We start from the raw sequence: 144179 nt of genomic DNA, 5'->3' as shown, positions 1-144179 counted from the left end.
GGAACCAGACAAGGCTGCCCACTATCTCCACTTCTGTTCAACATAGCGCTAGAAGTCTTGGCTACAGCAATCAGACAGGAAAATGGAATTAAAGGTATCCAAATAGGGGCAGAAGAGATCAAACTTTCACTGTTTGCTGATGATATGATATTGTATCTAGAAAACCCCAAGGATTCAACCAAGAAACTCCTGGAACTGATCAATGAATTTAGTAAAGTCTCAGGATACAAAATCAATACACAGAAATCAGAGGCATTCATATACGCCAACAACAATCTAATTGAGAACCAAATCAAAGACTCAATTCCCTTCACAATAGCAACAAAGAAATTAAAGTACCTAGGAATATATTTAACCAAAGAGGTAAAAGACCTCTACAGGGAGAACTATGAAACACTGAGGAAGGAAATAGCAGAGGATGTAAACAGATGGAAATCCATACCATGCTCATGGATTGGCAGACTCAATATCGTCAAAATGTCTATACTACCCAAACTGATCTACAGATTCAATGCAATACCTACTAAAATCCCATCAGCATTCTTCACAGATATAGAAAAAATAATTTTACGCTTCGTATGGAACCAAAGAAGACCCCGAATATCAAGAGCAATTCTAGGCAACAAAAACAAAATGGGAGGCATTAATATGCCAGATATCAAACTATACTACAAAGCTGTAGTAATTAAAACAATATGGTATTGGCACAAAAACAGGAATATTGACCAGTGGAACAGATGTGAGAATCCTGATATAAAACCATCCTCATATAGCCATCTCATCTTCAACAAAGCAGACAAAAACATACGCTGGGGAAAAGAATCTCTCTTCAATAAATGGTGCTGGGAAAACTGGATAGCCACCTGTAGAAGGCTGAAACAGGACCCACACCTTTCACCACTCACAAAAACCAACTCACGCTGGATAACAGACTTAAACCTAAGATATGAAACTATTAGAACTCTAGAGTAAAAAGTTGGAAACACTCTCCTAGACATCAGCCTGGGCAAAGAGTTTATGAAGAAGTCCCCAAAGGCAATCACAGCAGCAACAAAAATAAATAAATGGGACATGATCGAACTACAAAGCTTCTGCACAGCCAAAGAAATAGTCATGAAAGTAAACAGACAACCTACAGAATGGGAGAAAATTTTTGCATCCTATGCATCCGATAAGGGACTGATAACTAGAATATACTTAGAACTCACGAAAATTAGGAAGAAAAAATCAAATAACCCCATTAAAAAGTGGGCAAAGGACTTGAACAGAAATTTTTCTAAAGAAGACAGAAGAATGGCCAACAAACATATGAAGAAATGCTCAACATCTCTAATCATCAGGGAAATGCAAATCAAAACCAAAATGAGATATCACTTAACCCCAGTGAGAATGGCCTTTATCAAAAAATCTCCAAACAATAAATGCTGGCGTGGTTGCAGAGAGGAACACTCCTACACTGCTGATGGGACTGCAAACTAGTTCAACCTCTGTGGAAAGCAATATGGAGATACCTTAAAGCGATACAAGTGAATCTACCATTTGATCCAGCAATCCCATTGCTGGGCATCTACCCAAATGATCCAGTGACACTCTACAAAAAAGACACCTGCACTCGAATGTTTATAGCAGCACAATTCATAATTGCAAGGCTGTGGAAACAGCCCAAGTGCCCATCAATCCAAGAATGGATTAATAAAATGTGGTATATGTATACCATGGAGTACTATTCAGCTCTAAGAAACAATGGTGATATAGCACATCTTATATTTTCCTGGTTAGAGCTGGAACCCATACTACTAAGTGAAGTATCCCAAGAATGGAAAAACAAGCACCAGATATATTCTCCAGCAAATTGGTATTAACTGAGTAGCACCTAAGTGGACACATAGGTACTACAGTAATAGGGTATTAGGCAGGTGGGAGGGGGGAGAGGGGCGGGTATATACATACATAATGAGTGAGATGTGCACCATCTGGGGGATGGTCATGATGGAGACTCAGACTTTTGGGGGGAGGGCGGGAAATGGGCATTTATTGAAACCTTAAAATCTGTACCCCCATAATATGCCAAAATAAAAAAAAAATTAAAAAAAAAAAAAGAAATAATCAGACAATCCCAGAAGCTCAGGTATTTACAAGGCAACCTATTTTGACTCTTGAAAGAGTTAATGAGTTCTAAAGAATTGAATGTAACTGTTCTGTATTAAAAAGAAATTGAATAGATATAAAAACAAAGCAGTTCATGATTCTTGATTGGAGCAATTGGAAAATTTGAATAAGGACTAGACAACAGATAATATTGTTAATTTTCTTAGCTCTGATAATTATATTGTGATTAGGTAGGAGAATTTCTTTTTTGTCAGTAGATGCAAAGTGAAATCTTAAGGGTAAAATATGGTGTATACAACTTATTTTCAAATGTTTGGGAAGACAGAGAGAAAGAGAACACACCAACCACCATTGAGTCTAGGTGGACCCTAAATGGGAGCTCATTATAGATTTCCAATCTTCCTTTATTTGTGAAAATGTTTACAATAAAAAGTTTCAGAATAAATAAAGTTGATGAATATACCTAGAAATAGATAGCTCATGCTCTTTTTCTTTGTATGTTTTTTATTCAGCAGCTTCCTGGGAAGGATGAAGGTCACACTCTAGGAAAGACAGAGGCAGTGCAATTTCAGGAAACTGGATCCCTGATCATTTCATGGATGCAGAGCTGCCTTTCTAGCCCTTGGCTGCCTACCTCTGACCTTTCACTTGAGAGAGAAGTCAACTCCCATCCTTACAAATATATCAATTTAAGACAAAAAAATTTTTTCTGTGAAAATATTTTCCAACTGTGAATTATTGTTGCAAAACAAACTCTGTCTTTAAAGTATAAAATAATACTTTTGCTATTATCATATCTAAAGGAAAACCCAAAATTATATAATTTTCAACATTTACATGTTTCAGAATATATGCAAACCCAATTTGAGGCTCTATTGTTAGGTTCATGCATGTTTATAAGTATTATTTTTCTGATAGCTTGACTCTTCTATAATTATAAAATGTCATTTTTGTCTCTAGTAAAAAATTATCTTTAAGTACATTTCATCTGATAATAGTGTAGCCATCCTAGCTCTCTTTTGGTTACTGTTTGTGTGGAATATCTTTTCCTATCCTTTTACTTTCAACCTTCTTGTGTCTCTGAATCTAAAGTGTATCTCTTATAGACAGCATATATTTGGATGACTTTTTAAAATCCCTGCTACAAATCTCTGCCTTTTAACTGGAGTGATTAATCTCTTTACATTTAATGCAATTACTGATAAGGTAGGATTTACATCTGATATTTTGCTGTGTTTCCTATATGTTTTATGTCTTTTTTATTTCTCTATTATGGTCTTCTTTTGTGTTAAATAGATATATTCTAATTTGCTATCTTAATTTCCTTTGCATTTCTTTTACTGTGTATTTTTCAGTTATTTTCTTAGTGGTTTTCATTAGGACTACAATTAATATCTTAAATTATTCTTTTTTTAAAAAGCTAGTTTATATTACTACTGACTTAATTACAATACTATACAAAATTTTTTATCCAATATAGCTCTGCTCCCCCCTCTTCTGCATTGTATTTGTGCTGTACAAATTACATCTTTATATAGTATATGCCCATCATCACAGATTTATAAGTATTGCTTTATGCCATTATCTTTTAAATCACATAGGGGAAGATTTACAAATAAAAAATATGTTTATACTCTCTTTTGTTTTTACCTATGTACTTCCAGCTATGGTTTAAATATGTCTCCCAAAAAAAGCATGGGTTGGAAACTTAATCCCCAATGCAGCAGTGTTGAGACGTGGGACCTTTAAGAGGTGATTAAATCGTGAGGGCTCTGACCTCTTGAATGGATTAATGCCATTGTCATGGAATGGGTTATGGGTTAGGTATTGTGGGAGGGGATTCCTGATAAAGGAATGAGTTTAACTCCTCTTCTCTTGCTCTGTCATGATCTCTTGCCCTTCTGCCTTCCGCCATGTGATGATGCCATAAGAAGGCCCTCATTAGATGCCAGTCCCTCCACCTGGTACTTCCCAGCCTCCAGAACTGTAAGAAACAAATCTCTGTTCTCTGTAAATTACCCAGTTAGTGGAATTCTGTTATAATAGCACAAAATGGACTATGACAGGTCTTTACCTATGCTCTTTGTTTCTTCATGTGGATTTGATTACTACCTAGTATCTTTTGTCTCAGCATAAAGGACTCTATTTAGTATTTTTTGTTGACAACTTTATTTTTTTCCCAATACTTTGAATACCTTAACCCAGTGTCTTCTGGCCACCATGGTTTCTCATGAGAAATCAACTGTTAATCTTATTGAAAATCCCTTGTACATAAGTAACTCCTCTCTTGTTGCTATCAAGATTATCTTTTTGGTTTTGGATTTTCACACTTTGCTTATGATGTGTCTAGATTCTAGGTATGGATCTTTGAGTTTATCCTACTTGGAGTTTGTAGAACTTCTTGGCTGTATAAGTTAATGTTTCTCAACGAATTTCAGAAATTTTATGCCATTATTTCTTTAAATATTTTTCTGCTCATTTCTCTCTTTCTTTACTCCTGAGACTCATTATGCATATGTTGATGCTAGAGGGTGGTCCACAGATTTCTTAGTCTCTGTTAATTTTTTTTCTGTCCCTTAAACTGGATAATCCCAGTTGACCTATCTTCAAGTTCACTGATTACTTCTTCTGCTCACTCAAACCTGCTTTTGAATCACTCCAGTGAATTTTTCATTTTAATTATTGTACTTTTCAACTCAAGAGTTTCTACTTGGTTATATTTTATAATTTGTACCTCTTTATTGATATTCTCGACTTGGACAGACATTATCATGATTTCATTTAGTTCTTTAGAATTTTTTTTAAAAATTCTTTGAACATATTAAAATTAGCTAGTTCAAAGATTTTGTCTAGTAAGTCCAATGACTAAACTTCTCAAGGACAGTTTCTATTGAATGTTTCTTACCCCCTTGTGTCTAGACCATATTTTCTGGGTTTTTTGCATGTCTCATAATTGTATGTTAAGAACTGGGCATTTTACATACTATGATTTGTCAACTCTAAAAAATCCAGTGCCTCCCACGACATTTATTTATACACAGAATCTCACTTTGTTCCCCAGGCTAAAGTGAGTGCCATGGTGTCAGCATAGCTCACAGCAACTTCAAACTCCTGAGCTCAAGCGATCCTCCTGCCTCAGCCTCTTGAGTAGCCAGGACTACAGATGTGAGCCACCAGGCCTGACTAATATTTTGTTTCTATTTTTAGTTGACTGGCTAATTTTTTCTATTTTTAGTAGACACAGGGTCTCACTCTCGCTCAAGCTGGCCTTAAACTAGGATAATAGGCATAAACCACCGTGCCCAGCCAACATTTGTTGTTATTATTGCTTATTATGTTTGTTTGTTTAGTTTTTTAAAATTAATTCTATAAATTCTGTATTGTTTGTCATGTATAGCCACTGAACTGTCTGCTCAGTTAGCTTAGAGACCAGCTAATAATTAGAGATTTTCTGTAACTCCTGGAACCAATAAATCTCCCAGTCTTTGTCACAAGATATTACATGCACATTCGGGAACACTTTTTTTTTTTATTTCGGAATATTATAGGGGTACAGATTTCAAGGTTTCAATAAATGCCCATTTCACCCCCCTCCACACAAGTCTGAGTCTCCAGCATGACCATCCCCCAGATGGTGCACATCTCACTCATTATATATGTATATACCCGCCCCCCACCCCTCTCCCACCTGCCCAATACCCTATTACTGTAGTACCTATGTGACCACTTAGGTGCCATTCAGTTAATACCAATTTGCTGGTGAGTATATATGGTGCTTGTTTTTCCATTCTTGGGATACTTCACTTAATAGTATGGGTTCCACCTCTAACCAGGAAAATATAAGATGTGCTATGTCACCATTGTTTCTTAGGGCTGAATAGTACTTCATGGTATACATTTTATTAATCCATTCTTGGATTGATGGGCACTTGGGCTGTTTCCACAGCCTTGCAATTATGCTGCTATAAACATTCGAGTTCACGTGTCTATTTCTAGAGTGTCATTGGATCTTTTGGGTAGATGCCCAGCAATGGGATTGCTGGATCAAATGGTAGATTCACTTGTATCGCTTTAAGGTATCTCCATATTGCTTTCCACAGAGGTTAAACTAGTTTGCAGTCCCACCAGAAGTGTAGGAGTGTTCCTCTCTCTCCGCAACCACGCCAGCATTTATTGTTTGGAGACTTTTTGATACAGGTCATTCTCACTGGAGTTAAGTGATATCTCATTGTGGTTTTGATTTGCATTTCCCTGATGATTAGAGATGTTGAGCATTTCTTCATATGTTTGTTGGCCATTCTTCTGTCTTCTTTAGAAAAGTTTCTGTTCAAGTCCTTTGCCCACTTTTTAATAGGGTTATTTGATTTTTTCTGGCTGATTTTTGTGAGTTCTAAGTATATTCTAGTTATCAGTCCCTTATCGGATGCATAGGATGCAAAAATTTTCTCCCATTCTGTAGGTTGTCTGTTTACTTTCATGACTATTTCTTTGGCTGTGCAGAAGCTTTGTAGTTCGATCATGTCCCATTTATTTATTTTTGTTGCTGCTGTGATTGCCTTTGGGGACTTCTTCATAAACTCTTTGCCTAGGCCGATGTCTAGGAGAGTGTTTCCAACATTTTCCTCTAGAATTCTAATAGTTTCATACGTTAGGTTTAAGTCTGTTATCCAGCATGAGTTGATTTTTGTGAGAGGTGAAAGATGTGGGTCCTGTTTCAGCCTTCTACAGGTGGCTATCCAGTTTTCCCAGCACCATTTATTGAAAAGGGATTCTTTTCCCCAGCGTATGTTTTTGTCTGCTTTGTCAAAGATTAGATAGCTATATGAGGATGGTTTTATATCAGGATTCTCACATCTGTTCCACTGGTCCATATTCCTATTTTTGTGCCAATACCATATTGATTTAATTACTACAGATTTGTAGTATAGTTTGATATCTGGCAAATTAACGCCTCCCATTTTGTTTTTGTTGCCTAGAATTGCTTTTGATATTCAGGGTCTTCTTTGGTTCCATACGAAGCGTAAAATCATTATTTCTATATCTGTGAAGAATGCTGATGGGATTTTAGTAGGTATTGCATTGAATCTGTAGATCAGTTTGGGTGGTATAGACATTTTGATGATGTTGAGTCTGCCAATCCATGAGCATGGTATGGATTTCCATCTGTTTACATCCTCCGCTATTTCCTTCCTCAGTGTTTCATAGTTCTCCCTGTAGAGGTCTTTTAACTCCTTGGTTAAATATATTCCTAGGTACTTTAATTTCTTTGTTGCTATTGTGAAGGGAATTGAGTCTTTGATTTGGTTCTCAATTAGATTGTTGTTGGCGTATATGAATGCCTCTGATTTCTGTGTATTGATTTTGTATCCTGAGACTTTACTAAATTCATTGATCAGTTCCAGGAGTTTCCTGGTTGAATCTTTGGGGTTTTCTAGATATAATATCATGTCATCAGCAAACAGTGAAAGTTTGATCTCTTCTGCCCCTTTTTGGATACCTTTAATTCCATTTTCCTGTCTGATTGCAGTAGCCAAGACTTCTAGCACTATGCTGAACAGAAGTGGAGATAGTGGGCAGCCTTGTCTGGTTCCAGTTCTAAGTGGGAATGATTTCAATTATTCCCCATTCAGTATGATGTTGGCTATGCGTCTGTCATATACGGCTTGGATCATTTTTAGGTATGTCCCTTGTATGCCTATTTTCTTATGTGTTCGTATCATGAAAGGGTGTTGAATTTTGTCAAAAGCTTTTTCTGCATCTATTGAAAGAATCATGTGGTCTTTGTTTTTGCTTCTGTTTATGTGGTGAATTGCATTTATAGATTTACGTATGTTGAACCATCCCTGCATCCCTGGGATGAAGCCCACTTGGTCGTGGTGGATTATTTTTTTTGATAAGTCTCTGGATTCATATAGCTAAGATTTTGTTGAAAATTTTCGCATCTATATTCATTAGGGATATTGGTCTGTAGCTTTCTTTTTTTTTGCATCCTTTCCTGGTTTTGGTATCAGAGTAATATTCACTTCATAAAAGGTGTCGGGGAGGTTTCCGTTCTTCTCGATGTTGTGGAATAGTTTCTGCAAGATAGGTACTAGTTCTTCTTTGTAAGTGTGGTAAAATTCAGGTGTGAAGCCATCTGGACCGGGACTTTTCTTTTTAGGGAGATTTTTAATTGCTGTTTCTATTTCAGCTGTTGAGACTGGTCTGTTCAGGGAATCTATTTCTTCCTGGTTGAGCCTAGGGAGGCTGTGTGTTTTTAGAAATTTGTCCATTTCCTCCACATTTTCTATTTTGTGTGCATAAAGATTTTTGTAGTATTCATAAATTGTATCTTGTATCTCTTTGGGATCAGTTGTGATATCTCGTTTTTTATTCCTGATGGAGCTTATTAGAGATTTCTCTTTTCTGCTTTTCGTTAGCTTAGCCAATGGTGTGTCAATTTTGTTTATTTTTTCAAAGAACCAGCTTTTTGTTTTATTAGTCTCCTGAATAGCTTCCCTGTTTTCAATTTCGTTTAGTTCTGATTTGATCTTGTTGATCTCACTTCTTCTGCTGGGTTTGGGGTTGGTCTGTTCTTCTTTTTCCAGCTTTTTGAGTCGTTTCATTAGATTGTCTATTTGTGATCTTCTTGTCTTTTGGTTATAGGCGTTTATGGAGATAAACTTTCCTCTCAGAACTGCTTTAGCTGTGTCCCAGAGGAGTTGATAACTTGTCTCTCTATTGTCGTTTTCTTCATAGAACTTTTTTATTTCCGTCTTGATTTCTTCATTTACGAAGTAATCATTTAGTAGGAGGTTGTTTAATTTCCACGTTTTTGTGTAGAAATGTGAGCTTCTGTTAGGGTTTATTTCTAGTTTTATTCCACTGTGATCTGAGAAGGTACATGGTATGATTTCTATTTTTTTAAATTTCTTGAGATTTTCTTTGTGTCCTAGGATATGGTCAATCTTAGAGAATGTCCCGTGAGCTGATGAGAAGAACGTATATTCAGTGGATTTTGGGTAGAATATTCTGTAGATGTCTGTCAGACCCAATTGTTCTAGAGTTTTGTTTAAGTCCATTATTTCTTTATTAATTTTCTGTTTGGAGGATCTGTCTCGTGCCGTCAGTGGGGTGTTGAAATCTCCGGCGATTATGGAGTTGCTATTAATCCATTTGCTTAGCTCCAGTAAGGTTTGCTTTATGAATCTGGGTGCACCTAAGTTGGGTGCATATATATTTAAAATTGTTATCTCTTCTTGTTGGACTGTGCCCTTCACCATTATATAATGACCCTCTTTGTCTTTCACTACTTTTGTTGGTTTAAAAACTAAATCGTCTATAAAAAATAAAAAATAAAAAATCAACCACACCTGTGTTGACAAAAAAAGAAAAAAAAACAAAAAACTAAATCGTCTGAAATTAGAACTGCCACGTCAGCCTTCTTTTGGCTTCCACTTGCCTGGAATACTGATCTCCACCCTTTTACTTTCAGTCTATATGTATCCTTGCAGGTTAGATGTGTTTCCTGAAGACAGCATATACTTGGCCTGTATTTTCGTATCCATTTAGCCAGCCTATGCCTTTTGAGTGGAGAGTTTAAGCCATTCACATTTATTGAGAGTACTGATAGATAAGGTAGATTACTGTTCATTCTGTTGGGTTGGATGCTGTTGCTTTGATTTCTCTCTTGAGCCATTGTATTATCTGGCCTTTAATCTTTGAGTTTGGTTGTTTTTATATTCGTGAGTTTTTATTATGATGTTCCGTGCGTAACACTGATTTCAGTACTTCTTGTAGGGCTGGTCTTGTCTTGGTGAATTCTCTGAGACTTTGCTTGTCTGAGAATGTCTTTATTTCTCCTTCATATATGAAGCTTAGTTTTGCAGGGAATAAGATTCTAGGGTGGGCATTGTTTTGTTTCAAAAGAGTGAGAATGGGGCCCCAGTCTCTCCTTGCTTGTAAAGTCTCATTAGAGAAGTCTGGTGTTATTCGAATTGGCTTTCCCTTGTATTTCACTTGTTTGTTTCATCTTACAGCTCTTAGAAGTGCCTCATTAGTTGATATTTTAGTCAGTCTGATGACTGCATGTCGTGACATCTTCCCGTTTGCATTGAATCTCCCAGGGGTCCTCTGAGCTTCTTGAACTAGTATATCGAGATTTTGAGCAAGGCCTGGGAAATTTTCCTCTATCATATCTTCAAATAGCTTGTCCAACCCTTGAGTGTTTTCTTATTCCCCTTTTGGTAACCCTATGACCCTCACATTAGGTTTCTTCACATAATCCCACAGCTCTTGTAGGCTTTGCTCTTTTCTCTTGTTTCTCTGCTCTATCTCTGTGATGGTTTTATTTAGTTGGAGGATGTTATCTTCAATCTCTGAGATTCTTTCTTCTGTTTGATCTACCCTGTTCTTGAGACTTTCCACTGTATTTTGTAGTTCCCTGAATTGATTCTTCATTTCCAGGAGTTCGGTTAAACTTTTCTTCATTGTGTCTATTTCTTTAGTGAACTTTTGTTCTGGGTCCTAGAGGCTTTTTGTGGTTTCTTTGTGTTGGTTATTGAGTTGTTGTTGCAGGTCGGTGAGTGTTCTTATGATCCACATACGAAATTCCTCTTCTTTCATATTGGTTGCCTGATTTGGATTGGTGTCCGTTTATAGGGGGCTGGTGCTCCTCTTTGGGGGTGTGTTTTCCGTTTGGTTCTTCATATTTCCTGAGTTCCTTCGCTGATTTCTTCCCATGTCGATCCGTTGTTGTTTCTTTGCTTTAGGTTATTGTTTGGATATTCACACACCTTATTTAGTTTCTGAGCCGTTAGGTGGTGTCTGTGGGTGAGATTTGACCACTCCCTGTAAAATGAGTCAGTGGGTGCCGTGAAAAGGCTGTGCAGGATGCCATCCCTGTCAGTAGGTGGCACTTGCTTGGAGGAACAGGCAATGCTGTTGATTTTGTGTCCTGTTATCAGCTCTTGTTCTGGGCGGAGCTTGGTTGGATAAGCCTACCCTCAATCACCACCAATGCCGTTAGCAGGGGTCAAAGTTCTGTTATCTGTTCCCAGGAAAAGCTGTCAGGGCGGGGCTGGAATTGTCCCGCTCAGCCAGAAAATCTGAGTGTGGGGGTGGGGCTGTCTGAGACCCGCAGTCTGGAGCGGGTCTCGCTTCTTTCCACCCTCCCGAACTCCGCAGCTACTCCTGGGCCTCTGCCAGCAGGCCAGACCACACGCCACCAGGCCTCCCTGGACTGTGATGCCGGCGGGGAGGTTCCCTGTGCAGGAACACCAGCTGGGCTGGGTGTACGGCCTCCTTTTGGGAGGCGGGTTGCCCTCTAGGACGCTGATCTGCCCCTGAAGGCACACACACCTCAGTAGGCTGTTCACGTATATCCCTTCTGTGCCCCGGGCAATGCTAGACCTCTGTGCACGGGATCTGGTCTGCAGGTCCAATCTCTGGGTCCCAGAGATCAAACTGTATCCCCACCAGGCAGAGGAGTTCCAGTCCCAATTCACCCACAGGGAGCCCAAGCTGGGTCTATGTCTCTCAGCCTCTGAGTCAGCACGGTTCTCCTGGGAACACCGTGCCAGCAGCACCTGGGAGGGCTGGCAGGTAGGGAGCCCACAGTCTGAGTTCCCCTTAGTCCAAAGGGGAAGGTCTCAAAAGGGAAGGTCCCATTTCCTGGAGGTGCCTCCGGCTGGTGGCTATATTGTCTCTCTGGGCAGCCGCGGGTAGGGTCGGTGGAGGGGAGGAGGAGGCAATATGGCGCCTGCCAAGTGGCTCGGGTCTATGCACACGGAGGTGCTGGGAGGGAGTTGGGAGCCTGGTGCCGCATCCACTACAGGGTCACCGCTAGCTGGCGGCGGTTGTCTCTTGGCTGGTGTCCGCAGGTCTCTCCACCTGCTGGGGAGCCCAACAGCAGTCCCAAATGGAGGGGAGGGGAAACGGCAAATACACCTACCCTTGCCGCTGGTCTCCGAGCTGCTCCAGCGGTCTCAGCTTCCAGTTCTCCTCCACTGCCTCCTCCCGTGGAGTCTCCCAGGGTCTCAGGTACCTCTCCTTCCGGCCCTCGTCCGCTGTATGCTCGTCTTCTTGCTTCTTTTTTCTAATTTCTGCTAGAATCTGTCTTTTCTGCAGAGACACTCTGTCTGGCAGTGTTTCTTGTCCACCATCTTGATCCACCCCCGGGAACACTTTTAACACTCAGCCAAGCAGTTTAAAATTCTGCCTTAGACTTCATTTCCTGCTTGTGAAGACCCTTAAGTTCAGCCAGAAGTGAACACTTACGTTAGGGCCTTCTCAGGTCTTCCTGTAAACAGCCCTTGGATTGCATCCAGCCCTTTGTATGTGTGTGGCCTTCAGTAGATTCCTAAGAAAAAAATCTCTCAAATGTATCTAAGTCTACCAAGGAAAAATATTATTTCCCAAGGAAAAATATTATTACCTGTGCTCTTTATTTCTTCATTGAGATTTGGAATATTGTTTAGTTTCCTTTCACTTCAGCCTGAAGGAGTCCCTACAGTATTTCTTATGGGATAGACTTGCTATCAATGAAATCTCTTCCTGATTTAGAATCTAGCCCTTATAGTGTCAGGATGCTGACCCCAGCTTTTGTCCTTCCCTCCAAAATCATACTTCCAGAAAAAATATTTCAGAACTAAGTGTCCCAACCCGCAGGACCAGTCATTAGTAAGGTCCTCGGAGGAGGGAGTGGGACCTGGGAAAGGCATAACACACAAGGAATGGAGACAAGATAGGAGTCTGATCAAGTCTCATTTATTAGGAGCTGAGTGCAGACTTATATGCCAGAAGAAGGAGGAAGTAGCTCGGCGGGTTTCTCCGAGAAACAAAGAATAGCCATATAAGGAAGACAATAGAGGGTCTGGGTGCTGGTCATTTCAGGGAAACAGAAGGTATGCACTTTGTTTCCCAATCATGACCAGGCATCCATCTCAGGATGGCTATGTGAGGCTGTGGCAGCCATTTTGAGCCATCAGGAGTTGTGGCTCCGGACAACTAGGAACCCAGTCTTTATCACAAGTACATAATTTACCTGGGAAACATGAATTTTAATTTTTATTTGATAGCATTTTAACATAAACTAACATATCCATTTGTGTTTAAATCTTCTATGTTTAAAGGGCATTTCCTCTGACAGTTTATTAGCCCAATTTTTGCTTTTCATAGCATCAGAGATTACATTATCTACTTTGAGATAATATTTATACAAATGAAAACATAATCCTTACTTCCTGCCTCAGGAAATGCACTTCTAATGTTTAAATTTTCTTTTGTTAAAATATAAGGATTTTATTTAGATGAATATGAAAAGAAATTAAACTCTACATGTGTCATTTACAGTACTTGTGGTAAAATTTTGTTCTGCACATTAAAATCACAATTATTAACATAAAAGTCTTGCACACACCAAATTCTCTACTACCTGTTAACACCCAAGAGGGCATATTGTTAGATGTACATTAAACTGTCAACGTATTCAAGGAGGGGCAAGATGGTGGATTAGAAAACTGCCAGCCAGAGTGTCTCTGCAAGAAAGACAGAGTTTAGAAGAGAGTAAAAAAAAATAAATAAATAAACATGCAAACAAACACAGATCAGATGAGAGTTGGAAGGAAGAGTGCCTGAAAATATAGGAGACTACACAGGAAGAAGTTTTGGAGGAGAATTGGAAGGAGAAAGGCCCACAACAGGCTTGCAGAACAGTGACAAGGACAGGTGGAGTGGTTAATATTCCCCATCCTTGCATCTTGGACTGCTGGTGGGCTCCTGAGCAGTTGGAGAGACCTTCCACCCCAGCCCAGAGATGGCTGCTGCAGTGAGCGGTGAGCCTCTTATAGACAGGGCACCAGGCTCCCAGCTCCCTTGGTGCACCTCCCACTCCACAGACCTGAGATGATCAGCAGGCACCATATTGTTTCATTCTCCCGTTCCCCTTCACTACCCACAGCTGCAGAGAGACATAATTTAGCCACCACACGGAGGCATCTTCAGGGAATGGGACCTTTCTTTTTGGGGCCCTCCAGTGGACTGAGGAGTACACAGACTGTGAGCTCCCTACCAGGTTCTGCTTGCCTGGTGACTCCAGGAGAGTGGGGCAAATCCTGAGGCAGAGACATCAATCCAGCTTGGGTGCCCCATGTGTGACTTAAGACCAGCACTCCTCTCCCTGCCAGGGTCAGGGATTGATATCAAGGGCCTAGGGGACAGGTCTGCAGACCAGATCCTGTGCACCCAGATCTTGATCACATTGCCCCGGGGAACAGAAGGGATATTTGTGAATGAGCCTACTGAGGTGTATGGGCCTTCAGGGGCAGATCAGCCTGCTTATCTGCCCCTCCCATGGGAGGGCCTTGTGCCCAGCTCAGGCTGTGATCCTAAGCAGGGACACTCCCAGCCACAATCACAGCCAGAAGAGATCCACTGGCTTGAAGTCCTGGCTGCTGGCAGAGGCTTGGGAGAAACTGCCAAATAGGGGAGGGTAGAAGGGAGTGAAGCCTGCTCCAGACTGCAGGATTCAGATGAACCCACGCACACACACAGACTTTTCAGTTGAGTGGGGCCATTTCCATCCCTCTTTCGCAGCTTTACCTGGAAGCAAAGACAGAACTTTACACTTAAGAAAGAAGAAGTCATTTCATAGGAAGAGGGTAACCTTTAGCCAGAAAGCAGTTATATATGGAAGTGCTTCCCTTCACTTAGAGAAAGCCACTAGATATTGGGCACCTTATAGATTTGCTAACTCTGAGACCCATAGCACCATATAGAGTTTCATGTCAAATAACACCTAAGAAAGAAGAAGTCATTTCCTCGGAACAGGGTGACATTTCGCCAGCAAGGAGTTACATATGGAAGTATTTCCATTAACTCAGAGAAAGCAGCTAGACTTTGGGCCCCTTACAGGTCTGCCTAACTCTGAGAACTGAAGCAGTGTGCAGAGTTTCCTGTCAAGCACACTTAAGAAAGAAGAAGTCATTTCATAGGAACAGGGTAACTTTTAGCTGCAAGGAGTTACATATCCAAGCACTTCCATTCACTCAGAGAAAGAAGCTAGATATTGGGTGCTTTATAGGTTAGTTTACCCTGAGAACTGAAGCAGTGTGGAGAGTTTCTTATGGAACACACCTAAGAAAGAACAAGTCATTTCAGAGGAAGAGGGTAACTTTTTTCCAGGAAGGAGTTACATATGGAAGTGCTTCCATTCACTTAGAGGAACCAGCAAGACAGTGGGTTCCATGTAGGTTTGCTTAACTCTGAAAACCAAAGCAGTGTGTAGAGATTCCTGTCAAACATACCTAAGAAAGAAGAAGTCATTTCACAGGAAGAGGGTCACTTTTAGCCAGAAACTAGTTACATATGGAAATGCTTTCATTTATTTTAGAGAAAGCAGCTGGACAGTGAGTTGCTTATAGGTTTGCCTAACTCTGTGAACTGAATGAGTGTGTCAAGTTTCCTGTCAAACAACCTAAGATAGAAGAAGCCATTTCATAGGGAGAGGGTAACTTTGAGCCAGCAAGGAGTTACATATGGGGGTGATTCCATTCACTCAGAAAAAGCAGCGACACAGTCGGTTGCTTATAGTTTTGTTTATCTCTGAGAACCAAACCACTGCAGAGTTTCCTCTCAAACACACTCGTGAAAGAAGTCATTTAGTAGAGAGAGGGTAACTAGACAGTGGGTTGCTTACAGGTTTGCTTAACTCTGAGAACTGAAGTACTGTGTAGAGTTTCTTGTAAAACACACCTAAGAAAGAAGCATTCATTTCGTAGGAAGAGGGTAAATTTAGGCAGAAAACAGTTACATATGGAAATGCGTATGTTCACTTAGAGAAAGCAGCTAGACAGTAGATTGATAATAGATTTACTGAACTCTGAGAATCAAAACAGTGTTTAGAGTTTCCTGTCAAACACACCTAAAAAAGAAGAAGTCATTTCATAGGAAGAGGGCAAATTTTAGCCAGCAAAGAGTTACATATGGAGGAGATTCTATTCACTCAAGAAAGCAGTTATACATTGGGTGCTTTTTGGGGTTGCTTAACTCAGAACCAAAGCAGTGTTTATGGTTTCCTGTCAAACACACTTAAGAAAGAAGATTACATTTCATAGGAAGAGGATAACATTTAGATGGCAAGAGGTTAATATATAAGTGCTTCCATTCACACAGAGAAAGCAGCTAGCTATCGGGTGCTTTACAGGTTTCCTTAACTCCGAGAAATGAAGCAGTGTGTATGGTTTCCTGTCAGACACACCTAAGAAAGAAGAATTCATTTCATAGGAAATGGGTAACTTTTAGCCAACAAGGGGTCACATATTGAAGCTTTCATTCACTGAGAGAAAGCAGCCAGACAGTGGGCGCTTTACTGGTTTGCCTAACTCTGAAAACCAAAGCAGTGTGTAGAGTTAACTATTAAAAACACCTAAAAAAGAAGCAGTCATTTCTCAGGAAGAGGGTCACTTTTAACCAGAAAGAAGTTAAATATGGAAACACTCTTCTATTCAGTCAGAGAAAACAGCTAGACATTTGGCACTTTTCAAGTTTGGTTAACTCTGACAACTGAAGCAGTGTGTAGACTTTCTGGTCAAACACACCTAACAAAGACGAAGTCATTTGGAATAGGGTAAATTTTAGCCAGCAATCAATTACATATTTAACGTTTCCTTTCACTCAGAGAAAGCACATAGGTATTGGGCGCTTTACAGTTTTGCTTACTTCTGAGAACCAAAGCAGTTTGTACAGTTTTCTGCCAAACACACCTAAGAAAGAAGAAGTAATTTCATGGGAAGTGGGTTACTTTTAGCCAGGAAGGAGTTACATATCAAAGACCTTTCATTGACTCTGAGAAACCAGCTAGACATTGGGGGCTTTATGGATTTGCCTAATTCTAAGAACCAAAGCAGAGTGTAGAGTTTCCTGTAAAACACACCTAAGAAAGAAAAAGTCATTTGTTAGGAAAAAGGTAACTTTTACCTGGCAATGAGTCACATATGGAGGCACTTCTATTCACTCAGTGAAAGCAGTTAGACATTTGGCGTTTTATAAGTTTACTTACCTCTGAGAACCAAAGCAGGGTGTAGAGTTTCCTGTCAAACACATCTAAGAAAGAAGAATTCATGTCATAGGAAGAGGATAACTTTTAGCCTGCAAGGAGTTACATACTCTGAGAACCAAAGCAGTATATAGAGTTTCCTGTCACACACACCTAAAAAAGGAGAAGTCATTTCATAGGAAGAGTGTAACTTTTAGCCAGAAAGGAGTTATTTATGGAAATGCTTACATTCACTTGGAGAAAGCGGCTAGACCATGGGTTGCTTATGGATTTTCTTAATTCTGAGAACAGAAGCAGTATGTAGAATTTCCTGTCAAATCTACCTATGAAAGAAGAATTCATTTTTTAGGAAGAGTGTAACTTTTAGCCGGAACGGAGTTAAATATGGAAACACTTAAATTCACTTAGAGAAAGCAGCTAGACAGTGGGCTGCTTATAGGTTTACTTAACTGAGAAAGGAAAGAGTGTGTAGACTTTCCTTTCAAACACACCTCAGAAAGTAGAAGTTATTTTGTAGGAAGCTGGTAACTATTAGCCAGAAAAGAGTTACATATTGAAACCTTATATTCACTTACAGAAAGCAGTTAGACATGGGGTTGCTTATAGTTTGCTGGACTCTTAAAAGGGAAGCACTGTGTAAAGTTTCCTGTCAAATATACCTAAGAAAGAAGAAGTAATTTTGAAGGAAGAGGGTAACTTTTAGCCAGAAAGGAGTTACATATGGAAATGCTTACCTTGATTTAGAGAAAGCAGTTAGATTTTGGCTTTCTTATAGATTTGCTTAACTCTTAGAAAGGAAGCAGTGTGTAAAGTTTCCCGTAAAATACACCTGAGGAAGAAGAAGCTATTTCATAGAAAGTGGGTAATATTTATCCAGAAAGTAGCTACATATGGAAATGCTTACATTCTTTTATAGAGAGCAGCTAGACAGTAATTTGCTTATATGTTTCCTTAACTCTTAGAATGGAAGCAGTGTATAAATTTTAATGTCAAAGACACCTAAGAAAGAAAAGTCATTTCATAAGAAAATAACTTTTAGCATTAAAGGAGTTACATATTGAAATGCTTACATTCACTTCTAGAAAGGAGGTAGACGTTGGGTGGCTTATAGGTTTCCTTAACTCTTAAAAGGGAAACAGTGTGTAAAGCTTCCTGTGAAACACACCTACGAAAGGAGAAGTTATTTCCCAGGAAGTGGGTAACTTTTAGTCAGAAAGGAGGAACATATGTAAATGCTTACATTCACTTAGAAAAGTAGCTAGACACAGGGTTGACAAAAGGTTTGCTTAACTCTTAGAACTGAAGTAGTATGCACAATTTCCTGTGAAATGTATGAAAAAAATAACTTATTTCATAGGAATAAGGTAACAATTACCCATAAATGAGTTTCATATGGAAACGCATACATTGGTTGAGAGAAAGCAGCAACACAGTCTCTTGCCTGTAGGATTTCTTAACTCTGAGCACTGAAGCAGTGTTCACATTTTCTTGTCAAAAGCATCTAAGAAACAATAACCTATTTAAAAAAGCAGTTACATAGAGAAACACATATATTCACTTACAGAAAGAGCTTGACAGTGGGTTGCCGATAGGTTTGATTAAATCTGAGACCTGAAGCAGTGTGTAGAGTTTCCTGTCAAATGCACCTAAAAACAATAAATTATTTAGTAAAGCAGATACATTTGGAAACACTTACATTCACTTACAGAAAGCAGATAGACAGTGGCTTACTTATGAAATTCGGAAACTCTGAGAACTAAAGCAGTGGGTAGAGGTTCCTGTGAAATGCACATAAGAAACAGCAAGTTCTTTCATAAAGAAGTTCCATAGACAAATGTTTACACTCACTTAGAGAAATCAACTAGTAAGTCCATTGCCTATATGCTTGCTTTTCTCTAAGAACTGAAGCAGTGTGTAGAGTTTCCTATTAAACTCACATAAGAAACAATTCTATCATAAAGAAGTTCCATAGGCAAATGTTTACAGTAACTTAGAGAAAGAAGCCTGAAAGTGTGTTGCCTATATGCTTGATTTTCTTAGAGAACTGAAGCAGTGTCTAGAGTTTTCTGTCAAATGCACATAAGAAAGAGTAAGTTCTTTCATAAGGAATTTTCTTAAGCAAATGTTTACAGTCACTTGGAGAAAGCAGCTAGACTGTGCGTTGCCTATATACTTGCTTTTCTCTGAGAACTGAAACACTATATAGAGTTTTCTGTCAAATGCACATGAGAAAGAGAAAATTCTTTCATAAAGAATTTCCATAAGCAACCATAATCCTAATCATAAACCTAACCCTAACCCTAACTTAGAAAATACATTGCCTATATGTTTGCTTTTCTCTGAGAATTGAAGCACTGTTCAGAGTTTCCTGTCAAACACACATGAGAAACAGTAATTTCTTTCATAAGAAATTTCCTTAGGCAAATGTTTACAGTGACTTAGACAAAGCACATAGAAAGGGTGTTGCCTATAGGATTGCTTTTCTCTCAGATATGAAGCAGTGAGTACAGTGTCCTGTTAAATGCATATAAGAAAAATAAGTTCTTTCATAAAGAAGTTCCATAGGCAACCATCACCCTAACCCTAACCCTAACCCTAACCCTAACCTAGAAAGTACATTGCCTATACAATTGCTTTTCTCTGAAAACTTAAGCAGTGTAGAGATTCCAGTTAAATGCACATAAGAAACCGTAAGTTCTTTCATAAAGAAGTTCCTTAGGCAAATGTTCACAGTCACTTAGAGAAAGGTGCTAGAATGTACGTTCCCTATATGATTTCTTTGCTCTGAGAACTGAAGTAGTGTGTAGAGTTTCCTGTCAAAACCACATAAGACTGAGTAAATTTTTTCATAATTTCCATAAGCAAATGTTGACAGTCACTTTCAGAAAGTGGCTAGAAAGTGTGTAGCCTATATGTTTGTTTTTATCTGAGAACTGAAGCAGTGTATAGAGTGTCCTGTTAAATGCACATAAGAAACAGTAAGTTCTTTAATAAAAAAGTTCCATAGGCAAATGTTTACAGTCATGTAGATAAAGCAGATATAAATTGCGTGGCCTATAAGCTTGCTCTTCTCTGAGAACTGAAGCACTGTGTAGAGCATCCTATCAAATGTACATAAGAAACAGTAAGTTCTTTCATAATGAATTTCCATAGGAAACCCTAATCCAAAATCTAGCCCTAACTCTAACCTAGACAGTGCATTGCCTATACGTTTGTTGTCTCTGAGAATTAAAACAGTGTTTAGAGTTTCCTGTCAAATGAACATAGAAACAGTAAGTTCTTTCATCAAGTATTTCCATAAGCAAATGTTTAGTTCCTTATAGAAAGCAGCTAGAATGTGCATTGCCTATATGCTTGTTTTTCTCTCAGATATGAAGCTTGTATAATGTGTACAGTATGTACAGTGTCCTGTGTACAATGTCCTGTAAAACTATATAAGAAACAATCAGTTATTTCATAAAGAAGTTCCATAGGCAACCCTAACCCTAATCTATAAAGTACATTACCTATACACTTGCATTTCTATGAGAATGGACAGTATTTAGAGTCTCCTGTCAAACACACATAAAAAAGGGTAAGTTCTTTCATAAAGAATTTTCATAGCCAAATGTTTACAATGATTACAGATAGGCACTACAAAGTGTGTTGCTATACTCTTGCTTTTCTCTGATATCTGAAGCAGTGTGTAGAATGGCCTTTCAAACACATATAAGAAACAATAATTTCTATCATACAGAAGTTCCATTGGCTATCCTAACCCTAACCCTAACTGAATCCCTAACCCTGACCTAGAACTTACATTGTAAACATGCCTGCTTTTCTCTGAGAAGTGCAGCAGTGTAGAGATTCCTATCAATGCATATAAGAAGGAATATGTTCTTTCATAAACAAATTCCATAGGCAAATGTTTACAGTCACTTAGAGAAAGGATCTAGAGAGTGTGTTGCCAATACAACTGCTTTTTTCTGAGAACTCAAGAAGTGGGTAGAGTTTCCTGTCAAACACACATAAGAGAGAGTAAGTTCTATCATAAAAAATTTCCATAGGTAAATGTTTACATTTACTTACAGAAATCACCTGCAAGGTGCATCGTATATACGCTTTCCTTTTTCTGAGAACTGAAGCAATGTGTAGAGTGTCCTGTCATATGCACTTAAGAAACAGTAAATTCTTTCATAAAGAATTTCCATAGATAACCATAAGCTTAACCCTCGACTTAACCCTAACTCTAACCATCACTCTAACCCTAACCTAGAAGTGCGTTACCTATACTTGTACTTTTTCTGAAAACGGGCAGTGTGTAGAGTTTCCTGTCAAATGTACAAAAGAAACAGTAAGTACTTTGGTAAAGAAGATCCATAGGAAAATGTTTACAGTCACATATAGAAAGGAGCTAGAAAGTACGTGGCCTATACACTTCCTATCCTCAGAGAATCGAAGAAGTGTGTAGAGTTTTCTATCAAACACACATCAAGAACAGTAAGTTCTTTCATAAAGAAGTTACAAAGGAAAATGTTCATAGACACTTCCACACAGAAGATAGAAAGTGTGATACCTGTATGTTTGCTTGTCTTTGAGAAGTGAAGCAGTGTGTAGTGTTTCTTGTCAAATACACATAAGAAACAGTAAGTTGTTTCATAAATAATTTAAATACACATATGTTTACAGCGACTGAGATAAAGCACCTAGAAAGTGCATTGTTTGCAAACTTTCTTTTCTCTGAGACCTAAAGCAATGTGTAGAGTTTCTGGTAAAATGCATATAATAAACATTATGTTCTATCATAAATAAGTTCGATATACAACCTTAACCCTAAACCTAACCCTAAATCGTAACACTAACCCTAACACTAACATTATCCAGAAGTATCTTGCATATACTCTGCTTTTCACCGAAAAGTGAAGCACTGTGTTGAGTTTCCTGGCAAATGCACATAGGAAGCAGTACGTTCTTTCATAAAGAAGTTCCAAAGGCTAATGTTTACATTGACTTATGCAAGGAAGCTAAAAAGTGTGTTGATAGCACACTTGCATTTCTCAGAGAACTGAAGAAGTGAGTAAAGTTTCCAGTAAAGCTCCCATTAGAAATAGTAAGTTCTTTCAAAAAGAATTTCAATAGGAAAATATTAACACATATGAGAGAAAGCACCTAGAAGGTGCATTGATTACACACTTGCAATCCTCTGAGAATAGAAGCAGTGTGCAGAGTTTCTGGTCAACAGCACATAACAAAAATTAAATTCTTTCATAAAGAAGTTCCATATGCAACCCTAACTCTAACACTAACCTGAAACCATAACCATAACCATAACACTATCCTAGAAGTACCTGGAATATATGTTGGCTTTTATCTGAAAAGTGAAGCAGTGTGTAGAGTTTCCTGAGCATCACACATTAGTAACATAAATACTTTCATAAAGAAGTTCCAAACACAAATATTTACAGTGACTTACCCAAAGAAGTGAGAAATTGCATTGATAACACTCTTGCTTTTCTCTCAGAACTGAAGTGTAGAGTTTCCTATAAAACACACTTAGCATACAGCAAGTTCTTTCATGAAAAACATCCACAGGTAAATATTTACAGTGACTTACAAAAGAAGAGAGAAAGAGCGTTGATTACACACTTCCTTTTCTCTGAGAACTAAAGCAATGTTTTAGCTTCCAGACCAATTCACATAACAAACATTACATTCTTTCACAAAGATTTTCAATATGCAACCCTAATTCTAACCCTAACGCAAAACCCTAATGCTAACCCTATCCATAACACTATCCTAGAAGTACCTGAATATACACTTTCTTTCCTCTAAATGCGAAGAGGTATGTAGAGTTTCCTGTGAATAACACAAAGGAAACAAATAAGTATTTTCATAAAGAAGTTTCAAATACAAATATTTACGGTGACTTACCCAAAGACAGTAGAAAGTGCATTGATTACACATTTGCTTGTCTCTGAGAACTGAAGCAGTATTTACAATTTCCAGTCAAACTGACATAACAAACAATAAGTTCTTTCATGAAGAAGTTCCATATGCAACTCTAACCCTAAACATATCCTGAAACCCTAAACCTAACAATAACCCTAACACTATCCTAGAAGTACCTTGAATATACACTTGCTTCTCTCTGAAAAGTGAAGCAGTGTGTGGAGTTTCCTGTGAATTGAACATACGAAACAGTAAATACTTTCATAAATGAGTTTCAAATGCATATACAGTGACTTGCCCAAAGAAGTGAGAAATTGCACTGATAATGACTTGCTTTTACTGAGAACTGAAGAAGTGTGCAAAGTTTCCTGTAAAACACACATAAGGTAAAGCAAGTTATTTAATAAAGAATTTGCAATGGTAATATTTACAGTTACTGACACAAAGAAGTTAGAAAGTGCATTGATAACACACTTGCTTATCTCTGAGAACTGAAGCAGTGTTAATAGTTTCTGGCCAAAATCATATAACAAACATTAAGTTCTATTATAAAAAAGTTCCAAATGCATTTCTAATCCTATAACTAAAATTGACTCTACCTGGACCCATAACCCAAACACTAACCCTAACACCATCTTAGAAGTACATCGAATATATGCTTGCTTTTCTCTGAAATGTGAAGCACTGTGTACAATTTCCTGTGAATCGCACATAAGAAACAGATAAGTACTTTCATAAAGAAGTTTCAAATTTAAATATTTACAGTGACTTACTCAAAGAAGCTAGAAAGTGGGTTGATTACACATTTCCTTTTATCTCAGAGATGAAGCAGTGTTTATAGTTTCCAGTCAAACTCACATGACAAACAGTAAGTTTTTTCATGAAGAAGTTCCATATGCAACCCTAAACCTGACTATAACCAGAAACCATAACCCTAACACATTCCCAGAAGTACACTGAATATACGCTTGCTTTTCCCTGAAGATTGAAATTGTTTAGAGTTATTTTGAATCTCACATAAGAGTAAAAACTATCATAAACTAGTTCCAAACACAAATATTTACAATGACTTAAAAAAGAAGTGAAAAATAGCATTGATAGCACACTTCCTTTACTCTGAGGACTGAAGGAGTGTGTAGACATTCCTAGAAAACACACATAAATACAATAAGTTATTTAAAAACACATTTCCAAAGGTAAATAGTAACAATGACTTACACGTAGAAGTGATAAAGAGCGTTGAGTACACAATCGCTTTACTCTGGAAAGTGAATCAGTGTTTACAGTATCCGAGCAAATTTGCATAAAAACATAAAGTTGTTTCTAAAGAAGTTCCATATGCAACCCTAACCCTAACCATAATTCGAAAACCTTACCCAAACCCTAACAATAGTGTGAAACACAAACCTAACCCTAACACAAAACACTAACACTTAGCCTATCGCTAAGCTGAAACCCTAACCCTAAACCTAACGCTAACCCTAACACTATCCTAGAAGTGCATTGAATATACACTTCCTTTTCTCTGAGAAGTGAAACTGTCTTTACAGTTGCCTAGGGATCGCACATAAGAAACTGCAAACACGTTCATAAAGAAGTTCCAAACGCAAGTCTTTATAGAGACTTACACAGAGAAGTGAGAAATTGCATTGATGACACACTTGCTTTTCTCTGAGAACTGAAATTGTGTGTAGGGTATCCTGAAAAACACACATAAATACAATAAGTTATTTCATAAAGAACCTCCAAAGGTAAATATTTACCGTGACTTACACAAAGAAGTCACAAAATGTGTTCAGTACACACTTGCTTTTCTCTGAGAAGTGAAGCAGTGTTTATAGTATCTGGGAAAATTCACATAACAAACTTAAAGTTGTTTCTACAGAAGTTCTAAATGCATCACTAACCCTAAGGCTTATTGGAAACCTTAACCCTAATATTAACACTAGGGCAAAACCCTAATCCTAACTCTAAGATGAAACATTAACCCTTACCCTAACCCTAAGCCAAAAATCTAACCCTAACATTATCCTAGAAGTAAATTGAACGTACACTTGCATTTCTCTGAGGAGTCAAACTGTGTTTAGTTTCCTGTGAATTACACATAAGAAACAGTAAAGACTTTCATGAAGAAGTTCCAAACGCAAATATCTACAGTGACTTACAAAAAGAAGTCAGAAATTGCATTGACAACACACTTGCATATCTCTGAGAAATGAAATACTGTATAGAGTTTCCCAGATAACAAACATAAATCCGACATATACTTCATAAAAAACTTCCAAAGGTACATATTTACTATGACTTACAAAAAGAAGTGAAAAAGTACCTTGAGAACACACTTGCTTTTCCCTGAGAAGTGAAGCAGGGTTTATAGTATCCAGGAAAATTCGCAGAGCAAAGTACTGTCTAAAACGTTTCCATATGAAACCCTAACCAAATCTCTAATTCAAAACCCTAAATCTAACCCCACCATAATTTGAAAAACCAACCCTAACAATAGCACGAAACCCTAACCCTAACCCTAAGACGAAACCCTAACACTAACACTATCCTAGAAGTACATTGAATATACACTTCCTATTCTCTGAATAATGACACTGTGTTTAGAGTTTCCTGGGAATCACACTTAAGAAACTATAACAACATTCCTAAAGAAGGTCCCAAAACAAATATTTACAGTGACTTACATAAACAAGTAAGAAATTGCATTGATAACACTTGTGTTACTCTGATTACTGAAGCACTGTTTAGAGTTTCCTAAGAACAAACATAAATACAATAAGTTATTTCATTAAGAACTTCAAAGGTAAATATTTACTATGACATACACAAAGAAACAACAAAGTGAGATTAGAAAACACTTGCTTTTCTTGGATAACTGAAACAGTGTTTATAGTATGCAGGCAAATTGAAATAAGAAACATAAAATTGTTTCTAGAGAAGTTCCATAGAAAACTCTAACCCTAACCTTAATTCAAAACTCTAACCCTAACCCTAGCGCAAAACCCTAACCCTAAACATATGCTGAAACCCTAAAACTAACCCTCACACTTTCCAAGAAGTACATTGAAAATACACTTGCCTTTCTCTGAAGAGTGAACTGTGTTTAGAATATCCTTTGATCACGTATAAGAAACAGTAAATACTTTCAAAAACGTGTTCAGAGCCCAAATATTTGCAGTGACTACCACAAACAGGCAAGAAATTGCATTGATAACACACTTGTGTTAACTGATTAGTGAAGCAGTGTTGACAGTTTCCTAAAAACACACATAAATACAATAAGTTATTAAATAAAGAACTTTCAAAGGTAAATATTTACAATGACTTACACAAAGAAACAAAAAAGTGTGTTGAGTGCAGACTTGCTTTACTCTGAGAAGTGAGGAAGTGTGTATAGTAACCAGGCAAATTAACATAAAAACAGAGTTGTTTCTAAAGAAGTTCCATGCGCAAAACTAACCCTAAACCTAATGCAAAACCCTAAACCTAAACATAACCCTAGCAAGAAACTCTAACACTAACCCAAAACCTAAGGGGAAACCCTAACACTTATCCTGTCACTAAGCCATAACCCAAACCCTAACCTTAACCCTAACCCTAACCCTAACCCTAGCCCTAACCCTAACCCTAACACTATCCTAGAAGTACATTGAATAAATGCTTGCTTTTCTCTGAAGAGTGAAACTCTGTTTAGATTTTCCTGGGAATCGCAAACAAGAAACTCTAAAATCTTTCAAAAAGAAATTACAAACGCAAATATGTACAGTGACTTACACAAAGAAGTGAAAGAGTACATTGATGACACACTTCCTTTTCTCTGAGAACTGAAACAGAGTGTAGATTTTCCAATAAAACACATAAATTCGATGTTATTTCATAAAGAACTTCTAAAGTTAAATATTTACAATGACTGATGTGAAGAAGTGACAAAGTGTGTTGAGTACACACTTATCTCTGAGAAGTGAAGCAGTGTTTATAGTATCTGGGAAATTTTTCAAACAAACATAAAGTTGTTTATACAGAAGTTCCATACGCAACGCAAACCCTAATGCTTATTCGAAACCTTAACCCTAACCTTAACACTACAGCAAAACACTAAACCTAACCCTAAGGTGAAACCCTAAAGCTAACCCTCACCCTAGTGCAAAACCCTAACACTAACACTAACACTGAGGCGAAATCATAACCCTAACCCGTATTAATACTATCATAGAAGTACATTGAATATACGCTTGCTTTTCTCTGAAAAGTGAAACTGTGATTAGAGTTTCCTGTGAATCACACATAAGAATCAGATATCAGTATATACATTCATAAAGAAATACCAGGTGCAAATATTTACAGTGACTTACACAAGGAAGTGAGAAATTGCATTGATAACACACTTGCTTTCTCTGAGAACTGAAGAAATTTGTAGAGTTTTCTAGAAAACACACGAATACAGTAAATTATTTCATAAAGAATTTACAAATGGAAATATTTAGAGTGACTAAAAAGAAAAAGAAAAGAAAAGAATAGGTGTGTGGAGAACACGTTAGCTGTGCTCTGAGAAATGAAGCAGGGTTTTAAATATCCAGGCAAATTCACATAACAAACAAAGTTCTTTGTAAAGAAATTACATATGAAAAATTAACCCTAACCCTAATTCCAAACCCTAATCCTAACCCTACTATGAAACTGTAACCCTAACCCTAAGGCGAAACCCTAAACCTAAACCTACTGGTAACCCTAACACTATTCCAGAAGTACATTGAAAATACGCTTACTTTACTCTGGAAAGTGAAACTGTGTTTAGAGTTTCCTGTGAATTACACATAAGAAACAATAAATATTTTCACAAAGAAGTTCCAAGTGCAAATATTTACAGTGACTTAGACAAAGAAGTGAGAAATTGCATTGATAACACACTTGATTTTCTCAGAACTTTGAAAAAGTTCCTAGAGTTTCCAAGAAAACATACATGAATACACTAATATAATTCAAAAAAACATCCAAATGAAAATATTCACAGTGAATTGAACAAAGAAGAGTCTAGGTGAGTTGAGTACACACTTGCTTTTCTCTGAGAACTGAAGCGGTGTTTATAGTATCCAGGCAAATTCACATAACCATAATAAAGTGCTTTATAAAACAATTCCATATGCAACCCTAACAATAACTGTAGTGCGAAATGCTAATCCTAAACATAACCCTAAGGGGACACCATAACCCTAATCCTAACCCTAAGGTGAAATCCTAACACTAACCCTAACCCTATCCTAGAGGTACATTTAATATACACTTCCTTATTGTGAAAAGTGAAACTGTGTTTATAGTTTCCTATCAATCGCACATAAGAAACAGTAAATACATTCATAAAGAAGTTTCAGGTACAAATATTTACAATGACTTACAGAAAAAATGTGAAATTCCATTGATACCAAACTTGCTTTTCTCTGACAACCTAAGATGTTTGTAGAGTTTCCCAGAAAACACACATGAATACAATAAGTAATTTCATAAAGAACTTGCAAATAGAAATATTTACAGTGACTTAAATAAAAAATAGACAAGGTATATTGAGTACACACTTGCTTTTCTCTGAAAACTGAATCAATGTTTAGAGTCTCGAGGCAAATTTACATAAAATAAATAAAGTTCTTACTACTAAAATTCCATATGCAAGACTAACCCTAACCATAATTATAAACACTAAGCCTAAGCCTAACCCTAGTTTGAAACCCTAACACTAACCTTAATCCTAAGGTGAAACCTTAACCCTAACCCTAGCGTGAAACCCTAACCATAACCCTAATCCTAAATCGAGACCCTAACCTAACCGTAACCCTAAACCTAACCCTAACACTATCCTAGAAGTACATTAACTATACACTTGCTTTTCTCTGAAAAGTGAAACTGTGTAAGTTTCTTGTGAATAAAACATAAGAAACAATAAGTACTTTTATAAAGAAATTTAAAGTGCAAATATTTACAATGACTTACAGAAAGAGGTGAGAACTTGCACTAACAAACATGCTTTTGTCTAGGAATTAACGTAGTTTGTAGAATTCATAGAAAAAAACACATGAATATAGTAAGTTATTTCATAAAGACTTTGCAAATGTAAATGATTACAGTGACTTAAACAAGGAAAGTACAAGGTGTGGTGAGAAGATGCTTGCTTTTCTCAGAGAATTTAAGCAGTGTTTTCTTTCTTCATTTTTTTGCTTAAGATGTATTTGATAGCCATTCCATGCTGTGTTTATAATATCTAGGTAAATTCAAATAATAAACATAAAGTTCTTTCTAAAGAAATTCCATATGCAAGATTAACCCTAACTCTAAATACAAACCCTAAACAGAAACCCTAAGCTGAACACTATTCAAGAAGTACATTGAATATACGCTACTTTTCTCTGGAAAGTGAAACTGTCTTTAGAGTTTCTTATGAATTGCACATAAGAAACAAAAATATTTTCATAAAAAAGTTCCAAGTGAAATTTTCACAGTGACTTTAACAAAGAAGTGAGAAATTTCATTGATAACACACTAGCTCTTCTCAGAACTTTGAAAATGTTTGTAGAGATACCGAGAACACACATGAATACAGTAAGCTAAATCATAAAGAAATTCCAAATGAAAATAATCAGAGTGACTTCAACAATGAAGAGTCTAGGAGCATTGAGTACACACTACACACTTGCTTTTATCACAGAATTAAAGTGATGTATATAGTATACAGGAAAATTCAGATGACAAACATAACGTTCTTTCAAAAGAAATTCAATATGCAACCCTAACCCTAACAGTAGTGTGAAAACCTAACCATAACATTAAAATCTATTATGAAACCCTAACCTTAACCCTAACCCTAAGGTGAAACCATTTCCCTAACACTAACACTAACACTAACACTAACCCTAAGTTGAAACCCTAACTCTAAACCTAACCCTAAACCTAGTGAGAAACAACCAGAAGGTACAATAAATTATTTCATCAACAGCTTCAAAATATAAATATTGACCGGGATTACATAAAGAGTGGCAATGTACATTAATTATACATTAGCATTTCTATCAGAATTGAAGGAGTATGTAAATTTTAAGAAAACAATCATAATTGACCATAAGTTATATCATAAAGTCCTTCATATTTAAAGTCAGTACATATTTAAAGTCAATTAAACAAAGGAGTGACACCGTGTGTTGATTACAAACATGATTTTCTCAGAGAACTTGAGAAATGTTTTTACTTTCCAGTTACATTCATACAACAAACATAATGTTCTTCCTAAAGAAGTTCCATAAGGAATCTTAATCATAACCATAACCCTAACTCCAAGTCTAACCAGAACCATAGCCTTGCTGAAACATAACACTAAACCTAACCCTAGTGCGAAACCTTAACACTAACCCTAACACTAACGCTAGGGTGAAAAAATAACCCTAACCCTAAGGTGAAAGCCTAACGCTAACCTTAACCATAACACCAAAAAGAAACCCTAACCCTATCCCTGACCTGAAATCCTAATGCTAATGCTGATGCGTAACCCTAACCCGAACCCTAATCTTAGCTAGAAACCCTAAGCTTAACCCGCAGCCGAAACCCTAACACATTCCTAGAAGTACATTGAATATACACTTGCTTTTCTCTGAGTGAAACATTGTTTGCAGTTCCCTCTGAATCACACATAAGATACAGGATATACTTTCATAAAAGAATTCCAAATGTAAATATTTAGACTGACTGACACAAAGATGTGAGAAATTGCATTGATAACACAGTTGATTTTCTCTGAGAAATGAAGCACTGTGTCGAGTTTCGTAGAAAACACGCACGAGGTATAGTAAGTTATTTCATAAATAACTTCCAAAGGTAAAAATTTACAGGAACTTATACTAAAAAGCCACAGTGTGCATTAATTACACACTTGCTCTTCTCAGAGAACTGAATAACTGTGTAGAGTTTCCAAGAAAAAACCCATAAGTTACAATAAGTTATATCATAAAGATATTCCAAAGATACATATTTACAGTTACAGAAAAAAGCAAAAAAGTACGTTGATGCATTGGTCACTCCAGTCATTGTTATGTCCATGTGTCTGTGTCATTATTTTATGTTCTGTGTCATCCCCTGTCCTGTAGTCGGGCTACCTCACAATTCACAGGGAACTAGAAACAATGTTTCACTTTCAGAGAAAAGCAAGCGTATATTCAATGTACTTCTCAGTGTTAGAGTTAGGCTTATGGTATCCTCTTAGGGTTAGGGTTAGGGATTCGCATTAGGTTTAGGGTTAGGGTTAGGTTTTTGGTCTAGGGTTTAGGGTTAGGGTTTCAGGCATGGCTAGGGTTATATGGTTCTGAGGTAGGGCTGGGGTTAAGGTTAGGGTTGCAGATGAACTACTTTAAAAAGAACATTATGTCTGTTGTGCAAATGTGACCAGAAACACTGCTTCAGTTCTAGAGAAAAGCATGTTTGTAGTCAATGCAGTTTGACACTTCCTTCTGTATGTAACTCTAAACATGTATCTCTGGAATATCTTTATGATATAACTTATTGTAACTTACAATAAGTTTTCTAGGAAACTCTACAAACTACTTCAGTTCTCAGAGAAAAGAAAGTGTTTAATTAACGTAGATTGTTGCTTCTCTTTATAATTCACTGTAAATATTTAGCTTTTAAAGTTATTTTGCAAATAACTTATTGTACCATTATCATGTTTTCTGCGAAACTCTACAAACTGAGACCTAAGGCAGTGATTACAGTTTCTGCTCACATTCTTACAATAAATATAATGTCCCTTCGAAAGAAGTTCCATATGCAACCCTAACAATAACGCTAAATAAAAACCTTTACCGTACGCTGGCGGTGCCCGAAACCCAAACCCTAACAATAACCATAGCTCAAAACCCTAACCTAAAACCTGGCCCAGCCTGAAACCCTTACCCTAACCATAGCCCTGCCCGAAACCCTAACACTAACCTAACCCTAAAAAGAAACCCTAATGACCATTAACCCTACTGCAAACCCCTAACCCTAAGCCAAAATGCTAACTCTAAGCCTAACACTATGCTAGACATACATTTAACATACACTTGCTTTTCTCTGAAAATGAAACTTTTTCTAGTTTCATGTGAACCACAGAGAAGTAACTGTATATACTTTCATGAAGAAGTTCTAAATGCAAACAGTTGGAGTGACTAACACAAAAAAGTAAAAAATTGCATTGATAACACAGTTGCTTTGCTCAGAAAAATGAAGCAGTGTGTAGAGTTTCGCAGAAAACATGATAATGGTACAATAAGTTATTTGCAAAATAACTTTAAAAGCTAAATATTTACAGTGAATTATAAAGAGAAGCAACAATCTACGTTAATTAAACACTTTCTTTTCTCTGAGAACTGAAGTAGTTTGTAGAGTTTCCTAGAAAACTTATTGTAAGTTACAATAAGTTATATCATAAAGATATTCCAGAGATACATGTTTAGAGTTACATACAGAAGGAAGTGTCAAACTGCATTGACTACAAACATGCTTTTCTCTAGAACTGAAGCAGTGTTTCTGGTCACATTTGCACAACAGACATAATGTTCTTTTTAAAGTAGTTCATCTGCAACCCTAACCTTAACCCCAGCCCTACCTCAGAACCATATAACCCTAGCCATGCCTGAAACCCTAACCCTAAACCCTAGACCAAAAACCTAACCCTAACCCTAAACCTAATGCGAATCCCTAACCCTAACCCTAAGAGGATACCATAAGCCTAACTCTAACACTGAGAAGTACATTGAATATACGCTTGCTTTTCTCTGAAAGTGAAACATTGTTTCTAGTTCCCTGTGAATTGTGAGGTAGCCCGACTACAGGACAGGGGATGACACAGAACATAAAATAACGACACAGACACATGGACATAACAATGACTGGAGTGACCAATGCACCGGTCGCTTTATTTTTATACCCCCCAGACCCAAGGTTAGTTCTTGTACATGAGCAACTGAGCATAGCAGCAATATCAGTCAATTCCAGAGTTGTTTCAAAAGGGAACAATTTCCCATGGTCTCAGACCTCAAAACGGTTACTAAATTTAAGTTGCTGGCCAGAGCTCAAAAGCCAAGGCCGAGATAGGCAACATAAAACAATGCAGCCATTTAAAGTGCTTCTTGGTCTCAATCCCATGTGGTGGCTCATTTCTGTTCCCCACAGTTGTGCCTGTTTTAGGTATCCCCCCTCCAAGGGGAATCTTACCCGTCATTGACTACCAACCATCAATCAGGGGCCAGTTCTTGGGAGAGTTCTATTTGTTCTTGTTCTCATGGCCTCCAGACTCCCACCACGGGGACCCTCCATGTGTGAGTTGGGAGCATTTGCTTATGTACAACAACTCAGGCCTCTTATCAAGTCACAAGGCAGCAACCATGTCTGAAGAAAATGCTGACTACCACTGCGTCAGGCAGCACATGTACATTACAGACTATACTGAATGATTAGTATAAGGCATAACACCAGACTCCGCCCCCAACAAATTGCACATAAGTAAAAGTAAATAGTTTCATAAAGAAGTTCCAAGGACATTTAGAATGACTTACACAGAAAGTGAGAAATTGCATTGATTACACAGTTGCTTGTCTCTGAGAAATGAAGCAGTGTGTAGAGTTTCCTAGAAAACAACCAGAAGGTACAATAAGTTATTACATAAATAACTTCTGAATGCAAATATTTACAGGGTCATACACAAAAGAGGGACAATGTGTGTTAATTACACATTTACTTTTCTCTGAAAACTGAACAACTGTGTATAGTTTCCTAGAAAACAACCACAAGTTACAGTAAGTTAGATGATAAATATATTAGAAACATACATATTAACAGATACTTGCACTAAAGAGTGACAAACTGTGTTAATGACAAACTTGCTATTGCCTAGAAATGAGGCAGTGTTTATAGTTTCCAGTTACATTCGGACAACAATGATCTTTGTAAAGATGTTCCATATGCAATCCGAACTTTAACCTATCCCTACTTGAAAACCGTAAACCCAACCCTAGGCATGTGTGAAACCCTAACCCTAACAGCATACATAGCCCTAGAACCTAACACTAACCATAATCTAACTCGAAATGCTAACCCTAATCCTAACCCTATCCCTAAAGCAAAACCCTAACCCTAGCGCGAAACCCTAACACTAAGCCTAACCCTAACACTATCTGAGAAGTACATTGAATATACGGTAGCTTTTGTTTGAAAGTTAAACAGTGTTTCAGGGCTGTTAGAATTGCACATAAGTAACATTACATACTTTCATAAGGAATTTCCAAATGAAAATATTTTGAGTGACATACACAAAGAAGTGAGAAATAGCATTGACAACACCATTGCTTTTCTCTGAGAAATGAAGCAGCGTGAAGAGTTACCTACAAAACACGCATAAGGTACAATGAGTCATTTCATAAATATCTTCCAAAGGAAAATATTTATAGGGACTTACACAAAAAAGTGACAATGTGCATTAATTACATACTTGCTTTACTCTGAGAATTTAACAACTCTGTAAATTATCCTAGAACACACCCAAAAGTTACAATGTTATATCATAAAAATATTAGAAAGACACATATTCCTTTATTTTTTTTGTTTTCCATTTTCAGTTGGCCAATTAACGTTTTTTTTGTTTTTGTTTTCATTTTATTTTTAGTAGAGACGGGGTCTCGCTCTTGCTCAAGCTGGTCTTGAACTTCTGAGCTGCAACGATCCACCCACCTCGGCCTCCCAGAGAGCTAGGATTACAGGCGTGAGCCACTGCGCCCGGCCTGAAAGACACATATTTATAGTTATTTATACAAAGAAGTAAGAACTTGCGTTGATTACCAATGTCCTTTTTCTGAGAACTGAAAAAGTGTTTATAGTTTCGGGTCACATTCATAAAACAAACATAATTTTCTTTCTACAGAAGTTCCATGTGCAATCTTAATCCTAACCCCAACATTACTGTAAAATCATAAAGCTAACCGTAAATCCTAAAGGTAACCCTAACATGAAACGCTAACCCTACCCTAACACTAACATGAAAACTTAACCCTAAATCTAAGTCAAAACCCTAAACATAACCCAAAAAGTATCTTAGGGGTACATTGAATATACACTTGCTTTTCTCTGAAAGTGAAACAATTTTTCTAGGTTTATGTGAATCGCACATGTAACTGTATGGACTTTCATAAGGAAGTTCCAAATATAAATATTTAGAGTGATTTACACAAAGAATTTAGAAATTGCATTGATAACACAGTTGCTTTACTATGAGAAATGAAGCAGTGTGTAGAGCCTAGAAGAAAACAAGAATAAAGTACAATAAGTTATTCAAGAAATAAATTGCAAAGGTAAATATTTACAATGAATTACGCGAGGAGCGACCAGTGGCGTAAAATACACACCTGCTTTGCTCTGAGAGATTCCTAGAAGACACTCATAAGTTATAATAGTTATGTCATAAAGATATTACAGAGACACATATTTATAGTTACTTACAGAAAGAATTGACAAACTGCGTTAATTTAAAAACTTGCTTTTCTCTAGAACTGAAGCAGTGTTTATTGTTTCAGGTCAATTTCGTACAACAAACATAACGTTCTTTCTAAAGTAGTTCCATCTGCAACCCTAACCTTAACCCAAACCATACCTCATAACCATAACCCTAACCATAGCAATGCCTGAAACTCTACCTAAACCTATTGCTAGACCAAATACCTAACCCTAACACTAATGAGAAACCGTATCCCTAACCGTAAGAAGAAATCATAAGACTAACCCTAACAGGATCCGAGAAGTACATAGAATATATGCTTGCTTTACTCTGAAAGTGAAACATTGTGTCTACTTCCATGTTAATCGCACATAATTAACATTATGTACTTTAATAAAGAAGTTCCAAATGCAAACATTTTAGTAACTTACACAGAGAGGTCAGAAATTGCATTGATAACACAGTTGCTTTTCACTGAGAAATGAAGTAATGTGTAGAGGTCCCGAGAAAACACGCATGAGGTAGAATGAGTTATTTCATAAACAACTTCCAAAGGTAAATATTTACAGGGAATTACACAAAGAAGCAACAATGTGCGTTTATTACACACTGGCTTTTCTCTGAGATTGAACAACTGTGTAAATTAGGCTAGAAAACATACAAAAGTTAAAATAAGTTATGTCATAAAGATATTAAAATGATACATATTTAAAAATGTTTACACAAAGAGAAGGAACAATAAGGTCATACATTGAATACCTAAGCGGTTTTCTCTGAGAACTAAAGCACTGTTTATAGTATCCGGGCACATTCATGAAACAAACATAATGTCCGTTCTACAGAAGTTCCATATGTATTCCTAATCTTAACCTCAACTCTAGCTGAAAACCATAAAGCTAACCCTAGCCCTATCAAAAACCCTAATGGTTACCCTAACCCTAACAAGAAACCCTAACCCTAAAACTAAAAAGATCCCAAAATCCTAACCTTAAAACCCCTAACACTAACCCTAACAGTATCCTAGAAGTACATTAAAGTACATAGCTTGATTTTCTCTGATTTCCTCAAGTACATAGCTTGATTTTCTCTGAAAGTGAAACAAGGTTTCTAGTTGTCTGTGAATAGCCCATAAGAAAAAGTATACATTTTCAAAAGAAGTTACAAATGCAAACATTAAGAGCGACTTACATGAAGAATTGAGAAATTGGATTGATAACACAGATGATTTTCTATGAGAAATGAAGCAGTGTGTACAGTTTCCTAGAAAACACGTAAAAGGTACAATAAATTATTTCATAAAAAACTTCCAAAGGTAAATATTTAGAGGCACATAAAGAAAGAAGCAGCAATAAGTGTTACTAACACACTTACTTTTCTCTCAGAACTGAGGCACTGTCTAAATTTTCCTAGGAAAGACCCATAATTTACAATAGGTAAATGTCATAAAGACATTCCAAAGGTAGAAATTTACAGTTACTTATAAAAAGAAGGGACACAATGCAGTGATTAGAAACCTGCTTTTCTCTGAGAACTGAGGCAATGTTTATAGTTTCTGGTTACATTCGTACAAGAAACAATGTACTTTCTAAAGAAGTTCCATATGCAAATTTAATCCAAACACTAACCCTAGCTAAAAACCCTAACCTTGACCCTAGCCCAGCTGAAACACTAACACTAAACGTAGTGTGAAACACTAATCATAACCCTAAGGTGAAACACTAACCCTAACACTAAAGCAAAAACTAGGTCGAAACCCTAACCTTAAAACTATCCATGCCCAAATCCTACCACTAATCCTATGCCTGAACTGAAACACTAACACTAATAGGTAACCCTAACCCTAACACTAATGCTAGCGTGAAACCCTAAGCCTAACCCTAAGCCAAAACCCTAACCCTAACACATTCCTAGAAGTACATCGAATATCCGCTTACTTATCTCAGAGAGTGAAACATTGTTTCTAGTTCCCTGTGAATCACACATAAGTAACAGTATATACTTTAATAAAAAAGTTCTAAATGCAAACATTTAGAGTGACTTAGACAAAGAAGTGAGAAATTGCATAGATAACACAGTTGCTTTATTTTGAGAAACAAACCAGAGTGTAGAGTTTCTTAGTAAACACGAATGAGGTACAAAGAGTTATCAAAAATAAATACCAAAGGTAAAAATTTACAGGGACTTACACAAAGAAGTGAGAGTGTATGTTAATTACACACTTACTTTTCTCTGAGAGCTGAAAAACTCTGTAGAGTTTTCCAGAAAACATCCATTAGTTATAATAAGTTATATCATAAATTATTCCAGAGACACATATTTAGAATTGCTTAAACAAAGAAAGTAAAAAGTGCGTTGATTACCAACATGGTTTTTCCTGAGGTCTGTAGGAGTTTTTATAGTTTCCACTTAAATTCTTACAACAAACATATGTTCCCTCTAAAGAAGTTCCAGGTGCAAACCTACCACTAACCCTGGCTCAAAATCCTAACCCTAACTCTGGCCCTGACCAAAACCCTAACAATAACCCTAGCCCTGCCCAAAAATCTAACACTAACCCAAATCCTTACAGAAACCCTGACTTTACCCTTACCTCTAGTGCGAAACCCTAACCCTACCACTAAGCCAAAAGCCTAAACCTAATCTTAACACTATCCTAGAAATACATTCAATATACCCTTGTTTTTCTCTGAAAGTGGAACACATTTTTAGTTTCATGTGAATCACAAACAAGTAACTGTATATACTTTCATTAAAAAGTTCTAAATGCATATATTTGAAGTGACTTACACAATGAAGTGAGAAATTACACTGAAAAAACAGTTTCCTTTCTCTGAGAAACTCAGCAGTGTGTAGAGTATCCTACAAAACATGAAAATGGTACAAGTTATTTAAGAAATCACTTACAAAGGTAAATATTTACTGTGAATTACACAGAGAAACGACAATCTGCCTTAATTACACACTGGCTTTTCTCTGAGAACTGAAGCAGTTTGTAGAGTTTCCTAGAAAAAATCCATAAGTTACAATAAGTTAAAGATATTCCAGAGATACATATTTAAAGTTACTTACAGAAAGAAGGGACAAACTGCATTGATTATAAACTTGCTATTCTCTAACGGAAGCAGTGTTTAGGGTTTCTAGTCACATTCATACAACAAACATAATGTTCTTTGTAAAGTAGTTCCATCTGTAATCCTAACATTAACCCTAACCCTAGCCATGCCCCAAACAGTAACCCTAACCCTATCTCTAGACCGAAACCTAACCATAACCCTAACACTAACGAGAAACCATAACCATAACCCTAATACATTATAAGCCCAATCCTAACATATATGACAAGTACATTGAATATGTGTTTCTTTTCTCTGAAAGTCAAATATTGTTTCTAGTTCTCTGTGAATTGCACATAAGTAATAGTATATACTTTCATAAAGAAGTTCCAAATGCAAACATTTAGAGGGACTTACACAAAGAAGTGAGAAATTGCATTGACAAAGTTGCTTTTCTCTGAGAAATGAAGCAGTGTGTAGAGTTTCCGAGAAAACATGCATAATGTACAGTAAGTTATACATAAATAACGTCTGAAGGTAAATAATTACAGGGACTTACACAAAGAAGGGACAATGTGCTCTAATGGCACACTTGCTTTTGTCTGAAAATGAAATACTGTGTGTATTTTCCAGAAAACACCCATAAGTTACAATAAGTTAGATCACAAAGACATTAGAAAGATACATATTTAGAGACACTTACACGAAGAAATGAAAAATTGTGTTGATTGCAAACTTGCTTTTCTCCAGAACTGAGGCACGGTTTATAATTTCTGGTAATATTCTTACAACAAACAAAATGTTCTTTCAAAATAAGTTCCATATGCAACAATAACAACCGTAACCCTACCTCAGAATCATAACCCAAATCTAGCCATGACCTAAACACCAACCCTAACCCAATACCTAGCCCTAAAACCTAATGCTATGCCCAAAACCAATGTGAAACTGTAACCCTACCGTAACCATATCTCCAGCTCGATACACTAACCATAACCATCTCCCTCAAGTGAAATACTAACCCTAACCCTAACCCTAACCTTAACCCTAACCCTAACCCTAAGCATAACCCTAACTATCGGAGAAGTACATTAAATATATGCTTGCTTTTCTCTAAAAGTTAAACAGTGTTTCTAGGTTCCTGTGAATCACACATAAGTAACAGTATATATTTTAAAAAGAAATTGAAAGCAAACATTTCAAGTGACTAACACAAACAATTGAGAAATTGCATAAGTAACACATTTGCTTATCTCTGAGAAATGAAGCAGTATGTAGAGTTTCATGGAGAACACGCATAAGGTACAATGAATTATTTCATAATTTCACAGGGACTAACATAAAGAAGAAACAATGTGAGTTAATTACACACTTGCTTTTCTCTGAGAACTGAACAACTGTGTAAATTATCCCAGAAATACTCATAAGTTACAATAAGTTATATCATAAAGATATTCCAAAGATACATATTTACAGTTATTTACACAAAAAAATTAAGAAGGTACATTGATTATCAACGTGCTTTTCTCTGAGAAATGAGGCACGGTTTATACTTTAAGGTCACATTCGTACAACAAACATAATGTTCTCTCTACCAAAGTTCTATATGCAATCCTAATCCTATCCTCAACCCTAGCTCAAAACCCTAACAGAAATCCTAACCCTAACGTGAAACCCTAACCCTAAACTTAACACTAGCTTGAAATCCTAACCCTAAACCTAAGTCAAAATACTAACTCTAACCCTAAAAGTATCCTAGAAGTACATTGAATATACACTTGCTTTTCTCTGAAATTGAAAGTGTTTGTAGTTTTCTGTGAATTGAACATAAGTAACAGTATATAGTTTCATAAAGACGTTCCCAATGTAAACATTTATAGTGACTTACACAAAGAAGTGAGCAATTGCATTGATAACACAGTTGCTTTATGAAGCAGTGTGTAGAGTTTACTAGAAAACATGAATAAGGTACAATAGTTGTTTCATAAATAACTTCCAATGGTCAATATTTACAGTGAATTACAAAAAGAAGCGGCAATGTGCATTAATTACAAACTTATTTCTATCAGAACTGAAGCAGTGTTTAAATTTTTATAGAAAACACGAATAATTTACAATAATTATAATGACCTATAATGACGTTCCTAAGGTAAATATTTAGCTCGTTACACAAAGAATGGACACAATGTGCTGATTACAAACCTGTTTTTCTCTGAGAAATGAAGGAAAATTTATAGTTTCTGGTTACATTTGTAAAACAATAATAAACTTATTTCTAAAGAAGTTACATATGGAATGTTAACCCTAACTCTAACCATGGCAAAAGCCCTAACACTAACACTAGCCCTGCTGAAACACTAACACTACTCTAAACCTATCCCTAGTGTGAAATCCTAATCCTAACCTGAACCTTAACACTAACCCTAACGCGAAACACTAAACCTAACCCAAAAGTGAAACCCTAACACTAACCCTAAGCCTATCCTTAGCTCAAAACCCAAACCTTAACCTTATCCCTTTACCAAATCCTACACTAAACATATCCCTAACCTGAATCCCTAACCTTAATCCTAATGCGTAAAATTAACACTAACACTAACTCTAGCAGAAAACACTAAACTTAACCCTAAGCCGAAACCCTAACCCTAACACTATTCTAGAAGTATATTGAATATACGCTTGCTTTTCTCTGAAAGTGAAACATTGTATCTAGTTCACTGTGAATCGCACATAACTGAAAGTATATGATTTTATAAAGAATTTCCTAATGAAAACATTTAGAGTGACTTACTCAAAGAAGTAGGAAATTGCTTTGATAACACAGTCGTTTTTTTTGTGAGAAAGAAAGGAGTGTGTAGAGTTTCTGAGAAAAACCACATGAGGTACAATAAATTATTTCATAAATAACTTCCAAAGGTAAAACTTAAAAGGGACATACACAAAGAAGTGAGCGTGCATTAATTACAAACTTGCTTTTCTCTGAGAACTGAAAAATTCTGAAGAGTTTCTGAGAAAACACCCATAAGTTATGATAGGTTATATCATAAAGATATTTGAAGATACATATTTACAGTTACTGTAAATAGTAACAAAGTGCATAGATTACCAACGGACTTTTCTCTAACAACAAAAGCAATGTTTATAGTTTCCAGTCACATTCTTACAACAAATATACTGATCCTTCTAAAGAAGTTCCATATGCAACCCTAACCCTAAAACTGGCTCAAACCTCTAACCCCACACTGGCACTAACCAAAACCCTAAACCTACACCTAACCATAGCTGAAAACCATAACACTACACTAGTGATGTCCAAAACCCTAACACTAACCCTAGTCATGCTCTAAACCCCAACACTATCCCAAACCCTAACGCAAAACCCTTACCTTACCCTTAACCCCAGTGTGACACACTAAGCCTAACCCTAAGCAAAAACCCTAACCCTAAGCAAAAACCCTAACCCTAACCCTAAAACTATCCTAGAAATAGATTGAATATACTCTTGCTTTTCTATGACAGTGAAGTTTTTCTGTTTCATGTCAATCGTAAATAAGTAACTGTATATACCTTCATAAAAAAGTTACAAATGTGAACATTTAGAGTGACTTACACAAAATAGTGACAAATTGCATTGATAATACAGTTGATTTTCTCTAAGAAATGAAGGAGGGTGTAGAATTTCGTAGAAAACATGAGTAAGGTACAATGTTATGCCAGAAAAAAACATTAAGTGGTCAATATTTATGGTGAATTACACAGAGAAGTGACAATTTGCGTTAATAACACACTTGCCTATCTCTGAGAACAGAAGCAATGTGTAGAGCTACCTAGAACCCATCTTTGAGTTACAATGTTATATCATAAAGATATTCATACTTAGAGTTACTTACAGAAAGAAGTGACAAAATGTGTGGATTACAAACATGCTATTCGCTAGCACTAAAGCAGTGTTTTTAGTTTCCGGTCAAATTCGTACAACAAACATAACGTTCTTTCTAAAGAAGTTCCGTATGCAACCTTAACCTGACCCTATACCTACCTCAGAACAGTAACCCTAACACTAGCCATGTCCAAAACGCAAACACTAAATCCATACCTAGCCCGAAAACCTGACGCTAACCCTTTCCTTAACACGAAGCCCTAACCATAACCCTAACTCTAATCCTAGCCATGCCCGAAACCCTAACACTAACCCTCTCCCTAGACCGAAAACCTAACCCGAACCCTAACAAAAATGAGAAACCATAACCCTAACCCTAAGACGATACCATAAGACTAACCCTAACACTAACGGAGAAGTCCATTATATATACACTTGCTTTTCTCTGAAAGTAAAACATTGTTTCTCGTACCCTGTGACTCACACATAAGTAAAAGTATACACTTTCATAAAGAAGTTAAAAATGCCAACATTTAGAATGACTTACACAGACATGTGAGAAATTGCAGTGATAACACAGTTGCATTTCTCTGAGAAATGAAGAAGTGTGTAGAGATTCTTAGAAAACACGCGTAAGACACTATGTTATACTATAAATAACTTCTAAACGTAAATATATTTACAGAGACTTACACAAAGAAAGTACAATGTGCATTAACTACACACTTGTTTTTTTCAGAGAACTGAACAACTGTGTAGTTTCCTAGAAAACACCCATAAGCTACAATAAGTTAGATCATAAAGATGTTAGAAACATACATATATACAGATACTCACAAGAAGAGGTGAAAAACTGCATTGTAACAAAAGTGCTTTTCACTGAGAAATGTAGCAATGTTTATAGATTGTGGTTACATTCCTAAAACAAACATAGTGTCCTTTAAAAAGAAGGTACATACAGACTCTTCCCATTAACCTAAACATAGCTCAAAACCGAAACCCTAACCTAACCCTGCTGAAATCATAAAACTAACCCTAACTGTAGCACAAAACCGTAACCCTATCCCTAACACTAACCCTAGCATGTAACCCTAAACCTAACCCTAAGGCAAAACTCTAACCCTAACCCTAACACAAGCTGAAAACAGTAAACCTAACCCTTGCTCTATCTGAAACCCTAAACCTAATCCTATCCCTAGCCCAACACTCTAATGCTAATTCTAACCTTAACGAGAAACCCTAACCCTACCCTTAACCCTAGTGCAAAACCCTAACCCTAACCCCAAGCCAAAACCCTAACCCTAAACCGAACACTATCCTAGAAGTTAGGGTTGGGGTTAGGGCTAGGGTTAGGGTTAGGGTTTCACACTAGGGTTAATGTTAGTGTTAGGGTTTCACCAGGGCTAGGGTTAGGGTTTTGAGCTAGTGTTAGTGTTAAGAGTCCATACGGAACTTCATTATAAAGAACATTATATTTGTTGTATGAATGGAAACGGAAACAATAAACATTGCTTCATTTCTCAGAGAAAAGTAGGTTTCTAGTCAATGCATTGTGTCCCTTCTTTGTGTAAATTACTTTTAATATGTTCCTTCGGAACGTGTATATGTTATAACATTGTAAATTATGGTGTTTTCTAAGAAAATTTAGACAGTGCTTCAGTTCTGAGATAAAAGCAATGTGTAATTGACTCACATTACTGCTTCTTTGTTTAAGTTTCTGTATATATTTACCTTTGGAACTTATTTATGAAATAATTTATTGTACCTCATTCATGTTTATTATGAAACTTTACCCAGTGATTCCTTCCTGAAAGGAAAGCAACTTTTTTATCCATGTAATTTCTGACTTCTTTGTGTAAGTCACTCCAAATATTTGCATTTGTAACTTGTTTATGAAAGTATATACTGTTACTTATGTCTAATTCACAGAAAACTAGAAACACTGATTCACTTTCAGAAAAGAACAAGTGTATATTCAATGTACTTCTTGGATTGTGTTAGGGTTAGGGTTAGGGTTTCAGCTTAGCATTAGGGTTAGTGTTTTGTTTTCATGTTATGGTTAGGGTTAGGTTTTGGGGCTAGGGATACATTCAGGGTGTTAGGGTTTTGAGCTAGGGTTACGGTTAGGGTTAGGGTTTTGTGAAAAAGCAGGTTTGTAATCAACGCACTGTTTCCCTTCTTTGTGTAATTAACTGCAAATATGTTCCTTTGGACATCTTTATGATATAACTTATTCTAAATTTTTCGTGTTTTATAGGATAATTTACACACTGTTTCAGGTCTGAGATAAAAACAAGTGTGTAATTAACGCACAATCCTGCCTTTTAAGTCCTTGTAAATATTTACCTTTGGATGATATTTATGAAATAACATCATATGTTATGTGTGTTTTCTAGGAAATTCTACACACTGCTTCATTTCTCAAAGAAAAGCAATTGTATTATCAATGCAATTTCTCACTTCTTTGTGTAAGTCACTCTAAATGTTTTAATTTGAAACATCTTTATGAAAGTATATACTGTTACTTATGTGTGATTCACAGGGAACTAAATAGAAACAATGTTTCACCTTCTGTGAAAATCAAGCTTATATTCAATGTACTTCTAGGATAATGTTAGGGTTTGTGTTAAGGTTTCTGTTTAGGCTTAGGGTTACGGTTTTGTGATAGGGTTAACGGTAAGGTTTGGCTTTGGTGCTAGGGTTAGGGTTAGACAAAAAATGTTTGGCTAGGGATAAGATTATCTTCAGGGTTTCAGGCAGGTCAGGGTTAGTGTTAGGGATTTGAGCTAGGGTTAGGGTTAGAGTTTGGGTAGCATATGCAACTTCTTTAGTAGAAACTGAACGTTTGTCATAATAATATGAGCGGAAACTATAGACATTGTTTCTGTTTTCATAGAAAAGCGAATTTTTAGTCATTGCACTTTTTCTCTTTTTTGTGTATCCAGCTGTACATATGTGTCTTTGTAATATTTTTATGATACAACTTATTTTCATTTTGGGTGTTTTCTAGGAGACTCCACACAGTTGTTTAGTTCTCAGAGATAAGCTAGTGTGTAATTAATACTCAGTTTTGCTTCTTTTTTAAGACCCTGTAGATATATATACCCTTGGAAGTTATTTCTTAAATAACTTATTGTACCTCATGCGTTTTTCAAGGAAACTCTACACACTGCTTCATTTCTGAGAGAGAAACAACTGTGTTATGAATTCAATTTCTCAATTCTCTGTGTAAGTCAATCTAAACATTTTCATTTGGAACTTCTTTATGAAAATATATACTCTTATTTATGTGTGATTCACAGGAAACTAGAAACATCCTCACTTTCAGTGGAAAGTAAACGTATATTCAATGTACTTTTTGGATTGCTTTAGGGTTAAGCCTATTGTTTCTGCTTAGGGTTAGGGTTAGCTTTTCACGCTAGGTTTAGGGTTACGGTTAGGGTTAGCATTTCTTGTTAGGGATAGGGATATGGTTAGTGGATCAGGCTAGGGATAGGGTTGGGTTTAGTGTAGAGTTTCACGTTAGGTTTAGGGTTATACTTAGGTTTTCGGGATAGGGATAGCTTTAGTGTTAGCGTTGCACATGGAACTTCTTTAGAAAGAACATTTTGTTAAATGAATGTTACCATAAACTATAAACACTGCTTCAGTTCTAGAGAAAACCAAGTTTGTAATCAATGAGATTTTTCACTTCTTTGTGTAAGTAACTCTAAATTTGTATCTCTGCAATATATTTATGATATCACTTATTGTTAGATATGGGTGTTACCTAAGAAACTCTAGACACTGCTTCTGTTCTTAAAGAAAAGGAACTGTATTATCAGTGCAATTTCTCACTTGATTTTGTAAATCACTCTAAATATTTGCATTTAGAACTTCTTTATGAAATATATACAGTTACTTATGTAGCATTCACATTAAACTACAAACACTGTTTCAATTTCAGAGAAAAGCAAGCATGTATTCAATGTACTTTTAGGATAGTGTTAGGGTTAATTTTATGGGTTTTACTTAGTGTTAGGGTTAGAGATTTACGGTACCGTTAAGGATATGGTTAGGGTTTTGCGTTAGGATTAGTGATAGGGTTTCAGGCAGAGACAGGGTTAGGGTTAGGAATTTGAGCTAGTGTTAGGGTTAGGGTTAGAGTCAGTGTTGCATATGTAACTTCTTTAGAAGAAACATTTTGTTTGCTGTAAGAATGTGACCGGAAACTATAAGGACTGCTTCAGTTCTCATAGAAAAGCAAGTTTTTATTCAACACACTTTTTCACTTCCTTAAGTAACTGTAAATATCCATCTTTGGAATTTCTTTATGATATAATTTATTGCAACTTGTGGGTGTTTTCTAGTAAACTCTACACAGTTGTTCACTTCTCAGAGTAAAGCAAGTATGTAGTTAACGTACACTGTCACTTTTTTGAACAGGTCTGTGTAAATATTTACCTTTGGAATTATGTATCAAATAACTTTTGTCAGTTTGGTAGGAAACTCCCCACTGCATCATTTCTAAGAGAAAAGAAACTGTATTATCAATGCAATTTCTTGCTTATTTGAGTAAGTCACCTCAAATGTTTGCACTTGCAACTTTCTTATGAAAGTACATACTGTCGTTTATGTGGAATCCACAGGAATCTAGAAACACTGCTTAAGTTTCCGAGGAAAGCAAGTGTATATTCAGTGCACTTCTAGGCTAGTGTTAGCATTAGGGTTTTGGCTTTGGTTTAGGGTTAGGGTTTTGCGCTAGGGTTAGTGTTAAGGTTAGGGTTTCCTTTAGGGTTATGGTTAGGGTTTCGGGCTGTGTATAGGATTAGGGTTAGGGTTTTGTGCAGGGCTAGGCTTAGGGTTCAGGTTTTGAGGAATGGTTAGTGTTATATTTAGAGTTGCATATGTAATTTCTCAAGAAAGAATATGATGTTTGTTTTTCGAATGTGATGTAGACAAATCTGTCATCAATGCACTTTGTCACTTCTTTCTCTCAATAAGTGTAAATATGGGTCTGTGGAATGTCTTTTTTTTTTTGGTTTTATTATATGCATAATTATTTATTGCCATAACATATTGTTACAAAAGAAAAGTTGCATTCAGAAGAGTTGCACCTCCAAATGGAATAATAATGAAATATCTGTGCAAAATTAAGTGCAAGCGGTGTGAAATTGAGGTTTGTCTTTCATTGAAAATTATTAAAATTGATTAAATGATGAAATTAGACTTTATAGCCTCTACACTGTGTACTTGGATTGTTTTTCAAATAGCATCTCATGACTAACCTTTTGTTTTAATCTGTTTCACATTTTAAAACTAACATATAATGGTAACTTGGAATCTGCTATATACTTTGCTTTAATTACCATCTTCTGTTGATAAGCTATAACCTACTCACATATTCATACTTTTAAGTAAAGGCTAAATTATGCCATCTTAGGAAGGATCTGTTTAAATGATATAAAATTAGATAAACAATTTGGTCCTTAAAATGAGAATGTCATTTGCATATAAAGGCCATGTTCAGTTTTACATAGCATCATAACAACTATAGCTACTACAGTTAAACGTGGTTAGTCAAAATCAAGTGTTTTGTAGAATGCTTACAGTTTTAAAGCCCTCTTGTTTCCCTAGTTAGATAGCAACTATATTTTCCAGACAGGCAAGAAAACTTCTGAGGCATTCTTTATAATTTTATAAGTAGCTAACAAAATCCAACCATGCAAAACTCTTGCAATAGCTTTCAAGAAAAGTTGGTTTTTAAATTTCTCAATACCAAATAATTAGTCTTTAAAGGAGAACTGTTATAGTAAAACCTGATCAATACCACTATTACTGATTTAAATTTGTACTACTTTTTTAGTTGTCCTGCATGGTACTTGTGCAATCATTTACATGTGAAGCCCCACTTCACTAACTTCATGATTAATAAACAAAAAATTCCAGTTGCAATTAGAACTATCTCATCCATCACTGTAATTAATACCTAATGCTACTTCTCTTAAGCATTTAATGCATAATATAATATTTAAATCTCCTGTTATGTTTAAATTGCGTCAAATTTAAATTATGTTACGCATAAGAATGGCATGCCAAGCCAAATTATTGCAGAGAATTACATGAACAAGCAATGTTAGTGACAGTGGTGTTTTGTTATCTATCAAATAATTACTAAATTTTTAAAAAAATCAGTGTTTATGGGCACATTATTAAATGCCACTTAGAAAATCCTTAAGACCAAGCCTCTGGCTTATTTGAATATTTCATAATTTATATTTGATAATTTCCTGGCTAAGGTTACCCCTGGGGAAATTGTGATATCATTAATCTAACCAGTGCCATTAAGGATTTCTAAATGTATTTTATTATGTACTTAGCATAAGTGGCCACGCTAATGTTATCCAGACATGAGTTAAGATCTACGCAGAAAACCTGAGCATCTTACCTTCGCTTTCTATACATTCACATTATTTTTTCCTTTCGAAACATCGATCACACTTAAAGCTACTTTCTACAAGCTCTTAAGATTCCCTGTCATTCATCAGAACAAACAGCAATAAAGATGATATTGGCTCCCATGTATTCATTACTGATAGCACTTATCAAAGCTAAACCTAGATAACAAATGTTCTCTCCTGAAAAGATGCTCAATGGCAAGTATCTTTCTTGTAAACCAGCATGGGAAACCTTTCCTTTTGGTCATCTCCCTGCCCAGAAAAAACTTTCAGAAAACTTTGCTTAAGGAAATTCAGAGCTAAAGAAACCACCAATAAGCAGCCCTAAAGTTCAATAAATATGCTATTAAGTTTAATATACAAATGTGATAAAAGTGTGAAAATGGAACCTTGTTCCAGTGCTATATTGGCACTTACCATGGCTACTTATCATTCATTTCCAAAAAAATTCATGTGATACTCAAGTCTTTCAAAAATCAGATATTGTGTTTTATTTGTTGTTTTTGTTTGGGGGTTGGAGGTACTATCTACAGGGAATACTTCAGAGACAGAAACCATTTGATTCTGGCCTAAGGTCCCTGGTAAAATGAAGAATGCTCTTCAGTGCTGCTGCTGAATGACCTGCTCCGATGTGATTTCTTAGTTGCTCTATAAGTTCAGGATTCTGTTGTTATATCTGCTGAGCAAACTGCTGTCCCACTTGGATGAGGTTTGACAGGTCAGTTAGGGCCCCAACCCAGCAGCAGGTCATTTGTCATTTGTCATCATTCCTGATATTAGCTGTTGAACTTGAGAGTTCTGCATTAAACTTGCTGCCATATTCATGAAGGCTAAATTATTTATCAAGCTAACCATGTCAAAGCTCAATCCAGTTACTATAGGACTAGTAACCTCTCAACTTCTGTTGTGCTATTTTCAGATTGGATTTATAGGAATCATTTTCAGTACCAAGATCTAAAGCTTTTAGATAACTTGTAATGGCTTCTTCAAATTTACTCATGGCCGTGAGGACCAGCCCCATTTTCCATACGACTTGCTGTACTTTGAATCAATTACCATTGCTTTCTTTCTCTCAATCCTTTATTGCATCTGTACAGTGACGTAATTTGCTCTGAGCAGCAGCCCTTTTAGGTGGGGCTGCCCGCACCTTTCAGCCTCCTCAGGGGTAGTAGCTGTCACAATGGAGCAGATGAGAAGGGCTGCTCGTCTTCTTTACCTCTCCACAACTGGGTGTGTAATTATGATATAAATTTTTATAAATTTGTGTTGCTTTCTAGGAATCATTACACACTGTTTTTCTCATAAAAAGCAAGTGTGTAATATGCACATCATTGATTCATTGCATAAGTCACTGTAAATATTTACCTTTGGAAGTTATTTATTTAATAAGTTATTGTACCTCATGCGAGTTTTCTATAAAACTCGACACACTGCTTCATTCCTAAGGGAAGAGCAACTGTGTTATCAATGAATTTTTTTACTTCTTTGTGTAAGTCATTGATTACAAAATTGATTTTCCCTGACAGCTGAACAAATATTTATAATTTCATGTAAAATTCGAACAAGAAACATAATGTTGGAGAAGGATCAAGATGGCGGACGAAAAACACCGCCAGAAAGAGTGTCTCTGCAGAAAAGACAGATTCTAGCAGAAATTAGAAAAAAGAAGCAAGAAGGCGAGCATACAGCAGAAGAGGGCTGGAAGGAAGGCTACCTGAGACCCCGGGAGACTCCACGGGAGGAGGCTACGGAGGAGAAATGGAAGCTGAGACCGCCGGAGCAGCCCGGAGACCAGCGGGAAGGGTAGGTGGATAAATCACCTTTCCCCTCGCCTGCATTTGGGACTGCTGGTGGGCTCCCCAGCGGGTGGAGAGACCTGCGGACACCAGCCCAGAGACGGCTGCCGCCAGCTAGCGGTGAGCCTGTAGAGGACACGGTACCAGACTCCCAAATCCCTCGGGGCACCTCCATGTGCACAGACACGAGCCACGTGGCAGGCACCATATTGCCTTCTCCTCCCCTCCGCCGACCCTACCCGTCGCTGCCCAGAGAGACAATACAGCCACCAGCCAGAGGCACCTCCAGGGAACGGGACCTTCCCTTTTGGGACCCTACAGCTGACAAAGGGGAACTCAGACTGTGAGCTCCCTACACGCCAGCCCTCCCAGGTGCTGCTGGCACGGTGTTCCCAAGAGAACGGTGCCGACTGAGAGGCTGAGAGACATAGACCAAGCTTGGGCTCCCTGTGGGTGAATTAGGACCAGAACTCCTCTCCCTGGTGGGGATAGAGTTTGAACTCTGGGACCCAGAGGTCGGACCTGCAGACCAGATACCGTGCACAGAGGTCTAGCATTGCCCGGGGCACAAAAGGGATATTTGTGAACAGCCTGCTAAGGTGTGTGTGCCTCCAGGGGCAGATCAGTGTCCTAGAGGGCAAACCTCCCCCCCAAAGGGAGGCCCGGCGCCCAGCCCAGGTGGTGTTCCTGCGCAGGGAACCTCCCTGCCGGCATCACAGTCCGGGGAAGCCTAGTGGCGTGTGGTCTGGCCTGCTGGCAGAGGCCCAGGAGTAGCTGCAGAGTTGGGGAGGGTAGAAAGAAGCGAGGCCCACTCCAGACTGCGGGTCTCAGACAACCCCACCCAAACAAGCAGACTTTCTGGCTGAGCAGGACCATTCCAGCCCCGTCCTGACAGCTTTTCCTGGAAGCAGAGAACAGAACTTTGAACCCTGCTAACAGGCTTACCCAACTCAGCTCCGCCCAGAACAAGAGCTGATAACAGGACACAAAATCAACAGCATAGCCTGTTCCCCCAAGCAAGCGCCACCTACTGACAGGGACGGCATCCTGCACAGCCTTTTCACGGCACCCACTGACTCATTATACAGGGAGTGGTCGAATCTCACCCACAGACACCACCTAACAGCTCAGAAACTAAACAAGGTGTGTGAATACCCAAACAATAACCTAAAGGAAAGAAACAACAACTGATCGACATGGGAAGAAATCAGCGAAGGAATTCAGGAAATATGAAGAACCAAACGGAAAACACACCCCCAAAGAGGAGCACCAGCCCCCTATAAACGGACACCAACCCAAATCAGGCAACCAATATGACAGAAGAGGAATTTCGTATGTGGATCATAAGAACACTCACTGACCTGCAACAAAAACTCAATAACCAACACAAAGAAACCACAAAAAACCTCCAGGATCTGGAAAAAGAAATAGACACAAAGAAGAAAAGTTTAACCAAACTCCTGGAAATGAAGAATCAATTCAGGGAACTACAAAATACAGTGGAAAGTCTCAAGAACAGGGTAGATCAAACAGAAGAAAGAATCTCAGAGATTGAAGATAACACCCTCCAACTAAATAAAACCATAACAGAGATAGAGCAGAGAAACAAGAGAAAAGAGCAAAGCCTAAAAGAGCTGTGGGATTATGTGAAGAAACCTAATGTGAGGGTCATAGGGTTACCAGAAGGGGAAGACAACAATACCCAAGGGTTGGACAAGTTATTTGAAGATATAATAGAGGAAAATTTCCCAGGCCTTGCTCAAAATCTCGATATACTAGTTCAAGAAGCTCAGAGGACCCCTGGGAGATTCAATGCAAACAGGAAGACGTCATGACATGCAGTCATCAGACTGACCAAAGTATCAACTAAATATGCTCTTCTAAGAGCTGTAAGACAAAAGAAGCAAGTAACATACAAGGGAAAGCCAATTCGAATAACATCAGACTTCTCTAATGAGACTTTACAAGCAAGGAGAGACTGGGGCCCCATTCTCACTCTTCTGAAACAAAAAAATGCCCAGCCTAGAATCTTATTCCCTGCAAAATTAAGCTTCATATATGAAGGAGAAATAAAGACAGTCTCAGACAAGCAAAGTCTCAGAGAATTCACCAAGACAAGACCAGCCCTACAAGAAGTACTCAAAACAGTGTTATCCACAGAACACCATAATAAAAACTCACGAATATAAAAACAACCAAACCCAAAGATTAAAGGCCAGATAATACAATGGCTCAAGAGAGAAATCAAAGCAACAACATCCAACCCAACAGAATGAACAATAATCTACCTTACCTATCAGTTCTCTCAATAAATGTGAATGGCTTAAACTCTCCACTCAAAAGGCATAGGCTGGCTGAATGGATAAGAAAATACAGGCCACGTATATGCTGTCTTCAGGAAACAATCTAACCTGCAAGGATGCATATAAACTAAAAGTAAAAGGGTGGAGATCAGTATTCCAGGCAAGTGGAAGCCAAAAGAAGGCTGGCATGGCAGTTCTAATTTCAGATGATTTAGTTTTTAAACCAACAAAAGTAGTGAAAGACAAAGAGGGTCATTATATAATGGTGAAGGGCATACTTCAACAAGAAGAGATAACAATTTTAAATATATATGCACCCAACTTAGGTGCACCCAGTTTCATAAAGCAAACCTTACTGGAGCTAAGCAAATGGATTAATAGCAACTCCATAATCACCGGATATTTCAACACCCCACTGACGGCACGAGACAGATCCTCCAAACAGAAAATTAATAAAGAAATAATGGACTTAAACAAAACTCTAGAACAATTGGGTCTGACAGACATCTACAGAACATTCTACCCAAAATCCACTGAATATACGTTCTTCTCATCAGCTCACGGGACATTCTCTAAGATTGACCATATCCTAGGACACAAAGTAAATCTCAAGAAATTTAAAAAAATAGAAATCATACCATGTACCTTCTCAGATCACAGTGTAATAAAAGTAGAAATCAACTCTAACAGAAACACATTTCTAAACAAAAACGTGGAAATTAAACCACCTCCTAATAAATGATTACTTCATAAATGAAGAAATCAAGATGAAAATAAAAAAACTCTATACTGCTACACTGCTGGTGGGACTGCAAATTAGTTCAACCTCTGTGGAAAGCAATATGGAGATACCTTAAAGCGATACAAGTGAACCTACCATTTGATCCAGCAATCCCATTGCTGGGCATCTACCCAAAAGATCCAATGACACTCTACAAAAAAGACACCTGCACTCCAAGGTTTATAGCAGCACAATTCATAATTGCAAGGCCATGGAAACAGCGCAAGCACCCATCAATCCAAGAATGGATTAATAAAATGTGGTATATGTATACCATGGAGTACTATTCAGCTCTAAGAAACAATGGTGACATAGCACATCTTATATTTTCCTGGTTAGAGCTGGAACCCGTATTATTAAGAGAAGTTTCCCAAGAATGGAAAAACAAGCACCACATATACTCACCAGCAAATTGGTATTAACTGAACAGCACCTAAGTGGTCACATAGGTACTGCAGTAATAGAGTATTTGGGAGGGGGGAGGGGAGCAGGTATATACATATATAATGAGTGAGATGTGCACCATCTGGGGGATGGTCATGCTGGAGACTCAGACTTGTGGGGGGAGGGGGGAATTGGGCATTTATTGAAACCTTAAAATCTGTACCCCTATAATATACAGAAATAATAAAAAAAGAAACATAATGTTCTTCTAAAGAAGTTCCATAAGCACCCCTAACTCAAACACTAACCGTAACCCTGTTCAAAACTCTAACCCTAATCCTATCCCAGCCTGAAACTCTAACCCTAACACTAACCCTAACTTGAAACCCTAAACCGAACCCTAGCAAGTAACCCTAAACCCAAAGCAGAGCCAAAACTCTAACCCTAACACTAGCCTAAAAGTCCACTGAATTACTATTGCTTTTTTCCGAAAGTTAAACAGTGTTTCTAGTTTCCTGGGAATCACATATAAGTAACAATATATACTTTCACAAGTAAGTTCCAAATGCAAATAATTAGAGTGACTTACACAAAAAAGTGAGAAATTGCATTGATAACACAGTTGTTTTTCTCTGAGAAATGAAGCAATGTGTAGAGTTTCATAGAAAACATGAATAAGGTACAATAAGATATAAACAACTTCCAAAGTTAAATATTTACAGTAACTTTCAGGGAGAAGCGACATAGTGTGTTAATTACACACTTCCTTTTCTCTGAGAACTGAAAAATGGAGTAGAATTTCGTTGAAAACAACAAATTACTATAAAGTATATTATACAGATATTCCAAAGATACATATTTGCAGTTTCTTAAAGAAAGTGACAAATGCATTGAATACAAACTTGCTTTTGCCAAACAACTAAACCAATCTTTATAGTTTCACATCACATTTGTACAACAAGCACAATGTTTCTAAAGAAGTTAAATATGCAAACTTAAACTTAACCATAACCCTAACCCTAACACTAGCCCTGCCCCAAGCCCTAACCCTAATCCTGTCCCAACCAGAAACCCTAACCAAACCTTAACCCTAACATAAAAACCTGACACAAACGTGAAACCATAACCCTAAGCAAAAGCCAAAACTCTAACCCTAACACTAGCCTAGAAGTGCATTGAATATACGCTTGTTTTTCTCTGAGAGTTTAACAGTGTATCTAGTTTTCTGTGAATTGCACATAAGTAACGGTACAAACTTTCGTAAGGAATTTCTAAATGCAAAGATTCAGAGTGAGTAAGAAAAGAGAAATTGGATTGATAACACTTTTGCTTTCTTTCAGAAATAAAGTAGTGTGTAGTGTTTCAGGGAAAACAAGCATAAGGGAAAATTATTTATTACATAAATAATTTATAAAGGTAAATAAATACAGTGAAATATACAAAGAATTGACAGCGTGCATTATTACACAATTGCTTTTTCTTAGAACTGAAGCAGTGTGCAAAGTTTTCTAAAAACCAAACCAAAGTTACCATAATTATATTATAAAGATATTCCAAAGATACATATTTTTATTTATGTACAGAAAAAAGTGAAAAACTGCATTGATTACACACTTGTATTCCCTGAAAACTGAACTGATTATAATTTCATGAAAAATTCGTACAACAAGCATAATGTTCCTTGTAAAGAAGTTGCACAGACAACCCAAACTCTAACTCTAATGCTAACCCTAGCACAGAAACACTAACCATAATCCAACCCCTACCTAAAACACTCACCCTAATTATATACCTAGCCCGAACTCTAACCCTAACTCTAAACCTAAAACGAAACCCTAACACTAACCCTGACCCTAGTGGAAACCTAAGCCTAACCCAAAGCTGAAATCCGAAGAGTAACACTAGCCTAGAAGTGCATTAAAAAGTTCTTGCTTTTCTCAGAACGTTAAACCGTGTTTCTACTTTCCTGTGAATTGCACATATGTAATAGTATATACTTTGGTAAGGAAGTTCCAAATGCAAACATGTAGAGTGACTTACACAAAGAAGTGAGAAATTGCATTGATACAGTTGCTTTCTCTGGGAAATGAAGCAGTGTGTAGAGATTCCCAGTAAACACGCATAAAGTAAAATTGGTTATTACATAAATAACTTATTTATTACATAAATAACTTCCAAAGGCAAATATTTAGTGACTTACAGGAGGAAGCAACAATTACGCAAGCGACATTAATTACACAGTTATTATTCTCTGAGAAGTGAAGCTTTGCATAGAGTTTCCTAGAAAATAAACCACAGTTACAGTAAGTTATATCATATATATATTCCAAAGATACATATTTACAGTGACTTACAGAAAAAAGTGACAAGTGCATTGATTACAAAAGTGCTTTTCCCTGACAACTGAACCAATATTTATAGTTTCACCTCACATTCATACAACAAACATAATGTTCTTTCTAAACAAGCTCCATATGCCACCCTCACCCTAACAATAACCTTATTTCTAACCCAAACCTGTCCAAAACCTTAACCTTATTCCTATAGATAGCCTGAAACACTATAACACTAGCATGAATCCCTAAACCTATGTGAAACTTTAATCCTAACCCTAGCGAAAAACCATAACCCTAACCCAAAGCTGAATCCTGAATTCTACACTAGCTCATAGAAATGCATTGAAAATATGCTTGCTTTTCTCTGAAAGTTAATCAGTGTTTCTAGATTCCAGTGAATTGCACTTAATTGACAGTATATACTTTCACAAGAAAGTTCCAAATGCATATATTAAGATTGGCTTACAAAAAGAAGTGCGAAATTGCCTGAATAAAACAGTTGCTTGTCTGAGAAATGAAGCAGTGTGTAGAGTTTCATAGAAAACATGCATAAGATACAATAAGCTATTATATAAATTACTTCCAAAGGTAAATATTTACAGTGAATTACACAAGGGCATTAATCACACACTACCTTTTCACTGAGAAGTGAAGCAGTATATAGTGTTTCCTAGAAAACAATGCAAAGTGACAATAAGTTATATCATAAACATATTCCAAAGATATATAGAGATAGAGTTATTTACAAAAAGAAGTGACAAAGTGCATTGATGACAAACTTGTTTTTCCTTATAACTGAGACAATGTTTATTGTTTCATGCAATCATTGTACAACAAAGATAATGTTCCTTCTAAAAAGGTTCCATATGCACCCCTAACCCTAACCTGAACCCTAGCTAAAAGCCCTAAACCTAACCCTAACCATAGTACAAAACTTTAAACCTAACACAGAGCCGAAACCCTAACCCTAACTCTAACACTAGCTTAGAAGTGCATTCAACATACACTTGCTTTTCTCTGAAAGTTAAGCATTCTTTCTAGTTTACTGTGAATCACACATAAATGACTGTATATATGAAAATAAGAAAGTTCCAAAGGCAAACATTTAGAGTGACTTACACAAAGAAGTGGGAAAGTGCCTTGATAACACAGTTGATATTCCCTGAGTAATGAAGCAGTGTGTAGAGTTTCATGGAAAACATGGGTAAAGTACAAGTTATTAAATAAATAACTTCCATAGCTAAGTATTTACAGTGACTTAAAGAAGAAGCAACAATGTCCATTAATTACACACTTGGTTTTCTCTAAAACTGAAGCAGTGTGTAGAGTTTCCTAGAAAAAAAACCGAAAGTTACCATAAGTTATATCATACACTAACTTACTGAAAGAAGTGACAAAGTCCATTGATTACAAAACTTATTTTCATGACAACTGAACCAATATATATAGTTTCACATCACATTCGTACAACAAATATAATGTTCTTTCTAAAGAAGTTCCATGTGCAACCATAACCATAACCCTAACGATAACCTAAGCCCTCTCCAAAAACCCTAAACCTAATCCTATCCCTAGCCCGACCCCTAATTCTAACTCTAACCCTAACATATAATCCTAAACCTAACCGTAACTCTAGCGTGAAACCCTACACTCACACAAAGCCGAATACCTAACCCTAAAGCTAGCCTAGAAGTGCATTCAATATACACTTGCTTTTCTCAGTTTCTAGTTTCTAGTTTCCTGTGAATCCCACATAGTAAGAGTATACACTTTGATAAAGAAGTTCAAAATGCTAACATTTAGAGTGACTCACACAAAGAAGTGAGAAATAGCATTGATAACACAGTTGCTTTTCTCTGAGAAATGAAGCAGTGTGTAAAGTTTCATTTAAAACATGCATAAGGTAAATAAATTATTACATAAATAACTTGCAAAGGCAAATATTTACAGTGACTTACAGGAAGAGGGAAAATGTGAGTTAATTACAGACTTGCTTTTCTATGAGAACAGAAGCATTGTAAAGAGATTACTAGAGAACAGCCCAAAGATACAATAAGTTATATCATAAAGATATTCCAAAGAAACATATTTAAAGTCATTTACAGAAAAAAGGAAAGAGTGCATTGATGACAATCTTGTTTTCCCTGACAACTGAACCAATATTTATAGTTTAACGTCACATTCACACAACAAACAAAATGTTCTTTCTAAAGAAGTTCCGTATAAAATTTTAACCCTAACCCGACCTATGCCTGTAGAAAACCGAAAACTTAATCCTACCCCTTGCCTGAAACCCTAACCCTAACCCTCACCCAAACCAGGAAACACTAACCCTAACCCTAGCGCGAAACCCTAACCCTAAACAAGCTGAAACACTAATCCTAATACAAGCCTAAATGTGGATTAAATATATGCTAGTTTTTCTCTGAAAGTGTTAGGGACCGACCTTTTACAGCCCCACCGGACAGAGAAGCAGAGACATCGAGGATGCAATCACACAAGAGGAGGTTTATTTTCTGGCTAGCCAGGGTCCAAGCCCCAGAGCACCAACACAGTGGCCACTCTCACAGGCAAGGACCCCGACCTGAATTGCGGGGTGCCTTTTATCCGCCCCCCCCAAAGGGCCCTAGCAACGCACAAACTAATCACGCACTGGTCATGAGCTGACCTTTGAAGTGATTAATTTCCTTAGTATCCTGCGTGATCCCTGTGCATCCCACCTCCCTTTCGCCTTTCTTTACAACCCAAGAGATAACCGGAGGTATAAACAGATGTGTGCTGTTCGCTAACTGCCTCACCCTACTTCACACAAAGAGGGGGGAAAATTCCTTTCTTGTTGTGCCACTGAGACGCCGCCGCGCCATCGAGGCGCCCCCACATTTCCCCCTTTCCTTTACATCGCCGACGACGAGCACTCTTGCTCGTCTTCTGGGTAATTTTTAAGTCCTAGGTCCGCATTAAGTCTTTGATATTGCTGTTGCAGCACTAGAAGCTGAACAGCACTGACCCTGTCTTTTACAAATCTTATGAGTTTGTTTAATATGCAGGGCCCAAATGTTAGGATTAAGAGTAAGATCGCTAGTGGTCCTATAAGCGTGGAAATCAGAGTAGTCAGCCAGGGGGAACTATTGAACCAGGACTTAAACCAACCTGTTTGTTCTTTGTATTCTCGTTTGCGACGAGCAAGCCCTTCTCTTACTTTGGCCATGGACTTTCTTACCACTCCTGTGTGGTCGGCATAGAAACAGCATTCCTCCCAGAGGGCCGCACATAGCCCTCCCTGTTGCAGGAACACCAAGTCTAACCCTCTCTGGTTTTGCAAAACTACTTCCGAGAGGGAGGTTAAAGACTTTTTTAAGTGTGAAATTGAATCTTTTATCTTTGCAATATCTTTATCAACAGCTGCCCTCAGAGTATTAAACCCTCTTTGACGCACTGCCAGAGAAGAGATACTAGTTTCTGCTCCTATTGTCCCTAAGCCAAAAAGAGTAGCCAGGGTTATGGCTGTGAAGGGCTCTCTTTTTCTTTTAAAAATTAGGTTGGTGACTCTTCACCCTACTATGCCCTCATACATTATTTCCTCAGTGTGGTATATTATTTTTGGGAACACTAACACCATTATACAGTAATCTTTAGACCCATGTAAGGTTATGGGGTTGGTGGGGGTTTGGGGCAGTAAGTACAGCTGTAGGTCTCTATCCCAAAAATATTGGACCAAAAACACAACATCCCCAAAACACAATAACCAACCCCCCACCGTGACCCGTCCATGTTTGTCACCCAGTCAATCTTTAGATGCCACAACCCCAGTCCAAGTCTGTGTCAGCGGTCCTGGGCTGTCACTGCCACTCGGGTCAGTCTGGTCTTTAGAGGATTCTTCGGGTCTGCAGTTGCTTTCTATACTGGTCCTGGCACCGCTCCTGGTCTTTTTATTAGCAAGTCTCACGTGGGAGTGGTGTATCCAGGTCGCTATTATTCTATCAACCTTAAGAGCAGTGGGGGTAACAAGAATAATTTGATAAGGGCCCTTTCACCTCAGTTTCGAGGGTTCTGCTGTTATGCCGTTTCACCCACACCCAGTCCCCTGGCTGGTGTGGGTGAAACGGTGTCCGGCACCCTCCTCCTCAGGCCGGTAGATAGCACGGAGGCCCGGCCATACTTGACTGTGGACACGTTGCGGAGCCTGCACCGCTTGTAACACTTCTTTGGGATGTCCCAGAAGAGCCTCAGGGCTCATCCTAGGAACTACAGGAGGGGGTGTGCCATACATGATTTTAAAAGGGGTTGAACCCAAGTGATAAGGGGTGTTCCGGGCTCAGAACAAGGCGAAGGGAAGGAGGGTCACTCAGTCTCTGCCAGTCTCCAGGGCCAATTTAGTCAGGGTCTCCTTTATTGTTCTATTCATTAGCTCTACCTGCCCAGAGCTCTGGGGATTATATGCACAATGTAATTTCCAATCTATCCCCATAGCCTGGGCCAGCCCTTGACTAACCTGACAGATAAACGCAGGCCTATTATTTGATCTTATCCCTTCCGGCAGTCCATACCTGGGGACTATTTTTTTTAATATTTTTTTAGCTACTGCCAAAGCTGTTTCTCCTTTCGTAGGGAAGGCTTTTACCCATCTGGAAAACGTATCTACCATGACCAGTAAATATTGGTACCCGTATTTTCTAGGCTTGACCTCTGTGAAATCTACTTCCCAAAATAGTCCTGGCTGCCTCCCCCTTTCCCTTGTACCTGCGTGGGTCCCTCTGGTCCTCCCCGGCTGCATGACCTGACAGGCTCGGCAACTTTTGATGATGTCATCTGGAACCCGTCCTTGTGACTTGAACCTTAGTTGAGCAGTGTCCAGCAATTGCAGCATCTTTCTCTTCCTTAGCTGTGTGGTCTGATGCAGGTGCTCTAACAGGTGGCGTCTTAAGAGTTCTGGCACTATTAGGCGATGCCCTTCGTCCTGCAACCAGCCATCTTCACATAGCTGCTCTGAGGCCCAGACCTCATCTACACTGGAATAGTCCGGCAGAGGAGGCAACTGTCCCATGCCTGGGGGTGGCAGGCTAAGGTGCAGGATGTTTGGCTGCGGAGTGTCTTCTGCAGCCTTCTTAGCTTTAGCGTCTGCTCTCCGATTGCCCCGTGCTTCCACGGAATCCCCGCTCTGGTGTCCCGGGGTATGGACTACCGCCACTGCCTTTGGCAGCAAAACAGCCTCTAGTAGGTGGAGTATTTCAGGCATGTGCTTAATTTTCTTTCCCTCTGCCATGATGAAGCCCCTTTCCCTGTAGAGGGCCCCATGTATGTGCACAGTCCCAAAGGCATAGCGGCTGTCAGTGTACACCGTCAGCCTTTTTCCTTGGGCCCGGCTAAGAGCCTCTGTCAGCGCTATTAGTTCTGCCTTCTGAGCAGATGTCCCTGGCGGAAAGCGTGCCACCCAGACAAGTTTACCTTGGTCGTCTACTATGGCCGCCCCTGCGTACCTGCGTCCGTCCCGGATGAAACTGCTTCCGTCCGTGAACCAGGTCAGGTCGCTACCTGGAAGGGGGTGATCCTTCAAGTCTCTACGGGTCGTCTGGGTCTCGGCTAGGATCTCAAGGCAATCACGTTTAGGTGCGGCTGCAGCGGGGGTTGGCAGAAGCGTAGCCGGATTCAAGGCGGCAGGGGCCTGGAACTCGATGCGGGCTGCGTCCAGCAAAAGCCCTTGGTAATGAGTCAGCCTCGCATTTGTGATCCACCGTCCCGGTGGCTGCTTCAGAACCCCCTCTATGGTGTGCGGGGTGGTGATCTGCAGCCGCTGCCCTAGGGTGAGCTTATCAGTGTCTTTGACCAACAGGGCCGTGGCTGCGATGATTCGCAAGCACACTGGCCACCCTGCCGCCACCAGATCTAGTTTTTTTGACAAGTACACCACCGGTCTCTTCCAGGGTCCCAGGGCCTGCGTGAGTACCCCCTTGGGTATTCCCCTCTTTTCGTCTATGAACAGGTGAAACTCTTTTGTAGGATTAGGGAGTGCTAGGGCCGGGACTTCCAGCATGGCTGCCCTCAGGGCCTGAAAAGCATCTTCCATTTGCACAGTCCACTCCCATGCTCGCCCCGCCTTATGCCCTTTATACAGAGGTCGAGCCTTTTCCGAAAACCCAAGGTCATCATGGAGGGCCTTGTTGAACAGGGTAGGCAAGTTTATCCTGAACCCAGATCTAATCTCTGCCATGTAGTTTGGCTCCTGTTGCCCCCTGCACCCAACTGGTCTTACTGGACAATTTTTCTGTGTCTTCCGTTAGTACCAAATGTTCTGCTCCTGTATCTATGAGGAAGCTGACTGGGTTCCCCTCCACTTGCAAAGTTACCCTAGGTTTGGGGAGGGGGACTGAACCCCATCTTTCCTATTCGTCTATCACCTGTCCTGCAACCATGATTTTTTCAGGACCTCCAAGTCTTCACCCCCCTTTCTTTTGGGGCACTCTCAGGCCCAATGTCCATGCTCTTTGCAATTGGCACATTGATCCTTGCCTAGCCTTTCCCGCCGGGGCCTTTTCCTATCCTCTGACCCTATCTGCCCCCCTCTTGTGGTGGCTAGCAAGATTTTAGCCATCTTTGTTTGCTTTCTGTGCTTTCCCAGCTTGGAATTTTCTATCTTCTATCCTGATCCTCTCTAACCTCTCTTTTAGCATCTCTCTATTGTTATAGACCTTTTCTGCCACTTCTAACAGGTCCTGCAGAGTCTTCTCGCCCAATCTATCTATTTTCTGCACCTTGCGCCTAATGTCGGGGGCCGCCTGATTGACAAACGCCATCATAACAGCTGCCTTACTCTCCTCCATTGTGGGATCTATGGGGGTGTACTGCCGGAAGGCCTCTATGATCCTCTCTAAGTATGCTGCCGGGCTCTCTGGCCCCTGACGAACATCTCCTACCTTGGCCAAATTGGTCGGCTTTCACACCGCCATACGGAGACCGGCCATCAGAGTCTGGCGGTAGACCCGGAGACGCTCCCTACCTTCAGCCTCATTGTAGTCCCAAAGCGACCGTTCAAGGGGAAAAGTTTGGTCGATGGTTGGCGGGTTTGTAGTAGGTCTGCCGTCCTCCCCGGGAACCAGCTTCCGCGCCTCCCCCTGAATCCTTTCTCTTTCCTCTGTTGTGAAGAGCACCTTAAGCAACTGCTGGCAGTCATCTCAGGTGGGCTGATGAGTAAAAAGAACAGAGTCTAAAAGATTAATTAGGTCTCTCAGATTTTCGGAGATTGGAGTCCGGCAACACTGGCGTCCCAACGGACCGCGTGCCCTCTCCTTTCTGGCCTCTTTAACTGCCAGAACTTCCGCCTTTCCCCTCGGGGCAGGTAGAAGGGCCTTCAGCCAGGGTGGCGGGTCTAGAACCAAGTCTTGCCAGACCACGATATAGGGGATCTGATCAGGGTGGCCGTGGTGGCCAAATACCACCCCTTTTACTTTTTCGATCAAGGAGGCATCAAACGAGACCTCCTGGCCCACCCCACTCCAAATGTGGGCCACTCGGCCCCCCAAAGGGTAACAAACTTTCCCTTCTTGACCTCCAGGGACAGGTTGTGTGCCCTTGCCCTGACATCCTTAAAATGGCTCACCAGGATGGACAACGGCGTTGTTAGAGCCTGTCCCATGGCTAGTCAATAATAGGCAGATGTGCAAACCGATATTCCGCAGTTGGGGCACTGGGGACAAGGATCTGAATCCCTAGCCTTTCACACTCCCTACGGAGGTAATGGCCATGCCCCTCCCGCACTAGCCACTTCTGGCATGGGCGGCAGGAGATACACTGTGCGCTGCCAGCCCCTGCAGGGGAATACTCACGTGGAGGTCCTAGTCGCCCCTGCGGATCTTTTCGTGGGTCCCCTGATTCCACGGCCCCAGCCCGAAAACCCATGCAACCCTGATGGGTTCTCGGGCTGAAACCACAGAACCCAGAGACTCCAACAAGCCAACGAGAGATGTCACACTCACTCACACACACACAGAAAGCCGGCGACAAACAAAGCAGACAACAGACAAGTAGACAGTGAGGTAAACACACAACCTAACCTGGTCCGGACCTGCTCCCCGGTATCCTCCTGACCGAGCCCTTGGCTACAAGGTCAGCTCCGGAGTCCCAACGGAGCCAGAGGACATGACTGAGCCCTTGGCTACAAGGTCAGCTCCAGCTCCTCCTGACCGAGCCCTATGCTACAAGGTCAGCTCCGGAGTCCCAACGGAGCCAGAGGACATGACCGAGCCCTTGGCTACAAGGTCAGCTCCAGCTCCTCCTGACCGAGCCCTTGGCTACAAGGTCAGCTCCGGAGTCCCAACGGGGCCAGAGGACGTCTCCGCCTGGCTCCGACCGGCGACCCACCAGCGCGTCCGCCTAGGTCCTGTGCCGGCATCCTGATCCGGGGTCCTGCAAGGGGATTCCGCGTCCCTTGCCCAACACCACACCCGGCTAGTCCGGGGTGGATTTTCACACTCCTCCCTCAGCCCTGAGTTCTATCCGGTAGTCTGTGGGGAAGGCAGCCCCCAAATGTTAGGGACCGACCTTCCACAGCCCCACCGGACAGAAAAGCAGAGACATCGAGGATGCAATCACACAAGAGGAGGTTTATTTTCTGGCTAGCCAGGGTCCAAGCCCTAGAGCACCAACACAGTGGCCACTCTCACAGGCAAGGACCCCGACCTGAATTGTGGGGTGCCTTTTATCCCCCCCCCAAAGGGCCCTAGCAACGCACAAACTAATCACGCGCTGGTCATGAGCTGACCTTTGAAGTGATTAATTTCCTTAGTATCCTGCGCGATCCCTGTGCATCCCACCTCCCTTTCGCCTTTCCTTACAACCCAAGAGATAACCGGAGGTATAAACAGATGTGTGCTGTTCGCTAATTGCCTCACCCTACTTCACACAAAGAGGGGGAAAAATTCCTTTCTTGTTGTGCCACTGAGACGCCGCCGAGGCGCCATCGAGGCGCCCCCACAAAAGTTAAACAGTGTTTCTAGTTCCCTGTGAATGCCACATAAGTAACAGTATATACTTTCATAAGGAAGTTCCAAATGCAATCATTTAAAGTGAATAACACACAGAAGTGATAAATTGCATTGATAACACAGTTGCTTTTCTCTGAAAAATGAAGCCATGTGTAGAGGTGCCTAGAAAACACACATAATGTATAATATGTTGTTTATAAATAACTTCAAATGGCCAATAATTACAGTGACTCACAGAAATAAGCGACCATGCATGTTAATGACACACTTGCTTTTCTTTGAGAATGGAAACAGTGTTAGAGTTTTCTTGAAAACACTCATTAGGGACAATAAGTAACATCATAAAGATATTCCAAAGATACACATTTACAGTTACACAAAGAAGCGACAATGTGCATTAATGAAACTCTTCATTAACCTCTGAGAATTGAACCAGCATGTAGAGTTTCCTAGAAAAGAACCATAAGATGGAGTGACTTATATCATAAAAATATTCCAAATATACACATGTACAGCTACATACAGAGAGAAGTGACAAAGTACGTTGATTACAAACTTGCTTTTCTCTGAGAAATATAGCAATGTTTACGGTTTGCAGTCACATTCTTAAAACAAACAACATGCTCATTCTGAAGAACTAACATCCCCTAACCCTAAACCTAGCTAAAACTCTAACCGTCACCCTACCCTGCACCAAACCCTAACTTAACCCTAAAAGGAGACCCTAAGGCTAACAGAAAATATTCACCATGACACTAGTGCCTACTCCTAACTCTAACCCAAACACTATCCTAGAAATACATTTAACATAGGCTTGCCATTCTTTGAAAGAGATACAGTGTTTGTAAATTTCTGTGAGTTACACGTAAGTAACAACATATAGTTTCATAAGGAAGATTCAAATGTGAACATTTAGAGTGACTTACACAAAGAAGTGACATATCACACTGATAACACAGTAGATTTTCACTGAGAAATGTGGCAGTACGCAGGGATTACTGAAAAACAACCATGAGAAGCCGTGATTTATATAAAAATGTTCCAAAGATACACATTTATAGCTACCTACACAAAGAAGTATCAAAGTACATTGATTACGAACTTGCTTATCTCTGAAAAATATAGAGAGGTTTATAGGTTCCGGTCACCTTTATGAAACAGACAAAATACACTCTTTAAACAAGTTCCAATTGCAACCCTAACCCTCACCTTAACCCTAGCTCAAACCCTGACCTTAACGCTAGACCTGCCCCAAACCCTATCCCTAACCCTAACCCTAAACTTAGCACGACACAGAAACCCTAACCTTAACACTATACTAGAAGTATATTGAATATACTCTTGCTTTTCTCCAAAAGTGAAACCTTTCTGTAGTTTTCTGTGAATTTCACATAAGTAACAGTATATAGTTTCATAGAGAAGTTCCAAATGAAAACATTTAGAGTGACTTGAACAAAGAAGTGAGAGATCCCATTGATAACACAGTTGCTATTCACTGAGAAATGAAGCAGTATTTATATCTGCCTAGAAAACATGCATGAGGTACAATAAGTTATATCATAACAAACTTCTAATGGTCAATATTTAAAGTGAATTACACAAAGACGCTACCATGAGCGATAATGGAACACTTGCTTTTCTCTGAGAAATGAAGCAGAATTGTAGACTTTCCTAGAAAACACCCATAAGATGCTGTGACTTATATCATAAAACTATTCCAAAGACACATATTTACAGCTACTTAAACAAAGAAGTAACAAAGTACGTTAATAAAAAAACTTGCATTTGTTTGAAAAATACAGCGATGTTTATAGTTTCTGGTCACATTCCTAAAACAAACATAATGCCCTTTCTAGAGAAACTCCAAATGCAACCCTAACCCTATCCCTACCTCAAACCCTAACCGTAACACTAGCTCAGTACCAAACCCTAACCCTAATCCTAACCCTAGCGTGAAACCCTAACTCTAATCCTAACACTATCCTGGAAGTACATTGAACATATGTTGCTTTTCTCTGAATATGAAAGGGTGTTGGTAGTTTTCTGTGACTCGCATATAATTAACAGTATACAGTTTAATAAAGAAGTTTACAGGCCGGGCGTGGTGGCTCACGCCTGTAATCCTAGCACTTTGGGAGGCCGAGGCGGGCGGATTGCTCAAGGTCAGGAGTTCGAAACCAGCCTGAGCGAGACCCCGTCTCTACCAAAAATATAAATAAATTAATTGACCAACTAAAAATATATATACAAAAAATTAGCCGGGCATGGTGGCGCATGCCTGTAGTCCCAGCTACTCGGGAGGCTGAGGCAGTAGGATCGCTGAGCCCCGGAGAGTGAGGTTGCTGTGAGCCAGGCTGATGCCATGGCACTCACTCTAGCCTGGGCAACAAAGTGAGACTCTGTCTCAAAAAAAAAAAAAAAAAAAAAAAAAGACGTTACAAATGCAAACATTTAGAGTGACTTACCCAAAGAAGTGAGAAATCGCACTGATAAAACAGTTGCTTTTCTCTGAGAAATGAAGCAGTATGTAGAGTTTTCTAAAAAACGCATAAGGTACAATAAATTATTACATAAATAACTTCCAATGGTCATTGTTTACAGTGACCTACACAAAGAAGAGACAATTTGTGTTCATGACACACTTGCTTTTCTCTGAGAATGGAAGCAGTGTGGAGAGTTTCCTAGCAAACGTCCATAAATGACAAAGTTATAGCATAAAGATATTCCACATATAAACATTTAGAGTTACTTACACAAAGAAGTGGCAATGTGTGCTTCCACACTTGGTTTTCCGTGAGAACTGAGGCAGTATGTAGATGTTCCTTGAAAACAACCAAAAGATGCTGTGACTTATACCATAAAAATATTCCAAAGAAACATATTTAAAGCTACTTACACAGAGAATTGACAAAGTACATTGTGAGAAACTTGCTTGTCTCTGAGAAATACAGAGAAGATTACAGTATCAGGTCACATTCCTACAAGAAACATAGTGCTCATTCTACAGAGGTTCCAAATGAAACCATTCCCCTAACTCTAACTTGAGATCAAACCCTAACTGTAATCCTAGCTCTGTCCCAAACCCTAGACCTAACCCTAGTGCGAAGCCCTAACCCTAACCCTAACATTATCATAGAAGTGCATTGAAAATATGCTTGCTTTTCTCTGAAAGTAGAATAGTGTTTGTAGGTTTCTCTGAATCACTCATAAGTAATAGTATATACTTTAATAAAGAAATTCCAAATGCAACTATCCAGAGTGACTTACACAAAGAAGTGAGAGATCACATCAATAACACAGTTGCTTTTCTCTGTGAAATGAAGCAATATTTAGAGTTTCGTAGAAAATACGCATAAGGTACCATAAGTTATTTCATAAATAACACCCAATGGTCTTATTTACAGTGACTTACACAATGTAGCGACAATATGCATTTATGACACACTTGCATTTCTCTGAGAATGAAAGCAGTGTGTAGAGTTCCCTAGAAAGCACCCTTAAGTGACAGTTATATCATAAAGATATACCAAAGACACACATTTAGAGTTACTTACAAAAAGAAGTGACAATGTATATTAATGACACACTTGCTTTTCTCTGAAAACCGAAGCAGTGTGTAGAGTTTCCTAGAGAGCACACATAAGTGACAATATTATATCATAAAATATTCCAAAGATACACATTTATAGTTACATACACACAGAAGGGACAGTGTGTGTTAATGACACACTTGCTTTTCTCTGAGAACTGAAGCAATATGTAGAGCTTCCTAGAAAACAACCGTAAGATGCGGTGACATATCATAAAAATATTCAATAGATACATATTTACAGATACTTACATAGATAACTGACAAAGTACGTTGATTACAAACTTTTTTTCTCTGATATAAGCGATGTTTAGAGTTTCCGGTGACATTCCTACATAAAAATAATGTTCATTCTACAGAAGTAAAAAATGCAACCCTTCCCCATTTACTAACCATAACCCTAGCGCTGCTCCAGCCCTAACCTCAACCTTAGCACAAACCCCTAACACTAACCTTAACACTTTCATAGAATTACGTTGAACATATGCTTGCTTTTTCTGAAAGCGAAACAGTTTGTAGTTTTTAGTGAATTGCACGTATCTAATAGTATATGGTTTCATAAAAAGTTCTAAATGCAATCATTAACAGGGACTCACAAAAAGAAGTGAGAAATCGCATTGATAACAGTTCTTTTTCTCTGAGAAATAAAGCAGTGAGTTTCCTATAAAACGACGAAAAGATGCTGTGCTTTATATCATAAAAATATTGCAAATGTACATATTTAAAGCTACTAAAACAGAGAAGTGACAAAGTACGTTGATTAGAAACTTGCTTTCTCTGAGAAATATAGCGATGTTTATAGTTTCTGGTCACATTCCTACAACAAACATAATGCTCATTATACAGCAGTTCCAATTGCAACCCTTCTCCTAAGCGTATCCTTAGGTCAAATCCTGACCATAACCCTAGACCTGTCCCATATACTAACACTAACCCTAGCACGAAACCCTATACCTAAACCTAGCACTATCCTAGAAGTACATTGAACATATGCTCGCTTTTCCCTGAAAACGAAATGGTGTTGGTAGTTTCCTGTGAATCGCATATAAGTAACCACATATACTTTTTTTTTTCCTGTTTAGTATTTTTTTAAATTTTTTTTTATTTCGGCATATTATGGGGGTACAGATTTTAAGGTTTCAATAAATGCCCATTTCCCCCCCTCCACCCACAAGTCTGAGTCTCCATCATGACCATCCCCCAGATGGTGCACAACTCACTCATTATGTATGTATATACCCGCCCCCTCCCCCCTGCCCAATACCCTATTACTGTAGTACTTATGTGTCCACTTAGGTGCTGTTCAGTTAATACCAATTTACTGGTGAGTATATGTGGTGCTTGTTTTTCCATTCTTGGGAAACTTCACTTAATAGTATGGGTTCCAGCTCTAACCAGGAAAATATAAGATGTGCTATATCACCATTGTTTCTTAGAGCTGAATAGTACTCCATGGTATACATATACCACAATTTATTAATCCATTCTTGGTTTGATGGGCACTTGGGCTGTTTTCACAGTCTTGCAATTATGAATTGTGCTGCTATAAACATTTAAGTGCAGGTGTCTTTTTTGTAGAGTGTCATTGTATCTTTTGGGTAGATGCCCAGCAATGGGATTGCTGGATCAAATGGTAGATTCACTTGTATCGCTTTAAGGTATCTCCATATTGCTTTCCACAGAGGTTGAACTAGTTTGCAGTCCCACCAGCAGTGTAGGAGTATAGAATTTTTTTATTTCCATCTTGATTTCTTCATTTATGAAGTAATCATTTAGTAGGAGGTTGTTTAATTTCCACGTTTTTGTGTAGAAATGTGAGTTAAGATTTTCTAACCCCAAACCTAGTTTTCATTTCTTGGAGATATGCCAATTGGATGCTAGTATTGAGGAAAAAAGACATGAATTATTCCAGCTCTCTGGATTGTCTAACACTAATCTACCTCAAAGGATAAAGAAAACAGACCACAGTGAAGTGGTGCAAGAACCTGCAAAGCAAAGTGAACTTCAGGCACAAAGCTGGGCACAGTGCAGTGTCTCCTGGGAGAAGGATCATCTAGTACTTCAATGAGCAGGATTGGGTGGGCAGATTTGCTAAGTGATAGGATGGCCTGACTTGACACTTGAGTCACACTTTTTTTTGTTTGTTTGTTTTGGTTTTGTTTTTTCTTTTATTGTCTGCACTGCACTGCCCCTCCATGGGTTTGTCACCAAGAAAACATTTGTTCACTTATTTCACCTTCAGGTTTTCTTTTCTTTTCTTTCTTTCTTTCTTTTTCTTTTTTTTTTTTTTTTTGAGACAGAGTCTCACTCTGTTGCCTGGGGTAGAGTGTTGTGGCATCAGCCTAGCTCACAGCAACCTCAAACTCCTGGGCTCAAGTGATCCTTGTGCCTCAGCCTTCTGAGTAGCTGGGACTACAGGCATGCACCACTATGCCTAGCTAACTTTTTCTATATATTTTTAGTTGGGCAATTAATTTCTTTCTGCTTTTAGTATGGATGGGGTCTCACTCTTGCTCAGGCTAGTTTTGAACTCCTGAACTCAAATGATCCTCCCACCTCAGCCTCCCAGAGGGCTAGGATTACAGGCATGAGCTACCATGCCTGGCCTAGTTTTTCTTTAACAATAAAATGTACTTTAGCAGTAGAGGTTGAAAGATAAGAAAATATTTTTAAAGAGCCATGAAAAACATAGATTTCAGATAAAAAATCTGGTCATATATTCCACTTGTTAAAATTCTTACTGGCTGGTCCTATGGTTAGTGGGTTATCAGAAGTTATTAACATTAGTGTCACTAAAGTTGGTATTCAACCCCCCACTGCTAAATTTGACTGGCTTTAGAAAACATTCTTATTTACTGTTTTGTTTTCTCTCACAGTGAGTGTAGTAATTTTCTCAGTTCTGTTCTTTATCTTGAAGTAATTTTGGAATTCCAGAGCTTAGCTTTGGGAATGCTACCTGGGAAAGGATATAGAAAAAAATATTTCTTCCATTTTAGTTGCAGAAAACTAAATGCATTTCCACAGGAAAGTAAGCTAGAAAAATTAGTGAATAACGAAGATTCACCAAAACATCTATTCCTCTCTTTTTGCAGGGTGGAGAATTTGTAACAGTGAATAGCTCTGTTTTGTATCCTGCTGTCTGGATCTTGAAGTTTAATGACAAATCCTATGAGATAGGATTTGGCAACTCTTAAATGTGTTTACTAAATGACTTGTTATAATGCAAATAATAATTCAGTGGCCTGTTTGTTGTCTGAAAGGGATAGATACCTTTGCTTCTCCTGTTGAGGTATGACATTCTAGTGCCTTAAATTTCTGTGATGTTGCAATAGATATATTTTGTTTTTTCCCCATGATTCCTGGCTGTCAGCTCCTCCTATAAGCTCTATTATTTCATTGCAAGGGTGGAGAACCTGTGGCCTTCTGATTTCAATATTTTTTTTAAGCACCAAAGAAGGCAAGAAGCTTCATCTTTCTCTGCTGTACCACTTTTAATAAAAAGATTTGTACTGTAAAATTTGGATCCAGCCAAAAGCCCACACTTAAGGAGCTAGACAGCCTCATATGTGGCCTTAAGGCCACAGGTTCTTCACCCCTGAAAGAATATCCTTTGTTATATTATTTGGTCTTTCCTTAGTTTATGAGGTGGCTCCTGACCAGTAAAGGTGAAAGATAGTCTTTTGATATTAATATTTACAACGGGCTCTTTAAAACACTTGAGCTTATGTTAATAAGTGGATTTTCAGAAAGCCCATAGAAGCCTCTGGATTGGAGGCTGGTTGCCAAGGGAACCAGCTACATGCCCAGAGGAATGGAATTTTCATTCCTGCCCCCAACTTCTAGGGTGGAGAGCGGGGCTTCAGATTGAGTTGATTACCAATTACCTGTGGTTTAATTAATTAGGTGAATGAAATGAAGCTTTCCTAAAAACCGAAAAGGATTTGGTGTGGGGAGCTTTGGAAGGTGGTGAGTCTGGCAAGGACATGAATGCTCTGTACCCCATGCCCCAACCCCTCTCCAGATGGATACTGCTAGAATTGAACTGAGTTTGAGTACACCCACCAGGTGTCTCCTGCAAAATTGGCTGCTTTCTTATTAATAAGGAGGAATCCCCTCACTTTTCGTTATGGAAATCTTCTGTGTTGATGGCTGTGGTATGAGAGCAGAAGAAAAACACTGAGTTTGAATTTTTTCCCCTTAGAATTTCCTTGTATTAATAAACACTGAATTTGAGTGATTTTGCTGGTTTCTTTAAATACTGTGTTTTTTCTTATATAAAGTTATGTAAATAACGTTATTTTGGTCTCTTTTGCGTTTTTAGTAACTTAATGTTACTATTTTTTATTTTTTTGAGACAGAGTCTCACTCTCTTGCTCTGGCTAGAGTGCCGTGGTGTCAGCCTAGCTCACAGCAACCTCAAACTCCTGGGCTTAAGCAATCCTTCTGCCTCAGCCTCCCGAGTAGCTGGGACTACAGGCATGCACCACCATGCCCGGCTAATTTTTCTATATATTTTTAGTTGACCTATTAACTTCTTTCTATTTTTAGTAGAGACGGGGTCTCACTCTTGTTCAGGCTAGTTTCCAACTCCTGACCTTGACCAATCCGCCCACCCCGGCCTCCCAGAGTGCTAGGATTACAGGGGTAAGCTACCATGCCCGGCCTTAATGTTACTATTAATATACAATTTACATTATTCCTAAATTTTTCCTCTGGATTTTGTGCCACATTCTGTGGCACACATGCTGCTGTTTGAGTCTTTTGGTCCCCAACTTACCCCCCCATTCCACTGATTTTAGGACTTGAGTTGTTTCAAGTTTATTTTTTGATGTTGCTCATAATGTCATTCTTGATTTTGATCTCAAGTGTTTTCACTGTATGAATTTGTCAACCTACAGAAGGAAACTAAGGCACAAATATATTTTCAAAGAGTTTACTTGGGGAGCTCCCCAGGCCGCCAGTGTGTGCATTTCTGCAGCCCCATGTTGGTTTCACCAAAGGCAGCCTGGCACCCTGTGGTCACGGGTTGGGGATTCTCCTTCTGGTCTGGTGGGAGGGTGAACTCCTGGCTCCCACAGCTGTCAGACATGGGTGGGGAGGGAAGGCGCATGCTCTGGCAGGGAACCAGAGCGCAAAGTTGGGCAGCCAGAGAGGGGGGACTGCAGCCACCCGCTGTTTGCAACCCTCCCCCCTCTGGGGCAGGAGGAGCACCCTGCCACCAGCAGCAGCGCCCTTCCAGGTATGCAGAGGGGAGCCCGGGGCCCTGCTCCTGGTTCCCTGAATGCATGGCTCCACAGCCCGGCTGGCTGGCGAGCTTCGCTGGCGAGGGGAAGCTCACAAGTGAAACTATGATTATTGCGCTGTGAAGCATGGAGCTCCTGGAAGATGCCCCATAGATGGTAGGAGCCACCACTGTCGCCTGCAGCTGCCAGCCGCTGCACCCCTACCCTTTCAGTTTCATTACGGGAAACAAATCTGCTGTCAGCCAGCCAGCTTTCCAATTTACCTGGGGCTCTCTGCTGCCACACGTTCTCACCTCCCCATGCTCCTCCTGTTTCCTTAGCCTGGGGCGCCAGAGCTCCTGAGAGTTCCTCCTCCTCCTCCCAATGGCTCCTCTCTCTGAGTCAGTGGTGAGACGCTGCCAGCTGCCCGGGGAGACAACCAAAAGGGGGGAGAGGGGTGGCAAGGAGGGCGGGTAGCTGTCTCCCCAGCCTGCTTTCTCCAGCCAGGGACTTGTTTGCAATCACTGCCTCTTTTATGTAGGAGGAGAACTCTCCCCCTCAGTACTTCTTGGCTGTTTGGGTATTAATTTTCTCCTCTCTCTATTAAAATAATAAAATAAAAAAATAATAAAAATAAATAAAAAATAAAATAAAAATAAAATAAAAAAATAAATAAAAATAAAAAAAAATAAAATAAATAAAAAATAAAAAAAAAATCCACAGATGTAGCCAATAAAAAAAAAAAAAAATTTTCTCCTCTCCCCTCCCCTGTGCTCCTCCTCCTCTGCTCCCCCCATCCCGCTCCTTCTCACCCTGTAGCTAAGGGGAAACAAAACAAAGCTGATTTCATCTTGGCAACCAGAGACACCCCCCTTGTGCCACTTCCCTTTCCTTTTTCCTTGTGGTCCAGAACATGAAACCCTGTTGGAAACAGGTCTCTTGACCCTCGTCCTTGAGGACTGAACTCTGATTTGTTTTTTTGTTTTTTGTGTTTTTTTTGCTAAAAACTCCTTCCTAAGGAGGCCAGCTGGGTCAGGCTGACAAATGATAAATTCCCATTAAGCAGCTTTTGTTAACCAAATAAAGTGGTGGTTTACTTCCCAACCTGATTCTGGTATGGCATTAAGATCACCTAAAAGATAAGAAGCCCTTATCTTAACTCAGCATCCTAGCAGATGCCTATCATAAATTTAAAATATCTTAACTCAAGCATCCTAGTAGGCCCCTATCATAAATTTAAAACGTCTTCCTGTCTGGACCTCCCAGAGTGCTCACACCTTTATCTTAGAATAAGCATATCCTTTCTGGTCTTCTAGACAAAGTCTAACTCTCTCAGCCAACTGCCAGCCAAAGAATCTTTAAACCCACCTATAACCTGTAAGCCCCCGCTTGAAGATGTCCCACCTTTTTGGGCCAAACCAATATATGCCTCTCATGTATTGATTTGTGACTTTGCCTGTAACCCCATCTCTGTGAAAATGTATAAAACCAAACTGTAACTTGCCCAAGGCCTCTTGGCAGTGGCTCCGGGTCATGGTCCTCAATTTGGCTCAGAATAAATCTCTTTAAAATTATTTTACAGAGTTTGGCTGTTTTCCGTTGACACTCTTGACATTCAAATGGCTGAATGGAGGAGAGATTGCTACTCGCAAGTCTTGGGGGCTGCTGCTGTTCCCCCTTCTCTCCCTCTCTTCCAATTGAGTAATCCCTGATGATCTCAACCCCCCAATTTTGTCACCTGTGCCTCCCCTTATTTTTATCTCATCCTCTCTGCTCTCCTGCCCACTCTCCACAGCAGTACTCCCCCCTCCTTTTATTTGCATCTCAAGTTGAAAAATTCTGGGATATAAGCTAACCGCTATCTTGGCTTTTATACCTTAGCTTTTATAATTCACCGGCTTGCTTGCCACTTAGCCTGGAGTAAAGCCATGACAAGCTCTACAAAGTAAAAAAAAAAAAAAGCCCCAGGGAAAAAACCAGTAAGGCACTACCTAATAAGGTAGTGCAAAGTCCCTGGGACCTCGCCAACCATTCAATAAATCAATACACAGCCAGCATAATCAATGAATAAACAGATTAAATAAAATGTGTAGGTGCTAAGTGGGCTCCAGATACCACTTATAACCAATAACCTGAGTTACACAACAACTAAAAATATAAAACCTGTGCTAAAACCTTGCCAAGAGTCCTTGTCTAAAGAGACCACTGAGCTTATGCTCTAAAACCTAGACCCTAGCTTCAGCTGGCTTAAATAAACCTCCATTTATTGCTTACATTGGTATGAGCTTATTACTCTGACATTCTGATCTAAGATACAGAATTCTCAGACACAATATTTGGGGGCTCGTCCGGGATTCCCATATTTCAGGACAGAATTAGAGTAAAAGAGGTTAGAGTTCTCCGTAGGACCAACAAGGGACCTAGGCAGACGTGCTGGTGGGTCGTCGGTCGGGGTCAAGAGGAGACATCCACTGACACCAGAGAGACTCCCTGTAGGCGACTTTGTAGCCCAGGGCTGGGTTGAGAGGGAGCCGAAAAAGAGGTCCAGACTAGGTTGGTGTTTATATGTCTTGTCGTTTTGTCTTACTCGGTTTGGTTGATGTTGATGTTCTGTGTGTATTCCTCCCCTTAATGGCTCAAGGTCTTTCTTTAAGACAACCAGAACAGGACCAGAGTGAGACCAAGTACATGTGTCCTCTTTGTAAAATGAAAAAGCAGTGGAAGTTGGGTAACAAGAAGTCACTCATGATGCTGCCTAAGCAAACAACTTAACTGTCCTTAATTTCTTTCTTGCAGGCATGAGACAGCCTCTCTCTATGCCTCTGTCTATCCTAGTGAGCCATTTTAATGAGGACCAGAGCACACGATCTCTCTTTACAGGTCAAAAAAGAAAAATTCATCACTCTGTATGAGGCAGAGTGGCCCGCCTTTGTGCTTGGATGGCCGAAGGAAGGATCTTTCGATGCCTCCCTCATCGATAAGGTGAAGGAGGTAGTTTTTGGCCATCGTGCCCATCCGGATCAAATCCCTTACATCATAGTGTGGCAGGACTTGGTCCAGGATCTGCTGCCCTGGCTAAAAACGATCCTGCCCACCCCCAAAGGAAAACCAAAGATTTTTGTCGCTAAGAATGCTAAGGAAAAAAATTAATGTGGGCAGAAACCCACCATGGGCTCGCCACCAGTTCTGCTCAACTCTAATTTGTATCCAGACCTTATAGATTTAAAATAGAATACGCCCCCACTGTATAACCTTGGGGCAGCTCCTGCTGCTTCTGCAGCTCAGGAGAGCACAGGACCACTGGCAGAGACCAGCCTATGGGACCAGGCACCAGACTGGCCAGACCCCAGATCCAGAACCCATAAAGGCACTCCCTCTGCACACGATAGAACCCCTTGGGGTGGATGGGGGGCAGGCATGCCAGTATTGGCCCTTCTCCACTAGTGACCTTTACAACTAGAAGTCCCAGAATGCCAATTTTTCTGAAAATCTGAGGGACCTGATTAACCTTTTAGATTCTGTCCTTTTTATGCACCAGCCCATATGGGACGACTGCCAACAGTTGCTTAAGGTCCTCTTTACAACTGAAGAGAGAGAGAGAGAATCCAAGGGGAGGCACAAAAGCTGGTTCCAGGAGAGGACAGCAGGACCAACATCAAGCCCCGGGTCATTGACAGGACCTTTCCCTTAGAGCAACCTCCCTGGGATTACAACGAGGATAAAGGCAGAGAGCATCTCCGGGTCTACCGCCAGACTCCAATGGCCGGTCTCCAAGCAGTGGCACAAAAGCCAACCAATTTGGCCAAGGTAGGAGATGTTCAGCAGGGGCCTGAGGGGAGTCTGGCAGCATCTTTAGAGAGAATTATAGAGGCCTTTCAACAATATACGCCTATAGATCCCTCTGTTAAAAAAAAAAAAAAAAGGCAGCTATTATAATGGCTTTTGTCAACCAGGCAGCCCCAGACCTCAGGCGTAAGGTGCAAAAAATAGACAGATTAAATAAAAGAACCCTGCAAAACCTGCTAAAAGTGGCAGAAAGGGTCTACAACAACCGAAAGATGCCTGAGGAGAGGCTAAAAAAGATGAGGTTAAAAAACAAAAAAATTCCATTTCAGAAAGACGCGTAAAACAAGCAAAGAGATGGCCGAGATCTTACTGGCAGCTACAGAGAGAAGACAGCTAAGGGCTAGAGGCCGAGTGCAACTCCGAAGAGAGAGGCTAGGCAAGGATCAGTGCGCCAACTGCAAAGAGCATAGACACTGGCTCAAGACTGCCCCAGAAAGAAAGAGAGACATAAACCAGGGCCCTCCGAGAAGGTTATGGTGGTGAAGCAAGTTAAGGCTACATAAGGGGGACGGGGTTCGGTTCCCCTCCCAGAACCCAGGGTAACTCTGCAAGTGGAACAGAGCCCAGTCAGTTTCCTGGTGAACACGAGAGCAGAACATTCTGTAATTACCAAGACAACAAAAAAAATTGTCCAACAAAACTAGCTGAGGGCAAAGGGCTACAAAAACCAAACCATATCAATAGATTACCTGATGAAAATTAAACCTGAGTTCAGGACAAATAAGCCATGATTTTATGGTCATCCCAGAGTGCCCCACACCACTGTTAAAAAGAGACATACTCACAAAGCTCAAGGCCCAAATTTACTTAAAAAAAAATAACTAATGCTCCAGCAATCCCATTGCTGGGCATCTACCCAAATGATCCAGTGACACTCTACAAAAAAGACACCTGCACTCGAATGTTTATAGCAGCACAATTCATAATTGCAAGGCTGTGGAAACAGCCCAAGTGCCCATCAATCCAAGAATGGATTAATAAAATGTGGTATATGTACACCATGGAGTACTATTCAGCTCTAAGAAACAATGGTGATATAGCACATCTTATATTTTCCTGGTTAGAGCTGGAACCCATACTACTAAGTGAAGTATCCCAAGAATGGAAAAACAAGCACCAGATATATTCTCCAGCAAACTGGTATTAACTGAGTAGCACCTAAGTGGACACATAGGTGCTACAGTAATAGGGTATTGGGCAGGTGGGAGGGGGGAGGGTGGCGGGTATATACATACATAGTGAGTGAGATGTGCACCATCTGGGGGATGGTCATGATGGAGACTCAGACTTTTGGGGGGAGGGGGGGAAATGGGCATTTATTGAAACCTTAAAATCTGTACCCCCATAATATGCCAAAATAAAAAAAAATAATTAAAAAAAAAAAACTAATGCCAAGGGCAACCTTATCAGCAGCCCCTGGGTCACTCAAATATTGACCCTCACACAGGCAGATAAATATAGACTATATCAGCCCATGAGAGACCAAAAAAAGGACATAGAGCACTGGATCTGCAAATTTCCCAAGGCTTGGGCTAAAACAGGGGATGCAAGATAAGCAGTACATCAACCACCCCTCTACATTGAGTTAAAACCAGGGGCTGAGCCAGCCCAGGTTAGACAATACCCCATGCCCCAGGAGGCCAGAGTGGAGATCATGCTACATATTCAGAGGCTCCTAGACGTCGGGATCCTCCAAAGATGCCAGTTGGCCTGAAATACTCCCTTGCAGCCGGTAAAAAAAATGGGTAAAAAACCAAAATAAAACTATAGGCCTGGCCGGGCGCTGTGGCTCACGCCTGTAATCCTAGCTCTTGGGAGGCCTAGGCGGGCGGATTGCTCAAGGTCAGGAGTTCAAAACCAGCCTGAGCAAGAGCGAGACCCCGTCTCTACTATAAATAGAAAGAAATTAATTGGCCAACTGATATATATATATAAAAAAATAAGCCGGGCATGGTGGCGCATGCCTGTAGTCCCAGCTACTCGGGAGGCTGAGGCAGGAGGATCGCTTGAGCCCAGGAGTTTGAGGTTGCTGTGAGCTAGGCTGACGCCACGGCACTCACTCTAGCCTGGACAACAAAGTGAGACTCTGTCTCAAAAAAAAAAAAAAAAAAAAAAAAAACTATAGGCCTGTGCAAGACCTCAGAGAGGTCAACGCACGTGCCCTAGACATCCACTCTGCAGTTCCAAACCCCTATACTCTGTTAAGCTCTCCCGCCCCTCAAACATAGACTGGGTACACTGTCCTAAACTTAAAAAATGCCTTTTTCAGCCTAGCTGTAGCCCTGCGCAGTCAAGAGAAATTTGCCTTTGAGTGGCAGGATGAGGAGAGGGGAATCCAGGGGCAGTTAACATAGACAAGACTGCCCCAGGGGTTCAAAAACTCGCCCACTTTGTTCAACGAGGCCCTCCATGACAACTTAGGTAAATACCATGCCAACCACCCAGAGGTGACCCTGCTGCAATATATAAATAATTTGCTACTAGCTGCACCACCCCTCAGACCTGGCTACAGGGTACCAAAGACCTACTCAAAGTAACCAGGCCACAGATGCCAAGGCAAAAGGGCTACAAAAGGGACAGCATAGACAGATCTATTCTATCCTTAAGCCTGCTACCTCCAAGGATGGGGGAACTGCCCCACCCCCTGCCAAACTATTCCAACACGGATATAAAATGGGCTAAAAAAAAGCTGCAGACAACACAAGATAAGAGCGGCTAGTTACAAGACAAAAAAACACCATCTAATGGTTCCTGAGGCTCTAGGGAACTGCTAAAACACCGACATCAGGCAATACACCTCGGCCAAAAAAAAAAAAATACTACAACTGCTAGACACTGCCTAACTCAAATTTAAATCGCAAAGACAGGCAGCAAAAAACATCATCAAGAGTTGTCATGCCTGCCAGGTCATGCAGCGAAAAATAGTCAATAAAACCCTTGCAGATACCAAAAAAGGGGGAAGGCAACCAAAATGTTCTAAAAAATTAACTTCACAAAAAATAAAACCAAAAAAAATAGGTACAAATATTTATTAGTCATAATAAATACCTTTTCAAGATAGATAAAAGCTTTCCCTACCAAAAAAAAAAAAAAAACTGCTTTAATAATGGCCAAAAAAATATTTTAAAAAATAGTCCCCAAATAAAGGCTGCCAAAAAACATAAGGTCAAATAACGGGCCAACCTTCTCTAGTCTAGTTAGTCAAAAGTTAGCTTGGGTGCTAGAGACAGATTAAAAACTGCATTGTGCTTATAATCCCCAAAGCTCTGGGCAAATAAAAAAAATAAACAAAACATTAAAAAGAACTTTAACTAAATTAGTCCTAAAAACTAGCAAAAACCAAATAACCCTCCTTCCTTTTGCCCTGTTCTGAGCCCAGAACACCCCCTACCACTTAAGCTTAACCCCTTTTAAAATTATATATGGTACCCCTCCTCCTGTCATCCCCAAAATAAACTCGGAGACCCTGCCTAAACACCCTCAAAAATATTGCAGGCTGCACAGGCTCTGCAACAGGTCCACAGCCAAATATAGCCAGCACTCCAAGCCCTTTATCATCAAACAATAAAAGCAAACAAGTCTCCTTACCACTGCCACCAACCAAAAAATTAAGCGTGGGTAAAAAGGTATAACAGCAAAACCCTGAAGTCCAAATAAAAAAGACCTTGAAGACTGAACTCTAATTTTTTGCTAAAAACTCCTTCCTAAGGAGGCCAGCTGGGTTAGGCTGACAAACAGTAAATTCCCACTAAGCGGCTTTTGTTAACCAAATGAAGCAGTGATTTACTTCCTGACCTGATTCTGGTATGGCATTAACGTCACCTAAAATATAAGAAGCCCCTGTCTTAACTCAAGCATCCTAGCAGATGCCTATTCTTAAATTTAAAGCATCTTAAAACATCCTAGCAGGCGCCTATTGTAAATTTAAAGTGTCCTCCTGTCTGGACCTCCCAGAGTGCTCATACCCTTATCTTAAAGTAAGCATATCCTTTCTGGTCTTCTAGATAAAGACTACTCTCTCAGCCAATTGCCAGCCAAAGAATCTTTAAACCCACCTATAACCTGTAAGCCCCCGCTTCGAGATGTCCCACCTTTTTGGCCCAAACCAATGTATGCCTCTCATGTATTGATTTGTGACTTTGCCTGTAACCCCTGTCTCTCTGAAAATGTATAAAACTGAACTGTAACCCAGCCACAGCGAGTCCACTTGCCCAAGGCCTCTTGGCAGTGGCTCCGGGTCATGGTCCTCAAATTTGGCTCAGAATAAATCTCTTTAAAATTATTTTACAGAGTTTGGCTTTTTTCCGTCGACAACCTTTTCAAATTATTCTTATTACCCGCACTGCTCTTAAGGTTAATAAAATAGCAACCTAAATCTGCCACTCCCACAGAAGACTGGCTAGTAAAAATGAGCAAAAGCAACAGTAAGACAAATAAAGGTGACAGCAGATCCCCCAAATCCACTAAAGACCAGGCTGACCCACATGAGGGCTACAAAATAAACAAAACTATTGATTCAGATGCTAATAAAACTGCTAATCGCCCTTCTAAGACTCAGACTAAAACTAGTTACCCCAAAGACTTAAACTAAGCTGAAAAGATAGGGTTTAATATTATTCTATGTTTCATATACAAGTGCATTATAAATATTCTGCTTCTAGACCAATGTTTTACAGTTATAATTAATAATAAAAACCCACATCTGCCATATATATATATATATACTCACATAAAAAATAACTAACTTAAAAACCCATAAAATTTATAATTATACCTCAAAGACAGAGACACTAAACGCATAATGGCCAGACTTATATTTTAACCTAAAAAATATTATTTTTATGCAAACCATACAAAAATAGTAAAAAAAAATCCATAAAGTTAAAAAAAATGTAACAAAGCAAAAGCAAAAAAAAATAAATAAACCAAACAGTAGTTTAATAGCTCCCCTTGACTAACTACTCTGCTCTCCACTCTACTAAGACCCCTAGTTATGCTTATACTCATTTTAACATTTAAACCTTGCATTCTAAACAAATTAATTGCTTTTGTCAAAAAACAAATCAATACCATACAGCTAATAATATTAAAACAACAATACCAAAGGCTAAATAAAGACTGCCTAAAAATACATAATATGTTAAATACAACTTACCAGCAAGAGTCTCATAAAAACATAAAGAAGGAGGGAGTGTAGGATACAAGCTAACCGCTATCTTGGCTTCTATACCTTAGCTTTTATAATTCGCCTGCTTGCTTGCCACTTAGCCTGACTGCTTCTACAAAGTATAAAAACAAACAAACCAAACAAATGAAGCCCCAGAGGAAAAACCAGTAAGGCACTACCTAATAAGGTATTGCAAAGTCCCTGGGACCTAGCCAACCAATCAATAAATCAATACACAGCCAGAATAATCAATGAATAAACAGATTAAATAAAATATATAGGTCCTAAGTGAGCTCCAGATACCATTTATAATCAATAACCTAAATTACACAACAACTAAAAATATAAAACCTGTGTTAAAACCTTGCCAAGAGTCCTTGTCTAAAGAGACCTCTGAGCTTGTGCTCTAAAACCTAGACCCTAGCTCGAGCTACCTTAAATAAACCTCCATTTATTGCTTACATTGATAATGAGCTTATTACTCTGACATTCTGTTCTAAGATACAGAATTCTTAGACACAACAAAGGCAGGAAAAAAAGGACTGATATTTTTTTCTGGGGCTCTTGGGATTGCTCTTCTGCTTTTTGTGAACTAAAATAAAATTTTAAGGCTCCCCCCTCCCTCCTCCCTCTGCCTGGAGGAGGGAGGTAAAAAATGCCTCATCATGCCCCCCTCCTTTCTTGGAGACGTCCTTTGTAACCCATTAACAGGCCTAAGGGTATGCAAGACACACCTGCAGGTCCTCAATTTACACAACAAATCTGTGTCCCATAGCTTATCTCTGATAACAGCTCCTTATCTTAAAATATTCCAAGCCTTTAGACAAAGCTTCATGTCTTTAACCAATTACAAGCCAAAGAATCCTTAAACTCACCTATAACCTGTAACCTGTAAGCCCCCACTTCAAGATGCCCCACCTTTTTGGGCCAAACCAATCTCCCACATATTGATTTATGCTTTGGGTCATGGAAAGTTTGGCTTTTTCCCGTTGACACTTTATTTTATTGTTTTGGACATTTTTGAGCGCTGTGGTTTGGACAGTGCTTTTTATTTCCTTGCTGGGTTTTCCTTCTTTGTCCCTCACTGGACACTATGGAATTCTAATCGCAACCATGGTTGGACTGAAGCCGTCTCTGTATTACTTACCAGGGAAGCGATCGTGGGCCTCCCCAGGTCCTGCGCGGTGCTGGCGTGCTGCCCGGGGGACCCTCCTTCGCCTGATCTTCTGGGACCCCCAGGCTGGGTCGGGGTGGTGGGGCCCCCTCATGCCCCCCCTTGTTCTGGTTCTTCCTGCCATGGTCCAGCCTGGGCGGTGTGCACTAAGTGCAGTGGGGTGCGCCCATCGGGCCCACAACCCCCACCCAGGCTCGTGGGTCTGGCTCCTATTGTCTGCCCAGAGCCGGGTCCTCAGCAGCAGTGCAGTGAGCGACCAGCGCACTCCAGCCTTACAAGGTGCATTAGGGACTGGGTGTGAAGTCATTTTCCCACAGGCTGCCCTGATCCGGTAGCATGCCCCCCCCCCACCCTCCACGCCCCAAGTCCTGTGTCTTGTTTCCCTCTCCCTCTGGCTGTCCCTCTGTGTGGTCTCTGCACAAGCATGGCCGGGTCGCCCTCCATTCCTGCCTGGGATTCCCTGGAAGGTTTTGTTCTGCCAAGGGCAGAGGGGTGTGGGGGTGGCCAGGGAAGCTCCGGAGGACATCTGGAGTGGCTTCGTGTTTCCTTAACCTTCCTGTGCCCTGACAGCAGCTGGCCCTGTAACTTTCTGTTTCGGGGCATGTTGGGCTTTCAGCCCAGGAGAGAAAGGGAGGGGATGACAGCAGAGGGTTTGGGGAGCCCCTTCTGATTCACCCCATTTGTACTTCTGAACCTTGAACGTGACTGAACGTGGTCAGAGAGAAGCTGGTGGGCCAGGACTTTATGGTGAGGGAGGGGGAAGCCAGAGGTGAATTCTCAGGGCCCTTCCCCAGGGGCTGACAGACCCCCAGTGTCCCCTGGGGCCAGGGAGTAACCCTCCAGGCCTGCCCCAGGTGGGGCCACATGACCACAGGTCAGGAAGGCTGTTCTGCCCGTGACCCTTTGTTCTAAGAATGAGCTGTTTTCATTTTCCCTTCCTTTAAGTTTACCTCCCTTGAGCTTTTGACAAACAGCCACCATTGAGGTTGGGGGTGTCCGTGGGGGTGGGGAGATGTTGAGGTGCTGTAGAGAGCAGAGGGGAAGTGCCTGGTTTTCTCATGTTGAGGCTGTAAGAATTCTGCAGAACAGCCAGTCTTGGAGGTTTTTTCTGAATTGTTTTGCTGGGGAGAGGTGCACGTGGCCGGGTGTCGGGTTTCTGTTTTTTCCCCCTGTGTTCAGAAGATCCTGTCACTTTTGCTAAGGTGCCCACACCACCCTGGCATCCCTGGAAAGAGGTGTGGGGTTGGGATGGGCAGAGCAGGATCCAGCTCCTTTGGATGTGGCCTTTGCTGTCCTGACCAGGCAAACATTTCCATGGAGTTAAAGGGCATGGCGGGAGGTGGTGGTGGTGGTGGTTACCAGACCAACTGACTTTTGAAAAGTAGGAAGGACTTCTGGTGTAGACAAATCTGTACACCATTTTTATGGGAATATTTCTCTGGGTCTCCATTTCATTCTTGATCTCTTTAAATTTTATTTTTTTCTCTACTGCCTGAAATGCCAGTCAGCACTAGCAAGCTTGGCTTTTCCTCCCTCTGCACTTCCCTAAACAGATGCAGCCACCTTAGGATCTTGAATCTCCAATTTAGAAAAAGGTTTTAACACAAGGGCTAGGTCCTCTGCAGCTCAGAGCCATCTCTGCCATAGGTAGGAGGATGTACAGTGAGAGCTGGTGCCTAGTGACACTCACCACAGCTTTAACCCAACATGCAGCAAAATGTTCCTACTGTAGCTGGGATTTCTGCTCTGCTTCCCCCCCTGCTCTGTGACTTGGGGACAGCAAAGAGCTTTCTTTCCTCTCTGTCTCTCCTGTACCTCCCTCCAGCTCTGTGCATCCCCCACCCTCCTCCAAGATGCTCAGGACAAGCTTGTAGCAAGAGTGAATCTTCTTAAGTACAGCGCACCTTAAAAGCGCAGGGGTAATCTATACCCCACTTCAGTGGGGGCCAGCCCCATTGAGTGGCTGCTGGCAGCATAAGTATTCATCAGGTGACTGATATTCTGTTTACAGAGGGAACCTTGGAAAGAGGGGGAGGAAGTGTCAGGCTAGGAAAACTTCACAGCTTTTAAGGAAAACAGCCCAGGCTGGGGTACAGTCCCTAGCAGGCAGACAGGAGGGAAGAGGTCTGCCAGTCTTGATCTCCAGGGAGATTAGGAGAGGGCAGAAGTGTGGGCAGGTCAGGGCACACATGAATCTCAACCTGGGCTTGAAGATGTCCCCCCCTAGAGTTTTTTTTTTTTAAGCCCTTACTGGGATTTTACACTTGATTGTCTTAGTGTGATATGCAGTACTATTACTTCCCTGGGTTGTGACCCCCTGTTCCTAAGCGCTGCCACATTTGGTTGCAAATGCTTTGCAGACTCTCCTGTTGATCTCGGTTCCCCTCTCTGAGATTGGTGCTGCCATCTGCCCATTTCACAGATGAGCAAAGTGAGGCACAGAGGGGCCCATCGATTAGCCCAGTTTGGACATGGTAGAGCTGAGATGTGAAGCTGGCTGCCACCCACCACACTGGTGCAGAAAGGAGGGGCCTGGGTGCAGTGGCCGACCTGGCATGCCTCCGGCCTGTGGTTTTAGTTGAGAGGCAGAGCCCTGCCCTGTGGAGGCCTGACACCCTAGTGCTCTAGAGCCTGTCAGACCCTCAGGTTCTGTTCCCAAAGCCAGATCCCAGACATGACAGGAAGCCAAGCCCCAGAACCTGCCTGTGCAGCCATTACCCTGGGGGCAGCCTGCAGTGAGGCTGGCGTTGGGTGTGGCTCCTCCTGTTTGTCAGGTGAGAGCACCCAGGCTGGGCAGTTGAAGTCTGGCTCTGCCTCTTCCTGGCTGTGTCCTTGGGCAAGTGACTGAAGCTCTCAACTAAGCCTCAATTTTCCCATTTGCAAAATGGGATTCAGAATTGTATCTCCCTTCGTGTCAGCTTAAGGCAGGGGTCGGCAGCTGGCAGCCTTGTTGTAAATAAAGTTTTATTGGCACACAGCCAGCCACGCCTGTCCTTTTATGTCTTGTCTCTGGCGGCTTTCATAGGGTGATGGCAAAGTTGCGTCTTTGGACAAAGACCACATGAACTGGCCAAGCCCAGGATATTTATTTGCTATCTGTCCTTTACAGAGAAAGTCTGCCCACCCTCTGGCATAATCTTCACAAGGCTTGGAGGATGGCACCTGGGATGCAGTGAACACTTTACGAGTGACTATTTTGTTATGGTCGCTATTACTGTTATTAAGATGGAATTATTTGTAGAAAGCCACAGAGCTTCTTAGCGGGAACTTGAACTCAAGTCTCTGGGCCAGGGCTCTTGCGCTGTGGTGCAGTGTCTGCCTCTCGTGCTGTTTTGCTGGCCTGGGGGACTGGTGTCCAGAAGATGCTTGGTTTGCAAGGAGAGCAGGGTGTGGGGGGCAGATGGGGATGGGAGAAGGGTTGGGGCAGGTAGGAATGGCCTCTGCCTGACTGCAGATTGGGTCTCTTCGCGAACTTTCCTTCTGTGTATGCGTGCCCAGTTACCCCCTTCCTGAACTCTACCAGACTGCCAGGCCTGCAGGTGGGGACTGTGTGTCCCCTTGTGCCAGACTTAGTGCCAGACCAATATAACAATCATAAAAGATAATCATAATATTGGTATCAACTGAATATATTTTAAAAAATAATAATGAGAGTGAGGGGGTGGCTGTTTCTTATCCAGCACTGGTGTCATGCAATCGTTCAAGACACAGAGCCAATTTTAGTCCTTGGAAGAACTCTGGGAGGTTGGCTACTCCCAGAACAACTCTGGCTACTCGTGTCCCACTGGACAGCTGAGGAAACTGAGGCACAGTGATGTTTGGGTCACACAAGCAGTAGATGGTGTGGCCTGGCTGTGACCCCAGGCAGTCTGGCTCCAGAGTCCCTGCTCGATAAATATTTGTTGAGCACGAGAGAGAGAGTCGGCAGTTGGTATTGGCAGGGGTGCCCTCCTGGCCTCTTATCTCGTTCCTGGAATTTGTGGAGGGGCAGACTCCTCAGCTGTCAGTTGACCCCAGCCTGGCCCTGCACTGAACTCTTGGTGACTCCAGCCTCCCCCTGGGATCGTTGTCCACTGCCAGGAAGGATGCTCCAGGCCCTCCAGTGAGGAAACTGAGGCCCAGGGAGGGCCAGGGCTTGGCCCACAGCCAAGCAGCCTGCTGGTGGTGGCACTTCAACTGTGGGTCTCCCCTAGAATGTTTTCCCTGCCCCTGCGGCCAGCGCAGGTCACTGATAGCTGGTCAGGCCTGGCCTGGCCCCTCTCAGAACAGCCTCAGAGGGGCTTGCAGGGGACTGGGGCTTCCTGTACCAAGAACATGAGTATCCAAAGAAGTGAAGCTGGGGCCAGGCACCCTGGGGGAGCTACTAGATTGTATTTTTCAGCCCCCACCCCATGCTTCCAGAAAGTCATCATCTTGGCTCAGTGTGGGGCTCTGCCTGGGCCCCCCTCAGGCTGGGGAGGTGACTGGAGGTGAGGCCCTCCAGCTGCCGCTCCCAGCTCCCAGGGCGTCACTCAGCAGCTGGGGCTGGGAGGGGTGCCTGCAGTTGCCAGCTGTGCCCAAGCTCACGCCCAGCTTCTGGCTTGTCACAGCAAGCTGTGAGGTCATAAGGAAACCCATGGCTTTGGGACAGACTCAGGAGGCACCCCAGACCTGCTCTGAGGGTAGCCTCGGCCTAGTGTGATCTGAGTAGGATCAAAGGAAAACATGGCCATTGCAGTTGTGGCCATTTTGCTTAAGATTGGGAAAGCTGCTCATTTACAGCTCAGAAACTCAGTGGGGACAAGCGCTGAGGCTCCCATCTAGCACTTTCCAGGCAGTCACTAATTAATCTTCCATTACCCAAGAGAACTGGGGAGGGGCCTCCACGTTTCCATCTGTCAGCTGGGAAAGCTGGGGGCCCTGTGTCCCAGCTGTGGCCCAGCCCTTCACCGAGGGGCCTGGTCTGGCTTCCACCTCCCTGCCCAATTTGGTTCTCATTAAGATATTTTTCTTGCTTAAGTGTGTTTTTCTGACAGCTTGAGTGGGAATCTGATTCAGCCCCACTGGAAACACTCTTGCTTCTTAACTGCTGACTACAGAGTCACAAGAAGTTTTCTTTGTGCTCTGGGAGCAAATGGTTGTTAAGATACCTGGATTCCAGCCTGAGAGTGCACAGGGATGCACATCCGCTCTGCAGGGGAAAGTGCGGGCAGGGGGGCAGCTGGCCAGGGCCACGTGGCTCCCAGACACAGCCAGGGAGGGGGGAAGTGTCTGCACTTGGGGGCCCCTGTTTCCAGCCTAGTGCCCCTGTTGCTTGTCCTTCTTCCCCAGGACATGAACACCCACTGGGCTTCCTTCTCATGACTAGCAAGTGCAATCCAGTCATCTGGTCTACCCTGGCAATTTGCAGCTAAGAAATGAGAGGTCAGGAGACCTTGCTGGGCCTGCTGATTTCAAATGCTTCTCCTTAGACTTTTGGGAACACTGGGGTTGTAGAGGCAGCCTCTTCATCAACTAGAGTGCATCCTATCATACTCTACTTTGCATAAAAAAGAATTAGTCATTTATAACCTATAAAGTAGCCTTTCTAAGAGGGAGGGTGATCCTTGGCAAACAGATCATGGCATCATCTCCTTGGTGGTCTAAGCGGAAATTTTTTGAAGCCATTGCAGGAGTGGGGTTGGGGGTGACTGTGCTGGAAGAGAAGAGGGTATTTGGGGGTGAGGGAATAAAAATACATGAAGTGTCCTTTTTTTAAAAAAGTCCATATGGATTTAAAGTCCTTTTGTTAATTTAGGGAAATAAAACTGTACGGTGTATAGTGTGGTTTGCTCGTAAAAAAAAAATTTAAAAAAAAAGAGTTTATTTGAGCCAAGTTGTAGATAATTGCCTGGAAGATTCAGACCCAAGCATGTTTTTATAGGCAAAAAGAAGAAAAGGGTTGGGCCAATAAAAAGTTATTCATGAAGAATTCTCACCCAAGCATTGATTAGTGATTGGCTGTCATTGTTGAATTGTATGTTATTAGTTATGGTGTTGAGAATGCATCAGTTTTCATTTATAGCTACTTGTGGTGTCTGTTAAGTCTAGAGTCATGCAGCAAGCAGTTTCAAGAGATTATTATTTAGTTCAAGTATCAAGAAGTGGAGTGGGACATGACTACTGGCTCATTCCTATGACTGAGCCTGATAGTTTAGAGGAGGCTTGCATTCCTTAAATTAAAAAAAAAAAAAGGTTTTTTTCCTTTCTCATTTTCCCCTTTTGATCACAATTCTTGAAAGCACTAGTGATCAAAGTCTAAGGGTTAAGGTGTCTTACATTACTGAGAGGGCTAATTCCCAGATAGTCCTGTCCCACGTCAGATCGTGGGGAAAGAGGATATGTCCCAATGAGGAATTTTATGAATAGCCCCAAACCAAATTGGAATGGCAGCACAGAGTGCCAAAAATGAAACTTCAGTCAAATCACTGATATATGTAGCTGCTGTCACTTGTTTTTTTTGCTTTGTTTTTTTGAGACAGAGTCTTGCTTTGTTGCCCAGGCTAGAGTGAGTGCCCTGGCATCAGCCTAGCTCACAGCAACCTTAAACTCCTGGGCTAAAGCATTCCTTCTGCCTCAGCCTCCCGAGTAGCTGGGACTACAGGCGTGCGCCACCATGCCTGGCTAATTTTTTCTATATATATTACTTGGCCAATTAATTTCTTTCTATTTAAAGTAGAGATGGGGTCTCGCTCTTGCTCAGGCTGGTTTCAAACTCCTGACCTTGAGCAATCCACCTGCCTCGGCCTCCCAGAGTGCTAGAATTACAGGTGTGAGTGACCGCACCCGGCCTGTCACTTGTTTTTATCATCTCCAGTCTTTAGAATACCATGACTTTAATTTTCTTGAGAGAAGCAAAACAATGAGCGACACATAGCATTAGTAATTGGATTAGTAGAAATATAATGCACATAAGAATTATAAAAAGCGAATGTGTATGCCAAACAACAACAGCAGCAGCAACAACAACAGTAACTCTATTTCATTAGGGGGCCATCTAAAAATATCATAAAAATTAAATCCAAGTTCTTCTTTAGATACTTGTTGTATCCAAGTGGCTTCATCTCTAATTTTTTCTGACTAGTTTCTGCATCACAGGAGGTATTTATGTATCCACAAAAAGAAGTATTTCCCACTATACATACACTTCCTTGCACAGCTAATATATAACCTAAAATCTATAAATTTTTCCATTATTTTCTTGTTTCAGATGTCCCATATGTTTACTGCATTGTGGACATGCTATTGGACTAGTCATTTCTAAAAATGTCTTAGATAAAATATTTTGAAACACAGTCAACAAGTAAAAATTATTTATAGCATAAATATTAGATTACAACTGTGTTAAGAAATACTTTATATATCATTTTAATAGATTCAATGCTCTCAAAGTATATTAGAAAAATGAATTTGTTCAATTTGCTTTGAGCAATACACTTTTTTGTGTGTGTGTGAGACAGAGTCTCACTCTGTTGCCTGGGCTAGAGTGCCATGGCATCAGCCTTACAACAGCCTCATATTGCTGGGTTCAAGCAATCCTCCTGCCTCAGCCTCCTGGGTAGCTGGGACTACAGGCATGTGCCACCATACCCAGCTATTTTTGTAGAATATATATATTTTTTGTTGTCCAGTTAATTTCTTTCTGTTAGTAGAGATGGGGTCTCACTCTTGCTCAGGCTGGGCTCAAACTCCTGCACCCAAAGGATCCACCCGCTTTGGCCTCCCAGAGTGCTAGGATTACAGGCATGAGCCACCATGCCAAACAATACACTTTTTAAAAAGTAATCAAATAATTTTAAAGGCGGTATAATTTACCACAATTCACATAAAACATATGCAATCAAACTAAGCAAAAAAACAGAATTGGATTTTTTAATGCTGCTTTAATCTGTTTTATTACATTATATGGATGACAACGCCCTTTGTGAATCATCACATGTGTCTCATGGCATCATTGTTAGGAACTTCCATCCATTTCCACCATATATTATTGAACCAGACTCCACTGTTGCACATTTGTTCATTTTTTAGACAAAGCTGGAATGAAGACACCTTCATGCTCATGCTGTAGTGATTCCAGGTAATATGCCCTGACTGATACCCAAAACAAAGGGACTGATTTTTGTCCTCAGGTTTCCCACACTTGTCAAATGTGAGGGAAATTTTAGGGACCTAGGACAGACGGATGCCTGTGAATCTCACCCAGTGTGGCTCGGCAGGGCCTGCGCTGGCAGGAGACTCTGGGTGTCTCAGCGATGGGAGTCTCTGTTCTCCTGCACATGGGTTGTTACATCACAAATTTTCATGTGATTCCATGTCTCTTTCCAGCTGGGACTGATGACTGTCAACCTAAAATAATCAAAAAGGTCAGAATCTAGTTGAAAGAGAGTTATTAACATTCAAACATTGAGGATGGCCACCCAAGTGCATACATTCTAGTTGTCCTGAAAACAAGCTCCTATTAGCAGCAGTTACAAATGGGTTTTTAAGAGAAAAAGAAGAGAGGCAGTTTCTAAGTTGTTCACCATGAATTTATACAAGATATTTATTGGCTATAATTGGTTGGTTTTTTTTTTTTTTGTATCACAAATTTCAGGAATGGGAAAATAGGTGAGTGAGGCAGCTAGTCTGGAAAAAAATGTCTTTAAACAATTGCCCAGAGGCATGAGTTAGAGAATTAAAATAATTCACATAGTCGTATCTTTCTGGGCCTGATCAATTTTGCATGCCTCAGATAGCTCTGAAAGCTCTTAGGTATTTTTTTTTTTTTTTTTTTTTATCTCACAGCACAGGGGAAATGTGTTCTGAATGCAGATCCTCTCTTCACACCCAGCTTCCATGTGATTCTTGTTCACTCACTCACATGTGCTAAGTAATGACATGGCCATGCCTCTTTCAGGACAAGGGTCCAAGCTCAGGAACTGCACCCATGACACATTTGCTTCTAATGTTACACACCAAAAACCCACATGAGGACCTAGATGACTCCTGGATTATTCCTACCCTCCATGCTGAATCTGTAGCAGGAGTCTGATCACCCCACCAATCTAGGCTCTTGACCATCTAATCATAATCTCATCTCCTACGTAGATGCAGGAATAAGACTCAGCCTTACCTAGGCTTGTATCCTGTAGCAAAAACCAGTCCTTCCATCAACACCACACTGTGCTCCCCCATGGGTGTTTGATAGCATCTTCTCTGTTTTTGCTATTTTCCCTTCAAACCTTCTGTTTTGTCCACTCAGTGTGTGCAAGATCACCCTTTGGTGCCTGAATATAGCACCTCCTGGAATTCAGATGTCCGTAAGTTCAAGACCATGACCTTAGAGCTGGCTGGGTTAAGAGCAAATGCAGACAAGATATCTGAGACTTAATTCTCAAAATTGAAATTGAGGAAAGAGATTTTGGCCTCTTCCTTTTTCTTGTGTTTAATTTGGAAAACTTTTATACTGATATTTTTTCTATGCCTCTTTAAAAGATATGTAAATCATTTTAACAGCTAAATAGGGTTTTTCCTACTGTTTTTGACTCAAGAATATCTTTCTGTAGGACCTGGGAACACTGCTTTGAAATGTAAATATCCAAGAAGATTGAGCCCTATGCTACAGTTTTGTAGAAAAGTAGGAGCCCACCATCAGCACGCACCTGGCTCCAAGTTGCAAATCTAAATCTTGTCATGAAGACAAAAAGAAGTCTATTTTTTCTTTGAATATAGCCAATTCCAATTTCCTTCGACTATAGCTAAAACAGGGAAAGTCTCCCCAGTTACCAGGTGAATCTAGGACGCACTATATATAACAAATTGTGCTGTCACTCTGCTACTTAAAGATTAATTATGGCAACTTTTCTTTATAAAATGTTGTTGTCTACACCTTAAAATCAAATTTCCTTTTTTTTTTTTATTTTGGATTCAGTCATACTTGAAAGTGAAGAACAGGATTCACAAATTTAAAATGTTTCTTAAATATTCTATAGGCTATGTCAGGAAATGCTACTTAGGAAATTAATTTTCTAGAATCTTCAATAATGTTCTTTCTTCTCTACTGAGTACTAAGTTGAAAATTTAAGAACTCCAAGCAAAATTCATGTGTCTTTTTCTAATAAAATAGAACTTGCTGTCTATAAGCTGGACCTGGTCACCTTTTTGAAACAAATGAAAGAGCCCTGAAATGTGAAGAAAGAGGAAACAGTAGCCAAGCACCCAGGTAGGTGGGAGTGAATGAAACAGATGACACGGGTAATAGGTCCAAAGGACAAGGAGGAAGCCAGACCTTAAAGTGTAGATTAAGAAGCTCTGGCACAATGAAACAAATTTTTGAGAAATCTAGATTTATTTCACTTCCTCTCATAGAGAAACACCTTCTTTCTCATGCTCTTATTTTATCTGAGGATTGATTCTCCTTAAGATTGTGAAAAATACTATCTGAGGCTTTCATTTTCCCCTTTCCCTTCAGGGATCTTCCATCAAATTCACAGTGAGAGTGACAGTCCTCTCCTTGGCCTGTGAGGGCCTACATGATCTACTTACTCATCCATTCCTGTGGGGTCCTGGGAAAATCTGTGCATATTACTGACTACCTCTATGTTAGCCCATCTTTTAAGTTCTGTTTTTGCATCATGTCAGAAGTGTGTGAACATAGTGGTGGACATAGTGATATTGGGTTGAGAAGTCCCAGGAATACTGTAGACAGATATCAAATATTTTATGTTTTATTAATTTCCAATCTTATAGAGAATTGAAAAGTGATTCTATAGAATGTGAGACTGTAATTTGATCAAGGTGCAAAACATCTCCCTTTGGCTAAATATTAAATATGTAATTACATATTTAATTTTAAAAATCTAATCATATATTTACATTAACAGTTTCTTTTTCCTCTCCTAAACTAAGATTAGAAATTTAAACTGCATATGCACAATTTTCACATGTGTAAAATAATTTAATGTACTACTTTCCGTATGGAGTTCTTAACTAATAATGGTCTATAGGGAGCTTAGAACTTTTCCAGCATATAGTAATATTTTGACTATTACCTTATATCATAATAATTATAATTTTATGATTTTGTTTGGCTAAGTATGCAACTTACTGAGAATGTGTCCTCTGTGTTCATTTGTTTGTTTGTTCTTTCTTTTCTCTTGACTTGCATTTTTTTACATTTATAAATTTTATGGTTTTGAGGTACACATCTTGATGATTTGACATATGTATACATTGTGTAACTATTGCACCAATGAACTGAACACATCTACCATTTCACAGAGTTGCCAAATTTTGGGGGATGGTAATACATCAAAAATAATTACAAGAGACAACAAAGGGCATTATATAAGCAAACTTTTACAGAATTGAAGTAAGAATCCAACAGCAGTGTGCTAATAGCAGGTTAATTGATACCAAACTTTCAATAATGAAAAGAAATAAAAAGACTAAAGAACAAAAGGGAAACAGAATACTTGAACATAATTATACCTAGAAGTCTTACATTGGAACTCTTCACTCAACAACAGCAGAATCCACACTATTCTTAAGCACACGTAGTACATTATATGTACTATGTTAACCAACAAAACAAGTCTGAACAAACTTAAGTACATAAGAGTCACACAAAGTATTTTTTTTAATATAGTAAAATAAAACTATTGGTAAAAACCAAAAGCAAAGTGATATGTCCATAACTATGTGGTAATTAAACAAGAAACTATTAAAAACACTCTGGTTCAAGAGCTAAAAGACTTCATATTGTTAACATATCAATGCTGTCCCATGTGATATATAGATTTGATAAAATATTTATGAAAATATCTATGAAAGTATTGGACAATTATTAAAATATTCAAAATTCCTATAGAATCTCAAAGCATCAAAAAATTGAAAAATATTGGAATAAAAACAAAGTTAGAGGCATTATACTTTCTAATTTCAAAATATATTACAAAGCTACATTATTAAAAATAGTATGGTACTGGCATGAAGACAGAGAGTTGATGACACTGTTTAGAAAACCCAGAAATAAACCCTCATGCATAGAGTCAACTTATGATCAGCAAGTGTTTTAGAACATCACAATGGGAAAAGCACAGTCTCTTCATAAATCAAAGTTGAGAATACTGGAAATTCAAAATGAGCAAATTGAAGTTGGAGCTCACCTTGCACTATAATAAAAACAAGAATTCAATATACTTCTAGGATAGCATTATGGTTAGGGTTATGGTTAGTGTTAGGGTTTCGAATTAGGATTGTTAGGGTTGCATATGAAACTTCTTCAGAAAGAACTTTATGTTTGTTATGTGAATTTGCCTGCATAATAGAAACACTGCTTCAGTTCTCAGGGAAAAGTGAGTTTGTACTCAACACACTTTGTTGCTTCTTTGTCAAAGTCATTCTAAATATTTCCCAGTGGAACTTCTTTCAGCAATGGCATTATATTTATGTGTGCTTTCTAGGAAACTCTACTAACTGATTCAGGTCTCAGAGAAAAGCAAGTATGTTATCAATCCAATTTCTCGCTTTTTTGTGTAAGTCACTGTAAATATTTGTTCTTGGATCTTCTATATGACTGTTTCTTATGTGCGATACACAGGAAACTCTAAATATAGTTTCACTTTTCAGAGAACAGCAAGCATATATTCAATGTACTTCTAGGATAGTGTTAGGTTTAGGGCTTCGCCTTAGGGTTCAGGGTTTAGAGTTAGGTTTTGGTTAGGGGTTGCATCTCAGTCATCTTTAGAAAGAACTTTATGTTTGTAAGTGAATTTGCCTGCATAATACAAACACTGCTTCCGTTCTCAGAGTAAAGCAAGTTTGTACACAATGCAGTTTGTCGTTTCTTTGTCAAAGTCACTGTAAATATTTTCCTTTGGAAGCTAATTATGATGCAACATTGTATTTGTGTGTTTTTCCTAGGAAACTCTACTAAGCGCTTCAGTTCTCAGAGAAAAGCTACTGTGTACTCAATGCATTTTTGTCACTTCTTTGTGTAAGTAACTGTAATTATTTCCCTTTGGAAGGTTTTTCTGAAATAACTTATTGTGTTTATATATGTTTTCTAGGAAAATTTCAAAACTGCTTCAGATCTCAGAGAAAAGCAATGTGTTATCAATGTCATTTCTCACTTCTTTGTGTAAGTCTCTGTAAATATTTGTGATTGGAACTTCTTTATGAAGTATTTACTGTTTCTTAAGTGCAATTCACAGGAAACTCTATACACAGTTTGTTTTTAGAGCAAAGCAAGCATATGTTCAATGTACTTGTAGGATAGTGTTAGGGTTAGTGTTAGGGTTTCGCCTTAATTTAAGCGTTATGTTTAGGGTTTCCAATGAGGGTTAGGGTCAGTGTTTCTAATTAGGGATAAGATTAAGGTTGCATATGGAACTTCTTTAGAAAGAACTTTGTTATGTGAATTTTCCTGCATATTATAAACACTGCTTCACATCTCTGAGCAAACCAAATGTGTACCTAATGCACTTTGTTTTTCCTTTTCCAAGTCACTGTAATTATTTCCCTTTGGAAGTTCTTTATGAAGTAAATTATTGTATTTATGTGTGTTTTCTAGGAAACTCTGCAAACTACTTCAGTTGTCAGAGAAAAGCAAGTGTGTCATAAATTATATTTATCATTTCTTTGTCTAAGTCACTGTAAGTATTTGTGCTTGGATCTTTTCTATAAAAGCATTTACTGCTTTTTATTGGCAATTCACAGGAAACTCTAAACACAGTTTCACTTTTCAGTAAAAGCATGGGTACATTCAATGAACTTCTAGGGTAGTGTTAGAGTTTCATATGGAACTTCTTGAGAAAGAACTTTATGTCTCTTATGTGAATTTGTGTGCATACTATAAATCTTGCTTAACCCTTCAGAGAAAAACAAGTGTGTACTGAATGCATTTTGTTGCTTCTTTGTCAAAGTCATTGTAAATATTTCCCTTTTGGAAGCTCTTCATGAAATACTCTATTTATGTGTCTTTTCAGGAAAATCTACTAATACCTTCAGTTTCCAGAGAAAAGAATGTGTGTACTCAACGCACTTTGTCGCTTCTTAGTCAAAGTCATTGTAAATATTTCTGTGTGGTAGCTCTTTGTGAAACAACCTTGTATTTATGTGTCTTTTCTGAGAAACTCTACTAACTTCTTCAGTTCTCAGAGAAAAGCAAGTGTGTACTCAATGCCCTTTGTAACTTCTTTGTGTAAGTCACTGTAATTGTTTCCTTTTGCAAGCTCTTTATGAAATAACGTTGTATTTATGTGTGTTTTCTAGGAAACTCTATGAACTACTTCAGTTATCAGAGAAAGGCAAGTGTGTTGTTAATGCAATTTATCACTTCCTTGTGTAAATCACTGTAAATATTTGTGCTCAAACTTCTTTATGAAAGTATTTACTGTTTCTTATGTGCAAGTCACAGAAAACTCTAAAGACAACACACAACTTCAGACCTCAGAGAAAAGCAAGTGCGTAAGTAATGCCCATTCTGGCTTCATCGTGTATGTCACTGTAATTATTTACCTTTGGATGTTATTTATGTAATAACTTATTGTACCTTATGCCCATTTTCTTTTTTTTTTTTTTAATTATTTTTTTTATTTTGGCATATTATGGGGGTACAGATTTTAAGGTTTCAATAAATGCCCATTTCCCCCCCTCCCCCCAAAAGTCTAAGTCTCCATCATGACCATCCCCCAGATGGTGCACATCTCACTCACTATGTATGTATATACCCGCCCCCCTCCCCCCTCCCACCTGCCCAATACCCTATTACTGTAGCACCTATGTGTCCACTTAGGTGCTACTCAGTTAATACCAGTTTGCTGGAGAATATATCTGGTGCTTGTTTTTCCATTCTTGGGATACTTCACTTAGTAGTATGGGTTCCAGCTCTAACCAGGAAAATATAAGGTGTGCTATATCACCATTGTTTCTTAGAGCTGAATAGTACTCCATGGTGTACATATACCACATTTTATTAATCCATTCTTGGATTGATGGGCACTTGGGCTGTTTCCACAGCCTTGCAATTATGAATTGTGCTGCTATAAACATTCGAGTGCAGGTGTCTTTTTTGTAGAGTGTCACTGGATCATTTGGGTAGATGCCCAGCAATGGGATTGCTGGATCAAATGGTAGATTCACTTGTATCGCTTTAAGGTATCTCCATATTGCTTTCCACAGAGGTTGAACTAGTTTGCAGTCCCACCAGCAGTGTAGGAGTGTTCCTCTCTCTCCGCAACCACGCCAGCATTTATTGTTTGGAGATTTTTTTATAAAGGCCATTCTCACTGGGGTTAAGTGATATCTCATTGTGGTTTTGATTTGCATTTCCCTGATGATTAGAGATGTTGAGCATTTCTTCATATGTTTGTTGGCCATTCTTCTGTCTTCTTTAGAAAAATTTCTGTTCAAGTCCCTTGCCCACTTTTTAATGGGGTTATTTGATTTTTTCTTCCTAATTTTCGTGAGTTCTAAGTATATTCTAGTTATCAGTCCCTTATCGGATGCATAGGATGCAAAAATTTTCCCTCATTCTGTAGGTTGTCTGTTTACTTTCATGACTATTTCTTTGGCTGTGCAGAAGCTTTGTAGTTTGATCATGTCCCATTTATTTATTTTTGTTGCTGCTGTGATTGCCCTTGGGGACTTCTTCATAAACTCTTTGCCCAGGCCGATGTCTAGGAGAGTGTTTCCAACTTTTTCCTCTAGAGTTCTAATAGTTTCATATCTTAGGTTTAAGTCTGTTATCCAGCGTGAGTTGGTTTTTGTGAGAGGTGAAAGGTGTGGGTCCTGTTTTAGCCTTCTACAGGTGGCTATCCACTTTTCCCAGCACCATTTATTGAAGAGGGATTCTTTTCCCCAGCGTATGTTTTTGTCTGCTTTGTCAAAGATGAGATGGCTATATGAGGATGGTTTTATATCAGGATTCTCACATCTGTTCCACTGGTCAATATTCCTGTTTTTGTGCCAATACCATATTGTTTTAATCACTACAGCTTTGTAGTATAGTTTGATATCTGGCATATTAATGCCTCCCATTTTGTTTTTGTTGCCTAGAATTGCTCTTGATATTCGGGGTCTTCTTTGGTTCCATACGAAGCGTAAAATTATTTTTTCTATATCTGTGAAGAATGCTGATGGGATTTTAATGGGTATTGCATTGAATCTGTAGATCAGTTTGGGTAGTATAGACATTTTGATGATATTGAGTCTGCCGATCCACGAGCATGGTATGGATTTCCATCTGTTTACATCCTCTGCTATTTCCTTCCTCAGTGTTTCATAGTTCTCCCTGTAGAGGTCTTTTACCTCTTTGGTTAAATATATTCCTAGGTACTTTAATTTCTTTGTTGCTATTGTGAAGGGAATTGAGTCTTTGATTTGGTTCTCAATTAGATTGTTGTTGGCGTATATGAATGCCTCTGATTTCTGTGTATTGATTTTGTATCCTGAGACTTTACTAAATTCATTGATCAGTTCCAGGAGTTTCTTGGTTGAATCCTTGGGGTTTTCTAGATACAATATCATATCATCAGCAAACAGTGAAAGTTTGATCTCTTCTGCCCCTATTTGGATACCTTTAATTCCATTTTCCTGTCTGATTGCTGTAGCCAAGACTTCCAGCACTATGTTGAACAGAAGTGGAGATAGTGGGCAGCCTTGTCTGGTTCCAGTTCTAAGTGGGAATGATTTCAATCTTTCCCCATTCAGTATGATGTTGGCTATGGGTCTGTCATATATGGCTTGTATCATTTTTAGGTATGTCCCTTCTATGCCTATTTTCTTAAGTGTTCGTATCATGAAAGCGTGTTGAATTTTGTCAAAAGCTTTTTCTGCATCTATTGAAAGAATCATGTGGTCTTTGTTTTTGCTTCTGTTTATGTGGTGAATTGCATTTATAGATTTACGTATGTTGAACCATCCCTGCATCCCTGGGATGAAGCCCACTTGGTTGTGGTGGATTATTTTTTTGATAAGTGTCTGGATTCGGTTAGCTAAGATTTTGTTGAAAATTTTTGCATCTATATTCATTAGGGATATTGGTCTGTAGTTTTCTTTTTTTGTTGCATCCTTTCCTGGTTTTGGTATCAGAGTAATATTCGCTTCATAAAAGGTGTCGGGGAGGTTTCCGTTCTTCTCGATGTTGTGGAATAGTTTCTGCAAGATAGGTACTAGTTCTTCTTTGTAAGTATGGTAAAATTCAGGTGTGAAGCCATCTGGACCGGGACTTTTCTTTTTAGGGAGATTTTTAATTGCTGTTTCTATTTCAGCTGTTGAGATTGGTCTGTTCAGGGAATCTATTTCTTCCTGATTGAGCCTAGGGAGGCTGTGTGTTTCTAGAAATTTGTCCATTTCCTCTACATTTTCTAGTTTGTGTGCATAAAGATTTTTGTAGTATTCATAAATTGTATCTTGTATCTCTTTGGGATCAGTTGTGATTTCTCCTTTTTTATTCCTGATGGAGCTTATTAGAGATTTCTCTTTTCTGCTTTTCGTTAGCTTAGCCAATGGCGTGTCAATCTTGTTTATTTTTTCAAAGAACCAACTTTTTGTTTTATTAATCTCCTGAATAGCTTTCCTGTTTTCAATTTCGTTTAGTTCTGATTTGATCTTGTTGATTTCACTTCTTCTGCTGGGTTTGGGGTTGGTCTGTTCTTCTTTTTCCAGCTCTTTGAGTCGTTTCATTAGATTGTCTATTTGTGATCTTCTTGCCTTTTGGTTATAGGCATTTATGGAGATAAACTTTCCTCTCAGAACTGCTTTAGCTGTGTCCCAGAGGAGTTGATAACTTGTCTCTCCATTGTCGTTTTCTTCATAAAAGTTTTTTATTTCCGTCTTGATTTCTTCATTTATGAAGTAATCATTTAGTAGGAGGTTGTTTAATTTCCACGTTTTTGTGTAGAAATGTGAGTTTCTGTTAGGGTTGATTTCTAGTTTTATTCCACTGTGATCTGAGAAGGTACATGGTATGATTTCTATTTTTTTAAATTTCTTGAGATTTTCTTTGTGTCCTAGGATATGGTCAATCTTAGAGAATGTCCCGTGAGCTGATGAGAAGAACGTATATTCAGTGGATTTTGGGTAGAATGTTCTGTAGATGTCTGTCAGACCCAATTGTTCTAGAGTTTTGTTTAAGTCCATTATTTCTTTATTAATTTTCTGTTTCGAGGATCTGTCTCGTGCCGTCAGTGGGGTGTTGAAATCCCCGGCGATTATGGAGTTGCTATTAATCCATTTGCTTAGCTCCAGTAAGGTTTGCTTTATGAATCTGGGTGCACCTAAGTTGGATGCATATATATTTAAAATTGTTATCTCTTCTTGTTGGACTGTGCCCTTCACCATTATATAATGACCCTCTTTGTCTTTTACTACTTTTGTTGGTTTAAAAACTAAATCGTCTGAAATTAGAACTGCCACACCAGCCTTCTTTTGGCTTCTATTTGCTTGGAATATTGATCTCCACCCTTTTATTTTTAGTCTATGTGCATCCTTGCAGGTTAAATGTGTTTCCTGAAGACAGCATATACTTGGCCTGTATTTTCTTATCCATTCAGCCAGCCTATGTCTCTTGAGTGGAGAGTTTAAGCCATTCACATTTATTGAGAGAACTGATAGGTAAGGTAGATTACTGATCATTCTGTTGGGTTGAATGTTGTTGCTATGATTTCTGTCTTGAGCCATTGTAATATATGGCCTTTAATATCTTTGGGTTTTGGTTGTTTTTATATCCGTGGATTATTATTATGATGTTCCGTGCATAACGCTGTTTTAAGTACTTCTTGTAGGGCTGGTCTTGTCTTGGTGAATTCTCTGAGACTGTGCTTGTCTGAGAATGTTTTTATTTCTCCTTCATATATGAAGCTTAGTTTTGCAGGGAATAATATTCTAGGCTGGGCATTGTTTTGTTTCAAAAGAGTGAGAATGGGGCCCCAGTCTCTCCTTGCTTGTAAAGTCTCATTGGAGAAGTCTGATGTTATTAGAATTGGCTTTCCCTTGTATGTCACTTGCTTCTTTTGTCTTACAGCTCTTAGAAGGGCCTCTTTAGTTGATACTTTGGTCAGTCTGATGACTGCATGACGTGACGTCTTCCTGTTTGCATTGAATCTCCCAGGGGTCCTCTGGGCTTCTTGAACTTGTATATCGAGTTTTTGAGCAAGGCCTGGGAAATTTTCCTCTATTATATCTTCAAAAAGCTTGTCCAGCCCTTGAGTGTTGTCTTCCTCCCCTTCGGCTAAACCTATGACCCTCACGTTAGGTTTTTTCACATAATCCCACAGCTCTTGTAGGCTTTGGTCTTTTCTCTTGTTTCTCTGCTGTATTTCTGTGACTGATTTATTTAATTGGAAGGTGTTATCTTCAAGCTCTGAGATTCTTTCTTCTGCTTGATCTACCCTGTTCTTGAGACTTTCCACAGTATTTTGTAGTTCTCTGAGTTGATTCTTCATCTCCAGGACTTCGGTTAAAGTTTTCTTCACTGTGTCAATCTCTTTGTTGAACCTTTGTTCCATTTCTTGGAGGTTTTTTGTGTTTTCTTGGTGTTGGTTATTGAGTTGTTGTTGCAGCTGGGTGAGTGTTCTTATGATCCACATACGAAATTCCTTTTCTGTCATATTGGTTGCCTGATTTTGGTCAGTGTCCGTTTCTAGGGGGCTGGTGCTCCTCCTTGGGGGTGTGTTTTCTGTTTGGTTCTTCATATTTCCTGAGTTCTTTCGCTGATTTCTTCCCATGTCGATCAGTTGTTGTTTCTTTCCTTAGGTTATTGTTTGGGTATTCACACACCTTGTTTAGTTTCTGAGGCGTTAGGTGGTGCCTGTGGGTGAAATTGGACCACTCCCTGTATATTGAGTCAGTGGATGCTGTGGCAAGGCTGTGCAAGATGCTGTCCCTGTCAGTAGGTGGCGTTTGCTTGGAGGAACAGGCTATGGTGTTGATTTTGAGTCCTGTTATCAGCTCTCGTTCTGGGCGGAGCTGGGTTGGATAAGCCTGCCCTCAGGCTGTTAGCAGGGGTCAAAGTTCTGTTCTCAGCTTCCAGGGAAAGCTGTCAGGGCGGGGCTGGAATGGTCCCGCTCAGCCAGAAAGTCTGGGTGTGGGGGTGGGGCTGTCTGAGACCCGCAGTCTGCCGCAGGCCTCGCTTCTTTCCACCCTCCCCAACTCTGCAGCTACTCCTGGGCCTCTGCCAGCAGGCCAGACCACAAGCCACCAGGCCTTCCCGGACTGTGGTGCCGGCGGGGAGGTTCCCTGCACAGGAACGCCACCTGGGTTGGGCGCACGGCCTCCTCCTGGGAGGAGGGTTGTCCTCTAGGGCGCCGATCCGCCCCTGGAGGCACACAGCCCTCAGTAGGCTGTTCACGTATAACCCTTCTGTGCCCCGGGCAATGCTAGCCCTCGGTGCAGGGGATCTGGTCTGCAGGTCCGACCTCTGGGTCCCAGAGTTCAAACTGTATTCCCACCAGGGAGAGGATTTCCGGTCCTAATTCACCCACAGGGAGCCCAAGCTGGGTCTATGTCTCTCAGCCTCTGAGTCGGCACCGTTTTCCTGGGAACAGGGTGCCAGCAGCACCTGGGAGGGCGGGCGGGGTCCCAAACGGGAAGGTCCCGTTCCCTGGAGGTGCCTCCGGCTGGTGGCTGTATTGTCTCTCTGGGCAGCCGCGGGTAGGGTCGGCGGAGGGGAGGAGGAGGCATTATGGCGCCTGCCGCGCGGCTCGGGTCTGTGCACACGGAGGTGCCCGGAGGAAGTTGGGAACCCGGTGCCACGTCTGCTACAGGCTCACCGCTGGCAGGCGGCGGCAGTCTCTGGGCTGGTGTCCGCAGGTCTCTCCACCCGCTGGGGAGCCCACCAGCAGTCCCGAATGCAGGGGAGGGGAAACAGCAAATCCACCTACCCTTGCCGCTGGTCTCCGGGCTGCTCCGGTGGTCTCAGCCTCCAGTTCTCCTCCGCAGCCTCCTCCCGTGGAGTCTCCCGGGGTCTCAGGAACCCCTCCTTCCGGCCCTTGTCCGTTGTATGCTCGTCTTCTTGCTTCTTTCCTCTAGTTTCTGCTAGAATCGGTCTTTTCTGCAGAGACCCTCTGTCTGGCGGTGTTATTCGTCCGCCATCTTGCTCCGCCCCCAAGAAGGCCTTATGCCCATTTTCTATGAAACTCTACACACTGCTTCATTTCTCTGGGAAAAGCCACTCAATGCAATTTCTCATTTCTTTGTGTATGTCATTCTAAATATTTGCATTGAGAACTTTATGAAGTATAATAATGTTACTTCAGTGGTATTCATAGTAAACTAGAAACTTTATCTCTCCAAGAAAAGCAAACTTATATTCACCATACTTCTAGGATAGTGCTATGGTTAGGGTTATGGTTTTGCACTAGGGTTAGGGTTAGAATTAGGGTTTCATGTTAGGGTTAAGATTTGGGTTAAGGGCAGAGCTAGGGTTAAGGTTAGGGTTTTCAGCTAGGCCTAATTTTAGGGTTTTCAGCTAGGGTTGGAGTTATGCGTAAGGTCCCATATGAAACTCCTTACAAAGATCATTATGTTTGTTTTACCAATGTCATCAGAAAATTTGTACACTACTTTAGGTGTCAGAGATAAACTAGTTTGTAATCAGTGCACTTTGTCACATTCTTAAAATTTAATATGCATCTTTGAAATATCTTTATGATATAATTCATTGCAATTGCAACTTAGGTTTGTTTTCTAAGTGCTGTACACATTGCTTCAGTTCTCTCAGAAAATCTAGTGTGTAAGTTAATCACATTGCCCTTGTTTGTGTAAGTCCCTGTAAATATTTACATTTGGAAGTTATTTATGTAATAACTTATTGTACCTTATGAGTGTTTTCTGTGAACCTCTACACACTGCTTCATTATTTTGTGAAAGACATCTCGTTATCAAGGCAATATCTCTCTTCCAGTGGTATGTCACTATACGTGTTTGCATTTGAAAGTCTTTATGAATGTATATGCTGTCACTGCTGTGCAAATCACAGGAATCTAGAAACTGTTTAACTTTCAGGTTAAAGCTAACATATATTCAATGTAAATCTAGGATAGTGTTTGTATTAGGTTTAGGGTTTCACACTGGGTTTAGGTTTAGAGTTATGGTTTCATGTTAGAGTTAGGGTTAATCCCTAAGCTAGGGTAAAGGTAGGGTTCCATATGGAACTCCTAAATAGAACATTGTGTTCGTTGTCCAAGTGTGACCAGAAAGTATATACACTGCTTCACTTGTCATGGAAATAAATGTTTGTATTGATTGCACTTTTTCATTTTTGTTAACTGTAAACATAGGAATATCTTTATAATATAACTTACTGTACTTATGGTTGTTTTTTAAGACCTCTACACACAGCTTCAGTTCTTAGAGCTAAGCAAGTGCATAAGTAATTCACATTGTGGCTCTTTTGTTTCAGTCATTGTAAAATATTTACGTTTGGAAGTTATTTATGTACTACCTGGTACCTTATGCGTATTTTCTATGAAACACTATAGACTCATTTCTCTTGGAAAAGCAATTGTGTTATCAAAGTAATTTCTTACTTCTTTGTGTAAGTCACTCTAAATATTTGCATTTGGAACTTTATTAAGTACATACTGTTACTTCAGTGCGATTGACAAGAAACTAAACATTATCTTTAAGAGAAAAGCAACCTTATACTCAATGTACTCTTAAGATAGTGTCAGGGTTAGCCTTATGGTTTCACACTAGTGTTAGGGTTAGCCTTCGGGTTTCGTGTTAGGGTTAGGATAAGGGTTAAGGGCAGAGCTTGGGTTAGGGTTAGGAATTTCAGCTAGAGTTAGGGTTAGGGTTTTCAGCTACGGTACGTGTTATAGGTAGTGTTCCAAATGGAACTCCTTAGAAAGAACATTATGTTGTTGTACGAATGTAACTGGAAACTTTAAACACTGTTTTATTTGTCAGAGCTTAACAGTTTGTAATCATGCACTTTGGCACATCTTTGTTTAACTGTAAATATGTGTCTTTGGAATATCTCAATGATATAACTCATTGCAATTTAGGTTTGTTTTCTAAGTACTCTACACACAACTTCAGTTCTCAGAGAAAAGCAAGTGCGTGAGAATTGCGCCTTGTGCCTTACTTGTATAAGTAACTGTAAATATTTACCTTTGGAAGTTATTTATGTAATATCTTATTGTACCTTACATGTGCTTTCTATGAAACTCTACAGACTGCTTCATTTGTCTGAGAGGGCAACTGTGTTATCAATGCAATTTCTCTCTTCTTTATGTTTGTCACTTTAAATGCTTGCATTCGGAAGTTCTGTATGAATGTATATGCTGTCACTGCTATGCAACTCACAGAAAACTAGAAACTGTTTAAATTTCAGTTTAAAGATAACGTATATTCAATGCAATTTTAGGATACTGTTGTGTTAGCCTTAGGGTTTCACACTGGGGTTAGGTTTAGACTTGGATTTCGTGTTAAGATCAGAGTTAGGGTTAATGGCTGAGCTAGTGTTAGGGTTAGGGTTTTCAGCTAGGGTTAGAGTTAGGGTTCCATATGGAACTCCTTTCAAAGAACTTTATATTTTTTGCACAAATGTGAATGCAAAGTGTAAACACAGCTTCAGTTGTCCGGGAAAATGAAGTTGGTAAGCATTGCACTTTGTCAGTTTTTGTGTATCTGTAAATATATATCTTGCGAATATCTTTATGATATAACTTTTTGTAACTTAAGGTTGTTTTCTAAGACCTTTACACAAATCTTGAGTTTTCAGAGAAAAGCATCTGTGTATTGAGGCTTGTTACGGAAAGTCACTGTAAATATTTACCTTTGGAAGTTATTTATGTAATAACTTTTGTACCTTATGCGTGTTTTCTATGAAACTTTACACACTGATTCCTTTCTCTGAAAAGCAACTGTGTTATCAGTGTAATTTCTCCCTTCTTTCTGTTTGACACTCTCAATGTTTGTATTTGGAAGTTCTTTATGAATTTATATGCTGTCATTGCTGTGGAACTCACAGGAAACTAGAAACTGTTTAAATTTCAGGTTAAAGCTAACGAATATTCAATGTAATGCTAGGATAGTTTTTGGGTTAGGGTTAGGGTTTTACAGTGTGGTTAGCGTTAGAGTTACTGTTTCATGTTAGGATTATTGTTAGGGTTCTGGGCTTACCTAGGGTTAGAGTTAGAGTTTTCATCTAGGGTTAGGGTTCCTTATGGAACTACTTAGAATATAATGTTTGTTGTGCCAATATCACCAGTAACTATTAGCTCTTCTTAGTTCTCAGAGATAATCAAGATTGTAATCAACCCACTATGTTACTGCTCTGTGTAACTGTAAATATGTATCTTTTGAATAACTTTATGATATAGCTGATTATAACTTAAGGTTTTTTTTAAGAGCTCTACACACAACCTCAGAACTCACATAAAGGGAAGTGCATATGTAAGGGGCATTGTGGCTTGTTTTTTTGAGTCACTGTAAAAATTTACCTATGGGTGGTATTTATGTAATAACTTATTGTACCTAATGCATGTTTTCTATGAAACACTACACATTGCTTCATTTCTCTGTGATAAGCAACTGTGTGCTCAATGCAATTTTCAATTCTTTGTGTAAGTCACTCTAAGTGTTTGCATTTGGAACTTTATGAAGTTTATGAACTTTATGAAGTATATGCTGTTACTTCAGTGAGATTCGAAGGAAACTAGAAACTATCTTTCAGAGATAAGCAACCTTATACTCAGTGTACTTCTAGGTTAGTGTTAGGGTTGGGGTTACGGTTTCACACTATGGTTAGATTTAGGGTTTCGTGTTAGGGTTAAGATTAGGGTTAAGGACAGAGCTATGGTTAGGGGTCACGTTTTCATCTATGGTTAGGGTTAGGGTTAGGGTTCCTTATGGAACTCCTTAGATAGAACATAATTTTTGTTGTCCGAATGTGACCGGTAAGTGTAAACTCTGCTTTAGATGTCAGAGATAAACAAGTTTGTAATCTATGCACGTTGTCACATTTTTTTAACTGTAAATATATATCTTTGGAATAACTATGATATAACTCATTGCAACTTATATTTTTTTTCTAAGTACTTTTCACACAGCTTCTGTTCTCGGAGAATGTTCCTTCCTTGTGTAAGTCACGGTTAATATTTGCCTTTGGAAGTTATTTAGGTAATAACTTATTGTACATTATGAGCTTTTTCTATGCACCTCTACACACTGCTTTATTTATCTGACATAAGCAACTGTGTTATCAATGAAATTTCTTGCTTCTTTCTCTATGTCACTCTAAATGTTTGCATTTGGAATTACTTTATGAATGTATATGCTATCACTGCAGTGTGATGTAGAGGAAACTAGAAACTGTTTATTTTGCAGGGTAAAGCTAATGTATATTCAACGTAATTCTAGGGTTTTCAATTAGGGTTAGTGCTTCATACTGGGGTTAGGTTAGAGTTAGGGTTTCGTGTTAGGGTAAGAGTTAGAGTTAATGGCTGAGCTAGGGTTAGGGTTAGAGTTTTCAGCTAGGGTTGGAGTTAGGGTTCCACATGGAACTCCTTAGAAAGAACATTATACTTGTACAAATGTGACCAGAAAGTATAAACACTGCTTCAGTTGTCAAGGAAAAAGAAGTTTATAATCATTGCATTTTTTTACTTTTTGTGTAACTGTAAATACGAATCTTAAGAATGTCTTTATTATATAACTTATTGTACCTTAGGGTTCTTTTCTACGACCTATACACACAGCTTCAGTTATGAGAGAAAGGCAAGTGTTTCTGTAATGCATATTGAGGTTTTTTTGGTAGTGACTCTAAATATTTACCTTTGGAAGTTATTTATGTAATAACTTTGTACATTATGCATGTTTTCTATGAAACTCTACACACTGCTTCATTTTTCAGAGAAAAGCTATGGTTTCCTCAATGCATTGTCTCACATCTTTGTGTAAGTCACTCTAAACGTTTGCATTTTGAACTTTATGAAGTATATTCTGCTATTTAAGAAACTAGAAACTGCTTATCTTTAAGAGAAAAGCAACTGAATATTCAATGTACTTCTAGGATATTGGTATGCTTAGTTTTTGCACTATGATAAGGGTTAGGGTTAGCGTTTCGTGTTACGGTTAGGGTGAGGATTAGTGATAAATGCAGAGCTATGGTTAGGTTCAGGGTTTGGCACTAGGGTTAGGGTTAGTGTTCCATATAGATATCCTTAGAAAGAATCTTATGTTTGTTGTATGACTATGATGGGCAACTACGAACACTCGTTCAGTAGTCAGGGAAACACAAGTTTGTAATCAATGCACACTGTCTCTCTATATGTAACTCTAAATATACACCTGTGGAATATCGTTATGATATGACTAATTGAATATAGGGTTGTTTTCCAAAAACTCTACACATTGCTTGCGTTTTCTGAGAAAAGCAAGTGTGTAAGTAATGTACATTGAGGCTTCTTTGTGTAAGTCACTGTAAATATTTACCTATGGAAGTTATTTATGTAATTGCTCATTTGTGTTTTTTTTTATGAAACTCTACACACAGCTTCATTACACTGAGAAAAGCAACTGTGCTATCAATGCAATTTCTCACTACTTTGTGAACTAAATGATTGCATTTGGAATTTCTTTATGAAACCATATGCTGTTACTTCTATTCGATTCAGAGGCAATTATAAACTCTTATCATTCAGAGGAAGCAAGCGTACATTCAATGTACTGCTAGGATAGTGTTAAGGTTAGGTTTTGGTTTCTCATTGGTGTTAGGGTTAGAATCAGGGTTGTGTGGTAGCACTAGGGGAAGAATTAGGGTTAGGATTAGGGTTTTATATGGAGATACTTAGAAAGGGTTAGGGTAGGGTTAGGGTTAGTGGTTACGGTTAGAGTTAGGGTTAGGGTTAGGCGTTAGGGTTAGGGTTACGGTTAGGGTCAGGTTCAGGGTTGTGGTTATGTTCATGGTCAAGGTCAGGGTCAGCGACAGGGTCAGGGTCATGGTTAGGGTCAGGGTCAGGTTCAGGGTCATAGTTAGTGTTGGGTCAGGGTCAGGGTCAAGGTCAGAGCCAGGGTCAGGGTCAGGGTCAGGGTCAGGGTTAGTGTTAAAGTAGGGTTTGAGTTAAGTTTAGCGTTAGGGTTAGGGTAGGGTTACAGTTAGTGTTATGGTTAAGGTTAGTGTTAGGGTTAAATGCAAAGCTATGGTTAGGGTTAGAGATTTGAGCTAGGGTTAGGATTAGGGTCTCATATGGATATCCTTAGAACGAACATTATGTTTGATGTATCAATATGACCGGAAACCAGGAACACTGGTTCAGTAGTGAGGGAAACACAAGTTTCTTATCAATACACACTGTCACTCTATATGTAACTGTAAAAATGTATCTTTTGAATATCTGTGTGATGTAACTCATTGAATCTTAGGGTTGTTTTCCAAGAACTCTACGCACTGATTCCGTTTTTCGAGAAAAGCAAGTGTGTAAGTAATGTACATTGACGCTTCTTTTGTAAGTCACTGTAAATATTTACTTTCGGAAGTTATATATGTCATTTCTCATTGTACCTTATTCGTGTTTTTCTATGAAACTCTATACACAGCTTCACTACTCAGTGCAATTTCTCACTTCATTGTGAACTCACTCTAAGTATTGCATTTGGAAATTCTTTATGAAAGTATACGCTGTGACTCTGTTCGATTCACAGGCCATTATAAACACTTATCATTCAGAGGAAGCAAACATGTATTCAACGTACTGCTAGGATCGTGTCAGCTTTAGAGTTTGGGTTTCGCACTAGGGTTAGGGTTAGAATCAGGGTTTCGTGGTAGCGCCAGGGGAACGGTTAGGGTTAGGGTTGGGTTTCGGGTTCAGGTAAGGTGTAAGGGCTGAGCTAGGATTAGGGTTAAGGTTTTGAGCCATGGTTACGCATAGGGTTCTTTATGGAGATCCTTAGAGAGAACCTTATGGTTGTTTTACGAATGTGAAGGCAAACTATAAACACTTGTTCAGTTGTCTGGGAGACACAAGTTTATAATCAATGCACATTGTGACTTTTTTGTGTTACTGTAAATGTGTGTCTTTATAATATCTGTATGATATAACTCATTGAAACTTAGCGTTGTTTGCTAAGAACTGTACACACTGCTTCCATTCTCAGAAACTGCAAGTGTGTAAGAAATGCACATTGTGGCATCTTTGTGTAAGTCAATGTGAATATTTTCCTTGGGACGTTATTTGTGTAATAACTTATTGTACCTTAGGTGTGTTTTCTACAAAACTCTACAAAATGCTTCATTCCTCAGAGAACAGCAACTGCATTATCAATGCAGTTTCTCATTTCTTTGTGTAAGTCACTTTAATTTTTGGCTTTTGGAACTTCTTTATGAAGTTATAGACTGTTATTTCTGTTGGATTCACAGGAAATTAGAAACATCTTTCAGAGGAAGCAAGCGTATATTCAATGTACTTCTATGATAGTTTTAGAGTTAGGGTTTGGGTTTCACACTAGGGTTAGGGTTAGACTCAGGGTTTAGTGTTCGGTTTAGGGTTGGGGTGAAGGTCAGAGATAGAAAGAGGGGTAGAATTTTGAGCTAGGTTTAGGGTTAGGGTTAGGTAGGGCTGGGCTAATGTTAAGGTTAGGGTTACGGTGAAGGGCATAAATAGGGAGAGGTTTGGGGTTTTCAACTAGGGTAAGGGTTGGGGTAAGGGTTGGGCTAGGGTTAGTATTAGGGTTAGGTTTAAGGGCTGGGTTAGGGTTAGGGTTAGTGGTTAGGGATACTGTTAGGGTTAAGGTCAGTGTCAGGGTTACGTTTAGTGTCAGCGTCAAGTTCAGGTTTAGGGACAGGTTCAGTGTCAGCGTCAGGGTCAGGGTCATGGTTAGCGTTAGGGTCTGGGTCCTGGTCAAGGTCAGAGCAAGGGTCAGGGTCAGAATCAGGGTCAGGGTTAGAGTAAGGGTCAGGGTCAGGATCAGGGTTAGGGTTAGGGCTAGAGTTAGGGGTAGGGTTAGGGTTAGGGTAGGTTACTGTTAGGGTTATGGTTAAGTTTAGGGTTAGGGTTAAATGCAGAGCTAGGGTTAGGGTTAGGGTTAGGGGTTAGCATTAGGGTTACGTGTTAGTGTTACGGTTAAGGTCAGGGTCTGTGTCAAGGTCAGGGTCAGCAACAGTGTCATGGTCATGGTTAGGGTCAGCGTCAGTGTCCGGGTCATGTTTAGCATTAGGATCAGGGTCCTGGTCAAGGTCAGAAGCAGGATCAGGGTCAGAATCAGGGTCAGGGTTAGGGTAAGGGTCAGGGTCATGGTCAGTGTCAGGGTTAGGGTTAGAGTAGGGTTAGAGTTAAGGTTAAGGTTAGGGTTAGGGTAGTGTTACGGTTATGGTTATGGTTACGGTTAGGGTTAGGGTTAAATGCAGAGCTCGGGTTAGTGTTAGGGTTAGGGTTAAGGTAAGGGTCAGGGTCATTGTCAGGGACAGGGTTAGGGTTAGAGTAGGGTTAGGGTTAGGGTTAGGGTAGGGTTATGGTTATGGTTACGGTTAGGGTTAGGGTTAAATGCAGAGCTAGGGTTAGGGTTAGGGTTAGGATTAAGGTAAGGGTCAGGGTCATTGGCAGGGACAGGGTTAGGGTTAGAGTAGGGTTAGGGTTAGGGTTAGGGTAGGGTTATGGTTATAGTTTCGGTTAGGGTTAGGTTTAAATGCAGAGCTAGTGTTAGGGTTACGGTTAGGTGTTATTGTTAGGGTTAACTGTTAGGGTTAGTGCTAGGGTTAAGTTCAGGGTCAGGGTTACGGTTAGAGTCAGTGTCAAAGTCAGGTTCAGTCACTGGCTCAGGATCATGGTTAGGATCAGCGTCAGGGTCAGGGGCATGGTTAGCCTTAGGGTCAGGGTCCTTGTCAAGGTCAGAGCCAGGTCAGTGTTAGAATCAGATTCAGGGTTAGAGTAGGGTGAGGGTCAGGGTCAGGGTCAGGGTTAGGGTTAGAGTATGGTTAGATTAGGGTTTGGGTTAGGGTTAGGGTAGGTTATAGTTAGGGTTATGGTTAAGGTTAGGGTCATGGTTAGGGTCAGCGTTAGGGTCAGGGTCATGTTTAGCATTAGGGTCAGGGTACTGGTCAAGGTCAGAAGCAGGGTCAGGGTCAGAATCAGGGTCAGGATTAGGGTAAGGGTCAGGGTCAGGGTCAGAGTCAGGATTAGGGTTAGGGTTATGGTTTTGGTAGGGTTATCGTTATGGTTATGGTTACGGTTAGGGTCAGGGTTAAATGCAGAGGTAGGGTTAGGGTTACAGTTAGGGGTTATTGTTATGGTTAGGTGTTAGGGTTAGTGTTAGGGTTAAGGTCAGGGTCAGGGTTACGGTTAGTGTCAGTGTCAAGGTCAGGTTCAGTGCCAGGGTCATGGTCATTGTTAGGGTCAGCGTCAGGATCAGGGTCATGATTAGCGTTAGGGTCCTAGTCAATGTCAAAGCTAGGGTCAGGGTCATAATCAGGGTCAGGGTTAGGGAAGCGTCAGGGTCAGGGTCAGGGTCAGGTTTAGGGTTCGAGTACGGTTAGAGTTAGGGTTGTGGTTAGGTTTAGGGTAGGGTTATTGTTAGGGTTATGGTTAAGGTTAGTGTTAGGGTTAAATGCCGCGCTAGGGTTAGGATTAGGGTTAGGGTTAGGGTTAGGGGTTAGGGCTACGTGTTAGGGTTAGGGTTAAGGTCAGAGTCAGTTTTGGGGTTAGGGTCAGCGTCAAGGTCAGGGTCAGCGACAGGTTCAGGGTCATGGTTAGCGTTAACGTAAGGGTCAGGGTCATGGTTAGCATTAGGGTCCGGGTCAGGTCAAGGTCAAAGCCATGGTCAGGTTCAGAATCAGGATCAGCGTTAAGGTAAGGGTCAAGGTCAGGGTTAGGTTCAGGGTGAGGTTCAGGGTTAAGTTTAGGGTAGGGTTATATAAGTCCAATAGGTGGCTGCCTGGGTTGGCGTCCATAGCAGGGTTACCATAGCTAAAAACATGGTCAGAGAATTCAATGGCTGTCCTGTCTCTCGAATCAGCTTGGAAGCAATCTCAGTAAGTCTCAATCTGACTCCAAGACGGCAGCAGAGGTTGTCTAGTTGTCATCCTAACTGGAGGTTCCTGGTCGACCTGCAGCTTTAGTCTCTTCATCCTGTTTTCTATGGAGGGATCCTGCCTGGCTTACCAGCCTCTCCGGGAGCCAGCACGGGCCTTCAGCATCTTGTTGAAATACACAAACATCACCTCGACTCCAAATAAGAACTGGATCCGGTCCTGACCACTGGCGAGTCAGGGGATCCTTCCACAAAACCAATGGCGTGTCTTTGTTGGAATTAGTACACCAAAACCGCTGGGCTGCTGAACGATCTTCTTTGTCCAAAAATTAAAAAATTTAAAGTAACGAGGTCATGGTTTAGATAATTCTGGGGGGGTGAGGTGGTACAGTTCCCCCTTTTTTATTTTCAAAAGTTGATTTTTGAGAGTGTAGTGGGCACGTTCTACAATGCCTTGTCCTTGGGCGTTATAAGGATTTTCTGTTTTATGACTGATCCCCATTTTCCGTAAGAATGTTTGAAATTTGTGACCCGTGTATCCAGGGTCATTGTCTGTTTTTATACATTTAGGCTGGCCCATTGATGCAAAGCATCGGAGGCAATGGGCTACACAATGTTTACCAGCCTCGCCTAATTGAAATGTGGCCATTAAAAATTCAGAATGTCTATGGTCAGATGAACATATTTTAATCAACCCAAAGAAGTAATAAACGTCACATCCATTTGCCATAAGTGGTTAGATAAAAGGCCTCTGGTATTAACACCATAATGGGGGACAGGGAGTAACTGAGAACAGGAAGAACAAGCTTTCACAATTTTTCGAGCCGCTTCTCTAGTGATATTGAACTGTTGCTTGAGAGCACGGCTATTTTGGTTGTGCAAAGCATGGGACTGCTGTGCTAACTGCGCTTAACAAAATAAGAAGGGGTTTGGTTCTAGTGGCAAGATCTACAATTTCATTTCCTTGGTCAAGGGGACCAGGCAGGTGAGAATGAGCACGAAGGTGCCCAAAGAAACATCTTCTTGTACGTGAGTGAATGAGAGCTTGCAAAGCACGAAACAATTTCTGAACATTACTATTAGAAGTCCCAATAAAGGGCACAATCTCTATGACTTGGAGTGCCCGAATCACATAATGACTATCTGAATAAAGGTTAACAGGCATAGCAGGGATGGCCTCTAAAGCTGAAAAAACTGCCTGCAATTCGACCTCTTGAGACGAGGAAGACCCAGTGTACCAAGATTTAATGTCATTGTTAACTGAATAGACTGCATACCATTAGAAAACCCATCTGTAAAAATCAGAACAGCATTGTCAAGGGGTACGGGAGACACTTGGGCAACAAAAATAAACGGATGTAGGCTAGCAAAATGTAACAACTTATCAGGGGTGTAATGGTTATCAATTTTTCCAGGGTAATTGGCCAAGGCTATGGCCCAGGAGTCACTATGCTAGAACAACCACTCCTGCTGCAGACTAGAAAAAGGAACACAAAAAAAGTGTGGCTCTTTACCTAGTAATTTGCAGGATTCTGAACGCAGCATATGGATTAAGGTAGCAACCATCTCATAATAACGAGTTACAACTTTAGAGGGATAGGAGGGCAAATGTAGCCACATTAGTGGTCCGCATTGATAGAGGACTGCTGTGGGAGTATGAGAGTTGTGTAAAACATAGCCAGCCCATTCCAAGTTATAGTTTACATAGGGAACATGTTGGCGGGACAATTCCTGTTCTACTAATTTTAAGGCTTGCCTCCCGTCAGAGGTTAATTGACGAGGAGAATCAGGATTGGTATCGCCCTGTAAGATATCAAAAAGAGGCTTAAGGTCTCCAGTGGTAATTTTCAAATAGGGTCGAATCCAATTGATATCTCCCAGAAGTCTTTTGAAATCATTAAGAGTTTTTAAGCCATCTTTACGAAGTTGAATTCCTTGGTTAATAAAATGGTATTTATGCAGTTAGTTGGTATCCCAAATAACAATAAGGAGGGTACCTCTGCACCTTTTCCCGAGCAATGACAAGGCCCTGTTTAATTGTGTTGTTTCATGATCAAAAACTTGCAGTAAGAATCCTTCATCTGCATAGGCTAAACGAATGTCATCCATATAGTGGATGATATATACAGTAGGATATTTGATTCTAGTAGCAAAGCACTGGCAACAAATCTTTGCCACAAGTTTGGGCTATACAAATAAACTCTCATAGCCTGCATAAAATCTCTTCCTGAAAGATTAACGGGTAGAGCAAGTCGAACATATGGTTGGAATTGTCCGGAATGTCCCTACTCATCAACACAGGTAAGCAATTCACTACTGTTCAGGATTACGGGCTTAGCCTATACCTTGGAGCGAACCAACGGGTTCCTGCATGGGCCACAGGAGGGCCAGTGTTGCTCAGTGATAACAGGAACATCAGCTTCAGTATCTACAATTCCTTTAAATGCCTTGCCATCCACCCACAAAACCATTTCAAGCTTATTCCTAGTAATAGCACCCAGTAAGCATCTGAGAAGCAAAAAGCAGAGGGTCCCCTGGCTTGTTGCGATTGTACTTTACCAAGGGATATCAAAGAAATCAAAACAAGCTGAGCAATGGGCTGGCCAGGATTGACAACAGAAATAGAGCTAGGAGAGGAGTACAAAACTTTAATTTCTCTTGTATAATCCTGATCTATAATTCCCGGTGTCACCAGTAAGCTTTTCAAAGTGATACTGCTTCTACCTAATAACAAGCCTATAGCAGCATTTTGAATAAGAAGTTGTTGCATCATATTTTTTAGATTTTCTAATTCCTTACACGTTATGTGCCTGTTTCTGAGTATGCCGGGGATTTAGACAATCCCAAATAAGATTTCAAAGATAAAAAGCGTCCACCGGAACCTTCTCAGGTCCGTGGGCTGAGTAATAGTCCTGCAATTTAACTCCTACCTTCTTCCATGTATCGAAATTTACCTTTCCTTCCTCAGGGAACCAAAGACATACTTCTTCTACAAAACTTAATTTTCTAACTGCTTTTTTCCTATTTTAACACTGCGGGCCCGAAGCATAGTCTTCAACACTTGTACAAACAACATCCTACTAGTTCCTTGTCCCATAATTTCTTACTCCCATCAATTACACTCTCTGCCCAACTCACCTTTCTTTCTGTCACAGCCAGCCTTCCACGGGCAGCAGCCTTCACCGAATCGCTGTGTCACCAAGTACCACCGAAGGCCGTCTTGGAGAGAGGGTTCCCTATACGGGCCACCGCCTGCCGGTGCCAGCCGGCGACATGCATCATCTGGAGTTATGGGGCGAGGCTGAGAAATGAAGAGACAACAAAAAGATGGGGACGGGAGGACGGAGTCCTTGGTGACTCTGCGCCTCGTTTATTTCCGTTGCTGTATTTATACAGATAAGAACAAAGGAGAAGCGAAATACAAAGGAACAGGTAGTATATATCTTCATTAAACCAGAAAACAAAACAGTTCTTGTTCTTTCAAACTTACCTCACTTTGATAGCACTTTTCCTCGCTTAAGCAGTTTTCTAATCTACAACTTAACTGTTTTCTGATATCAAAAAAGATACACTCAGCCGGGCGCGGTTGCTCACGCCTGTAATCCTAGTACTCTGGGAGGCTGAGGCAGGCAGATTGCTCTAGGTCAGGAGTTCGAAACCAGCCTGAGCAAGAGCAAGACCCCGTCTCTACTATAAATAGAAAGAAATTAATTGGCCAACTAATATATATAGAAAATTAGCCGGGCATGGTTGCGAATGCCTGTAGTCCCAGCTACTAGGGAAACTGCGGCAGAAGGATTGCTTGAGCCCAGGAGTTTGAGTTTGCTGTGATCTAGGTTGACGCCAAGGCACTCACTCTAGCCTGGTCAACAAGCGAGACTCTGGCTCAAAAAAAAAAAAAAAAAAATACACTCAACTATGATCACTCAGACAGTTCAAGGAAAAGAGCACCCAAGCGTAACTAACAATTCTGGTAAAGGAGAGTGTAGGGCTTCAGTGGGGAGCTATAAGCTACAAGGGCTATGTGCACAGTATTACTTCAGTGACCTTCTATAACTGCTACCATTATCCTCAGCACCCTCTGTGAGCTGGAAGAAAGGCCAAGAATGTCAGAGCTCAAAGTTAAGGTGCCAGGTGCTATGTCTCAAGGACCCCAGTGTTCCGGGCAACAACCGCACTTCAACTCTCCGGTGTTCGGGACAGCACCCAACAACAAACTATATATTTTCTAAATGCGTTTTTGAAAACAATGTATACAGTTCCTCAGATCTAAGGGAAGATCAAGTGTCTAAGCAAGGGACTTTCTATCTCCTTTGTCCATGTCACTGTAAACATTTATATGTAACCTTCTTTATGTAAGGATTTACGTTTCTAATATACGTTGGTGAAAACCGTGTAAAATGTGCTTTAATTAGAGAAGAACAAATATAAGGTAGTCACTTTCTATAGCTTTTGTCTACAAAACCGTAATCATTTATATATGGGAGTTCTTTATGAAAGAACTGTATGTTTCTTATTGCTGTGAAAACAATGTACACAGTTCATTGCTCAGAAAAGATCAAGCATATGAGCAAGGAATTTTGTCTATCATTTGTGTAAATGATTGCATTTATATATGGACGTTCTTTATGAAAGAACAAAATGCTTCTTATATCCGTTTGTGTAACCAATATACGATGTGTTTCATTTCTCAGAGAAGAAGAAAAGCCTTCAAGCAATGCGCTTTTTAATCTCCTTTGTCTATGTCACTCCAAACATTTATATATGGGAGTTTTTTATGAAAGAATGGCATATTTCCTTTGCAGAACCATATACACATTGCTTTTGTTCTAAGAGAAAATCTACTGTAAAATCAAGGGGTGTTTTATCTTTTTTGTCTAAGACACTAAATGTCCACATAGAGACATTGCTTATGGAAGAACTGAATATTTCTTATATGCTTTTTTGAAAACAATGAAAAATGTGTTTCCATTCTCACAGATGAGATATCTGTACAAGGCACTTTCTCTGTGTCTAAGTCACTGCAAACATTTGTATATTTTAATTAGAGAAGAACACATAAAGAAGTCACTTTCTATCGCTTATGTATACGAATCTGTAATCATTTATATATGGGAGTTTTTTATGAAAAGACAATGTTTCGTATATGCTTTTGTGAAAATATAGACGTGTTTTCAGTTCTCAGAGAAGCATACTGTATAAGCAAGGCACTTAGCTTTTTGGGTAAGTCATTGCAAACGTGGGAGTTCTTTATAAAAGAACTGACTGTTTCTTATATACGTTAATAAAAAATAATAGGGAGTTTCCCTACTCAGAGAATTAGCATATAAGCTAGGCAGTTTCTCTTTTTCTAAATTTCTAAATCACTGTAAGTATACATAAGTGGAATTTCTTTATGAAATTACTGTATGTTTTTGTGTTTAATGAAAAGTATGTACACATTACTGTGGTTCTCAGAGAAGAACAGGTGTATAAGCGGGGCACTTTCTCCTATCTGAGTCATTGCAAACATTTATATACAGAAGTTATTTATGAAAGAACATAATGTTTCTTATATACGTTTGAGTAAACAATGTATCCAGAAGGTCAGTTCTCAAAGAACAAGCGTATAAACAAGGACTTTTTTTCTCATTTTATCTGTTTCAAATTTTATCTATGTTTGCAATTACATTTATATATGGAAGTTCTTTATGAACGAATTGTGTCTTATATGCGTTTCTGAAAACAATGTACACTGTGTTTCAGATTTACAAAAAGAAGAAATATATAAGCAATGCCGTTTCTATCTTCTTTGACTAAGTAACTGTACACATATTAAAAAGTCCCAAATGAAAAGAACTGAAAGTTTCTTTCATGGGTTTCTCGAATCTATACAATGCTTCAAGTCTCAGTAAAGAAGAGGCGCATAAGCGAGGCCCTTTTATCTACTTTGCATAAGTCACTGCATACATTTATATATGGGATTTCTTTATGAAAGAACTGAATGTTTCTCATATGCATTTGTGAAAACAATGTAGTCGAGCTTTTAGTTTGCCGAGAATAAGCGTTTAAGCAAAGCACTTTCTAGCACCTTTTTCTGAGTGACTGTAAATATTTACAAGGTTCTATATTGAAGAAGTTAAAGATTCCTAAGTGTGTTTCTCAAATCTCTCTAAGTGCAATTCTCATAGAAGAAAAAGCGTATAAGCCAGGCATTATCTCCTTTGAGTCACTGTATTATATATAGAAGTTCTTTATGAATGAACTCTATGTTTCTCATGTCTTTGTAAGCACAATATACACAATTCTTCAGTTCTCAGAGAAGATCAAGTGCATATACAAGGCTGTTTCTATGTTCGTTGTGAAGTCACTATGAACATTTATACAAAGAAATTATTTATGAAAGAAGTGAATGTTTCTCATATGCGTTTGTGAGCACAATGTAAACAGTATCAGTTCTCAGTGAAGAACAAGCATATAATTCACTTTCTCTCTCCTTTGTTTAAGTCATTGTAAATGTTGGGTTTCTTTAGGATATGTTTGAGAATACAATGTGCACACTGTGTCAGTTCTCAAAGAAGAACACACGTATAAGCCAGGCACTTTCTATCTCCTTTGTCTAAGTCTCTGTAACTTTCTCTGTGGAAGAACTTTGCTAAAGAACTGAATGTTTCTTATATGCGTTTGTCAAAAATTTTGTACATAGCACATCAGTTCTTGGAGAAGAACAAGCGTATAACAAGGCACTTTCTATCGTCTATGTCATTGTTTTCAAAAACGCATATAAGAAACATTCAGTGTTTCCTAAAACTAACTTCCATTTATAAATGTTGGCAATAACTTAAAGAAACGAGCTAGATAGTGCCTTGTGTATACGCTTTTTCTGTGATAACTGAAAAACTGTGTCCTTTGTTTTCACAAACGCACATAAGAAACATTCAGTTCTTTTCAAAAGATCTATGTATAAATGCTTACAGTAACTTACAAAAAGGAGACCAAAAGCGAATTGCTTATATCCTTGTTCTTTTCTGATAACTGAAGCAATCTGTACGTTTTCACAAGACATATTACAAAAGTACAGTTCTCTCTTAAAGAACTCGGATATATAAATGCTTACAATGACTTAAAGCATATAGAAAGAGCCATGCTTAAATGCTTGTTTTTCTCTGAGAATTGAGAGTGCACATAAGAAACATTCAGTTCATTCTTAAAGAACTTCCTATCTAAATGCGGTGATTTAGACAGAGGTGATAAAAAGTGCCTTGCTTGTTCGCTGTAAACTGAAGACCTGTGTTCATTGTTTTCACAAACCATATAAAAACCATTCAGTTCTTTCATGAAGAACTTCCATATATAAATGGAGAGACTTAGACAAAGAAGAGAGATAATGCTTTGCTTATACGCTTGTTCTACTCTGATAACTGAAATAATGTGTACATTGTTTTCATAAATGCATATAAGCAACATATACTTCTTTCATAAAGAACGCCAACATATAGATGCTTACAATGACTTAGACCAAGGAGCTAGACAGTCTCTTGCTTGTAAGGTTATTCTCAGCTGAGAACTAAACCTCCATGCACATTATTTCAGAAATGCATATAAGAAACATCGTTCTTTCATAAATAACTTTCCTATATAAATGTTTGCAGTGACTTAAAAGAGAGAAAGTGCCTGGTTTGTACGTTTGTTCTCTAGAACAGAAGCAAATTGTATTCACAAACTCGTATAAGAAACATTCAGTTCTTTCATATAGGACTTCATATAGACGTATTTGCAGTGCCATAGGCAAAGGATAGATTAAGTGCCTTGCTGTTACGCTTGTTCTTCTCTGAAAACTGAAGCACTGTGTACATTGTTTTCTCCAACGGATATAAGAAACAGTCTTTCTTAAAGAACTCCAATATATGAATGTTTACAGTAACTTAATCATAAGAGATAGAAAGTACCTTGTTTATACATTTGTTCTTCTCTGAGGACTGAAACCCCGTGTACATTGTTTTCACAAACATATATGAAACATATTCAGTATTTTCATGAAGATCTTCCATGTATATGTTTGCAGTGTCTTACACAAAGGAGACAAAAAGTGCATTGTTAATACTCCTATTCTCTGAAGCACTGTGTAGGGAGATTTGAGAAATGCATATTAGAAACTTTCAATTCTTTCATAATAAACTTTTATATGCTTGTTCTCTTGGAACTGAAGCAAGGTGCACATTGTTTTCACAAAAACATAGAAGAAACATACAGTGCTTTCATAAAGAACTCCCACATATATATGTTTACAATGACTTTGATAAAGAAAATAGAGAGTTCCTTGTTTATATGCTTGTTCCCTGAGCATACAAGCACCGTGTACATTGTTGTCACAAACGCATATAAACATTCAGTTATTTCATGAGAATTTCCATATATAAATGTTTACAGTGTCTTACAAAAGGAGAAAGTGTTTTGGTTATACACTAGTTCTCTGAAGTGCTTTGTAGAAAATTTTGAGAAAACCATGTAAGAAACATTCAGTTCTTTCATAAAGAACTTCCACATATAAATGCAGTGAATTAGACTATGGATATAGAATGTCTTGCTTATTCGCTTGTTCTTCTCTAAGAATGAAACACTGTGTGCTGTGTTTTCACAAACGGATATAAAAAACATTCAGTTCTTTCATAAAGAACTTCCTACATAAATGTTTGCAGTTAGACTAAAGAGATAGAATATGCCCTGTTAAACAATTTTCATCTCTAATACTTGAAGCACTTTTTATATTATTTTCACAAACGGATATAAGAAACATTCTTTCTTAAAGAACTTCTATATGTGTGTACCTTAACCTACACACAGGAGATAAAGCCTTGCATAAACGCTTGTTCTTCTATAAGAACAAAACAATGTTTACCTTGTTTTCACAAACACATATTAGAAACAGTCAATTCTTCTATAAAGAACTTCTATTCTTTACGGCTTCACTTCTCAAAGAAAATCAAGTAAATTTATATGATCAAGTCTTTGTGTAATTTGCAGTAAATATTGCTGTTAGGAACTTCTGTATGCGAGTGTTTACCTTTTCTAATGTATAATTCTTAGGAAACTAAACACTTTTCAGAGAAACGCCAGTGTATAGTCACTGTATTTCTAAGACAGTGTTGGATAAAAAGGTTGTAGACAGTTTTAAGGTTAACGTTATAATTAAGGTTTAGGGTTTAAGGTTAGGGTCAGGGTTAGGGTCAGGGCGATTGCTATGTATTATCTACCTTTTATAGTCAGTTCACTTGGGAGAGTTCTTAGGAAATCAACAAGCTTCATTCTTGTAACATACCCAGAAAATTTCGCTCATGGGATGGGCACAAGACAAAGGCTGAGACTGTCTTACTATCTAGTCCTTCTGGACCCAGTGATTGGTCCAGACTGAGCGTGAGCCCTGAGTGGGGGCAGTCAGAGTCTTTCCCCAGGATTCTTTTAACTGCAATCAATAGAGGAAGCGGATTTTTTTCATCTCATTGGTTTTGAGCTGTGAAAACATGATAGAATTTCTGGCATCTGTTTTTTCCCCCCTGCTATGGTGCAAAATCCTTTCTATGGGAGAGTGTGAAGCCACGCAATTAATAAAAATGAGAGATAGGTGGAGAAAGAGAGAGAGAGACAGAGAACAAGAGTAGAAGAGACTACAAGAGAGGCAAGGAGAGGGGAGTAGAGAAGAAGAGAGTAGAGTAGAGGAGTATTTGGTGGCATCCAGATTCTGTTTTCAATATCCAAGATCCTGGAAACTGCATGAGTTATTACAGCTCCTTGATTCTGTAACAAAGCCAAATATCCTTCCAGTAAATTCTTTTTTTTAATGCTTAATTTAGTGTAAGTTTTTATTGCTTAGTTTAGTATGTTTTTATGCTTAATTTAGTATAAGTATACTGTAGCACTTGTGACCAAAGTGTTATAATATACTCTCTTTTTCTTTTGCTCTGGATCTGTGTAATATTATAAACACTCAATGTATTCATTAATACCAAGAATCCCTATTTGTTTGGGTTTTTTTACATTACCATGCTCTAACAAATATAATTAAATTTTTTCTTTATGTATGCGTTGGAAATACCCAGCAAAAAAGAGTAAATCTCCAAGAGGTGGCTTTGAGTTCAGGCTTACATACTATCTTCACATGCAACAAAGAAAGAATGGGTGCTGTAGGGGGTCACTAGTGGAGAGAGAACCAGGAAAAGCAAGGTGAGCGAGGGTAAGATTTGTTGTCCAGACTTAAGTGGTGCCTTGTCCATTGATAAGAATCTCTCATGATTTAGTCATCCTTCTCTTCCTGGTACGAGAGGGCGACACCTTTACAAATGGAGGTAAGTTTCCTTTATAGACGTGAATTTCCCTTACAAAAAGGTAACTTCTATCCTGTTTTGAGAGCTTCTCCTGTGTCTGTAGTTTCTTAAAATAATCAGCTCAAAATAATCCTTACACTGGGTTGGGTATAGTGGATCATGCTTGAAATCTCAACACTTTGGGAGGTCCAGACAGTAGTTTCCCTTGTGGCCAGGAGTTCAAGACTAGCATGGGCAATATAACAAGAACCTGCCCGTACAATAAAAAAATTAGTTGGGTGTGGTGGTACATGCCTGTAGTCCCAGCTACTTGGGAGGTTGAGGATCACTCCAGCCTGGGAACTCAAGGTGGCAGTGAGTTGAGATCATGACACTGTACTCAGCCTCAGTGACTGTACAATACCCTGTCTCAAAAAAGAGAGGTATATTTTTGGGTGGTCTATTGTGGTCTTCTACAGTCATATTTCGGGGTGGCATATTCTGGTCTCCTACGTTGTCTTTGAAAGGAACTGTACCATTATGGACTCTACCAGCAACGGGTGAAGCTCCTGTGCTTGCCTGCAGCAATGGCTTGTCAAGTTTGTAGAGTTTAGCAGTTTTAAAAGAAGTGCCGTGCTCATTGTTCTTGCAATGTGCTGTACCCTAATGACATATGAAGTTGGACGTCCTTTTGCATGACCCTTGACCATACGTGTGTCTTCGTTGAGGTGTCCGTGCAGTTCTGTGCTGTTTTTTAATTGGTTTATTTGTCTTCTTTTTGGCTTTTAAATGTTCTTAGTGTGTGTCCACAAACCCTCGGGAGATGGGCAAGCAGGGCGCTGTGTAGAAGTGGCGGTATCCAAGCACTCACAGGAGATGGGCAGGCAGTGTGCTCTGAGGAAATAGCTGTGTCCATGCTCCCGCAGGACACGGGCAGGCAGAGTGCTCTGTGGAACTGGCTGTGTCCACCACCGAAGGGAGACTGAGGGGCAGGGCGCTGTGTGGAAATGGCTTTCTCCTGGCACACACGGAAGATGGGCAGGGCGTTGTGCGAGAATGGCTGTGTCCACACACTAACAGGAGATGGACAGGCAGGATGCAGTGTGGAACTGGCTGTGTCCACACAACCAGGGGAGATGGTCAGGCATGGCGCTGTGTAGAACTGGCTGTGTCCACTCACCCACGGAACACGGGAAGGCAGGGCGCTGTGTTGAACTGGCTGTCTTCACACACCCACGGGAGACGGGCAGGCACGGCGCTGTGTTGAACTGGCTGTGTCCACAAACCCACGGGACACGGGAATGCTGGGTGCTGTGTTGAACTGGCTGTGTCCACTCTCCCACGGGTGATGGGCAGGTAGGGCGCTCTGTGGACCTGGCTGTGTCCACTCACCCATGGGAGACGGGCAGGCATGGCACGGTGTGGAACTGGCTGTGTCCACTCACCCGCAGAAGATAGGCAGGAAGGGCGCTGTGTGGAACTCGCTTTGTCCACTCACCCACGGGAGACGGGCAGGCAGGGTGCAGTGTAGAACTGGATGTGTCCACTCACCCATGGGAGACGGGCAGGCAGGGCCCTGTGTGGAACAGGCTGTGTCCACACAGCAACGGGAGATGGGCAGGAAGGGCACTTTGTGTAACTGGCTGTGTCCACACACTCACAGGAGAGGGGCAGGCAGGGCGAGTGTGTATCTGGCTGTGTTCCCTCACCCTTAGTAGAGGGGCAGGCACTGCGCTCTCTGTATCTGGCTCTGTCCACTCACCCACGGGAGACGGGCAAGCAGGGCGCTTTGTGCAACTGGCTGTGTCCACTTACCCACGGAGACGGCCAGGCAGGGCGCTGTGTGGAACTGGCTGTGTCCACTCAGCCATGGGAGACGGGCAGGCAGGGCGCTGTGTTGAACTGGCTGTGTGCAGAAACCCACGGGAGACGGGCAGGCAGGGCGCTGTGTGGAACTGTCTTTGTCCCCTCACCCACGGGAGACGAGCAGGCAGGGAACTGTGTGGATCTGGCTGTGTACACTCACCGACAGGAGACGGGCAGGCTGGGCGCTGTGTGGAAATGGCTGTGTCCACTCATCCACAGGAGATGGGCCGGCAGGGCGCGTTGCGGAACTGGCTGTGTCCACACACCCAGGGAAGATGGGCAGGGATGGCGCTGTGTTGAACTGGCCGTGTCCACACACACACGGGTGACGGGCATGGACAGCGCTGTGTTGATCTGGCCGTGTCCACACACCCACGGGAGACGGGCATGCTGGTTGCCGTGTGGAACTGGCTGTGTCCACTCACCCATGAGAGACGGCAGGTAGGGCGCTGTGTGGAACTGGCTGTGTCCACACACCCACGGGAAACGGGCAAGTAGGGCGCTGTTTTGAACTGGTTGTGTCCACTCACACATGGGAGATGGGCAGGTAGGGTGCTGTGTGGATCTGGCTGTGTCCACAAACTCATGGGAGACGGACAGACAGGGCGCGGTGTTGGACTCGCTGTGTCCACTCACCCACAGGAGTCTTGCAGGCAGGGCGCTGTATGGAAATTGCTGTGTCCACACACCCATGGGAGACAGACATGCTGGGTGCTGTGAGGAACTGGCTGTGTCCAGTCACACATGGGAGACGGGCAGGTAGTGTGCTGTGTGGAACTGGGTGTGTCCACTCACCCAAGGGAGGCGGGCAGGTAGGGCGCTGTGTGGAACTGGCTGTGTTCACACACCAATGGGAGACGGGCAGGCTGGTTGCTGTGTGGAACTGGCTTGGTCCACTCACCCACGGGAGTCAGGCAGGCAGTGCGCTGTGTGCAACTGGCTGTGTCCACTCACCCAAGGGAGAAGGGCAGGAAGGGAACTGTGTTGAACTGGCTGTGTGCACTCACCCACGAGAGACGGGCAGGCAGGGTGCTGTGTTGAACTGGCTGTGTCTACACACCCACGAGAGATGGGCAGGCACGACGCTGTGTTGAACTGGCTGTGTCCACACACCTATGGGAGACGGGCATGCTGGGTGCTGTGAGGGACTGGCTGTGTCCACTCACCCATGGGAGATGGGCAGTTAGAGCGCTGTGTGGAACTAGCTGTGTCCACTCTCCCACAGGAGACAGGCAGGCAGGGCACTTGCGGAACTGGCTGTGTCCACAAACACATGGGTGACGGGCAAGTAGGGCGCTTGTCAAACTGGCTGTGTCCACTCACCCACGGGAGACTGGCAAGCAGGGCACTGTGTTGAAATGGCTGTGTCCACACACCCACTGGAGACGGGCAGGCATGGCATTGTGTTGAACTGGCTGTGTCCACACACCCACGGGAGACGGGCATGCAAGGCGCTGTGTGTATCTGGCTGTGTCCACTCACCCGAGGAACACAGGAAGACACGGCGCTGTGTGTATCTGGCTGTGTCCACTCACCCACGGGATACGGGCAGGCAGGGCGCTGTGTGAAAGTGGCTGAGTCCACACACCCACGGGTGATGGGCAATAAGGGTGCTGTGCGGACCTGGCTGTGGCCACTCCCCCACAGGATACGGGCAGACACGGTGCTGTGTTGAACTGGCTGTGTCCACACACCCACGAGAGACGGGCATGCTGGGTGCTGTGTGGAACTGGCTGTGTCCACTACCCATGGGAGTCGGGAAGGCAGGGCGCTGGATGGAACTGGCTGTGTCCACACACCCATGGGAGACGGGCAGGTTCGGCGCTGTGTGGATCTGGCTGTATCCACTCACTCACGGGAGACGGGCAGGAACGGCGCAGTGTTGAACTTGCCGTGTCCTCACACCAATGGGAGACGGGCAGGCAGGGTGCTTTTTGGATCTGGCTGTGTCCACACACCCATGGGAGAGAGGCAGGCAGGGCGCTGTTTGGAACTGGCTGTGTCCACAAACCCACGGGAGACGGGCAGGCAGGGCGCTGTGTGGAACTGGCTGTGTCCAACCACCCTCGGAAGACGGGCAGGCAGGGCACTGTGTGGAACTGACTGTGTACATACAACCACGGGAGACTGTCAGGCACGGCGCTGTGTAGAACTGGCTGTGTCACCACACCCACGGAAAATGGGCAGTCAGGGCACTCTGTAGAACTGACTGTGTACACACAACCACGGGAGACGGGCAGGCAGGGTGATGTGTGGATCTGGCTGTGTCCACTCACCCACAGGAGTCGGGCAGGTAGGGTGCTGTGTGGATCTGGCTGTGTCCACACACCCACGGGAGACGGGCAGTCAGGGAGCTGTGTGGAACTGGCTGTGTCCACTCACCCACGGGTGATGGGCAAACAGGGCTCGGTGTGGAACTGGCTGTGTCCACACACCCACAGGAGACGGGTAGGCAGGGCGCTCTGTAGAACTGGCTGTGTCCACTCACACACTGTAGACGGGCAGGCAGGGCGCTGTGTTGAACTGGCTATGTCCACACACCCATGGGAGTCGGGCAACCAGGGCGCTGTTTGGAATTGGTTGTGTCCACTCGCCCATGGGAGATGGGTAGGCAGGGCGCGCTGTGGAATGACTGTGTCCACTCACCCACGGGAGATGGGCAGGCAGGGCTCTGGCTGGAACTGGCTGTGTCCACTCACCCACGGGAATCGGGCAGGCAGGGCGCTGTGTGGAACTGGCTGTGTCAACTCACCCACGAAAGACGGGCAGGCACGGCGCTGTGTGGGTCTGGCTGTGTCCACTCACCCACGGAGACGGGCAGGTAGGGTGCTGTGTTGAACTGGCTGTTTCCACACAAGCATGGAAGATGGGCAGGCACAGTGCTGTGTTGAACTGGCTGTGTCCACAAACCCACGGGAGACGAGAATGCTGGGTGCTCTGTGGAACTGGCTGTGTCCACTCAACCATGGGAGATGGGCAGTTAGGTCGCTGTGTGGAACTGGCTGTGTCCACCCACCCACAGGAGATGGGGAAGAAGGGCGCTGTGTTGGACTGGCTGTGCCCACACACTCACAGGAGATGGGACGGCAGGGCGCTGACTTCAACTGGCTGTGTCCACTCACCCACGGGAGACAGGCAGGCAGGGTGCTGTGTGGATCTGGCTGTGTCCAGACACCCATGGGATACGAGCCGGCAGGGCACACTGTTGGACTGGCTGTGTCCACTCACCCACAGGAGAGGGGAAGGCAGGGTGCTGTGTTGAACTGGATGTGTCAACACACCCACGGGAGACCGGCATGCTGGGTGCTGTTTGGAAATACTGTGTCCACTGACCCATGGGAGACGGGCAGGTAGGGCGCTGTGTGGAACTGGCTGTCTCCATATACCCACGGAAGACGGGAATGCAGGGTGCTGTGTGGAACTGGGTGTGTCCATTCACACATGGGAGACGGGAGGCAGTGCGATGTGTGGAACTTGCTGTGTCAAATCACCAACGGGAGACGGGCAGGCAGGGCGCTGTGTGGAACTGGCTGTGTCCACTCACCCACGGGAGACGGGCAGGCAGGGCGCTTTGTGGAAGTGGCTGGGTCCACACAGCCACGGGAGACGGGCAGGTAGCGGGCTGTGTTGAACTGCCTAGGTCCACACACCCACGCGAGACGGGCAGGAACGAAGCTCTGTTGAACTGGCTGTGTCCACACACACACGGGAGAGGGGCATGTTGGGTGGTGGGTGGAACTGGCTGTGTCCACTCACCCATTGGGAGACGGGCAGTCAGGATGCTGTGTGGAACTGGCTGTGTCCACACACCCATGGGAGACAGGCAGGTAGGGCGCTGTGTGGATCTCGCTGTGTCCACTCACCCACGGGAGATGGGCAGGTAGGGCACTGTGTGGAACTGGCTGTGTCCAAACACCCATGGGATACGGGCAGTCAGGGCACTGTGTGAAACTGCCTGTGTCCAATCACCCTCGGGTGACGGGCAGGCAGGGCGCTGTGTGGAACAGGCTGTGTCCACACACCCATGGGAGACGGGCAGGTAGGGTACTGTGTTGAACTGGCTATGTCCACACACCCACGGCAGACAGGCAGGCACGGCGCTGTGTTGAACTGGCTATGTCCACACATCCACTGGAGACGGGCAATCTGGGCGCTGTGTGGAACTGGCTATGTCCACTCACCCACGGGAGATGGTCAGGCACGGCGTTGTGTCGGAATGGCTGTGTCCACTCACCCACGGGAGACGGGCAGGCAGGGCGCTATGTGGAACTGGCTGTTTCCAGTCACCCACAGGAGACGGGCAGGCATGGTGCCCTGTGGAACTGGCTGTGTCCACTCCCCCACGGGAGACGGGCAGGCAGGGCGCTCTATTGAACTGGCTGTGTCCATACACCCACGGGACACGGGCCGGGAGGGTGCTGTGTGGAACTGGCTGTGTCCACTCAGCCACGGGAGATGGGCAGGAAGTGTGCTGTGTGGAACTGGCTGTGTCCACACAACCACAGGAGACAGGCAGGCCCGGCGCTGTGTTGAACTTGACGTGTCCTCACACCCACGGGAGATGGGCAATTATGGCTCTGTGTGGAACTGGCTCTGTCCACTCACCCATGGGAGAAGGGCAGGCAGGGTGCTGTGTTGAACTGACTGTGTACACACACCCACAGGAGACGGGTAGGCAGGGCGCTGTGTGGAACTGGCAGTGTCCATTCATCCACGGGAGATGGGCAGGCAGGGCGCTGTGTGGAACTGGCTGTGTCCACACACCCACGGGAGATGGGCAGGCAGGGCGCTGTGTGGAACTGGCTGTGTCCACACACCCACGGGAGATGGGCAGGCAGGGCGCTGTGTTGAACTGGATATATCCTCACACTCACGGGAGACGGGGAGGCAGGGCGCTGTGTGGAACTGGCATGTCCACTCACCCCGGGAGATGGGCAGGCAGGGCGCTGTGTTGAAATGGCTGTGTCTACTCAACCATGGGAAACGGGCAGTTAGGTCATTGTGTGGAACTGGCTGTGTCCACTCACCCATGGGAGATGGCAGGCAGGGCACTGAGTTGAACTGGCTGTGTCCACTCACCCACGGGAGACGGGCAGGCAGGGCGCTGTGTGGAACTGGCTGTGTCCACACACCCACGGAACAAGGGAAGGCACGGCACTGTGTTGAACTGGTTGTGTCCACAAACCCACGGGACACGGGCATGCTGGGTGCTGTGTTGAACTGTCTGTGTCCACTCTCCCACGGGTGACGGGGAGGTAGGGCGCTGTGTGGAACTGGCTGTGTCCACTCACCCACGGGAGATAGGCAGGAAGGGCACTGTGTGGAACTGGCTGTGTCCACTGACCCACGGGAGATGGGCAGGCACAGCACTGTGTGGAACTCGCAGTGTCCACTCACCCACGGGAGACGGGCAGGCAGGGCACAGTATAGAACTGGATGTGTCCTCTCACCCACGGGAGACGGGCAGGCAGCACCCTGTGTGGAACGGGCTGTGTCCACACAGCAACGGGAGATGGGCAGGCAGGGCACTTTGTGTAACTGGCTGTGTCCACACACTCACAGGAGAGGTGCAGGCAGTGCACTGTGTGGAACTGGCTGTGTCCACTCACCCCGGGAGACAGGCAGGCAGGGCGCTGTGTTGAAATGGCTGTGTCCACTCAACCATGGGAGACGGGCAGTTAGGTCATTGTGTGGAAATGGCTGTGTCCACTCACCCACAGGAGACGGGCCGGCAGGGCACTGAGTTGAACTGGCTGTGTCCACTCACCCACGGGAGATGGCAGGCAGGGCGCTGTGTTGAACTGGCTGTTTCCACTCACCCACAGGAGACGGGCAGGCAGGGCGCTTTGTGGAACTGGCTAGTCCACTCACCCACGGGAGATGGGCAGGCAGGGTGCTCTTTGGATCTGGCTGTGTCCACACACCCACGGGTGATGGGCAGGTAGGGTGCTGTGTGGATCTGCCTGTGTCCACAAGCCAGGGGAGACGGGCAGTCAGGGCGTGGTGTGGAACTGGCTGTGTCCACTCACCCACAGCAGATGGGCAGGTAGGGTGCTGTGTGGAACTGGCTGTGTCCACACACTCACGGGAGATGGGCAGGCAGGGCGCTGTGTGGAACTGGCTGTGTCCACTCACCCACGGGAGAAGGTAAAGCAGGGCACTGTTTTGAACTGGCTGTTTCCACACCAGCATGGGAGACGGGCAGGCACGGTGCTGTGTTGAACTGGCTGTGTCCACCAACCCCGGGGAGACGACAATGCTGGGTGCTCTGTGGAACTGGCTGTGTCCAATCAACCATGGGAGACAGGCAGTTAGGTCACTGTGTGTAACTGGCTGTGTCCACTCACCCACGGGAGACGGGCAAGAAGGGTGCTGTGTTGGACTGGCTGTGTCCACACACTCACAGGAGATGGGCCGGCAGTGCGCTGAGTTGAACTGGCTGTGTCCACTTACCCAAGGGAGATGGCAGACAGGGTGCTGTGTTGAACTGGCTGTGTCCACTCACCCAAGGGGGATGGGCAGGCAGGGCACTGTGTGGAACTGGCTGTGTCCACACACCCATGGGATACGGGCAGGCAGGGCACGGTGTTGGACTGGCTGTGTCCACTCACCCACAGGAGAGGGGAAGGCAAGGCGCTGTGTTGAACTGGATGTGTCAACACACCCACCGGAGACCGGCATGCTGGGTGCTGTGTGGAAATACTGTGTCCACTCACCCATGGGAGACAGGCAGGTAGAGCGCTGTTTGGAACTGGCTGTGTCCACACATCCACGGGGGAAGGGCAGGCAGGGTGCTATGTTTAACTGGCTGTCTCCACACACTCATGGGAGACGGGAATGCAGGGCACTGTGTGGAACTGGCGTATACACTCACCCACGGGACACGGGCAGGCAGGGCGCTGTGTTGAACTGGCTATGTCCTCACACTCTCGGGAGACGGGGAGGCAGGGCGCAGTGTGGAACTGGCGTGTCCACTCACCCACGGGAGACGGGCAGTCAGGGCGCTGTTTTGAAATCGCTGTGTCCACACACCCACGGGAGATGGGCAGGCAGGGCGCTGTGTGGAACTGGCTGTGTCCACTCACCCACGGGAGATGGGCAGGCAGGGTGATGTGTGGATCCTGCTGTGTACACACACATGGGAGACGGGAAGGCAGGGCGCTGTATGGAACTGGCTGTGTCCACTCACCCATGGGAGTCAGGCAGGTAGGGTGCTGTGTGGATTTGGCTGTGTCCACACACTCAGGAGACACTGGCAGGCAGGGCGCTGTGTGGAACTGGCTGTGTCACCACACCCACGGAAAACGGGCAGTAAGGGAGCTGTGTGGAACTGACTGTGTCCACTCACACACGGTAGACAGGCAGGCAGGGCGCTGTGTTGAACTGGCTATGTCCACACAGCCATGGGAGTCGGGCAACCAGGGTGCTGTGTGGAATTGGTTGTGTCCACGCGTCCACGGGAGATGGGTAGGCAAGGTGCGCTGTGGAATGGCTGTGTCCACTCACCCACGGGAGATGGTCAGGCAGGGCTCTGGCTGGAACTGGCTGTGTCCACTCACCCATGGGAATCGGGTAGGCAGGGCGCTGTGTGGAACTGGCTGTGTCAACTCACCCACGGAGACGGGCAGGTAGGGTGCTGTGTTGAACTGGCTGTTTCCACACAAGCATGGAAGACGGGCAAGCACAGTGCTGTGTTGAACTGGCTGTGTCCACAAACCCACGGGAGACGAGCATGCTGGGTGCTCTGTGGAACTGGCTGTGTCCACTCAACCATGGGAGATGGGCAGTTAGATCGCTGTGTGGAACTGGCTGTGTCCACCCACCCACGGGAGACGGGCAAGAAGGGTGCTGTGTTGGACTGGCTGTGCCCACACACTCACAGGAGATGGGACGGCAGGGCGCTGACTTGAACTGGCTTGTGTCCACTCACGGGAGTCGAGCAGGCAGGGCGCTGTTGGAACTGGCTGTGTCCACTCACCCACTGGAGATGGGGAGGCAGGGCGCTGTGTTGAACTGGCTGTGTCCACTCACACATGGGAGACAGGCAGGCAGGGCGCTGTGTGGAACTGTCTGTGTCTACACACCCACGGGAAACGGGCAGGCACGACGTGTGTTCTACTCGCCGTTTCCTCACAGCCACGGGAGATGGGCAGGCACGGCGCTCTGTGGAACTGGCTGTGTCCACTCACCCACGGGAGACAGGCATACAGGGCACTGTGTGGAACTGGCTCTGTCCACTCACTCACTGGAGACCAGCAGGCAGGGCGCTGTGTGGAACTAGCTGTTTCTACTCAACCACGGGAGACGGGCAGGCACGGCGCTGTATGGAACTGGCTGTGTCCACTCACCCACGGTAGACGGGCAGGCACGGCGGTGTGTGTAATTGGCTGTGTCCACTCACCCATGGGAAATGGGCAGGCAGGCTGCTGTGTGGAACTGGCTGTGTCCACACACCCATGGGAGACGGGCAGACAGGGCCCTGTATTGAACTGGCTGTGTCCACACACTCATGGGAGACAGGAAGACAGGGTGCAGTGTGGAACTGGGTGTGTCCACACAGCCACGAGAGATTGGCAGGCAGGGCGCTGTGTTGACGTGGCCGTGTCCACACACCGATGTGAGACGGGCAGACAGGGCGCTGTGTGGAACTGGCTGTGTCCACTCCCCAATGGGATACAGGCAGACAGGGCGCTGTGTGGAACTGGCTGTGTCCACACACCCATGGGAAACGGGCAGGCAGGGCACTTTGTTGAATTGGCTGTGTCCTCTCACCCACGGGAGACGGGCAGGCAGTGCGCTGTGTTGAAATGGCTGAGTCCACTTACCGACTGGAGATGGGCAGACAGGGCCCTGTGTGGAACTGGCTGTGTCCACTCACCCACGGTAGACGGGCAGGCACGGCGGTGTGTGTAATTGGCTGTGTCCACTCACCCATGGGAAATGGGCAGGCAGGCTGCTGTGTGGAACTGGCTGTGTCCACACACCCATGGGAGACGGGCAGACAGGGCCCTGTATTGAACTGGCTGTGTCCACACACTCATGGGAGACAGGAAGACAGGGTGCAGTGTGGAACTGGGTGTGTCCACACAGCCACGAGAGATTGGCAGGCAGGGCGCTGTGTTGACGTGGCCGTGTCCACACACCGATGTGAGACGGGCAGACAGGGCGCTGTGTGGAACTGGCTGTGTCCACACACCCACGGGTGACAGACAGGCAGGGCTCTGTGTGGAACTGGCTATTTCCACTCACCCATGGGAGACGGGCAGGCAGGGCGCTGTGTGGATCTGGCTGTGTGCACTCCCCCATGGGAGACGGGCAGGCACAGCGCTGTGTGGATCTGGCTGTGTCCACTCACCCACGGGAGATGGGCAGGTAGGGTGCTGTGTGGAACTGGTTGTTTCCAATTACACACGGTAGAAGGGCAGGCAGGGCGCTGTGTGGAACTGGCTGTGTCCACTCTGCCACTGGAGATGGGCAGGCAGGGTGCTGTTTTGAAATGGCTGTGTCCACTCACCCACGGAAGATGGGCAGCTAGGGCGCTGTGTGGAACTGGCTGTGTGGAACCGGCTTTGTCCACTCACCCATGGCAGACGGGAAGGTAAGGTGCTGTGTGGATCTGGCTGTGTCCACACACCCATGGGAGACAGGCAGGCAGGGTGCGATGTGAAACTGGCTGTGTCCACTCACCCACGGGAGACGGGCAGGTACGGTGCTGTGTTTAACTGGCTGTGTCCACATACACACGGGAGATGGGCAGGCAGGGCACTGTGTGGAATAGGCTGTGTCTACTCACCCAGGGTGACAGGCAGGTAGGGCGCTGTGTGGAACTGTCTGTGTCCACTCACCCATGGGAGACGGGCAGGCAGGGCGCTGTGTTGAACTTACTGTGTCCACTGACCAATGGGAGACGGGGAGGAAGCGTGCTGTTTAGAACTGTCTGGGTCCTCTCACCCACGAGAGACTGGCAGGCAAGATGCTATGTTGAACTGGCTGTGTCCACTCACACACGGGAAACCGGCAGGAAGTGTGCTGTGTTGAACTGGCTGTTTCCACACACCCACGGGAGATGGTCAGGAAGGGCGCTGTGTGGAACTGGCTGTGTCCACTCACTCTCTGGAGACGGGTAGGCAGGGCGCTGTGTGGAACTAGCTGTATGCACTCACTCATGGGAGAGGGGCAGGCACAGTGCTGTGTGTAACTGGCTGTGTCTACTCACCCAATGGAGATGGCAGGCAGGGCGCTGTGATGAACCTGCTTGTCCACACACCCAAGGGAGATGGGCAGGCTGGGTGCTGTGTAGAACTGGCTGTGTCCACACACCCAAGGGAGACAGGCAGGCAGGGTGCTGTGTTGAACTGGCTGTATCCACACACCCACGGGAGACGGGCAGGAATGGCGCTGTGTTCAAATGGCCGTTTCCTCACGCCACAGGAGATGGGCAGGCAACGCGCTGTGTGGAACTGTTTGTGTCCACTCACCCAAAGGAGACGGGCAGGCAGGGCACTGTGTTGAACTGGCTATGTCCACTCACCCACGGGAGACGGACAGGCAGGGCGCTGTGTGGAACTGGCCATGTCCACTCACTCACTGGAGACGGGCAGGCAGGGCGCTGTGTGTAACTGGCTGTGTCCACTCACCCACGGGAGACGGGCAGGCAGGGCGCTGTGTTGAACTGGCTATGTCCTCACACTCTTGGGAGACGGGCAGTCAGGGCGCTGTGTGGAACTGGCTGTGTCCACTCACCCACTGGAGATGACAGTCAGGGCGCTGTGTTGAACTGGCGTATCCACACACCCAAGGGAGACGGGCAGGCTGGGCGCTGTGTGGAACTGGCTGTGTCCACACACCCAAGGGAGACGGGTAGTCAGGGCCCTGTGTTGAACTGGCCGTGTCCACACACTCATGAGACATGGGAAGACAGGGCGCTGTGTGGAACTGGCTGTGTCCACTCCCCCAGGGGAGACGGGCAGGCACGGCGCTGTGTGGAACTGGCTGTGTCCACTCACCGACGGGAGATGGGCAGGCAGGGTCCTGTGTGGTACTGGTTGTTTCCACACACCCACGGGAGACAGCCAGGCACGGCGCTGTGTGGAACTGGTTGTTTCCACTCACCCATGGGAGACGGGCAGGCAGGGTGCTGTTTGGAACAGGGTGTGTCCACTCACCCACGGGAGACTTGGAGGCAGGGCGCTGAGTGGAACTGGCTGTTTCCACACACCCTAGGGAAAAGGGCACGCAGGACGCTTTTTTGGAAATGGCTGTGTCCACACATCCTAGGGACACGGGCAGGCAGGGCGCAGTGTGGTACGGGTTGTGTCCACACACCCATGGGTTTGGGCAAACTGGACGCTGTGTGGAACAGGCTTTGTCCACACACCCACGCGAGATGGGCAGGTGATACGCTCTGTGGAACTGGCTGTGTCCACACACCCAAGGGAGCGGGCAGGCACGGCGCTGTTTGGAACTGGCAGTGACCACTCACCCATGGGAGACGGGCAGGTAGGGCGCTGTGTGGAAATGGCTGTGTCCACTCACTATCTGGAAACGGGCAGGCAGGGCGCTGTGTGGAACGAACTGTGTCCACTCACCCAGTGGGGCGGGCAGGCACAGCGCTGTGTGTAACTGGCTCTGTCCACTCAACCACTGGAGATGGGCAGTCAGGGCGCTGTTTGGAACTGGCTGTGTACACTCACCCACTGGAGATGGGCAGGCAGGGCGCAGTGTGGAACTGGCTGTGTCCACACACCCATGGGATACGGGCAGGCAGGGCGATGGGTGGAACTGACTGTGTCCACTCACCCACGGGAGATGGGCAGGCAGGGCGCTGTGTTGAACTGGCTGTGTCCACACACCCAAGGGAGACGGGCATCCTGGGTGCTGTGTGGGACTGACTGTGTCCACTCACCCTCGGGAGATGGGCAGGCAGGACGCTGCATGGAACTGGCTGTGTGGAACTGGCTGTGTCCACTCACCCGTTGGAGACGGGCAGGTAGGGTGCTGTGTGGATCTGGCTGTGTCCACGCACCCATGGGAAACGGGAAGGCAGGGCACGGTGTGGAACTGGCTGTATCCACTCACCCATGGGAGCCGGGCAGGCAGGGCCCTGTGTGGATCTGGCTGTGTGTACACACCCACGGGAGATGGGCAGGCAGGGCGCTGTGTGGGACTGGCTGTGTCCACTCACTCTCTGGAGACGGGCAGGCAGGGCGCTGTGTGGAACTGGCTGTGTCCACTCACCCACGGGAGACGGGCAGGTAGGGTACTGTGTGGATCTGGCTGTGTCCACACACCCATGGGAGATGGGCAGGCTGGGTGCTGTGTTGAACTGGCTGTGTCCACTCAGCCATGTGAGAGGGGCCAGGTGGGTGTGGTTTGGAACGGGCTGTGTCCACACACCCATGGGAGACGGGCAGGCAAGGCATTGTGTTTAACTGGCTGTGTCCACTCACTCACTGGAGATGCGCAGGCAGGGTGCTGTGTGGAACTGGCTGTGTCCACTCACATACAGAAGACAGGCAGGCTGGGTGCTGTGTGGAACTGACTGTGTCCACACAACCACGGGAGACGGGAGGCACGGTGCTGTGTTGGACTGGCCGTGTCCTCACTCCCACGGTAGACATGCAGGCAGGATGGTGTGTGGATCTGGCTGTTTGCACACACCAACGGGAGACTGGCAGGCAGGGCGTGGTGTTGGACTGGCTGTGTCCACACACCCACGGGAGATGGGCAGCAGGGCACAGTGTGGATCTGGCTATTTCCACACACCCACGGGAGACGGAAAGTCAGGGCGCCATGTGGAACTGACTGTGTCCACACACCCACGGGATACAGGCAGGCAGGGCGGTGTGTGGAACTGGCTCTGTCCACACACCCAAGACTGACGGGCAGGTACGGCACTGTGTGGAACTGGCTGTGACCACTGCCCCACGGGAGAGGGGCAGGCAGGGCGCTATGTGGAACTGGCTGTGTCCACTCACTCAGTGGAGAAAGGCAGGCTGGGCACTGTGTGGAACTAGCTATGTCCACTCACCCACGGGAGACGGGCAGGCACGGCGCTGTATGTAACTTGTTTGTCTACTCACCGAATGGACACGGGCAGTCAGGGCGCTGTGTGGAACTGGCTGTGTCCACTCAACCACGGGAGACGGGCAGGCCGGGCGGTGTGTTGAACAGGCTGTGTCCACACACCTACAGGAGATGGGCAGGCTGGGCGCTGTGTTGAACTTGCTGTGTCCACACACCCACGAGGGACGGGCAGGCAGGGCGCTGTGTGGAACTGGCTGTGTCCACTCACCCACGGGAGAAGGAAGGCAGGGCCCTGTGTGGAACTGGCTGTGTCTACTCATCCAAGGTAGATGGGCAGGCAGGGCGCTGTGTGGAATTGGCCGTGTCCACACACCCATAGGAGACGTGCAGACAGGGGGCTGTGTGGAACTGGCTGTGTCCACTCACCCACGGGACACGGGCAGGCAGGGCCCTGTGTTAAACTGGCTGTGTCCACTCACATACAGAAGACAGGCAGGCCGGGTGCTGTGTGGAACTGGCTGTATCCACACAACCATGGGAGACAGGAGGCACGGTGCTGTGTTGGACTGGCCGTGTCCTCACTCCCACGGTAGACATGCAGGCAGGACGGTGTGTGGATCTGGCTGTTTGCACACACCAATGAAAACTGGCAGGCAGGGCGTGGTGTTGGACTTACCGTGTCCTCACACCCACGGGAGACGGGCAGGCAGGGCGCGGTGTTGGACTGGCTGTGTCCACATACCCACAGGAGACGGGCAGCAGGGCGCAGTGTGGATCTGGCTATTCCCACACATGCACGGGAGACGGGCAGGCATGGCGCAGTGTGGATCTGGCTGTGTCCACTCACCCACAGGAGACGGGAAGGCAGGGTGCCGTGTGGAACTGGCTGTGTCCACACACCCATGGGAGACGGGCATGCAGGGCGGTGTGTGGAACTGGCTGTGTCCACACACCCAGGACTGATGGGCAGGTACGGCGCTGTGTGGAACTTGCTGTGACCACTCACCCACGGGAGAGGGGCAGGCAGGGCGCTATGTGGAACTGGCTGTGTCCACTCACTCAGCGGAGAAGGGCAGGCTAGGCACTGTGTGGAACTAGCTGTGTCCACTCACCCACGGGAGACGGGCAGATACGATGCTGTATGTAACTGGTTGTGTCCACTCACCCACTGGATATGGGCAGGCCGGGCGCTATGTTGAACTGGCTGTGTCCACACACCTACGGGAGATGGGCAGGCTGGGCGCTGTGTTGAACTCCCTGTGTCCACACACCCACGGGAGACGGGCATTCAGGGCGCTGTATGGAACTGGCTGTGTCCACTCACCCTCGGAAGACGGGCAGGCAGGGCGCTGTGTGGAACTGGCTGTGTCCACACCACCATGGGAGACAGGCAGGCAGGGTGCTGTGTGAAACTGGCTGTGTCCACTCACCCACGGGAGACAGACAGGCAGGGCGCTAAGTTGAACTGGCTGTGTCCACACACCCACGGGAGACGGGCAGGCACGGCGCTGTGTGGAACTGGCTGTGTTCAATCACCCACGGTAGAGGTGCAGGCAGGGAGCTTTGTGGGACTCGCTCTGTCCACTCACTAACTGGAGACCAGCAGGCAGGGCGCTGTGTGGAACTAGCTGTGTCCAACACCCACGGGAGACAAGCAGGCAGGGCACTATGTGGAACTGGCCTTGTCCACTCACCCACTGGAGACGGGCAGTCAGGGCGCTGTGTGGAAATGGCTGTTTCCACTCACCCACGGGAGACGAGCAGGCAGGGCACTATGTGGAACTGGCCTTGTCCAGTCCCCCACGGGAGAGGGGCAGTCACAGCGCTTCGTGGAACTGGCTGTGTCCACTAACCCACGGGAGATGGGCAGGCAGGGTGCTGTGTGGAACTGGTTGTTTCCACTCACACACGGGAGACGGGCAGGCAGGGCGCTGGGTGGAACTGACTGTGTCCACTCACCCACAGGACACGGGCATGTAGGGTGCTGTGTTGAACTGGCTTTGTCAATACCCCCACTCTAGACGGGCAAGCAGGTCGCAGGGTTGAACTGGCTGTGTCCACTCACCCACCGGAAACTGGCTGGCAGGGCGCTGTGTTGAACTGGCTGTGTGACTCACCCACGGGAGACGGGCAGGCAGGGCGCTGTGTGGAACTGGCTGTGTCCACTCAACCAGGGGAGACGGGCAGGGAGGGTGCTGTGTTGAACTGGCTGAGTCCACTTACCGACTGGAGATGGGCAGACAGGGCCCTGTGTGGAACTGGCTGTGTCCACTCACCCATGGTAGACGGGCAGGCACGGCGGTGTGTGGAACTGGTTGTTTCCACTCACCCATGGGAAATGGGCAGGCAGGGCGCTGTGTAACTGGCTGTGTCCACACACCCACTGAAGTCGGGCAGGCAGGATGCTGTGTTGAACTGGCTATGTCCACACACCCACGAGAGATGGGCAAGAAGTGGCTGTGTCCACTCCCACAGGAGACGGGCAGCAGGGCGCTGTGATTAACTGGCCGTGTCCACACACCCATGGGAGACGGGCACGCAGGGCCCTGTGTGGAACTGGCTGTGTCCACTCATCCAAGGTAGACGGGCAGGCAGGTCGCTGTGTGGAACTGGCCATATCCACACACCGATGGGAGACGGGCAGACAGGGCGCTGTGTGGAACTGGCTGTGTTGAACACACCCACGGGAGATGGGCAGGCAGGGAGCTGTGTGGAACTGGCTGTGTCCACTCACCAAATGGAGATGGGCAGGCAAGGCACTGTGTGGAATTGGCTGTGTCCACTCCCCCATGGGATACAGGCAAACAGGGCACTGTGTGGAATTGGCTGTGTCCACACACCCATGGGAGACGGGCAGACAGGGCGCTGTGTGGAACTGGCTGTGTCTACACACCCACGGGAAACGGGCAGGCACGACGTGTGTTCAACTCACTGTTTCCTCACAGCCATGGGAGATGGGCAGGCACGGAGCTCTGTGGAACTGTCTGTGTCCACTCAACCACGGGAGACAGGCATACAGGGCGCTGTGTAGAACTAGCTGAGTCTACTCAACCATGGGAGATGGGCAGGCACGGCGCTGTATGGGACTGGCTGTGTCCACTCACCCACTGGAGATGGGCAGGCAGGGCGCTGTGTTGAACTGGCTGTGTCCACACACCCATGGGAGACGGGCGTAGAGGGCGCTGTGTGGAAGTGTCTGTGTCCATTCACCCATGGAAGACAGGCAGGCAGTGCGCTGTGTTGAACTGGCCGTGTCCACACACCCATGAAAGACGGGCAGACAGGGCGCTGTGTGGAACTGGCTGTGTCCACACACCCATGGGAGACGGGCAGGCAGGGCGCTGTGTGGAACTGGCTGTGTCCTCTCACCCACGGGAGATGGGATGGCAGGGCGCTGTGTGGAACTCGTTGTGTGGAACTGGCTGTGTCCACTCACCCATGGGAGATGGGCAGGTAGGGTGCTGTGTGGATCTGGCTGTGTCCACACACACACGGGATACGGGCAGGCAT

At 42.2% G+C, this 144179-nt stretch overlaps 1 pseudogene; it reads right to left on the bottom strand.

Annotated features, from left to right (window-relative positions):
* Positions 1-49515: 49515 nt before the first annotated feature.
* LOC105883129 (small glutamine-rich tetratricopeptide repeat-containing protein beta-like) lies at positions 49516-113346 on the bottom strand (annotated as a pseudogene).
* Between the last annotated feature and the right edge of the window lie 30833 nt (positions 113347-144179).

The sequence above is a fragment of the Microcebus murinus genome, chromosome 9, assembly GCF_040939455.1.
Source record: "Microcebus murinus isolate Inina chromosome 9, M.murinus_Inina_mat1.0, whole genome shotgun sequence".
NCBI lineage: Eukaryota > Metazoa > Chordata > Mammalia > Primates > Cheirogaleidae > Microcebus > Microcebus murinus.
The sequence above is the reverse complement of the archived record's forward strand: the minus strand, read 5'-3'. Positions and strand labels throughout refer to the sequence as shown.